Raw genomic sequence first — 137137 nt, 5'->3', positions numbered from 1 at the left:
ATTGGTGATATATAAACAACACAAAAGACTCACAAAGCATTATCTTCTAAATGTTTTATTTATAATAATGCTCTCTTCTATTTTAGCCTTAGTTTATACCATTTTTTATAACCATTTTTCGTAACTTTAACTCCTATAAATACGCACAAAGGAAAACTGGAAGGCTAACTACTGCAGTTCATTCCTCTTCCAATTCAGTAATTTATATTTTCGAATTGCTTGTGTGTCAGCTGTTCTCTGTGCTGTAAACGTTTTCCACCAGGGCCCTGGAGCCACATGGCAATAAAGTCATATTTTACTGCTATCATTGTGAGTATTTTCGGCTGCTCAATCCAGGTTTCCCTTTCTGACGAGACGGGGTTCCCTGTAACAAAGTCACAGACTTAGCCCAATAAACCACAGAGGAACCTGCCCTTAACAACATTTTGAAGAGGGAAAAAACTTTAAATGTTAGGGAAAAACATTTGTAAGATCAACAAACTAATGTGTCAGCATTTAATACAGTTTTGAGAAGATTTAAATGTATTATATTGATCTTTGCACACTATGTCAAATCTCTAAGATCTGCTTTTCTTTCTGAATTCTCAGCAGATGATCGAACTAGCACAATGGTGGCTTGTTTTCTCAGCCCATAAACAGAACATAACCTAACATTTGCAGTGTCAAACAGATGGTGGCAGTCCCAAGGAGCTAAGGGTAGCACACATTCTGATTGGTCAAAGCGTGGGCAGAGAGAGGCATGGTGTTTAGATATTTTGTGTGTTTGTTTGTGTCGGGTGGCTAGGGGGGATTCTATCAGTGGATGGTAGCCAAAGTAGACCCATTTAATGTGTTTCAAACATACGGCATAAAATGCAAACTGTAAGATTGGATCTTTTTTTTTTTTTTTTTTATTTTAAGAGTTGGAATCAGAAATCATACCCCAGAAGGCTCTAAATGCTTCCAGAAATTTAAAAGAGATCCATTCTGCCAGGTCTCCAACCATTAAAAGAACGAAAATTTCTGATTTCCTTTTTTTGTTTTTTCTTAACCACTTAGCTCCGGGCTTTTTATAGCTTGTGCACAAACTAAAATCTTTTATTTTCTCGATATATTTGTAAAAACTGTAATTTTATACACAAATTTAACTATGTAACTAAAACAAATATATAAAACTTATATTTTAATATTATATGTTCATCATATTTGACCTCTCCACTTCACTACACTTATTGTTTATGTTATGGACAAAAGCTGTGTAAAATTTCAGATCTAGTCCTAATCACTCTGAAACTGTAATTTTTTGGGATGCAAGAGGTCATTCTGGCATAGTAGTTCAGATCAGATCCAAAAGTACTAAAGTAGATTATTACTTATTTGATCATAAAAAAATAATAATAAAAAAAGATTCTATACCAAGCTTTGGACAGGTTTTCTTTTAAGCACTTTCTTTTATAATATAAAAAAATTTCAGCTTTCTGAATTTTGACCAGTTTTTTCTGTGCATATCCAATTATTTCTCCTCTCCTTTCAATCCTTACACACATAAACACTACCTAATCAGCCCATCTCTAAACTTCCAATACTTCATTGCACAGATTATCTTTTTTTTTAAAATAGTTCACTAAATCAGTAAATTTCTTATGGGCAGGACATTTCCAACATATTCTGGATACGGAGAAAATAACTTATGTTTCATTTTGGGAGCAAACTGATTGGTGAATAAGCCCACGTAACGTAGATAATCTAAAATGGAAGACATAGTTCAGAAGGCACATGAAAAATGTGGTTTTATCCTGATATTTTTATTCTTAAAGCTAGAGTGTGTAACTTTTAGCGACATCTAGCGGTCAGACTGCAGACTGCAGCAACATAAACATCTCCTCCCCACCGCTTCTCCCCCCCAACAGTACGGCGAGCGTTACGGGACAAAATGTCTTCCACGTTGTCCGCATCACCTACCTTCTCAAGTGATGAGGTTTGTTTACATAGATAATTTTACAGATAGTATTTCATTAGTCTGTGTAGGGTATAGATTTCATGTAGACTTAAGATAATAAATATACCCGTTATTTTTTCTACATCGTTGTGACGTTTTGGCGATCTCGCAATCGCTAGTTTGTTGGCTCTGCGCTGCCGTAGCGCAAAGATGTCTGCCTCCATGGCTGCGAGACCCTCTCCTATGTAATTATAAATAACGAATTCTAAGGCAACGCAAATATTAAGGTTAAGAGGCTGAGCTCGTAGATGATGATAAAGTAACATAGTTATGTATAATATATTACATTTCTGACTGTATATCCCTGTAATTATTACACACCGTAGCTTTAAATGAAAAAATTTTGCCTTTCTACTGAGTGTTACAGAAAAAATTTGCCCATGTATGCCAGGATAGAATATGTTTTGGAACGCCATAGGATGAAAACAAGGTAAGAAGAGAAAATTATAAGTTATAATTTGAGAGTTGGCTTACAGTTGAGTTGATGGTCATTTTCTTTAGGATCGTTTTATTCTAAGAGATACAACATGTTTGTTTTTTTTGTTTACAAATAAGCTTGCTGTTTGATGCCAAATTAAATGTGATGACAAAACAACCCGGGGACGTGAGCTAAGGGGTTAAAGCAAACTTAGTTAATGGGTAAAGGTGGAACTTTCTGTTGTTTAATCAGAGCCAATAGTCAATCTAATGTTAGAGAGACTTTTATGAGGTGAAAATATCTAAAGCAGAGACAAAACCCAGGCCTGGGAGGAGTTTGGATAGGCCATGGAGAGGGAGAAGAAAGAATGCTTACACTGTTTTCAGTGGGAGTAGAAAGCTGCTGACCCTAAAAGAGGATTCGTTCATCGGATTTGTTCATCACTTAGGCTAAAGTTACTGTGTTTAACAAACTCCAAGGTGGTAATCTTCGGGGTAGACGAGATCTGCCCTGAATACCTGGAGCTCTGGAATTTGTTGGGTCGTCTTGGCTGAGATGCCTCTTAAACATCGTATGAAGGTCCGGGACAGTGCCAATTATGTGGCTTACTGGGGGTGGTGGTTCCCATGCATAAGAAAGGGGACAACCAAAGGTGTGCTCCAGCTATAGAGGAATCACACTCCTCAGCCATATATGTGTATGTGTGTATATCTGCCAGTATCAGTCTATCTCTTGTAGGAGGAGTCTCAACCATCCACTCAGTGGAAGATGGTGGTGGAAGTACCATGTTGGGAAGCTTTGTGCAATAAATTTAAACCTTCAAGCAAGAAAACTTGGCTTAAACAGAAAGAATAGAAAATGGTTTAAATGTAAGCATATTTATCTTTTAGAATAGACCAACATCGAGAGATAAACCAAAGTTAGAATTTCCACCCATCTTGTGTGACTAAGCAATAGCAATGAAACTCTGTGAACCGGAATTTTCCACTTTCTGACTATTTCTAATATCCCACTGATTCCCAATTGGTGAACAATTTAAAAATAGTCTTTAGGACTTCAGTAGCTTTCTGTGTGCTAAGTTGGGTTATTTGTTATTGTATTTCATCGATACCAAGAGGCAAATGCATTCAATCAGGGAATTGTCTTTTCCCCAGTGCTTCAGCTAAGAGGTTTAAGACAAATTAAGTGATTATAATAAGTTACTATTTGCTAAGAAAACACTGGTTGTTTTTCCTTCTTACTGTAAAAATGACATATTCAGCTTTTTTAATATTCTTTTAGCATTTCAAAACATAGTACTTGAGTGAAAACCACACTAGGGACCCCCCATTCATCATGTTAAGGTGCAGCTCTTTTATTTGTTTTATTCTTTTGCTTTACATGTTGGAATAAATCTATTTTTACTGCAAAATTGTTTTTCTAAATTTGCATCTCATCCTAAGGGGCATTAGATGCTTCCCTCTGAAGATTATATAAAGTTCAGTCTATCTTTGAGCCTATCAGAACAATCAATGAGAAGTGTTTTTCTCAGAGCATGCATGAAGGTCACTGGTTCTGTCTCTGAAACAGCCACATGAGCCGTTAGACGCCGAGGTGAGTGACAAGCCTCCCCAAGCCCTAAATGAGATGAAAAAAGATGACTTGAAAATAGGGCTCGTCATTGAGCCAAATTAGATCTGCAGTCAGAGATGGACCGTTTGTGCAACAGCTGCCCAGCTCTCCCTTCAAAGGACAATTTGTAGAAGTGGAGGACTTATTTAGCATGCGGCATGCGTGCAGGAAATCAGAATGTCGAGAGGCACGCGTCTCCTGCAATCACATGGCAGGTTAGTGCTTGTGCATTTTTAATGTCCGTCATGAAAAAAATAAAATGAAATGAAAAACCGTTGGTGTGACTTGATTTAGCTACAGGCTGTTACAGGCTGGTGTGCACCCAAAGATGAGATATTTGGTCTTCAGCAAATGCTGCGAAATTGCAGCTCAGCACAATGTTGTTGTTATCATTAGTCGATGCAGCATCCAATCAGAGCGGGTGTTTACAATAAAAGGAGAGTTGTTTGTGTCTCTGTGTAAAATCACTGGAGCGTCTCAACAGCTCCGGTATTCTGTAGTCAATACTTTCCTACAGGGGTGGCTGGGGTTGTTTATATGCTGTTTATACATAGAATTTAATAACCTAGATTCCCAGGATGTTTATAAATCCTATTTGCTGTTATGTATTTTTATATCATGTTATAATTCTTTTCTTTTTAAGTTTCTAATAATGTTTTAACTTTAGGTTTTTTTTAGCTGTTGGCACCTAACAGGGGTACAAAAGAAATCATTTTTGGCTGCATTTTTGTCCATTGATCCTTTATGTGTATTATTAAAAAGGTTCAACAAAGCACAGTGTTCCTCTGCAGCAGATAAATAAGATGCTAAACTAATTTTGCTGACTTACATTGCCATCTATACCCATTTTTCGTTATCACTGTTTCTCAATTGCAATTTTACAACATGTTTATACAATGCTTTACCATTTAATTCAGTACACAGTTTTGAAAGTAAGTCTCATCTTTTCTCATTTCTGATCCTTCTACGAGTTCTTATCTCAATTGATGTCTTTTTGATCCTATAAAACCATCTTATTTTCTTCCCTCATCTCACCCTCTCTACTATTCTCTCTTCATTTTTAGATTATTGATTCTCCTTTTTTGTTTATTAATACAAACTGTAAAACTCTTCCTCTAGTTGAGTTGATTGATGCAACCCTTAAGTGCATAGCACCAGGGGTGAAGAGTACAACTATGACAATGTAAATAATATTTTAACAACAAATGTAAATAATATTCGACTTACCGTAATTCATTAATCAATTAGGCTTTTACTTTAGTTGTTTGTTATCTAAAACTATTTGATCTGTTGAAGAATTTTTTTTTCTACTTACATAAAAGTAACTAAGGGCTGGGCTATATAAAGAAAATCTAATATCGCAATGTATTTTGGCTATATCGCGATACACGATATAGCTTTTAACAAGATACCTGCAACCAAACTTAGAAACACTAAAATACTAAATAAAATGCAAAATAAAAAGGGCTGTTTTGTGCATATTTAAAAAAATACAGAAAGAAAAAAAAAATACCTCAAATTACAATCTTTATGTGCTGGGAATTTTAAAGAAGCACAAAAAGTTGTGAAATTGAGAACATTGCCGAGTTTAGAGAGTGCCTGCAAAATCCCTGAACAAGACCATCACAACACAGGTATTAGAGCATCCAAAAATATTTAAATATTGTAATAAATAACGTCTGTGATTTCCCTCCACCATCTCTTAGTTTTTGTCTCATATGGGATCGCTTTTTCAAACGACGACGCAAACATCATCTGCTTCACAGCTGATTTATATAACATTGTATTTGGTTTGCAGAGTTTACCACATTCTTCATTTTGCAGTGGATGACTTTTTAGCTGGTGGAATAAATATAAACCTTTTGCAGCAATGGTTTTGTGGCACGTCTTACAAATTACCGCCTTTTGTTCGACGTCCTCGAGCGTGAAATCCAAACCACTGCCATATATTGCTCAGCATAAACACCTACTGTCGCCATATTTCGTTCGCAGTGTGCGTGCCGCACAGAAAACAATCCTGTTTGGTGGAGGAGTTTATGATGCATTCAGAGTGTGTGGGAAAAATAAAGCTCTCAGTGAAATATGTGGTGACAGCTTAATGTCGTGATGCAAATTTGTACTCGATGGTGGCGATAGTCATTTTAACTATCGTGCATGGCAAAACTGGAGATACATCGAGCATATTCAATATATCGCCAACTCCATAAGTAACTCAAAGTTACATTTACATTTTGCTTGGGTATTTGTCCCGTGACATTTGAAACATCAGGATTAGTTTTTGTTGTTTTTATTAAGTTGAACAAATTCTAGAGATCCGTCTAAGTTACACAAATTATATGCATGATTTTTTTTATATTTTCGTGAACATTTTAATTTAGCTAATAACATGTGTGGTGAAAACTTGAAGTGCAATGCTCTATTTTCTCTAATGTAGTCTCAGGTACAGCAACTGATTATCGATTGTAGGGCAGTAAAGACATGTGTATAATTGTACAAATAAAGCAATATGAACGAATAGAGCACATGCACACAGTTCAAGATAAAGGTGACCCAAATAGTGGCAATGATATTTTAAGAGAGTGTGAGTCATATAATCAGAAAACCAAGCGTGAGAGTAAGACTGTGAAACAACTTCTTTGGCACTCAGTGGGCAGTGCACAACTATGGATGGCTGTGGGAGGAATGTGTAGAAGGAGCATACTAGGCTGTGTGTGGAAATCTGCTATTCTGGCTCTTGGAGAAAGCCTGTCAATGTTTACAGCAACAGACTGAAAGGTTAATGTAAAGAAAATGATCTGACTAATTGTAGCTGCTGCTTAGACTTTGGTTTTGTTCCAAAAATGTTGGAAGATTTTCTTTGCTTTTTTATAACTTCAAGTCATAATAGAAAAGAAAAACAACAAAATTATTACTACTTGTTATAAGTTTGTATGTCCTTAATGAAGCATTTACAATGGCTGAGGATACTTTTATTGATTTACTTTTATTGTTTACCCTTTAATTTCTACTAGTTCTGTCTTTGGTGTTTTTGCTTATCCTTTGGTTATGTACACTTCCAACTGATATACACAATTGCCATACTAGCAACAATAAATGCATTCTGGCATATAAATTGAACTTTACTGATCTCACATTGGAGAAATTTACCTCTGCATTTAACCCATCCCCTTGGGGAGCCGTGGGCTGCCATCATGGGGTGCCTGGGGAACAGTGTGGGGTTAAGGGTTTTGCTCAGGGACCCAGAGTGGCGGTCTGTGGTAGTGGGGCTTGAACTCAGAACCTCTGGATTTCAAGCTGTATCCCCTAACCACTAGGCCGCCACTACCCCCTTTATACACTCCTATTTTGGTTTTACACAAAGATGACAGGAGCATGTACAGCTTAAAAGCTATAGAACACTCTGCTCCACATTCTGAACCTTTGCATTAAATCCTGTAATAATCACCTTGTTTTTAACTTATTAGGGTGGGCACCAGTATATGATATTTCCAAACGTACTCAGCCACAGCTCAAAATGTGTAACAAAACCCCAGGGTTTAAAGGTTCACAGCTTATGACATGTATTCTTCAACCCCTTAGAGACATAGCACTGGTTGGACTTATTTATCCAGAAGCAGAGTAAGAGAAGGAGAAGAAATCCCATGTTTGCATATCTGCAATATGCAAGGTTGAGGTCAATTGATTCATAACTCTGCTTCACCTCAAACTGAGATGGCCAACTGAATTTTAAATTGTTTAATTTTCATCAGACCATATGATTCCAAATCGGTAGGAGGGTTTGAGAGGCTAACCCCTTGGTCATAGGATAAAACACAGATGCATGATAAAACTGAAACTCAGCCCTACCCAAAAAGGGCCAAAAAAATCATACAGTGTATACCCGCACTTATTACATCATTTTATACCAATTCAAGTGCCCTTAAACACAGAAGAATGACTGATATTAATCTGTTTCTTCTCTTCTGCTTCTCTTTTAGTTTATTGCCTTTGCATCTTTGTTCTTCATCCTGGTCTCCATCACCACATTCTGCTTGGAGACCCATGAGGCTTTCAACAAAATCATCAACAAGACTGACGTATGGAACGGCAGCGAGCCCGACCCAATTCCACAATACGAGATTGAAACTGATCCTGCGCTCACGTATGTGGAGGGCGTTTGTGTGTTCTGGTTCACCATCGAGTTTCTCGTTCGTGTGACCTTCTGCCCTGTAAAGTTGGAGTTTGTCAAGAGTGTTCTCAACATCATTGACTTTGTGGCTATTCTGCCCTTTTACCTGGAGGTAGGGCTGAGTGGCCTTTCTTCAAAGGCCGCCAAAGATGTGTTGGGTTTTCTCAGGGTCGTGCGCTTTGTTCGTATTCTGCGCATCTTCAAGCTAACACGCCATTTTGTAGGGCTAAGGGTGCTGGGCCATACATTGCGAGCCAGCACTAATGAATTCCTGCTGCTAATCATCTTCCTGGCCTTGGGAGTGTTGATTTTTGCCACCATGATATATTATGCTGAAAGAATTGGTGCCAAGCCCAATGACCCCACGGCCACCAACCACACCAAGTTCAAGAACATCCCCATTGGCTTCTGGTGGGCAGTGGTGACCATGACTACTTTAGGCTATGGAGATATGTATCCAGAGACCTGGTCAGGCATGGTGGTGGGAGCGTTGTGTGCTTTAGCTGGTGTACTGACGATAGCCATGCCTGTGCCGGTTATCGTCAATAATTTTGGGATGTACTACTCTTTGGCCATGGCAAAGCAGAAGCTGCCCAAGAAAAGGAAGAAACACATCCCTCAGGCAGTACAAGGAAGTTCTCCAACATACTGTAAAGGTGACCTCAACACGACTTGCAACACCACTCAAGGTGACATGTGCCATGTCAAAGGGGGTAGATTACTAGAATGCAATCGTTCAGGTAAGACAGCAACGGAAGGCCAAATAATCAAAATATGTATTTACATCATCATTCTGCTTTTATTATCCACTCAAAATGGTTTAGTTTTCTACAAAGCACAAAAACCTCTACAAACATAATCCTGCAAATCTGAGGCACTGCACTCTTTTATGTTTTCCCTTTTTGAAAAAAATAGGTTTATAATGAATTGATCAAAGTTGGGTAGTGGAGATTGGTTGTGGTTGTCACATATCTAATCATATCTAAACCAGCAAAGGGCACTGCAATTTTTGGATAGAAATTTTTAAAAAGCTAGATCAAAGGTCACTGGTTTTAAATGTTTCAGTCCAACATTTCTTTAACAGTTCTGTGGGCTGGCTCAGAATCTGACAACCAACAACAATCTCGCCTGCCAAATCAGTGTCTTAATAAGCCAAAGTTATGCCCGTGTCTATCTCAGTTAAGAAAATGTAACTCTTTGGTGTATTCTTCCATCCCTTTCTAAACATTTCCATGTCTTATCTCAATTCAATCAAAAGGTTCTATATATTTCATTGGGATTATACATGCAACTGATTCCAATACACACCAAGTCCACTTGGCTAGAACTTGTAAAATAAAGCTTAAATAAATGAAAAAAAACGAATGATAAAATCGGGAACCTGAGAAAAATAATGCTATTTAGTTTTGTTTAAAACCCAAAAAAATTGGAAAGTATGATTTGCATCTGTACTTAGGCTTCCTGGGTTGCGATTACAGATTTAAGTCTTTTGGGCTAATACATCACCACCTTTGCAGATCTAGAGACTGATTTATTGCTCACTATTCTTTGCATATTCAATCAAGCTCAGTCAGACAGTATAGAGAGCAAATGGGAGCAGCACATTTCACATCCTGCCACAGATTCTAAAATAGATTTTAATTGATCTGGGCTCTTTTAATGCATCAATATACCTAATCTTTGTAATTCTATTGCAGCTGTTACTGTATGTTTAAGAACTTTTGCCTGCTGTAAGATGAGCCTCCACACAAGTCTGATGTTTTTTGCAGGGTCTAACAGCTTTTCTATCCAGCTTTCCCACAGCATAAGCCTGCCATCATGAACTTGCTGTTAGGGTTTGTAAAGTGAAATGCTTTGCTTAAATATCGGATGCTAAATTGTTAAGACTCTTGGCTGCTTTACTTACTCTCTTTTCATTATTGGATGATGAACTAAGCAGAATTTTTCATAACCTGACTGCTATATAATGTAATCAAAAACTTGTAAATTTTTGTTTTGTTCCTCTGTCTTTATGCTGTGGTTCTCCAAAGCATAGTCATACTGAAAACAACAATTTATGTTTTCTTGTTGTTTCATGAATGCAACTGGACAGACTGGATTTCATTTTGGAATATGAGAGTAAAATAGGCTAATTTCAAACCCACAACACACTCTTTTTGTATTTTTATTCATAAACCATTTTAAAACATCTTACACTTATTATTCTACCTCTTTGTATGGGACAATCAAATTAAATCCATACAAAATACATACAGTTCTGCGACTTTAAAGGGAGAAAATGTGGAAGTGAATGGAGTTTTAGAGCTAACTGTATAAAGTCCTTATGACCCAAACAAGCAATGATATTATCTTCACAGCGTTTATTTCCCCCCATCCAGCCTCCAGCAGTGTTGCCACAGTGACAAAGGAGGCAATGAGAAGGATGATGAAAAAAGTGTGAACCAGCTCAAGCTCATCAGAATTCAGGAAAATCACTTTCAAGTCTTTCACCCAGTAGGGTTTGTTCAATTGTTGTTTAGACTGTAGATTGCTGTTTTTTCCCTCCAGGTCCATGTTGGTAATAGACTCTGACACATTTGATATTGATGGAAATTAGCCCTGACCTTTCTGTACTTAGTTGATTTAAATTCCTGGAAGGAGATCCCTAAGGGGAAGCATGCACTCTGGACTTTTTACAGTCTGTTTATAAGATTTCACAACCTGGTGTTTGATAAGAAAAGTTTAATTTATGCTTAGACTGAATGCACAAGTAGACTCAGTGGGCCTCAGCTGTTAATCGTTTGCTTGGAGGACATTTAGGGTACAAAAATTCTACTAGTTATTTTCTAAATTTCTGTTTTCATCAAAAGCTTTTTAACTGGATTCAAAAGGACAGTTTGGATCAATATCATACTGACGTTTTACCCCTAACTATTTTGAATATTCTGTTTACATATCTTTCTTACAAAGAGTTACAACTACATTGAAATCCAGAAGCATTTTTTAGGAGCTGAAGCAGGTAAAAATGTGTGAAACACAACTTCACATGAAGACAAAATAGTTGGTTCCCCGTTTTTAATGATAGAAAACCCCACAATGCTCACATATTAACTTGAATCTGACTAAATTAATAATAACCAAAATTCTGACGTCATACACACTCCACTTTGTTTTAAAAAAAATATAAATGTAAAAAACATAACCGCAGATGTCTGGGGGACAGTGATTCGCCTACATGTTATGAATGCTGGCGTACCATAGATTAAGCAGAATGACCCAAAAAAATAATCTTATTAAAGAGGCCTAAACAAAAATGACTGTAACCTTAAAAAACAATGAAAATAATGTGACCAAAAAGGACATGTTTAATTAAGGTATGCCCACTAATTAGTATAACAGGTGCAATCTTAAAATCAGTCAGTGGGCCTATATATAGGGCTACAGGCAAATGCTGTGCATTTTTTTAATCTAGTACATGAATTTTGGGGAAAGATTAAGTTTTACCCAGATTTCCTTATACTATTTAAATGTTTAATAGCAGTATGTACATAAACCTAAAAATACTACATAAACTTTACTCTAGAAATGTAGTGTTTTGAAATGCACGCACAACGCATGCGCACTCTAGCTCACAGCAGGACTAATTCTGCTCCGAGTCCAGATGTTACAGGATCACACAGAGCAAGAAGTAGTCCCAATGACTGTACTGCAAAAGCCTGCTCACTGCTCATGGGACTGATATATGCCATGAACTTGGCATAATCTCCAATTTTGCAATACTCTTTAGAAGTCTTCCAAAATCTTTTCCTGGAGTTGGATGGATTTAAACTGACCCCAAAAGTAAACACCCTGAAGCTGAAGTTGCTTTCCTAAATGCATTCATGACTTTGTCATCTTAGGGCAGGAAAATGTGGCATAGAATTCCAAGAATTAGCAGTGGGTTCCAGTTAATCTTAGTGGAAGGTTGCCTGTCATTAATGTTTTTATTTTGTGCCAAATAAGGTATATGTTATTTCGTAAAAAGAAGCAGATACCTTAAATCAAATATCTAGTAGAGATTTTATTCTGCATTGGGAATGGTTAGACAGTTTAAGCTTTTAATTTTTAATTGTGTTGATTTTGTTTCACTAATGTTGTAGTTGCATTCTTTAAAAAGTCCACTAGTCTGGACGACTAAATATGGAAATTGCACTGTTTCAGTGTGTAGGTTTGTAAGGTTTTTATCTCATATTTGAGTAGTGACTATATTACCAGATCTGGGTTGGATGTGATGTACTGTATATGAAATACTGTGTATTTGTTGTTTATAAGTTATACTAACCTTTTTTTTTTTTTTTTGGTACAAATTCTAATGCAGTACAACATAATTGACTTTTACTATTGATGCTATATTTGTACATGTTTTTTTCATTTAAATAGAGGCATACATAATCTTTACACCACTGCTTAAAGTTTAAGTGGCTTTTTCTGTTCTGACTCTCACCCAGAAGTTGTTTTGAGCAAGATTGTGTCAGTTAAATATTCTTGATCTTACATGTGAGTATATTTTTGTAACGCCTTTGAATTTCTCAGTTTCAGAGGGTTTTAAATTTTTTATTGCATATTTGAAAAGTATGAGGGCAGTTACAGGGCTGCTCAGTGGAGCAGTACTGTAAGTAGCACTGCCACCTTGCAGCACGAAGGTTCCAAATTCGATTCCCGGCCCGTGGTCTTTTTGCATGAAGTCTGCATGTTCTCCCTGTGCATGCGTGGGTTCTCTCCGGGTACTTCAGCTTCCTCCCACAGTCCAAAAACAGGACTGTTAAGTTAATTGGTTTCTCTAAATTCTCCTTAGGTGTGAGGGTGTGCGTGAATGGTGTTTTTGTCTCTGTGTTGCCTTAAAGTTTTCAGTAGAATGCTGCTTGTGCCTATGAAAAAAAAAATTACACTTTAATTAATTTCTCTGAATAAATCTAACTTACAACTTGGATGTAATTAAGTAAATGTTAAATAATATCTTCACAACTGTTGTCTTATTTGAAAGAAAATGTGCTTGATACTGGCAAGTGTTACTTGATATTGCTGCACTCAATGTTACTTAAATTGAATGCTTATATTTTTTACATAAATATTATGAGTTTTTTCAGTGTAATATGTGTTTGCCCCCTGCCTAATTTCCTTCATTTCTTTGCATGTTTGTCACACTAAAGCATTGAGGATTCGTCAAACAAATGCAGTTTTTGTATGAAGATTTTTATTATTAAGGTAAAGAAAATCCAAACCTGCATGGCCCTGTGTAGAAAAAGGGACTGGCTCCCTTTTAAGCAGAGGTGTCAAAAGTATTAATGTGTATTACTCAAGTAGAAATACATATCCTATTGTTATACTGATGTTCCCCAAGAGTTTGAGAAAAAAATATCTGTTGACAAAAGTTGATCTTATTGGAAGTTGTGTGTCCCATCACATCTGGTGTAAAAGTTCATCATACCAACTGTAAAATATAGAGGTGGTAGTGTGATGGTCTGGGGCTGTTTTTCTGCTTTAGAACAAAAAGACCTGCTTTAATAAATGGAACTATGAGTTCTCTTCTCTGCGATAAAATCATTAAGGGGCAGTTCCTGCTATCTGTTTGTGACCTAAAGTTAAAACCATCCTGGGTTCTCCACAGAGAGACAATGATCAAAAACACACAAACAAGTTATTCCATAGAGCTGTTTTGGAAAAACTTATTGCACCTTTTCAAACAGGACCATGTTGGTTTGGACTCTACCCAAGAATGAAAAGCTTAATTATGAAACTGCATTTTTTTTTTTGCTTACAATTGTTGCCTCTGACTAATAAATTCATTGGATTTTCCAAAAAACTTAAGTGTGATAAAACAAAAATAAGAACCTTTTCTCATCTATGTATATAAGCCAGCTAGTAAGTGGTTCAGAGGTAATGAAGTTAGTTTAGTCAGGTGCCAAGGTTTGTAAAATCATCCTTGCTCCTTAATTTGTCAAGTGCCCTGTGGTAAAATTATATCTCTGATTCCTGAGTAAATGACAAAACGCTCTACCTACAGTTGTGTAAAATGTTGTTTGATCCCCACAGATTTGATCTGTTTTTACTTTTTTTATGTCTTACACCTAAATAGGAAAGATAATTAAACAAATTGGAATTTCAGACAAAATCTACCCTAACCAATATGACTATGTAAAAAACATATCCCCTCCCCCTTGTTGTATCATGAAGGAAGTGTGATTAATCTGAGTTTTTTGGCAGCCCAGTTAGTAGGACAAAGATCCCAGTAATGTGATGTAATAGTGATAATATCTGGCAGACGATATAAAGCAGCTCGAAGATCTGTGAAGCAGCTCAATTTAAACTACATGTATCAAAAAGAGAAACTGTCACTGATATTTATTAGGATAGAAACAGTTATTAGACCTTTTCAAGGCCTTTGGCCTCTAGCAAACCTTACTTAGAGTCAGGGCAGAAAAGACACAAGAACATCTAAAGCCATGCAAGCTGAAGTAAACTTCCATAAGCCAAAAAAAAGAGGAAGACTGGCCAAAACTGCAAATAACTATAGACAGAAAAAAAGAGCAAATTAAGCCGTCTTCACTCTCCTGGAAAAATGAACAACAACAAAAATACATTAATGATCCTTAGACTTTAAATAAATTATTCTGTAGACTGAAGAGAACAAACTAGAACTATTTTTGAAAATGGAGCATCCTAATTCTTTGTGCATAAACCCAATGTAGTTTAGTAAAGAAAGATAACACCAGCAGACAGACACAGTGGTGGCAGTGTGATGATCTGGGATGGCCATACTGCTTCAGGACTGAATGAAAACATGAAAATAAGACTATTCCGAGGAAGAATGTCAAGATATTGGTTCATGACTTTATGATCAGCCACCTACTTTATGTAACAGGGTGATGATCTAATGTGCATTAAAATGTCAACCCCTGAATTATGCATAAAACAAATAGTTAAGGATTTAAATTACTTTAGTTAAAGCTCAGACTTAAATACAACTGAGATGTGGCATAACTTTAACAGACCGGATCAAGCTCCAATTTTGCAAAGAGGAATGGGTCTAAATTTCTCCACAGAGATGTAAAGGACTTATATTGCTGACAAAGGTGGCACAATCAGTTATTCGATTTAGGAGAAAATTTGGATGGCATTTTCCATTCTTCATTCCGAATAATATTTCTTGTATTTTCTCAAGTTATCTTTGCATCATATAGGTTTTTAAATGTCCTGACACAATTAAATGTGATAAAAATGTGGGGAAACATTACAGGTTTTATATTTACTGTGTCTAACAATACAAATGTTGGGAGAAGTGCATACTTTGGTCTGTTCTCCCACAGTTCTGTCAGTGGACTGCAGCGCTGGCAGCGACCTGAGCATGTCTCCGGAGGAGATAGTCCCCATGCGAAGGTCCAGTTCACGGGAACATGACCGCCGGAGTGGGGGGACATGCTTCCTCCTTGCTGCTAGTGACTATACGTGCCCTGCTGATGGAGGGATGAGAAAAGCAGGTAACTGCATGTGTAAGTGCCTTTTTATATAATTCGATAAACTAGAATAAGTGCCTTGACATTAAATTGTTTTTTTAAGTGTGATCTATTTGTTAACCTCTATATTTCTGGATTAAGTATCTTTTTCTTGTATAGTCCTTTTTTTCTTAGATTCAGGCAGTTAAGCACCAAGTTGAGCTTCTATGAACAATTGCCAAATTTGGATCAAAATTTGATAAACACACAAAATAGTGATTTAAGATCTGATAAACCCCCACATATAAAATTCTACATTAGGCTGAATTAGATAGAATTGGTTTCATAAGTGGAACTGTGTTCTTATCAAGTCAGCTGACATGATATAAGATATAATTTTTAGGGGTTGCATTACAACAGAAATATATATCGTAACACTTTTAATTAAAGGCTAATCTTTATCAACATTTCCTCTAATGTTTAAACAAAGCTTTAGATATGTAAAACATTAATGCCAAAGAACAGATTTCTTTACATTTATTTAAGTCCAATTTATAACTTTAAATATGCAATCAAACTTATGAAGTCAGATTCAAGAAGATCAATTCCAATTTTAGTGCAATCTCTTCACAATGCCAATAGGTAAAAAATAATATATCTAAGGAAGACAATTGCATTTAGTAACTGGCTTTACAGCCATCTCTCATAAGAAGGTTTGAAATCCCTTCTAGAAATTAGTTTTGCCTACAGGCTCTGAAGATTGTATGTAGATCCAATCTAAGGTGTTTTTTTGTTTGTTTGTTTTTTATAAAAAAGATACATAAATTCAAAACAATACCAAAATAAGTCCAAATCAGAGCTTTTCTTCTGGCTGCTTGACTTTGATTTCTGATATATTTTGTTTATTTTTGTCTGTAAATTAGCAGCAACGTTAAATATAGATGGGGTAAAGTATAGAGGGGGCCTTAAAATAAAGACCTTAGTAAGTATTCTCATCAGCTGATACATGTCCTTAGTGACAGGTACACCAACATCCCTGGAACGGGGAAGGATCTTTGTTCAGCACTAGTCAGCACAGGTAACGTAACTTCTGTGTCTGCTGGAAGCAGTAGAATACATTACTAAATACTTTTTTGCAATTCTGAGAATCAAATGTTCTCTGCAGCTGACTCAGAACTGTTGCTTGCTGCACATGCACAATTTATTCATGTTTTCTTGTTGCTTGGAAACATTTGAATAAATTTGGACCAATGTTTTTTTTTTGGGCTGTTGCCACATTCATCGCCCATTTACAGCAGGGAGATAAATTGCCAAGTATCATCTGTCTCCTAGGCGATGATACACCCAAAGTCAGTTTGATGATAGGCTTGTTTGTTTTAGTTTCATATATTTGATTGATATATCAACCAATAAAAATTATTAAATTCCAGTAATAGTTCTAAAAGACAAATTTCATCCACAGCCATGATAGACATTTTGAAAGGTGGTTAAATTTGAATAATAGCACCAATAGAAGTAGAAAAAGAAACACTCAAAATATTCAGATTAATGAAACTAAGACCCACATATCACTGCAGATTGTCTTTCTACCTACAGTGAATACAAACAGTCTGTAAACTGAATTACGATAGCAGGTTTTTATTTAAAAAACATTTACTTAATACGTATCTTCTGAATGTCTTGCTACCTTTACTATAATATATATCTACTTTTAAACTAGGATAAAACATTATTTAAAGTGTATACAAAATAAATAAACAAAGCTGCAATTTTGTAATTGCAAAAAGGTTTAATCTGTAAATTGATACTTTGCTAAACCAGTCGATTGTAAGTCATCCAGGATACGAGACTCCTAAGTCCTTGAACAGAAGGCAGCTCTACATATAACTTGAATGTCTTTATGCAAAAGGCTTCCTAATTCCAGAACAGGGTTAAATTGGCATAGTCAGGTTATATAAAAAATTTTTCTTTAATAGACCAGTAGCACATTTCCAAAACATTGCTTGTTTTTTGCTCAGTTTGTTAGTAAATAAAGACCTTTGTCTATATTTAGACTAAACATTGAATGACTTTACGTACCATATTATGCATGTGGCTAATGGGTAAACAAGGAAGTAATGTGGCTAAGGCAGTTCGCTCCTGCCAGTGGAGATGTGAAAATAATGAAGACAAGATGCAGTGTGGAGAAAAAAAAAACAATAGTAAAAGATTCTAAGAGGGATAAGACTCTTCAAGCGGGCGCGGCAGTGGTTCAAAGATTAAGTGTGCGACTCATGGACAGAGGCTTTGGTCCTTAATGCAGCCGTCCCAGGTTTTAGTCCCGGCATTCTGATGTTTGCTGCATGTCTTCGCCCTCTCTCTTATCCCATTTACTGCCTGTTTTCTGTCAGTAATAATAATTAGGCCATTACACTCTAAAAAAAAAAAAAGACTCAACTTTCACCATACCCAGCTGTCGTCTTACCTCAAGGCTTTGCAGGATGGTCGAGATTTATTAAATAGCTGCGTCATTTGCCTTTCTGATAGTCTACTGTCAGCAGATAGTGAACATGACTTTTTTTGCACATCGTGCCTGGTGCATATATTCTATTTAGGGTTAAAAAGAAATATCAAAACACCATCAGGACAGACGCTTGTTGTATATAACCCTATTTTATCAGCACCAAATAATTTCTGGTCCTTCTTGAACTGGCATAAAACATGATTATGCACCTTTAAACGTGTAAGGCTTATTAACTGGAGTTAAGGTCCCTAATCGGGCTGTTAAAGCTTTTTTTTTTTTATAATGTGGGAAAGATAGTAAGATTTGAAAGTGGCCCTCACCCTCCTGCCTCCATTGAAAGCCGTGTCCTCCCACACAAACTGTTTTTAAACCTTACTTGGTGTTCTCTTGTCCTGGATGACTGACTCTTCAAAGGTTCAAATCAAACAAAGAGCTGATTGCAAAGTGAAGCAATTCACAGTCAGCTAATGCTGGTTGAGTAAACAGGCTTTATAAGAATAAAAATTTACCTTCAATCAAATGTTTCACTGCTTCGGGTAAACCACAAATATTGCAGAATATCACAAATGAACACTTTGCTTTAAAAGCAACAGTTTTTTTCTTCACTGTCTGCCTTTATTTCTGAACAAACATTTCCTGTTTTATGTCACTTTGGCTTATAAAAATTCTTGCTAACTGCTTAAAGGAATAGTACACCCAAAACATGATTAGCCTTCATTTTCTACTCACCCCCATGCTGAACAACACCCTGGAGTACTTTTTTGATATCTCAAATGCATCTGGAGATCTGGGAGGCTTCTTGCTGTCTGCTGACATTCAAATAATGGAGGTCTATTGTGCACAAAACGTTTCAATATTCCTCCATATTGCTCGTCCAATGTATTCCAAGTGTCCTGAGTGGGTAGCATCCAGAAGTTACTCGAAACGAAGTCATTTAGAATGTTTTTAGAGCATAAACAGTAGCATATAGGATTTCCTGAAAGCGCGCACATGCGCGATCACGACGCTACGAAAGCCGGCAGACCAAACCAGATGAAAGTGCGCATTCAGCGACTGCTCTGCCAATAATGCAAGCGTAGAAGAAGAAAAGTGCTGTTTACCTGTGCAAAGAAAGAAACAACGAAAGAAAAATGTCTGAGGACTTCAGTGTTGAGGAAGAGCATGAGTTCTTTGCCGAGCTGAATGCGCTGGTTTGGTCTGCCGGCTTCCGTAGCGTCGTGATCGCGCACGTGCGCGCTTTCAGGAAATCCTATACACTACTGTTTATGCTCTAAAAACATTCTAAATGACTTCGTTTCGAGTAAATTCTGGATGCTACCCACTCAGGACACTTGGAATACATTGGACGAGTAGTATGGAGGAATATTGACACGTTTTTTGTGGACTTTTATGGACCTTTCTGTCTCGGGCACAATAGACCTCCATTATTTGAATGTCAGCAGACAGCAAGAAGCCTCCCAGATCTCCAGATGCATTTGAGATATCAAAAAAGTACTCCAGAGTGTTGTTCAGCATGGGGGTGAGTAGAAAATGAAGGCTAATCATGTTTTGGGTGTACTATTCCTTTAACCTTAAAGAGAATTTTAGGGTAACATTTTGATGATTTTTTGAGCTTTATAAATTACTCTAACTCATACCAATATGCCTTTCAACAATTTGGTGTAAACGGAGCGGATTATCTCATAGATTCAAAACATTGGAGGAGGCGGTGACAGAGGATTTTCGCTCAGGACATGACAGGCTAATCAAAGAGGAGATATACTTTAAACCTAAAACAGCAGCAAAGAGGCAAACGCTTCAGATTTTTGGAAACAGGTCGCATAGCCTCCTGAATCAGAAGTTAAAGGTTTTGACCATAATGGCCATCATTGAATTTGCAAACCTAGGATACCATCCTTGCTTTGTAGTACAAGGGTTTCAACATCATCTTCTGGGATTTATCTTTTGTAGATGAATGGTTCACAGGAAACACACCATGACCCCAATCTTTCTGATTAAATAGTTACAAAGTAGCTTTAGGACAAGAAAATACTCAGATTAATTTCCAACTGTTATGCCTTTATAAAGAAATTAATCAAAATTCCTGCAAAGTATTGTCAGAAGATTGAGGAAGGATGCACAAACTACATGACCCAAGCCATGCCGTGCTGTGTTTAAGGACAATGCCACTAAATATCAATAAAGTCTAAGAAAAATTCTAAATGTAATGAAATCAAACCAAATCTCACTCTGATTATTTCAGATTTCAAGATCATATTAATTTAAACTGAACTCAAATAGGAAAAGAGAGTGAGGGGGAAAAAAAGCTTTATGGTATTTTTTCTGTTTATACTGATAAAATTAAGATTTCATCACCTTGGCAACAGGTTGTTCTCCCTCTTGCCACCACACCGACACTCATACATTAAATATCCGCCCCAATCGGTGCTGCTTGGTGCTCCATGTTGTCCTTTATTCCACTCACTCAGCTGTTTTTAAATGGCTGCGCTTTAGTTTAAAGCCTTCTCATGCGTGAAAACCAATCTAAGTGTTTGCACTATGATAATAAAGCAACGTTAGCATTAGTTGCTCCTCCTGAGAACCAGTGCCAGCTGATTGGCCTACTGCATTAATGACCTAGCTGCTTCCGCCTGCTTGTTTACTTTGCATTGAATGCGGATTTGCCAGCTCGCATCACCTTCAAGTGTAAGCCGGTGTAAAGTATAAATCTCTGCATAAAAAGGGATTATATTGGGAATCATCATCACCATCAGTATGTTCCACCACCATTCATGCATATGCTGTAATATAGGATAACTACATTAATATTAAAAAGGTTTGTGTTCATTTAAAATATCTGTTTGTACAGGAGCTGCATCTCTAAGCACACCTTAATATTTTTCACATTTTGACCACAAACTTCAGTGTATTTAATCAGATATTCAACTGGGTTTTTTGCAAAGACGAAAAGTATGCATATTTTTTCAAATGTAAAGACAGGAAGCATTTTCTTAATTATTTTGTTTAGAAATTCTAATCTGAAAATTGCAGTGTTTTTTATTTCAGTTCCCTTTACCCTATTACTCCTAAATACATTTAAAACCCCTGATTTATAAATAGAGACCACCTGTGCATTATAATCTCAATTCTACCATCTGTTTACATACTGAAAATGTGCATCCCCTCAGACACATCACACATGCTGTGAAAATATGGCAGTGACAGCATCATAACGTGGGAAATATTTACTTTTTTACTTGCAATAGAAAGGGTAGATTGTTGGAGAAAAAAAAGGACACGTGTATAGTTAAATACAAAACAGGTTTAACAGACAAAAACTGTTAAACCTGGTTTATCTGTGCAAATTCTTCCCATTGAAAAGGTGCAGCAGCTGTATATTCAGCTGTTCCATCGGGTGTGGGAGTCGCTTTCAGTTCTTTTAGTGTGAAACATCCGATTCCTCTAGGCCAAGCATGTCCAAAATCGGTCCTCGAGGGCCATGGTCATACAGGTTTTTAATCTTTCCAGGCTTTAGAACAGGCGATTCAGATGATTTCTGTTCAGTTAAAGCCTGTAAATCCGCTATCAATGGAAATTAGCTGTGCTGAAGCAGAGAAACCTGTAAAACCTTCAAGCTGCAGGGCAACTTTGGCCATGGTGGACCAAATTTGAGGTTTATAGCTGGTCTAACAAATTACAAAGACTTCAATCAACACAGCAACGCTATACATACAGCCAGAGATACAATGGAACGGTTTACAACCACCCAATCTGACTAAGCCTGACCTATTTTGGCCAATTATTATTTTATAGATTAGGAAAACACACCCCAAACAGCAGCCTACCCACAATTGCTATAAGATATATTGTGCAAGAAACAGAATTTACAAGTATTCAGTTAGATTTTGTATCTAAGTACCTTGCCAGTTGTTTTTTGCTGGCAAGAAGTGACAGACAACACAATGAACGTCGCTGTCGACTGCTTACAGGTCTGCAGGTGCCTGGACAGTGGGATAACTAGTTAAATTCATTATTTCTTTTATGAGTTCTTCCATTGCTCTGCTCCTAAGGCTGCTATGGATTAATTTTCCTTATCTCCACAGTTATGTGGCACTTTCCCTTAAGTCAAAATAAAAGTCAAATAAAATTGTAATAAAATACACTGAAGTTTGTGCTGGAAGTATGGCATGATGTTACTGTTACAAAGTTTCGAAGATATGAACAGTAGAACTCACTGTAGAGATTAATCTGTTTTTTTTTATTAATTGCCAGACAAAATATTAATGATGACTATCATTAAGTAATAACACCTACGGCTTAACTTTTCATATAATGTTTCTGACTGATTTTGTCTCCTTTTTGACTGCATTTGCTCAAACACAGCTGCTCCGGAAGTTACTTTAACTTGACTGGTTGAGTTTGGTGACCTAAACAACAATTTCCAATAGGTTCATGTTCCACTTTGTCAAAATGAACAAGGACATTAATTCGATTGAACTCATCCTTTTTCTATAACAAGTCCTTAGCATTAATCATCTCCTTCTCCTCTTGTTTTAATGTCTTAAGTTGAGAAAATTGGAGTTTATGTCAAATACTTGATGCCAATAATGGCTCGGCTAATCAACTGATGAGGAACAGGTGTGGATGGAAGCATCTAGAAGGGAGCTAGCGGAAGGAGACTGACACAAGGGAGAAACAGAGGGTAGAGAAGAAATACATAGAATACAGGCGAGACAGACAGTGATTATTTAAAAGACTTTTATTGAAAGAGAGGCAGAGCTTTGGATCTGCTGTAAGATGATTATTCATGGAAGTCGCTTACCTGGTTTATTAGCCAAGCTATATTAGCCGGAGGATCCCCTTAGTGTCCCCAATTCTTCAGTCCCGGATGGCAAGCATGAGTCCAAGTCAGGTCAGGGAAACAAATCCAAACAGGAAGGCTCAGAGGTCCAGGAGTCCGTAGAGCGATCAGGGATTCCGATCAAAAGAGGAACAGGCTGGTTATGGGTTCCAGGAGTCCAACCGAGAGTTCAGGCAGAACATTCAGATGGGAACAGGTAAGCACTGTGGTTGAGAGGCAGAAGAGAGCAGGATATCAGGAACAATACGGCAAGCTAAAAACCTGCTCTCTCCACTGAGCCAAGGCAGAAACTGGGCACGCTCAGTGGATAAGAGGCAGATCAGGATCAGGAAACCAGGAACACGGCGAAAACTCTAAACCCTCTCTGGCCCCCGAGAACGAGAAAAGGAACTATAGCATCATCAACAACATCAATAATCTCAATGATCTGGCCCCGATAGCTTGGACTCAGCCATATATAAAGAAGCAGGAGCAGGTGAATAAGATAAGTGGTAATTGGAAACCGGGCAGTTAGACAGGTGAATGAAAGCAATTAGGCCAGCCCTTAGAGCCATGATGACTCATAGAGCCCAAATAAGACCAGAAAACAACACAAAATGGAAGTGAAACATATGAAAACTCAAAAAGAAAACTTAAACAGAACCAAAAAGTGCAAAACTCTGACATGAGTGTGGCCAGCAGGGAAAATACACATAAAGGTTGAGGAGATTCCTGAAAAGTATAATATTTTAGTATGCCTGTAAATTCTGATATTAGGCATAGATGACGATGCTGCGAGATCATGATGCCTCCTAGATGTGGGACTGAGGTATCCCTGCTCATCATTGATAGGGTTTTATGTAAAGCGTTACTGATGATTTAATTTAGATTTTACATTACATTGTTTAAATTACTAAGACAATTGTCATATAAGACTCTGAATAATGAAACCTGTCAAAACCCTCTCAGCCCTTATTGAAACAGGGATTGTCAAATCATGAATAAATTTGTTAAATCATTGAAAAGATCAACAAACCATGTTTAAGTCATTAGAGCCCAGAGGTGGGTAGTAACTACTCACATTTACCCCGATACATTTACTTGGGTAACGTTTTGGAAAAAAAGTACTTTTAGAAGTAGCTGTTCTACATTGTACTTTTTACTCTTACAATAGTAAAAATTCTAGCTACCCATCATGAATAACTTCACTTAATAAACACAAGCTAGTTTAAGCAATGATGCACCAGAAAGACACACACCTACTTATTTTTTTGTACTTATGGGTTTGATATTATTTTTCATTGGCTGACTCAGCCATCCCATGAAGAGGTTGAGTAGGAATACAGTAAACAGCTTACTGTAATTTACCCTATTCTAACATACTCTATTAGTTATAGTTTTATAGTTTTATAAAAAAAAATATATAATAATGCATTTTGAAGTATTCCTTTAATATAAATTGGTATTGTGTAATTATTGTGTTGTTATTTTTTCATCTCATTCTTTGAAACATCACAATTTGCATATACATTTATATTTTATGTAAAATGTTAAATCAGATATTATGATCATGAGTAGTAAGTAGATCAGTTACTCCTTAACTAAGTAGCCTTTTTACTAAATATTTGTTTTACTCTTAAGTTATTTCTTGGATTGAAACTTCTTACTTTTTTCAAGTAAAAATGTTAGGAAGTACTGCTTTTCCGACACAAGTACAAATTTTAGGTACTCTGCCCATCTCTGTTAGAGCCAGAATTGCCGAATCGTGAAATCTGTTTAAGAAATTGAATAAATGAGAAACAAAGTATTGGCCCACAAAACAAAATACAAAAACAAAACACATCTCAGGTTTGGGCAGAAAAAAAGACCTTTGAAAAAACATTCACTGACAAGGGTGGTATAACAAACGGAAGCTGTGCTCTCTATTACATTTTTTTCTAAGAAATTTAGAAAAAGAGCATATCATCAGTGAAACATCTTGGCAGGTGTTTGGGACACTTTTTTACTAGAGGATGAGCTTTAAATTGAGGAAAATATAAAAAAATAATAACCTGACGAATATCCAGGCCATCAGTTTGTGACCTTAAGCTCTACTGAACTTGTGTTATGCTACAGCATATCAGCAGATCCACTTCAGAATGGGTGGAAAAAAACTAAGGCGTTGGAGTAGCCTGGTCAAAGTTCTAACTCAAATCTGATTACAGTACTTCGTATAACCATAAAGATTAATTTTTATTAAAAAATTATTTGGCTCAAAGAAAACAATTATGCTAAAGGAGTGAAAAGAACAACTATCGTTTTAGGGAGCAATTAGTTTTTCATAAGGACAAGTTTATTTTCAAATGGCTTTTTCCATTGTTAACTGTTTTATCATCATTTGAATACTGCAATTTTGTATGCACTTAGCTACCTGAGGTGTGTACCTTAATTACATAAGGTAACTTAGACAGTACAATTGATAAACTGTGATAAAATCCCTAACAAAGTACAAATAAGCATTGATTTCAGCTAATTTTATGTGAAACATATGACTTTGTTTTTTTGGCATTTAAGATGTTTAATGTTATAGTGGAGGATTTTCCTGAATTTTTTAAAGAGACCCTCCTTTTCCACTTGCAAATAATAATGCACGTGCACAACCCTTTACTCGTGTTCCCTCTCGGGAGCGGGTACAAGGAACATCTTAAACGTGTGCGAGAGCTTGCACAAGCCCATTTCTCATCGTTCACACTGTTTAAAAGTTACTGGTTGCATAACTCATACATGCTTACTTTCCAAAGAAGATTTCCATTTTTTCTACTATTTTAGACTCACCACCGGTAAGTGAAAATAAGGACGAGCACCTAGGACGGCCTTACATAAACATATCACCAGAATGATTGGCAATTAGGAGGACCACTTATTTTGATGATCCACCTGGAAAAAGAATATCCTCCACTATACTTTTAAAGTACAAATCAGTTGGAAATAACTACAAGGAGGGTGAAATAGTTCTAAATTAATCAGGAGAAGAGGCGTACGTTCCTCACTACAGAAGGCCCAAAAATAGCAATTGGATTCGTCTTTTACAGTTCACTTTGATGCTTTTCCTCTGTCATATATTGTGATTTTATTATTCAAATAAATTGATGCCATGCTCTGTTAACATTCAGACATTACAAAAAGTCTTTGCAGAGTTTTAACAAAGATAATTAAATTGACTGCTTTTTTTTGTATAGAATGTCAACTCATTAATTGTAGGTATTATATTTATTTGTTTCTTATTCTTAGCTTAGAAATGTCATAGCTTGTCTGGGGATACGATTATTCTCACCTAAGCATTCTATTTTTAAATCGGATTACATTAACGGCATTGGTGAACAACTCATCCAGTTTGGTTATTTCTCGCTCCAGAGCAGCTGCTGTTGTAAACACCTGAGACCAGCCTTCCGGTCTCTGTCAGAAAATATTCAGTGCATGCTCTCACCATAAAGAATGTTGCTGTTGCTCTGTTTCACTCCTGTCTTCTGTCTTGTCTTGGTTCAATCGGCCGGCTCGGATTTGGATCGTTGCCTGCCTCCGTGCCTGCCTGCCTGCCTGTGTGTGTTCATGTCCTGCACAACCACCACCTTCTCCACCGACACGTTTTGTCGTCCCTCTCATCTGAAGGCTATGAGAAATCCCGGAGCTTAACGAACATTGCTGGCATAGCTGGTAACACCCTGAGGTTGTCTCCTGTGAACTCACCCTACGGATCACCCTGCCCACTACGCCGCTCTCGCTCCCCTATCCCATCCATCCTGTGAGGCCTCCAGCCCATGGTTGCTCAACATGCTCCCCCTAAAAGAACATGCTTCCTTCACATTGTGTCTGAAATCTACATAATAATGAGACTAGAACAAACATTGCTGACATTGCAGCAGAGACTAATGTTCATAGGCTGGCAATCTTAGCGGAAGGAACGTGTGTTAACATCCTTAAGTAACATGATTGTTCTGCTTTGTCACTTGGAGTTCTCTTTAGTTCAATGGCTTTGTAATTTTGGACATGCAATAAAGGAGCCCTGACTGAAGTAGCAGCCATAAACACATGGAACTATATTACTAATCAGGGATATTAGATGTCGCTATATTTAGAAAATCATCAACAAAGATGTGCTTCCAGGAACAAAAAAAAAGAGAGATGTCACAGCATTTAAAACCAGACATGACTGTAAGTTTGTTTTTATGATTTAAGTTTTATTTTGGGGTTTGAAATGTGATCGATGGGTGTAAAGACACCAAGGGTGTAGGAGTTTCAGACCGAACCAGCACAGAGAGCTGGGACTGCTCATTTTTGAGCATTGATCTAATTTTGCAAATCAAACAAAGCTGGGAAAATGGCTGGAAAAAGATTGGGCATCTATATGCACATATATACTGCTTTTTTGTTTTGTTTTTCGGTTGTTGTTTTTTTTTATGATGTTGGGTTTATGTAATAGTTTTCTTTCTTTCCACTGAGTGCCACCAAACTTGCTGTGTTTCTAATTGTTTACTGGCAGATAACTGCAAAGAGGTGGTGTTTACTGGTTTCACACAAGCAGAGAGCAGCGTTCTATCTTAATGGCTTTGGGAGACGGAAACCACCATGGCAGACAGGTAACCAACTGAGGGCACTGTGAGCATCAGCTTTCAATTCAGAAAATATTTTGGTTTATTGTTCTGTGTCTCTTTACTACAAAAAAAGTTCATGGATTATACTGGTATTTTGTTATAGACAAACTCTAGGCTTAAAAAAGTCACATGTAGCATTTCTTTCATTAGATTACACCAAAATTATTAAAATCACAAGAAAATATATAATTTCAAATTAAGAGAACCAAGATGCACAAGAACTGTACTACTTCCTACTTAAGTCCCAAGCATAGCAACACAAGGGTGTCAACACTAAAGGTACACATTAATGACTAAGAGAAATGTAAACTGTTGGCTTCATAAGTAAGCAGTTTATTGCTGGAGCTGAGTGTAAAATTTAAGACACTCTGCATTCATATTAGAGTTTGAGGTTGATATTGATAAAAATCCAACACACTTACGACACTTCCATCAGATTACTAGAACACTAGATTGCCCTAAATAAGTGTCTGATACTCAAAAAATAATTAACTAAGCAGACCACAGATGGTAGCATACATATAACATGCAAATAAAAGTTGTGAAGGGCTGTTATTGTAGTTTAGATTGGGGGGCTGTCATGTTGGTTTGTATTTTTTTTTACCCACATGCAGAATCACATGGAGAACCAGTGAGTTTTAATATTTAATTTAAAAAAGCAACAAGAATCTGATTTCTAAAAATTGCAGGACGTCAGTTGAACTTTCATGTTGATCTGAGGGGAGAAAGCAGACTGATCAGGAAAGAGTTGTTTGATGACAACTGATGACTGATTGAGTTCCTTACTTGAGAGTGTGAGAGGTAGCTTGGATCTGTAGGAGTTTGATTCAGACTGTACCCCAGAGGTCCAGGAGAATGGGATTGAGATCAGAGAGTGTTGGTATTTGCAAAAGACATCATGCTGGAGAGAGGGAATTCAGGTGATGAAGACTGGGAAATGCTGCACACAGGTAAGACCTTTTCCATAAAATACAGAGACAAACTGAGGTTCACTGGTTGTCTGGACTCATAACAGAATCCATAATAAAAAGAGATTCACAAGAAGAAGAATTTCAACAAGAAGAATATACCAGAAGATGAGAGGTGGGAAGCCCAAAAGTTCCAAAGAAGATTAGAGTCCAAAATAAAAGAATGAGGGATCCAAAACTAAGTCCATAACCCTCCCAAATGACCAGATACTATTATCCCGGCAACATGTATTCTTCACACAGCCAATGTCTCGGGTGGGTAGAAGAGGACTGGAATGAGAGCGAAGAGGACTAGGGAGGACAGGCTTTAATCAGAAAGACGTGTATAACAGGATTGAATCTTTAAATAATCCAACAGCTTGAGGCGAATCGTAGAGTGACAGAGCACCACCTGGATTCAAATGAACCAATGTGTTTGTAATAGCGTTTGCAATGATAAGCCTTTAAGTTAATGTCATGAGTTGAAAACCAAACCTTTTGTTCAGGTAAGTATTGGGAAGCAGGACTCCTTTTGCAATCACCCAGATGTGGACCGCAACAGACTGCTTCAAGGCAGAAACAATCAGGTTCCAGGGCCGTCTGCAGCGCCAAATGTGATGTTTCACAGAGGTAACTGCAACTTTTTGCTCATCAGATGAAAACAAGAGGGTGGATATCCCAGAGAGGACTCAAATGGACACAGACCAGTAGCAGAGGAAGTATGACACTTATGTGCACTTTCTACTCAAGCAACTGAGTGCTCATCAAGATGGGTGTGATGAACAGAGGCAGCGGGAGGATGCCTCAAGCTCCTTGTTAATGCGATCGGAGTTCCCAAATATTTTGGGATGAAAACCTGAAATGAGAGCTTTCTTGCCCCCTAAAGAAGTACAAAACCCTTTTCAGAACAGTGAGATAAATTGCACACCCCTGTCTGACAGGATTTCACAAGGGATTCCATGAGGCAAAAAACATGCTTAGTCAGAACCTGAGCTGTCTCAAGGGAGGATCGAAGTTGATGAAGAGGGATGATGTAGCAGGCTTTGGAGAAGTGGACGATTATATTGAGGATGGTGATACAACCCTTAGACAGTGGTAGTCGAGTAACAAAAACCAAGGTTATATGAGACCACAGACGTTTAGGAATAGGGAGTGGCTGAAGACCACTGGGAGGGTGGTGAGCTTTGTTGCAGGCATATACTGCATGGCTACAGTAGAACATAACTTTTAACATCCGTATTTATTGTAAGCCACCAGAAATTTTGTTTAAGGAGTGCAAGATTTTGGTTGATTTAAGGATGGCAGGAGGATTTAGCTGTGTGGGCCCAGTGAATAAAGCGGGACCTAATAGAAACATAAAAATGGTTCGGAGTTCCAGTGCCAGGGTCCGGTTCGAACCTCTGAGCCTCCAGAAATTGATCCTTTATTTCCCACGGTAGGAGATCTCTATCACCCACACCGTAGTTTTGTTCTGCTTGAGACAAGAAAGCACATGATTGAAGTTTATTATCGTCAGAGAAAATTTGAGAAAGGTCTGCACCCAACCCTATATCAGAAGCGTAACATTCAAGTGAAAGATGTTTCTCTGGATCTTGGCAAATCAGAATTGGGGCATTAATAAACCCTTTCTTGAGGTCCATAAAATACCTTTTAAATTCAGGTGACCAAATGGACGGCCTTTTGGAGAAGATAAGTCTGATGAAGGGTTGAGTATTTTGACTTTAGTTTTTAATCAATCTACTGTAGAAGTTGTTAAATACTAAAAAATTTAGCTGCTTGCGAGTTCAGTGAATAGGCAAATTGAGAATGGCTTTAACCTTCTCTGGTTAAAATAATCCAACATTATTATTATCTGGTTAACCTTCTCTGGTCTTTACCTGCCCGCTCTTGAGAATGTGTCCCAAAAAGAAGATTGACGTGGTATGGAACTCTCACTTCTTGGCTTTGACAAAGGATGGCTTCTCTAGAAGACTTTAGGAAGCTTGACACACATGGATCTTATTTTGGAGGTCCCAGAAAAAATTAGGATGTCTTCATTGTATACAAATACAAACGAATTTGGAAAAATCTCTAAGAACATAATTCACAAGGGACTGGAAGCTGCAGGTGTGTTCGTGAGGCTGAAAGGCATTACTAGATATTAAAATGACCTAGGAGGGGTCCAGAATGTCTTCTATTTGTCTCCTTCTCTGATTCGGACCTTGTGGTAATTGTATTGGAGATCCAACTTGGTGAAAAAATTTGAACCATGAACCGGTTCAAAATGTGCTGAGAGAAGATGAAGTGGATATTTATTTTTCACAATAATCTGGTGAATGCCACTGTAATCAATGCAAGGTCTTAGTGATCTCTCTTTTTTTCCCAAGAAGGTAAAAAAACAGGTCCAACAGTGGAGGCACAGGTGTGGAAAATTCCAGCAGCAAGCCACTCACTGTGTACTTGTCCATACTCTTTCACTTTCCTCTCAGAGATAAACAGGTCAAAGGAAATGTAAAATTTAAGCTCACCTTAAATTTGCTTCAGCCCTCAGCTGTAAGCAACCTCTCAATAATCTGTTTACAAAATAGATTTTTTTCCCTATCAAACGACAAAAACCTGGGGGATTGCCTGAAAACTAGTGAACATTGTAACATGAATCCAAGACACTTTCCAAATTCACATAAGGCTTTGGTGTGGGGAAATTGGCTAAATGAAAATGAGAAGTTGCGGGATGAAGTATTTCAGGAATGGCCGTTGCGCCAGCTGTAGAGGGGGTAGACCCCGCAATAGTGGTTCTGTTAACCAGCTCCTGGAACATTTCTGTAAACTGCTCCATCTGCTAATCTTAATCGTTTTGCTGTTCAGCAGAAGAGTGGATTGACGTTGCGGTGATGAAGTCACTCACGTCCAGTGCAAGGACCTGAGGGAGATTCTGCTAGGTCAGACTGGCCAGATGATTAGGTCGTGTTGGTTTGTAGTTTTTGACCCACATGCAGAATCAGACGAAGAACAGATGAGTTCTAAGGTTTTATTTACAAGAGCAAAAGAATCTGGAAGTCTGTTGAACATGGTTGGTCTGAGGGGAGAAAGCAGACTGATCAGGAAGGAGATGGCTGATGACAACTGAGGTCTGATAGAGTTCTTTACTTGAAAAAAGAAGGGGTTATAGCATGGATCTGTAGGGGAATGATTCAGCGGCCTTTGCAAACTGTACCACAGAGATCCAGGAGAATGTGAGTGAGATTCAAGAGTGTTGGTTCTTGCAAGAGATGTTGTGCAGGAGAGTGAGAAGGCAGGTGATGAAGCACACAGGTAAGACCTTTACCATGAAAATTGGAGACAAACTGAGGTTCACTGGTTGTCTGACTCAATAACGGAGGCCACATTGAAGGAGATTCACAAGAAGGCACATTTCAACAAGAAAGATGTGTCAGGTTTAGGTCTGGCTGGCAAATCTGAGATGATTCCTTCGCTTTCTTATATACGCTTGTCATCTTGATTGAGAAATATTCTCAGGTGTGTAGCCAAATGTGTCGGCCCAGCCACCAGCAAATATCCCCTCTGTGACAGAAAGCTCACTCACACCAGAATAACAGCAAAGTCCCAGAGACCCTAACGGGGGATTAACATTCAAAGACAGGAAATCTATTTCATGCCCTTAAATCAGGAAATATTTGACAGACTACACCACAACGAATGCATTTGGTTGCTCAACTTTTAAAAGAGCTTAACCCCTTTGAATGGGATTATCAACTGTATACAAAACAAATGCATTAGGAAAACCTGGATATAATTGTAATCAAGCAAATAATCAAGTCTTTAATATATAATGTAGTATCTATGCTACTATATGGTGAAACTAAATTATAGGAAATGTTCTGGTGCAAACATTCACTCAAATCCATGTTCAAAGTATTTGAAAAAATACTGAATAATAAAAAATCAGATTCAAATACTGTTCTCACACTGTGCTAGATATCTGTTTTCTTTATGGTTCCAGGCATTAATAGAATGTTCATCTACCAGCAACTTGGCTCGGAAAGATTTGTTCTAGTATAAATTTAAGTTTCCAACAATATTCAACTGAGAGCATTATGGAGGAACATTTTGGAATTTTTTGTTCCTCTGAAAGATTTGACAATTGGCCATTTGAACTAGAGGGCATTAAACATATTTGCTCAGAAGTTAGTTTGTTTTTTATAAAAACAAGAAGCATCTCTCAAACCTTATAGATATCCCTAAAATTGGAAAAATGTTTAGTGTTTTGTATTAACTAAAAAAACAGCACACTGAGGTCATATTGCTGCACCTTGATAGACATACATTGCCTCTGCAACAGGTGATGGGCAGTGGATTGAACCCTGTAGCTCCACAGTGCCTCACCCATCTCCACAGTGCATCTTTACCAGTAGCACACAGTTGCTTGGCAACTGGCTCACAGCATGATGTATCTAACACACAGCTTGGCAAAACTCGGTTAAAGAAAAAATGTTTTTCTTTTGTCTTCACTGTTTATTTATCTTCCCCACTTAAATCACTGAGGTGTATAAAAGTTTGTAGCATCTCATGTTGCTTTCTGAATCTTCACATACACATGCTCAGCCTGTGCATGACAAGGTCTTTCAGAATTCTGATGTGCAGAGATGTGTTTCTGTTTCACTGAGACCATTCATTCCTGTTTGAATGCTAGTGGGATAAGACTGTCATCAGTAATGATGACCTATTCCAGCGGGAGACCCCCTATTCGGAGCCGGGAGGCCACTGCTACAGGACAACATGGAGGAGCCTGCACAAAAGCTCATGACTGACAGCAAACCCAGCTTAATGTTCTGCCAACAAGAGAGGGACTTCTTTGTAAGACAAACAAAACAAAAAAAACTTGGGAGGACTTTAGTATGTTAAGCTCTCTCACATTTATTCTGACTTCTCATTTTTTTTTCTGTTCCTGCTTTGGAATTGGAGGGGGAAAAAACTGGTCCTTAAAGAGAAACTTTATGTAATAGACATTGCTCCTGTACATTAAACAACTGCAGCACATCTGGGCCAAGTGGTTCTATCCACACATTTGTCTTTTGATGGTGAGTCAGGTATCAAGATGGATGGTATGGTAGCTACGTAGTGTCGTAACACGCGACATTTATCACTTTTCTAGCTGTGGTATCTCCCTCCTATTGCAATAAGTGTATTAAGATGTATCAGTTGAGGCACTTTGTGTTTTGAAAATGGAGCGTAATCGTACTCTGCTTAAGGTATATACAGTGTAGAGAGACATAATGTGCTAAGTTGAATAAATACAACATCACAGTCATCTCTGCCTATTTATTATTTGATAGGCCCTGTCCACACTACCACAGATATTTAAAAAGAAACAGTTTTTTTTCTTTGGGTATGCTTTCTATTCTATGCTATAGTGAGGTTTTATTGTAATGAAAAAAGTACTGATTAAACCAGTTTGGGTATAAAGATGCAAACTTTAACTTAAAATATGTGAAGTATGGATTTCAATGCCAGAAACTTCTGCATGTCACTTTTAGCCTATCACTAGTTCATACCTCACTCCAGAACTACACATAGCCTAAACCTGTTTTTCTACAACATTGTTTATTTAGATCCTAAAAGACATACTACATTTTTTATGTTGTATTTAAGTCATTACATAAGTTATTACATTACATTTTAAAGGCTTTATTTTAGTCCCTCCAGTGAGTTTGGGCCTGCTTCAAGATCTCCAACCAGTGGGACATGGAGCAAGCTCCTTTAGTACTGTATGTACTGTATGTAGTACTGTCTTGTTCTTTCATTCGTGATCCATTTTATGGGTATAAGGTAATGGCCAGAGCTTTTAAAGGCTTGTAAATCAAAAAGTTAATTTTCTACCACAATGGAATGAAGATGCACTTGACACATTGCGCACTCCAGTAAAGCAAGGGGCTATGTCATGTGGTCCTTTGGCCATTGGAAAGGCCATGCCAAACTGCCCTCAAGTTAGACGACGTATAAAGGCTCCATCATCTTACCGCTTGTTCCCTAATGGGGTCAGCGAACTGGAGCCCGGTAGTCAATGGGCGAGAGGTCCGCCAGGCCATCCCAGGGCCACACGCAAAGACAAACAACCACGCACACTCACTTGCAATTTCGAATCAACCTAACCTGCAGGTTTTTTTGTATGAACCCAAAGAAAACCCATGCAGACACAGGGAGAACATGCAAACTCCACACAGAAAGGTCCTGGTTCCCCCTGTACTCAAACCCAGAACCCTCTTGCTGTAAGGCACTGGTGTTAACCACCACACTACCGTGCCACCCGTATAAAGGTCCATTTGAAGACTTTCATAAGGGTTCAGTATGGATGATGTCGTTAAATTACAAGAAGCCCCATTCAGTTATGTCAACTCACCGCAGGAAGGGGTGTAGATTGATTACCACGGGAACAAGGGTAGCAAGGACCTTAAATCAAAATTTCTTTATCCCAATTCATGTAAAACACAATTTATCTCCTGGTGAACTGACTTATCAAAGATGTTGTTCATGATCTTTGATAAAACACATATAGCTTTACAGAAACAGCTGTTGGGAGACACTGTAAATGGAATCATATGACCCAGTTTTTCTTCTAGATAATAAGCAAATTATAAAAAAAATATAAATATCAGTTTTTCAAAACAAATATTAAACCATCGCCTATGAAAAAGGGCAAAATGACAGTTAACAATGCGAATGGATGGTTAGATATAATTTCTGAAAAAGGAAGTTCCTAGATGATGAAAAGATGGCATAACTTTGGAATTCTGGGGGAAAATAAGGACTTAATTGATTTAATATTTTCTAATCTTTATCACTTTCCTCAAGCTATATAGCTATTAAAATTAAATTGTTTTAGCCTATCACTTCTTTAAACATGCTCATAATCTCCTTTCATTTTTTTTTTTTTTTTTTATGTAGCAATGTTGACAATTTTCCCAACCTATTGTTGCAATAGGTTGCTCAATCTGCTGATTGAAGAAGAAAAAAAACTGTTTAAAAATATCTTGTGTGGTGTAGCAGGGCCTCGGTAGATTCAGTGCTCTACTGTATGTAAATGTGAGTGTGTATGTTTATCCGTGTCCAAAAAACTCTTGGTTGAAAGCTGCAGTTTGAAACACTAGATCATGGAAGACCAAGTGGACCTGATGCTAAATCTTCCAGTTAGTTTTAGCACAAACCTGAATGAGACAGAGCTCCCCCTGTGATGCAGCTGCCATTATAGAAGCCCCAACTCCCTACCCCCCTTTTTATGCATTTAGTGCTGCTCATTTCTCTCTCTTTGCAAACCAAATTTATTATTCCTCATAATCTCTGGTTGCTACAGAAGAAAAAAAAAACTGCATGACTTGATTCTTCCAAGCTTTGTTTCACCCTTAACCCCTCTGTATGGGGACGGAGCAAAAGTGTAGCATAAATTGACCACGTCCCTAAGTGGGACTTATGCGGTACACATCTGCACCGTAGCAATCCTGTGTACCCACACAATCAGATCCGATTTGCAATAAGCAAAACGAAAAAAGCACCGACCCGCACTGTGACTTCAGCAGCCAGTTAAAGCAGGAATGCAAAAGGAAAAGCGAAAAAATTAAATAAGCCCCAATACAGGCTGTTGGTAGCGACCTGCAAAGTTATAGGCTAGTTGTTGAAGTATCAGCCCGTACACACAATCCTCCTTGTGTAGTAACCACGCTGCTTTACTCTTTTGAATTGTCAAAAGAGAACCATTCTTGTGTAATTCTAAGATGATATTGTGACTTGAAAAAAAAAAAAAAAAAGTGTTTATTTTTTTGAATCCAGAACATGTATTTTTGTGTCTTACTGTTGACTACATTGCTCTGAACGGTAAAAGTCATGGTAGTCTGATGGTGTGCTTCTCCATTGTGTGTTCAAACTGTTCAAGCTTTAGATCCAAGGTTACATTTTGTACGTTTTACCGTGTGGAGAAACTCTAGTTTTAAGTGTGTATTTGTGGAGGTTTTTGTTGTCATTCTAAAATGCATGCTAAAAAAAATGAATCACTATGTCAAACTGTACAAAAAAAGAGATGACCTACTGTATATCACGCTGTGTATAGAATTAAGGTAAATGCTATGTGACAGAATCACATAAACTATTTATCTTTTACCTGTTGGACTCTTTATTCATTTTGGGACATTGTTTTTCTTTGCAATTATAGTTTTAGTTATAAAGTACTAAAATAGGTGTATAGATATATCCATGGGAGGAGACAATAGAAAGCAAATCTTTACAAGAACAAGAAACAATAAGAAGACTCACTGTTTTTTTAACACACAGAGCTCAGGTTTCACAATGCAACCTTTGTTCAATGGACATTTCTCATACAAGAAATTAGAAAAAAAGACAAAACAGAAAAAAATGAGTGTAAGAGAACAGCCATGTTGCAGAATGTCAAAGCAAAATCTACACCAAGGACAAAGAATGAACAAGAAGTCTCTAGATTAAATACAAATTCAAAAAATGAATTACTTACATGGTGTATTATCCAGTAAGGACAAGGCTAGTCAGAAAACTGCTGTTGCAAAGTAAACCTCAGCAGAGGAAACATTGATGAGTTTAATCTGCGTGAAAATCATCACCACTTGTAATAAAATCTCTAATTATTAACTCGAAAAGTATGGTAGCCTAACTACCAGGTCCTAAAATGTACAGCTAAATGTCAAGCCCAAAACACCACATGCAAACATTGAATTCAGGAAAAAACTAATATTTCACAGAATATCTTACAAAACCTCTCAAGATCAAGGTAATTATAGAGTAAATCATCATCTTAAACAAGGAAAAAGCAATGGTGATGCATTGTGAACTCAATTTAACAGAGAAAAACAAAACAGAAAAAGAAAAGGTGTTGCTGAAGGAGTGCAGAAAGGAGCTCTACTTGCTTGCTACACTAGTGACTTTTTTTTTTTACCTCGGGAAACCATTTCTGGTTGGCTACACATCACATACTGCATCCTCGTCTGAACTCGGGAAACACCACACATACACAATAGCATATTGCGCCATGACCATAAAATATTTAGGATGAGAGCAGTCCCAGCATTCTTCTTAGCAATCCTGATCACTCTTAACACACAACACTATCCTATAACCCTCTATAATCAGGAAGTTCCGAGTAATCGGGGTCTTTCAGAAGGGAAACATTGCATTTAGGGACACACAAATATTTGGAAGGCTAAAAATCAGGCTTTCCATCTTGGAAAAGTGTAATGGCTCATAAAGTAGGATTCAGGCAACAGAGAAAGTGGAATACTTAAAAGGCATTTATTTAAACAATAACGGAAGTGGATCTGCAGTGTCGGTGTCTGGGGCAGGAACATCTATCGGAGACAAACACAGGTTAGTGACTACAATAATCTGACAGAGGATGATTATGATCGCTAAAGTCACTAACCTGGTTTTACAGTTCAGTGCATCCCCAGAGAACCAGGATGATTCCAGCCCATCAGCTGACAAGACGCAGCAGATGCTGCCAGAGAGTTCCAGACATGGAAGCCTAGAAGGTGTCAGAGTTGACAGGAGATCAGATTCAAGCAGACGAAGGAAGGCAAGATAATCCACAGGGCGAAGAAAAGAGGCAGATCCAGGTTCAGTCCACAAAAGAATCCACCCAGAGTCCAACGACTGTACAATCAAACAGATCAGACAGCAACAGGCAGGCTCAAAGGTCGAAATGCAGAAATGTATCAGGTTCCGGCAATCAGAACACAATAAAGAACTTTCAACACCAATCGCTCAAGAATAATCTGGCACTGATTGCTGGGACCAAGGAGTTTAAATAGAAGCAGGAGCAGGTGGATCAGATGAGCAGAGATGAGGAACACACAAGAGCTAGACAGGTAAATGAAATGATCAATCAGGCAAGCCATCAGCACCAAAATCATGACAAAAAGGGAACCAGCCACATGTATTCCATTTCAAGCAGTTGAGTTGCAGTTAACAGTTGCTTCTCTATTATAACAGCTGGTTCACCCAACCCTGGTTAGTTGATTTTCTCTTTTTAACCCGAGAAAAATACCTGCAAATAGAAGAAATTATTAAAAAGCAGTTTACAACAACAGTCAGACCAACCCAGCTGCCCTGTTTTCCACACCCTGATTCTAGTATCTGTCTAGAGACCTAGTTGCTACCCTGTGATTGGCTAATTTGTAACACGCCAAAGCAGTTGTGTCTCTAGAGAGTTTGTTTCTTTGCTTCAATATCTTGCTGGTATTTTACACTTTCTTTCTATATCCTATTTTCCTCATGATGGCAGTTCAACTTAGAAAAACAAATGTCCAGAACAGACAACATTGGTAATAACCAACATCAATCTTTTATTAGCTCCAGTCAATCGTCAGAACCCTTCTTATGATCTATGTGGAAGAAAAAGAACATGAAAAAGCATGACAGATGGCCTTGCTTAATGCTTTACCCCACCAGCAACTCCAGGCTGCTCATGTTAGACATGGATAGCCCTGTGTGTGTTCTTTCAAAATTCTTGTTTTGCATGCAGAGAAGAAGAAGAACACTCCCTGAGAGGGGAATTCGCCACACAAAGTGCAAATGTAAGTACAGTACTTACAGCACTTTTATCCCCACATCAGGGAATGCAAATAGTTTGCTGGAGAACTTCAGAGCAGTGCAGTGTTTGCCAGAAAGGTCAGGAGGAATGTAGGAAGAGAGAAACAGAAAATTTACAAAACTGGAAAGAATATGAAGTCTGGAAAGTATTACTTTTCTTTTACTTAACTTAAATTGAATTTAACTACATTCATTTCCAAATTGTGCAGGAATCCTGTATATGTAAGTATGAATACACTGATATTGCTGTCTAAGTGTGATTCTAAGTTTGAAGGTGCAAATTCCTCTTCCCAGACCTAAAGCTGAATTAGTCTACAACTGAGTTCTCCCACATGTTTTGTTTGGTTTAAGATAACATTTAGCCTGCACTGTCTTCCACTTCCTGCAATAGCTGCCCATCCTCTGGTTCACGTCCAGAGATCAGCTGCACTGTATCCATGAGACTGTCTTTACTCCAGTTGTCATGGAAACACTTACAGACGTGCCAAAAAGATGTAAACTGCTAAAGCTGGGGAGTATGATTTTTTTTTTAGACTTCTCTCCACCCCTCCTGACCTCTTTCAATTCCGGCTTGCTGCCTGGATAGAGTTGAGTGTGTTTAGAATCCAAAATACCAAATTTGTGATATGAATATTGCAACATAACTCAGAAGTAGTAAAATAGATGTTTTGTTTTGGGGGGTTTTGTGCCAAAGTGTTATTTTCGAAGAGACTCAATTCTCCACCTGGCTTCACCCCAGGTGCTTTATAAAAGTATTCACTCTGTTAAAGTTTTACAAACTAGAGAATATTTTACTGGGATGTTAAAACAACACCATACTATGAAGCAGTAGGAAAATTATGTTGTTTTGGTCTACTAATGAAAATCTGAAGAGTGTTGCATCCCCTCAGCCTCAGCACATATATTTTTGATCATTATAAAAATTTGAGATTTGAAAAATTTGAGGATGAAAATATTTCCTTGTATAAGATGTTATTTCTTCAGAATTTGATATATATATATATATATATATATATATATATATATATATATATATGCAATGTAGAGGGAGGTGGTGTAACAGTTTGTGAAAAAAATCCTCCACCAATATACCTTTAAGCAAAGACCCTAAGCGTGTTAAATCTATCATTGGGCATGTCACAGTTTGAATCTATCAGGTACACGTTTTAACTTTTCTTCACTATTAGTCTGATAACTGACTGGTAAGGGTGGGAATCGAAAACCGTTTCCTGTTCAGAAGCGGTTTCCTGTGTCCAGATTTCATGGCACGGTTTGGCAGCTCGCTTAAGGATTCTCTTAACGATTCCAGGCAGCACCACCTGGGCAGCATGACTTATGTCATGTTTTTTATGCAAGTTACGCACACTGCATTCAGTAAGCAAGTACGACATGACCAGGCGTAAGTCTAGAAAAGCAAAACAAAAAAATGGCGTCCCATCAGGTAAACCGATAGAAAGTTTGGCTTCATTTTAAGGAAGATAAAGTTGGCAACAAGGCATATTGCAATCATTGTAAAGTGGCAATTACATCAGGAAATACATCAAACGTGCAGAAACACCTGCCCACACAACATGGCATACATTTTAACGAATGTTGTGTATTTGATGACTTCCAGACAGAAGCTAAAGTTATGACCAGCATGGAAGGCAACTCTGGTGGTAAGTAGCTAGTTTTACATCCCTGGCTGTTCTTAATATGGTTCCTAGTAAATCTTATGCCATTTCTGGAAATAAACCAATTTCCTACCTCTTTTTGGGGTTATTAAGGAAGTGTGCCTTTCTCGTTAATCCAGCACTTCATTACTGGTAGCTGTAATTCTTACACGATTCTAGCTATTGCAATGGATGTAACGAAACATGCTATGAATTTGCTCTGCAGTTTAGGGAGAGAGAGAAAGTTGATGTTCGTTTATTTAAATCAGGGGGAGATGAGTTTATTTGCCGAAATTGTACAGTAACGCTTTTTCATTAAACAGATGCCTTCTCCATTAGATTTAGATTACTGTGATGAGAATCGATAAGAGAATCAAATCGTTTGACAGAATCGATAAGGGAATCAGAATTGTGAAAATCTTATCAATTCCCAACCCTACTGACTTTTTGCACATGGTGCAACACTGTTTTTATGACCAAACTTCAACATTTTTGGTAAATGACTTGCAGTAATGGGGATCATGTAAAGACAAGCTGGAGATGGTGGAGCCCAGAGTTGTTACACTACAGTGTGGCTTTTCATTCCTGATAAGTGCCTCATAATGAAAATGTGATTACTGATGATGACAGAGTGAGTCAGGGATTAGAGTGGGGGCTCACTTTACAGGCTTTGTTCCAGGTGCATGCTCAAAACTGTAGAAAATATGAAATTACTCACATGCTGACATGGAGCCTCTCATTGACAGGCAAAAGGGCAGCTGGCAGTGAAATGGTATTAAGTGTGGGCCGTAAATAAACACAACCAAGAAAATCTCAGAACTATTTTTTTTTCATGCTAAAGCACTCAATAGAAAATGGGGAAATAACTCCAGCTGCAGAAGGAAATGCATCAGAAATCAGCTGCACAGGAAACCAGCACTTAATTTCTATAAGTATGGGACATCATCATGCACATTCCTCGATAGTCTGATTCAACTCTTTATACAGCTGCAGGAAGAAGAACAGAAAGGACTTCATCTGGGAAGCTATATTAATATTTAATTATTTATATATATATATATATATATATATATATATATATATATATATATATATATATATATATATATATATATATATATATATATATATATATATATATATATATATATATGTGTGTGTGTCTGTGTGTGTAAATATTCATAATGATTTAAACTACGTCAATGATTAAAAAAAAGAAGAAATAGAAATAAAAACAGCCTTATAGAAATACCAATTTCACCAAATCTCATCACTTGACTGTGGTATGTAGAGGGAACCCGAGTGTACCAAGACTGAATTAGCATTCATGTGCGATCCATTACAGCCTCTTTGCAAGAAAGCAGCCTAAATGGCACTCGGCTCCACAAAGTGTCATAAAGGTCACGACTGAATTGCAGGGGCTGTGGAGAACAAATACAAAATGAATTGTTAGAATATTGTGCAAAATACTTCAATTTATTCAACACACCGGCTGTAAGGGAGATTGGCTCAGCTGTGTTTATTTCACTAGTTTCATATTCTGTGCACTTAGCAATTCATGTTGTTTGGTGGAGCATTCTGCTCTGTTGTTTCCCCACAGATGAGCAGCACTGATGGAGATTCACTGTCTGTGAATGAAGCTGAATAATATGATGAGTGGACACACACTGGCCAGAGTATCCAGGCTATGAAGCGAAAGAAAGAAAGAAAGAAAGAAAGAAAGAAAGAAAGAAAGAAAGAAAGAAAGAAAGAAAGAAAGAAAGAAAGAAAGAAAGAAAGAAAGAAAGAAAGAAAGAAAGAAAGAAAGAAAGAAAGAAAGAAAGAAAGAAAGAAAAGCTTCATTCTCTTTAAATGTTTCCTCAATCATATGAGACAATCATGCATCACCACACAGTTAATTCACAAGATCCTGTTACTCTTGAGTTTCCTGTTTTGCTTCATATCCATAGATTAGATTTCACGATCACTATCAACATTCTAATCACAATCCAACAAATCTGATTTAGATGTTTATTTCTTATTATATGAATACAACCAAAGCGATAATTAATTTCAGTAAATTCATTCCTTTTTGATCAATACAGCAATAATTTTCAAATTATAGAGGCACTTAATTTTGGTCACATTGCAAGTAGCTAGAGTAAGACATTGCATTTCTCCAACCCTATAGATGGCACTAATAACCTTAAAGTGGGTTTGTTGCCATAAAAATAAAAAAAGCAAGTTGAAACTAGCACCCAAATCCATGCATGCAAATGTGAGTAAGCACTGTTTCACATGGAGTTACAGTTAAGTCTTGCAACGATGGACTCTGGACAAGGAAGCATTCAAGCTTATGAAAAATCTAAAACCTTAAAAGAAACCCCCGAATGCTGGTGGTTAGTGCAAAAAAGAAAAAAATCAAAATACAATCACATTACTGGTTGAAAATAATTGCAATTTTAATTATAGCACAACGTTAAGTAGAAAGAAAAGGGTGCCAAGGAAACAGGGCTAACCACAGTATTAATAGAAGTGTAGATCAAAGGCCATTCAATATATGAAGACATAATTACATGGTCTGGACTGTAGCTCCAGTCAGGGGCACAGATCATTAATGATAGTCTATGGTCTAACAGTCATTTTCTCAGCCAAAAAAGAAGTCCTAGAATCTCTAAGAATGGTGCTGAGAAACATTCTACGTGTTTGAAGTCAAATATTCTTCTCTGATACAGCAGTAACAATTTTGAATGATGTCTACCAGAATTGCTCTTCCATTTGGTCTGCTGGTCCATGGAGTTTAAAAAATCCAAAGTTGATTCAGCCATCTACCATGAAGGTTTTAGAGCACTTAATGCTTTCCTCTGCATACATGTTTAATGTAATTGCACGTTTTCCTTTTTCAGCTAAACTTGGCACCTGCTCACACTTTCAAAGCAAAGAATCTATGAAGTATAGTCGAGAGGAAGAGATGGGCAAAATGCTGCAGAGAGGATGAAGGTGACTTTATAAGTAATCTGCAATTCCTTAACCCTTGGCAGAGTCATGGGATGATCACCTTCAAGTGGTTATCACAAACATTGAAATGGGACACCATCATTTTAGAACTTCAACTCCATAAAAAGGTTAAGCTATCTGAACACCAAACATGCTGTTCCTCAACTTAAAGAAATACAAACAAAAAATGAGAAACATTTGCTTCAGAAAAGTATGAATGCAAATTGTATTAAAAAGCTATTGAAGTAAACAAGTTTATGGGTGCGGAATAACAAGAAACATTGCTCACAGCCCCGTATGAGTACTGATGTGGTTAAACGTGGCTGATTGTAATAGCCTCAGAAACTTGGACACATTAATCAGGCCGACAAGGACGATTTTCATCAGGCTTCAGTTTGAACAAAAGAACACAGCAAGCGACTGGGCAGCAACAGAGTGGATAACCAGATTCTCTGCAGAGATGGAAAACACGGGTCAGTGACTGGAATGTCGGGCTGATCACAAGTAGGAGCTAAAGTCACTGACCTAGTTCAAAGTAAAGTCCAATCCCAGAGGAGAGGGAGTAATCTGGGAGGGAGATTGTCCAAAGTTTGCAGCCGTAGCCGCTTCCATAGGGGCTATGGAAGTGATGCTAAGCTGACGCCAGCCGACGCTGAGGGAGCAACAGTGTCTGTGGGGGGAATCCAAGCCGAGGTCAGTGAAACAGTCCAGGACCGGTACCAAGACCATGAAAAAGATAGGTGCTGCAAATGCAATTTTTCACTTTTTTTTTTTTCTTGCACCAATTTTAATGTTTAAATAAATGTGGGTGTTGGTCCAGTGGTTAGAGACATGCGCTTGTGCTCTGAAAAGGTTGCAAGTATCCGGTTTGATCCCCACAGCCTGCACTCTGGGTTCCAGAGCAAAACCCTTAACCCCACACTGCTCCCCAATGGCAGCCCACTGCTCCCCAACGGGATGGGTCAAAAGCAGAGATCGAATTTCCACATTGTGTGACAATAAAGGGATGTACATACAAAATGTTTGAACTTCACTCCCTCTTAGAAAATTTGTGAAAAGTGTTTAGAAGCTAAAACATTATAAAAAAAACAATAACTGTTGCTCATAGTAAAATTCTGCACAAAAATGACCTTACTCATTTGATGTTAATGATGAAAACTTTCAAAACTGCCATTGTTTTTGTCATAATTTGTGTCCATTTAGATTGTGATGTATTTGCCATGGCAGTTACTAAACTCAGAGTGACTCAACAGCAAAAGGAGATTTCAGTTGGTGTTGCACTATAAAACCACCAATCACCTTGATTGTAGATTAAAAAAGGATCTAGATTCTAGAGGGTGCTCTGCCACATTTGCACATCAACGTTTGTGCCTCAAAATGGTCTTTCTCTTCTTTTCTGCCTGCATCTTCTCCACTTAGCAATTGTGCCATCCATCTGTGGGCAGCGCTGTTGCTAATTGCATCTAACTTTGTGATGTTAGGTTTTATTATGCAAAGAAAATCCACTCTGCACTCTCAAACTTACCATAATGAGAGAACAAAAGCTTTTAAATATAAATAAGTAAATAGGTTTATGATTAAGCAAAGCATTTCATGAAACAATATTTTGCCAAATAATATTTTATTTACCTCTTACATTTACATTGGGAATTGGTTTGACCATATTCCAATCATTCTAAATGAGTTAAAATTTGTTATTAATTTAATTTATTAATTTGACCACGTTCCAAGTTCTTCACGTTAAACATAAATTTCTGGCTGAACTGTGATACATACACCTGATTTTATTTATTATGATTTTCAACCATGTTTTTCTTTGTTCTTTGTTTACAGAGTAGCTTTGTTTACTTGAGTTTCATTTATAAAGTCAAGAGTTTTTAACTGAAATATGTTTATCTTGGAGTTGAATATTTGTTAATAAACTCATATTTGGAATGAAAGTTTTGGTGAAGTTATTCTATGTGTTAGCAGAGTTATCTGTTTAACCATGATTTGAGTTTGATTCATACTTTCCTTTGATGTTCTAACACAGCCAGTTGTTCAGAGAAAAATATATTACAGTATTAATATTATTTGATTAAATATTAAATATGGATTAAAGCTATTTGCCATTCTTAAGTGGTGGGCATTAAAAATATCCTAATTGCACAATGTAATATAATTCTCTAGACTTTTGCTTTAAATCTAGTTAATACGAAGTTACTTTAAGGTTTAAAGTTTGGAATTCTTAACAATCACAAAGTTGAAAAAGTCTAAGTTAAAAGTCTCCAGGTTATCCTACAGACTTATAAAACCAAAAAATGCCACAACAACAGATCTGAGGAGCAACAAAACGAGATAAACTTTCTCCAAGTTTGGCTTCTCCTCATTGGCTCTCTGATGAATCCAAAACATTTATAATACTCTTTACATATATAGAGCCGGTCAAACATCAACATATAACAGAGATCTGAATGTTCTGTATTTTTCCTTTAAACCTGCTTTCTCTGTGATTCCTAGGGGTTACCCTAAATTACTGCTGCCAAGTTGTAGATCCTGTAGCCTCAGGCTTCTGGCTTTTTTTTTTTCCCAACAAACTTCTACCTCTGTTCTCAAATTATGCAAAATTTCAAATTATTCCTCCTATTGTCTTCATTATGTTAACATGGTTAAACAATTTCCTCTATGGGGAATGAGATAGAATTTTGAATCAAACAATGCTTTGCCGTGTTTCTCTTTCGATATTAAGCTTTTCTAATTTTCATTAACTCTTTCATTTTTATTAAAAAGAGAAACCTTAGCTGGATCAGGACTTCTTTGTTGTTGTTTTTTTTTTTTTTTTTTTTGCATGTTTGCTTTGTTTTCTAAAACCCTAGTTAAACAAAGCAGACACTCAAAAAACAGTAGCAAAAACACTATGTGAGTACAGTTTAGCAACTGATAAATACCTCCCTAGGTGCTAATATGTAGGAAGGAAAACTTCCTGAAGCTTTATGTTTTCACTTATTTTCCAATCTTATCTTTGCTGGCTTCCTGTGAAATGCTATATGGAATTTAAAATCCTTCTCACATCAGTTCCTTAACACCTCGTAAAACCATATTATCCCTACAGAGCACTTTGCTCTCAGACTGAAGGCTTAGGGGTGATTTACAGAGTTTCTAAAAGTAGAATTAGAAGCAGAGAAAGCTTTAAGCTTTAACTCTCCTGCGGAAACAACTCCCTGTTTGGCTTCAAAAGGTAGGCATTTTTTTTCACTGTTATAGGATTTATTTTTAAACCATCCTTGTTTCTCAAATAGATACAATAAAAACGTACATACAAAATGAAAATTTGCTTGAGGAGGTTTTCACAAATTTTCCATATATAGAAAAGCAGTTTGAAATTTTTATTTTTCAAAAGTAACTAATTGGAAAGTTATTTTGTATTTGTTCAACTAAATTATAAAGATACATTTACCTGAGCAGCAGAAGCACTAGGGCTACCATCTTTAGCATGCACTACTCTAGTATGGCCTGCAGCTTAGCAGCATGCAACCCCGACAGTCCAACCACTCCTCTCTTTCACTGCATTGTTAAATCTGTTATTAAAAAGACACTGAGCAATGAGCTGCAAGTAATAAACATCAGTTGAAGATTCACATTTGCAGGTTGAAACTCACATTTGAATGCAGAGTTTTACACATCCGAGAATTATTGCTTTGCATCTGTAAACCTGTCAAGGCCTGAGCAAAACACAAGTTACCTGCGTCGTTATTTTCTAACAAATACATTTACATTTCTTACAAGTTAGATACAAGTTTTGTATCTAGTGATACAAAAAAGATGACATTGTAAGAGATTTCAGTTTACAAGGGGGAAATATGTATCTAGTGCCAAGCATTTTGATTTACAAGCACAGAATATATGAGTGGTAATTTCTTCCTAATGTGTATGCTACTCTTATGATATTGTAAAACTTTTCATACGGACTTTCCACATCTAAATTATTCAGTCGTGGTGAAAGTGAAAAGGTAATGCTTTGGTCTGAATTTGTCACTCTTAAGTCATTAATTTTGTTTTTCTAATGTGCCTCTTTCAGTAACATTTGCTCTGGACTCTTTACATTCAAAGGATGAACTTTACAGAGTAAGGTGGGAATCAAAGAAAAATATGATCGAAAAACAATCACAGCCATGTTTAAACAATGTAAGTTACATATAAACATCTATATTCTTAAACAATTTACTCCTTTTATAAATGTCATTGCTACTGACATTAACACAAACTACAGATGTGGACTCCTGAGTAGCAAGAAGAGAAAGTTAGTAGCGCATGTATTTATAAATGTATTTATACATTTTTTAACTTTACCAGATTGTATGAAATAAAGTTTTTAAATAATTAATTAATTAATTATTTAAAATATCTTTTCAAAAATACAAAACATTAATGCATGCTCATTTGATCTGTACTGCGCGTTTTCACCTGTACACCACCATATATTTTATGGTGCTTATAAAAGGATATAAGAAAAAAAATCTATTTTCTTTTTCTTCTCTTCAAATTTCTTCTAGGCATCCTATCTTGTTATTGTCTTTATTGATGGCCAGGCCCCATTTGACTTGGTGGTCGACTTCTGTATAGTGATTGTAACATCCTGTTAAAAATCCTCTTTGCTAAAACATAAAAGTATCTCATCAACAACATTTGGGTGTTATTTCAGGAAATACTAATTGTTATAATGGATCTATTTTCTAATCCGACACTCTAAGCCCATTAAGATCTATTAGATCTGCTAGTCATTTCCTGTCTGAGAGATAAAAAGCAGCAACAGGGAGGAAATTATATCAAATGCAGAGTTTAAAGATGTAGACAACTGTGATTTACAGAATCTGTATTTCACTGGGTTTTGCTATCTGTTGGAGCATTGCAAAAGGCAGTCTGACAGATACAGTTAATGAACTTGATAGTGGCTAGGGTCTTATTTAAAGTTAAAGAGCAGCTCTAATGGCAACAGATAAGTCTCCCACATCGAAGGAAAGTGGGTCGGTCATAAATTAATAAAAATCCTTCCATGCATCGTAATTTTTTCAGAAGCAGTTGTCTAATAATGTTTTCCAGCAGCAACTAATGTTGCTTAAAATGCTCAAAATACTTTTCTGACCTGTACTCCTCTTGCAACTTAGCTTGTGCATGTATGGTGGGTTAGGTTTTCTTGCAGTGTTAGTACAGATTTCTGTACAAATGTGCTGGAGTGCAATATCTGTCACTTACATTTTGGTATAAAGATTTTGCAATGCTATAAATAAAGAAATGAAAACAACAATGGAGAAAAATTCACAGCTTAGTTCCTTGATTTTTATGAATTCCAACAATCGGGTTAGTCCATCTCTTAACTATAGATAGATTTGTAAGAAGATGCTGTACTATTAATTGCACATTTAGTTGCTATTCTAAGCCAGTTCAAGAGACATGATACTGCTTGTTTTCCGTCTTTCTGTGGTTTAGATGGGCCTAACAATGGTGCAAAATCTCTTTAAAGACTTTAAATGAATTCCCTCTATTGTACTTTTTTTTTCATTGTTAAAAACTGTATTCTTAAAACAAATAGAATTCAACTGAATATAAAATTAAAAAATCTGTATTCATTCCCTGTTTCTTTGTACAAATAGAATGAGGCAGAAACAAATCTGAGTCAGTTCGACCATTTCACCAACAACACCACTCTGTTTTCATCCACACACTAAAAAGAAATCATGCCTGCAGCACAGAAGGAGGACCCAGCTGAATGGTGAGTGATATGAATCAAACGACATGACGAATAAACAGAAGATATGTCAGCAAATTAGAAACTACAAGAATTATTCTTTTCCTTTGAGGAGAGTCGGCTTGAGCAGACTAGAAAGAACTGAGAGGAAAGCAGCTGTGTGTGAGTTGGGGTTGGAGGTGGATGGATGGAGGGGTAATGTCTGCAGAATACGATGCAAGGTTATTGATCCTGAGGCGCCAGGAAACTCTGTTCTCCCTTTTCCACTGTAATGAAACATAATCGTTTTAACAGTGGCAACTTTACTGAACAAAAAGCCTGCAGATGATTTGGACCTTTTCCAGTTGGCATCAACTAAGGCTGAACGTCTCTTTTGGTGCATGAAGACAGGAAACCTAGAAAACACTGGAGAGAAGGTCAAAGGTGAGGGGCGACTGGAAATAAGGCAGCACTATAACACTTTTTTTTTATCAGCACATCATGGATTACTTTTGCAGCTTCTTCCTGCGGTCTTCATCTGGAAGGCAGTGGGTTCACTATGGTGAAAACTTCTTTATTTTAAAACCTGAATGTGAGCTTACTGATGCCTGAGAAGCTGTTTGCCAGTGTGAGATGTTTTGGAAAGGGAGCCAGACTCCCTCAGGTTCAGGATTATGTCGCAACCTGTTGTTTGTTCCAAATTGCCTGTAACTTGTTTTGGTTAAATTGGATGTGAATCCCTCCCAGCTGTTTGATTTAATGTGGCTACACAGTGTTGCAGTGGGTAGTGCTGCTGCCTGAAAACATCATGCAGGTTCCAGGTCTTCCTGCATGATGTTTGCATGTTCTCCCTGTGCATGCGTGTCTTCTCTCCTGGTACCCCGGCTTACTCCCACAGTCCAAAAACATGATTGTTAGGTTGGCTTCTCTAAATTCTTTTAGAAAGTGTGCATGAATGGTTCTTTGTCCTGTTTGTCACTTGGACCTGTCCAAGGTGTACCCTGCCTCTCGCCCACTGGGAACTGGAGATAGGCACCATTAGCTCTCTTGACCCCAGCAGGGATAAACGTGAAGGAAAATAAACGGATGTTTGATTCAGTGTTAGTGCAATCCTTTGTCTCACCAGATGAGAAAGCACATTGAAAAATACTGTATCTGGTTTTCCTTGTAAGGATTATTAAATGCTTCTTCAAAGAAGACCAAGATCTCCTTCTTGCTAAATAAGATCAATGCTATTTTTTCTCTGATAACACTCAGACCTAAGCTTTCAGGGTTTTTAGATAATTTCTTTGCAGGTTCTCCATGAGATTTTTCAAGAGAAGTATTCAGCACTTATAAGGTTGTGGGGTGGGGACTGGGATAATTATAGATAGATTTTAACTAAAAACTGTAACAAAAATAGCACAAAAACCTTATTCCATAAACTTGTTGCTTTCTTTTCTTTGTATTGAACAAAACTCTGATAAATCATTGCTCCAGTCAGAAGCACAATCAGCTTTATTATAGAACTGTGGCATGACTTAGTGGCAAGGATCAGATAAAGCAGAAATTGGATAAAAAATTTAATTGGCCCCCAGTCATAAACATCCTGGTCTCATTCATCTCTCCAGGAGCAGACTCCCTAGCAGGTCATTATTAGCTCTCATTTAAATGTGTCAAATAAAATGTGGTCACGGTAATGATTCCTGACAGCTATATAATAACAACCCTTTTCATGTCCTACATATACTACTAAGTGGATATGAGTTAACGTCTCACTCTCATTTGCTCTGTTCCTTACTGTGCAGCACATTAGTCTGCATTTAATTCCCCCATCTCCGCTCCGCTGTGTCGACATGAGCCGTTCACCCAGGCGGGCTTTCACCAAACACTAATCAATCTCTTCATTTATCAGCTTCCATGCCTGCCAACAGATACATTTGGCCTGTCATCCATAACATTCATCTGCTACTAGAAGAACGCTCCATCAGGATTTGTTTCTTAAGAGAAAGTGAGGCACCATGCGTCGCTAATGATGCTCAGAAGCTCATTTTGTCCTCTGTTGATGAGCCAAGCTGTTAAACAACTTTAAAGATGGTGAATTATGGAGCGGGTTATTTAACCCACTGTATATTGGAAGTTGTCCAAATGAAGCAGCCTTATTCCTGTGAGCAAACCAAAGACTGAGACTGTGAGTTTTATTTTAAATGGAAAGGATTATTACTGTAAGGATATAGAAGAAATCTGGGTCAAATAAATACATGGGTCCTGGCAAGGAGGTAGTGGTTTTTCAGTTACAAAACACTACAAGATGTGAACATTTTACTCTTCATTAAATTTTGTATAATATTAACAGTAAATTGCATTAGTAATCATCAGGTCACTGAGGAACTATCTACAATAAAAATTTATAAATCAGTAATAACTTTAACAAGTCATTTCTAAGGTCTTTTAACAGTGGTATATAGATAACATTAGTTGAATTTAAAATTGAATGGCCATGAATGTGTACAGCAGATTATGAGTCAATTATCCAAATTTAGGACATATTTCCATAACAAAAAACTACTGGATTTCAACAGCTTGGTTTTGGATCCAGCAGAGGAAAAGAAGTACGGTATTAGAAGTGGTGGGGTTAATTTAGGTTTAAAAAAAATTTGCAAATCCTTTATTGTCCAATGGGGAAAGTCACTTTCTGTGTTTATCCCATCCCCTTGGGGTGCAGTGGGCTGTTGGCACCCGGGGAGCAGTGTGGGGTTAAGGGTCTTGCTCTAGGAAGATACCTGGTAAGTTTGATAAGTTTAATGGCAAGTTTTAGGAATTTCTTGGTAAGTTCCAGAAAAAGTTACCTCATAAAAGAGCCTGGTTACTAAAAGTACCCAGAAAGTTTTTGTGGAAATATCTGATTAACTACAAAATGTCTACAGTAAAATCAGAAAAGTAATTTGGAGAATTCTTCAAAAATGGGAAAAGTAAAAGGACATCCTGGGAAAGCTTGAGTATTTGGTTCTCAAGTCAAATCTCTTTAGGACATCTGTACACTGCAAAATCAGACAAATATTTTCACTAACATTCAAGATTCCAGGTAAAAAAATATGCTTGATATCCATATCATAAGATTAGTCATAAAGATATGCAACATAAAAATATAAATATATATAATAACGTATAAAAAGAGAAATTCAGCTTATTCGGTTAAGAGTCTCTTAGATTTTTTTTAATCATCTTTGTTCTACAGTATGACATCTTATAGTCTTTTCTGAGGGTAACAGGAAGATTATTCACATAAAAGATGGCTGTTGTCAGCCATGATGGCTTTAGTCATGTTTAGGGTTTTGGTATTGTAATATCACAATGTTCATCCTGGAGTATTCCAGCAATGTCACACCTAGGAAGATTCAGAGCAACCCTCCCCAATTGGTATGAGACTTAAGAGAACAGGGATAGAACATCCTCATAATGGGATGGGAAGTGTTTTTCTAGTGGTTTAGAGCAGTGTGCTTGTGCTCTGAGAAGTTTGTAAGTACCTGGTTCAATCCCCACAGCCTCCACTCTGGGTTCCTGAGCAAGACCCTTAACCCCACACTGCTCCTCGGGCACCACACAATGGCAGAGAGTGAATTTCCCCACTGTGGCACAATAAAGGGATTTACACATTACATATTTTTTTTAATAAGAGCTGGGATTAAAAGGGCAAAGCTTTTAAAACAGTGCATAAGCTGGTTTTATGATTGATCACTACAGAAAATATCATTGCAGACCCTACAGGTCTATGCACAATTCTTTTGTTTCTCCACACTGATGTTTAAAAAAGAGGCTTTCCTCCTATTTAAGGGCCTCTCCCAAGCAGGCTATGTTCAGAGTTTGTATTTGTTGAGCAGTGACACAATGACAGTCTTCTGCAGATTTGATAACGTGGTTCAGACAAAACCCTTTAACTTCGACCAACTTAGTCTGAGTAAAAAAAAACCTTTTTGCTAGGAATTAAAACATAACATAATGTTGAAGGAGGTTCTTAGTTGGGTGTAGTGGTCTCCGACTCAACCTGCGTAAGGGATGGAAACATTATATATATTTACAATTTTAATTTGAGAAACATTTAACCAAGTGAAAACTCAAGGGAGCAAATAACAGCATAAACATTCAACTTTAACAAAATAAAACTAAAAAATAATCAGAACAGAAGGAAAAACATATACCCTCCCTATCAGTCAGAGTGGAGTTTCCTTATGAGGCTGTTTTAAAAGACCAGTTGCTATTTAGCACTGCTCATGGGCACACTTCCATGGCAACGCATGACCAGGTGACCTCATAGAAAATGAGCGAGTGATAAGAGCAACAACAAAAAAATAACTCTTAAACTCATTACATTAATAAATGGATCTCAGTGTGTAAACCTTCTCCAAATACTCTTTTTTTGGAAGAGACAGAAAATTCATGTATACAGTGATTTAACCCCTGTTAGTGAGGGGGTAAATCCCTCACTGTGCTTCACACACGGCCAGGAATGGCTCAGAATGTGTGTTTACATTCAAACACGTTGGCTCCTAGATGACAAGTAGATTAACAATTAACATAATGTAAAAACAGCATTTGGTTGCAGAGATATGCATATATAAGAGCTGGTAAAAGTAATAAGAATAATAGAATAAGAATAATTGAACATTGTTGATCTCACACTGGAGAAATTTAACCCAGATGGAAGTACTTGCAAACTTCTCTGAGCACAAGGGCACTGCTTGTGAAACTACAACATTCTGCAAAGTAAAGGGGAGCTTGGGTGTATCACTATGAAAGACCAATGTGGCAGTCATGAAAATGGCTGATTGGCATAGAGTCATGGAGGAATATTTACAGTTTTGTATTGTCAAATAAACAGAAGTACCTGGATGAGAAACCCAAAATGCTACACCTATGATACTGTCATGATCTGGCCTGTTTGCTCTCCCTTAATTAGTCATTCCTTTCACCTGTCGTTTTCCCTCCCTGCCTCAATTATTATTTATTCCTCTCACCTGTTTCCTCTGGTTTATATTCAGTTCAGCCTGAGCATTCAGTGCCAGATCATTATTTGTCTTTCTGTTAGTCTGTCTGTTCAGTTTTTGCCTTGGTTCATGTCCTGGATCCTGGCAGCCAATGGTAAGAGGGTTTTTGTGTTTGTCTCGTCTCCTGATCGTCCACTGTTCCTCCCCCACGGAGTCCTCTGGGTTTTTGGCTCTATATGTGGGGAAGTTCAGTTTTTATCTCAGTAAGCCTGGCTCCAGGGAAGAGACCAGTTTAAAGTCCTGCATCAAGTTCTGGTTCCACGTCCTGTCTCGGCTACCCTCTTCCACTGAGCCTGCTCATCTGCACCTGATCCTGTCTGCTCCTGTGCGTGACCGTCTGGTCATGCTTTCCGACCCTGTCAGACTCTCAGTAGGATAAGGTTGTTTTTTCTTTCGGCTTTGTTTTTCGGCTCAGTTCTGACATGTGGGAGGTTCTTTTGTTAGTCTGTGTTTTGGGTCTGTGCCTCCCGATGTCAGAAGCCCGCGTTCTGTTTGGGTTTTTTTTCTGTATGATCTGTGTCCGGACCTGATCCCACCCTACCCGCCTTGCTTGGTTTATACTTTTTTTTTTTTTTCGTCGTGTTTGGTTCTGATTTGGGCGTCTGGTATCAGCCCTTGATGGGGGGGCGTCTGGTATCAGCCCTTGATGGGGGGGCTCTGTCATGATCTGGCCTTTTTGCTCTCCCTTAATTAGTCATTCCTTTCACCTGTCGTTTTCCCTCCCTGCCTCAATTATAATTTATTTCTCTCTGGGTCTATTTTTTTGGTTTTGGTCTGTTTTTAACTTTCACTTTATTTCAAAGTCAAATGTTTCCCTTTCTGCTTCACTCCATTTCTATGAAGCAATTTTTTTTCTGGTTCCTTTTGGTTCAGCTTAGCTTTGTAATCAGCAGTTTCTGTTTTTCTTTCTTTAACTGCAATTGGCCACATTATGTGTCTCACAAAGTCCATCCTTAAATACAGGGGGCCTGGATTTTTGGTTATATCTCTTTTTCAACACACCTGGATTAAATGGTAGCTCATTACCAGATATATGCAGAGCCTTGACGTGCTGAAGAGGTAGTAACTACCTCCAGGGAGAAGAACAAAAAAATACAAGATAGCAGCCCTTGAGAACTGAATTTCTGACACTGCTTCAAAGATTTTACAAATGTAAAAACATCAGGGCAGATATTATTTGTAGTTTACAAACAAAGCTTCAATATGGATGCCGAGTTTGCAAGCTGTCAGCTGCCAAGTTAATTCAGTATAACAGTGAAGTTTATTTTCACATTATGTTACAAAACCGGGCAGTCTAATCCAGCAACTACACTGTCCTACCTGCAGAGATTACCAGTTTGTTTTTCAACCCACAAAGGACAAGCTCTGTTGCAAAAATTGCCTGTTGCTCTTCTTTTTAACTGAAGTCATACCAGGAGCCAACTGTTAATAAATAAATGACGGAACACTTTAACTCATGCAGAATGTTGCCGTTGTCACATCTTTGACACTATGCGGCTTCCATACAAGTTGATGTGTGCTTATTGGTGAGGCACCAGAGTGAGCTTCTCGGTTGATTTTAATTCATCCTTCACACCACTAGATGGGAGTAGATCTTACACACTGGAGCTTTAATGAGATGATTGGGAAAGTTAAAACTGGTGATTTTCCTATACTGTGCAAAGCCCTGCATAATCAAATCAAATCAAACTTTATTTATCAAGCGCTTTTCATGTCATAATGTTGCCCCTCTGTTGTATAATATGTGGCACCACACTTTTGGTCTGCTGCATAAAGGAAAGTGACTATACCTTTCCTATATCAGCAAAGAAGACAGATTGGACTGCATGAATATATTTTCAGTTGCAAAGGAGCATAAACAGTTTTGGCTTGGAAACTAAGAAGAACATAACACGGTTATAAAGGTAACAGTTTTAAAACTACAGCTGGCTGCCCAGGAGTGTTCTGTTGAGAAGCAGGCTAGCTAAATGAGTAAATGACCAGAATAATTAAGCTGCTCACATCAGTATGCTTTATCCTTATTATTTGATACTGATCTTGTTTTAAATTGTTCTCACCTTGTGAGAGAAAACTGTATTAAGTTATTAAGAGTTAGCTTATACTCACCCCTCTCTGACTGCCACCTCATGTACACAGACGAGTGAGCAGGTTTATCTTTTCCAGCAGAATACTGAAACAGACACAGCTGAAGTATTTAGAACACCAGAAAGGCTGTGTTGCATCCATCAAGCTGTCAAAGAGAGTAAATAAAGCAGCTCCACATGCAGCACACAGACAGCCGTGTTTTAACTACTGAGGCTGTGCAGGACCAACAGGTGACTGGTGACTCCTGAGCAGTGAGATAACCTCTTACAATACACGTTAACACACGTCAAAATAACAGAACCATACAGAACCAAAATGAACTTTTCATATGCAAAAACCTGTTAGATGTGGACATTCAATAAGAGCAGACTAAGTATATCAGCTGTATTTTATTTAAACTGAGTATTTATTAGAAAAGTAGTGGTCAAAATAGTTAATCCCCTCTTTTTTATATATGCATATTTTAAAGTGACAGGGATAGTCTGTATAGATGGACTTATTTCAAAGTTATTGCAGATTTAAAAACTGTTGCAAAAAACTTTCAATAGTACTATGTGCACACTTATATGTGTTTGCACACACACTAAGAGATTAACATCTATTTTAGTTTTGTTAGTGTAAATTTACTGAGAAAATTTTCTGATCCAAAAATGGTTAAAATTAAACACAAATCCCCAAATTATTCATACCCTTATTTGACGTTAAAAACAATCAGATAAAAATCTAGTAACAGCATTGAATCCAGACCGTTAATGCATATTCAAAACGCTTAATTTTTTTATTCTGCTCTTGTATGAGTTGCAGCTTTGGAGAGCTCCTCCTTGAGCTAGAGCACCATACACCAAATACTGTCTCGATCTTGGCACTGATGACTGGATTATTGTTTCATTCCATCCACCTGCCTAGCTCTGCCCAGTTTTCATGACTTTCATCAGACCCACCTGTTCCAGCTTCTACCTAAATGGTTTGGTCCCAGTCATTAAGATGTCAGATTATTTCGAGCCATAGGTGAGAGCTCTCTAGCGTACCCTGTTTGTTACTCTGATTGCCTGATCCTGACTAGCTTCTGCTACTGGACCACTGAGCCTGTCCGCCTCAGTTCTGATGTGTTTGCCTGACCTGTCTTCAGGACTCCTGCTGTATTCTGCCTGCTTATGACCTTGGATCTGTTTCCAACCCCAGATTGGATTTCCCTACGGTACCTCTTCGGATCTCTGATCTTTCCGACCTTGACTTCTGCTATCTCATCAACACTAGCATGGCTTTTCCTTCCAGAAACTCCTGCTCTTCCTTGTCAGCTGGCTCTGCAGCCCTCTTGGCTTCCACACCTTTCTCTGGGCTTGGACTGAACTTTATATTCAGGTTAGTCACTCTCACACACTCGTAATCGTCTTCCATCAGAGTTACATGGTCACTAACATGTGTTTTCCCCTCTACAGAGGTTCCGGCCATTAAGACTTAGTTCTAGCTGCTGAGCCGCGGATCTTCCAAGCAGTTAATAAACACCTTTAAACATCACTTTGGTGTGTCTGCTTGAATTAGGGCTCCAATGTTCTGAATCCTGACAAATACATATTTTTTTCTGTGACTTTTCAGAAACATTAAGCAAGACATTTCTTTTTCATTATATTTGATCTAGATGAACTTGCAGATTGATTTTATCAATGTCTCTTTGGAAGACAAAGGATACCACAGGTTTTATGACTTAATTTTTTTTAAACACCTATAACTACTGTATATTAGCTATGTACAATAAGACAGTGCTATAATGCTGTGAATCCACCATTGTCTCAAATCTATTGAGCTCCTGAATTGTTAAAAAGCAAAGGAAGCCATTTTTGTGTTTATAGATACAACATTTATTCAATGTGAAAGACCTTTTCTTTCAAGGTTTGATCAGTCTAAAGAGGAAAGATTTTCACAAGAGATTGTATATGCAGTCCATAAAAATTATCAAAGTAGTCCTTCTATCTGGTACAAATCAACTGTACATATATTGTCTTACATAGCTTACAATGTGTGCATGCTTCCCATTCCAACTGAGGAAACATACAAACAAGCAATTAGAAACTCATTTACATCCATTTAGATGTTATGGCAAATGTCTTAAATCCTGAAAAGGGGAAGGCAGAGTCACTTTTCTTAGCGGAGAAGGTTGGTCATCAAAGTTGGGTTTTTACTCACAATTCCAAGGCATCGAGTTAGAATAAACTTAAATCTGGCTCATGGTCAAACCTCCGCTTCAGGAGGAGCACAGTGTTTTTAGTCCTAGTTGTGGAACAGTGGACCTGCTCTTCACCCTCTGCAGTGCGCCCATGGGAGTTTTGCCCAACCATCCCACATGCGCATTGTGGACCTGGAGAAGGCATTCGACTGGGTCCCTTCAGGTGTTTTGTGGGGGGCGCTTCAGGATTACGGAGTCGGGGGCCATTTACTAATGGCCATCCAGTCTCAAGAGGGTGAGGGGAGAATGGAGCGCAAGATAGGTAGATGAATCGGTGCAGCTGCTGCTATAATGCAGACACTGCACCATTCTTTTGTGGTGAAGAGGGAGCAGAGCAGATAGGCAAAGCTCTTGATTTACCGCTCTATATTCCTACCCTCATCAATTCTGGATCATGACCGTATGAACAAGATCCCAGGTACAAGTTCCTGAAATGAGCTCTCTCTGCAGGGTTGCTGGGCGATCACATAGAGATAGGGAGAGGAGCTTAATCATTCGTGAGGAGCTCGGAATAGAGCCACTTCTCCTCCACAGCAATAGAAATCCACTGAGTTAGCTCGGACATATTCGGATGCTCCCTGGAAACCTGCCTTGGGAGGTGTTTCAGGCACGTCCCCACTAAAAGGAGACCCAGGGGACAGTCAAGGACATGCTGGGGGGACTATGTTTCTCGGGTGGCCTGGGAGCGCCTCCGGTTTTCCCCAGTAGAGCTGGAGGAAGTGTTTGTGGAGAGGGAAGTCTGCCAGTCTCCACTGAGACTCCAATGCCCCCACAACCCGGTCCTGGATGAAGCAGCAGACAACCACTACGAGTGCAAGTAAAATATCTTTGTTTTTAATTTTTCTTTGCTCCAACAAAAGAAAAAAAGGTCTGTCTTCTGTAGCTTGTTTCTTTTCTCCTAAATTAGTATCTAACCAATGTGCCTCAATGTAAATTCCTAGTAGCAGAAGAGCAAACACAAACACACAGTCTGTAAAAGTGTCAGGAGTTGCTTGGCAACAGACACAGAGGTGAATCACAGTGTGAAAATGGTGGCATCTCCAAAGCCAAAAAAGCAACCTTCTTTAACGTCATGATGACTCCCCAGAGAATTAGAATAATCATGGACAAAGAAGCAGCTGATTCAGTTTCAATGCTGCTATAATTGCTTTACCTTTGAGCTCTATAAAAAATGAATGAAGCTTTTTCTTTCTGTTTCTGGAAACATGTACTTTGGCTCACATCGAAGGATTTGCTGGACCACTTCTGATGGAGCTTTTATGTATTTATAAGAAGAGCTGCAGTCTTTTAAATATAGATTCACCAACCCTGAGTTTTAGAAACCTTATACATTAATTTAAAAAGGGCAAAATTTACTTCTTACATTGACATATACATATATGCAGCAACTACCATGTGGTTGAATGTGAAATGTTTTTGAATATTGTTAAATAAAATAAGTGATATTTCAATGCTGTCTTATAATTTCCTTTTTTAGATTAGACTAAATGACTGATGAGTGAGACTGAAGATAAATCCAGATGTTACAGTCTAAGGGGAAAGGAAGGCGGTAGCTAGCGGCTGGCAAGCTCAAGTGGAAAGTCACCCTTCCTGCAAACAGGAAGCCTGGGTGTCGGCCTAGTTTGGTTAGAGTGGGGCCTATTGGTTTGGGCATTGCACTTGGAATCCTGAGGTTCTGAGTCCAAGCCCCACTCTCACAGCGTCCACTCTGTGTCCCTGAGCTAAGACCCCCCCACTGCTCCCCGGGCGCCGCACAATAGCAGCCCACTGCTCCACAAGGGGATGGGTTAAATGCAGAGTTAATTTCATTGCTCTGTACTTGTGACCGTGTAATGACAATGAAAAACGCTGGGGGAAAAAAACAAAGTCTGATTGGTTGGGAGAAGGACACGAGGACGCAGAGCTTGTTCCTAAGCTGGACTTAGTAAAGAATGAAATAATTTCTTTGACTCCTCTATCAACATGAACCTTTTACTTGTTAAACCTGGAATCTTCTTCATCCCTTATCACTCATCTCCTGGATTGCTCTATAGTTTCTCCCTGTGCACGTCCTCTGGCTTAACTTATCTCTCAATGCGCCTCAGTGATTCCCTGTCTCTCTTCCTAAATACTTTTTTTTTTCTTCAGCTGGAATTCCTTCAGCTTACTGGTGTTGTAGGATTTTTTCGTTGGGAAATCAAGATGTTTTTCTGCAGGAGTTGGCGTTTTGCACACAGTTGATATAGTTGATCTCACACAGTCATTATGTGATCTCCAAGTGACAATCAGAAAACATCTGAGGCTGTAGCTTTAAAATAAACCTGCAGGTCTTTTTTAGCTTCATGTGACCCTTTTCTAACAGTTATTTTCATTACAGATGGCCTCTGGATGAAGGGTTTATATTTTGACCAAGGTAAAAACATGATTACAACCTCTGCCAAAGCCTGCCTTTGGTAGAATTTGTAATAATCTTTTATTATTATACAAGCATTGACATTTAACAGGGTTTAATTTTCTCTAAACTTCTGAGGTATTGGAAACAGCTGAATTACCAAAATAACATGGGTAAAGTGGTAAATTACATCAATTTACATAGAAAAACACAATACTGGATTCTTGATAGTCTTTCTAGATCTTTGTTAAGTGCTGTTCTTAAAGGAATTATTTTGATCCCATTCTTTATTCATGTGAGTTTCACTTTATCTCCTCTATCTTTGAAGAGAAATACTCCTTTATAAAGATGACATCAGGAGTGATTGGAGCAACTCCAGACATTTTGTTTTCAAACATAAAAAAAACCAAATAGCATTACTTAAAAAAAGATAAAGTCTTATTTTAATAGCAAACTATATCAGCTGTAAATGTCAGCCTAAATTGCTGCATCTAAAAGTATCCACATTTGTTAAAGATGCACTGCAGTCTTAAAACAAAGGTAATCTATTATTATCATAACTTTTTAAAAAGGCACACTAATATGTTAAGTAGAAAATAGAAACTAAACATGGAAAAATGATTTACTGGAACATCAACACAGACTCAACCATTTTTATAATTAGAAATTAACTTAGTTGCTAAGCTGCGGTTGTGATCTGGTAAAGAAAAAGGCCTGTCGAAAAGCATCAACCAATCACAGGGTATTGCAATAACATATGGCAAAAGCTGATGAGTTTTTTACCTTTAAAAGAAACATCTTGGTAGCTGTGTGTAGATTTGCAAAGCTGCAGAGGGATATATTGGGGCAATGGATCAGGGAACAGGGTCATAAGAGGCTAATTAGCACAGTTGTGGGTGATTCACTAATTACTTTCTGCCTCTTCATCCAAAGGGTGAAAAAGGAGTTCCATGGTCCTGGAAAATGTGGAGATAAAATGCAGTGATTATAGCTAATACAAAATGAATTGATGTACTCCTTTTTTGTTTCAGACTTATGGATCAGCTTGAAGCTTTTATCTTCAAAATATTTGAAACAGCTTTTCCAGTATTCTTCTGGTTCTATTTATGTTTTGGCTCTTGGACATTGAGATACAGATGTCGGACTTAATCGCTACATAGGGAACTATATAGTGGTTATGCGATTTTAAATGAATGTCCGAACAAGAGGATGAAAAATAGTGGACTCGAAATTTACAACAATGCACCTTGAAAAGTAGTGATAATAGATGGTCATTTGATGAGCAGATATATCCCATGATGCTTTGAAAGAGCTCTCCTCGCAAAGCAATATGGAATTTTAAAACAGCAGTAAATAACAAAGATGGAGCATAGCAAATAGTAGTGCCCATCTGTTCAAACGGTAAATTAACTGAGTTCAATATTATAGTCCCTGCTCTATATTGCAATTGAGGGATTTAGGGGTTAGGGTGGACCTTCGGACACAGCCATTGTTTTATTTTTCAGTCAGTACTGTTGGTTTCACACTAGCTTTTTGTCACCCAGGACCAAACGCCATGGTACTTGGAAAGCATCATGTCTCCATGAGAATCAGTTGAACTCCGCAAATGCTCCTGCTGAAAAAGTAACAGAGAAAAATTGTAAAACTTTCATGATGGAGACTGAGGTACATCGGTTATTAGCAGCTCTCGCCTTTTTTCTGTGTGGTTTGCATGTGCAGCAGCAAGAGATGGAGACCTTGAGTTCCTCTGATAATCTGGTTCAATTCTTCCTATCACAGAAATGTATCTCTTTCTCTACCATTGCTATCTATTTTTAAGCACATCACACACTTTGATATAAACTGCTTTCAATCACTTTTATGCTTAACAGCTCAGGGAACAAAACATAGCACCTTTCCCTGAGCTTTTGGCTAAAAAATGTTGCTGTTTCTGTGTTTTTATAAGACATCGTATTTCTTTGGAGGTCCAAGACAGTCATTTTGGATTTTCTTCAGTTTTTTGTTGCTAAGGCAACTATGGCAACCTTTTTAGCTCAAACTTTTTGAGTTTGCCTGGCTGTTGGGTCTCACTAGTGTACAATTGTTTTCAGACATCAACTACGGAGCACCAGAGTTCACCAGAGCTGAACGAGATCATATCCCCAGGCTGCACTAGTTTGATGTGCAGTAGTTTGAATTTACTTTCAAACTCCCTACACATTTAGGGTGATCAAAATTTACATTGACCTACAGTAGAGCTGCAGACATGCAAGACCCTAAATTAAACATCATTCAACTTCTTTTATTATAATTTCTATTATTGCACTTCCCATGCACAGAAATAAAAAGTTTGCATGAAAATATGTATAAATATAATGACATTCAAGCCTAAACAGAGCTGAAAAGCTGTAAAAATACCGATATGGGCCCTTTAAAAAAAATAAAAAGCATAAAGTATTAACAGGGTAACGGTTCCTCCTCTGATAACTGAAGCAGAATTAATTGGGAAAACATGAAATAAAAGGTTTCAGAGTTCTTCTCTCCTCTGGCTGACAACCTCACTAAAAAAGACACCTGGAAATTCATGCGGTAGTTAAAGCGGAGCCGCTGTATGCCTTGTAATGAAAAAGAACTTTTCTCTTATACCCACGGAGACCATGAAATATTGAATTTGAATTGTTAACCTTAAGTTAAAAGCCTCACGACTTTCTTTCACAGCACAAAGATATGTCCTTGGAGCTTTCAGAGAAACTTTCGCCATAGAAATCGCTGTCCTTTTTATCTCATCCCTGCAGTATTGCTGAATGGAACCCTTTGAATTGTCCTCCCTTGCAAACATGCCGTCACTGTGTAAATCAGACATTCTGTTGTCCATAGCTGACATATGGCTTAGATGGATGATAGAGATCAAGATAAGACGGGGGATAAATGAACTTCCTCCATTGCTGCAAGAGATGAAAAATGACATATTCATCTGACCGGACTTGATCAGTCAGATAAAGGACATGTTATTCCTCATAATTTGAAAAAAAAAATAATAATAATTTATCACTTTACTTGACATGCAAAATATTTCAAAGAATTTCAAAATCTGGTGCAATAAATGTAAAATTTCTACTTTTTATTTGAATAACAATTGATAAAGGTCACATTTGCCACAAAAGTCAGACTCAAAGATTCTTGAATCTGTTTTGTTGCAGGGAGGTCTTTGGCAGTGCAAAAGAGTGGCAGAGCATATAACCTTTTCTCCCTCCTGCCAATCTGATGGGAGTCATTACTGAGGATTGACATATGGGGAAGCTATGCTTCATGAACAAACCATCTGCTGCCATATTCGTTGGCAAGCCTTCAGGTTTACCGTACGCAAAACAGCATTTTTATCTCCCAGGAAATTCTGGGTGGTTGGATTTTTTTTTCATCTCCCAGCTTCACATAATCTATACCTGTGGTTTTTCTTCTATTTGTAGCTCTTCATATACACCACAGTTTGTTATGCATTTTCTGAAATCTACCACATGTCCATTTTGTTTTTTTTACTTGCCATTTACATGTCAGAACTTGGTACACATTTTCAGAGGAAACATCAACTAAATTAATATTTAATGTTTGCTGGTTAAAGTTTGATGTTTTTTCTAAAGTAAATCTTGAATCCTAAAATAATGTACATGATGTTTTACACTTTACAATGCAAAGAAGGGAGCGAGAGTAGAGTTTTAGCTAGCAAATATCTGCCTGTTTTAATAAAACAAGTCCCACATGTAATTAGATCAAGGTAAACAACATTATGAAGACTACAGTTTGTTTTCATGGATGACTGCAGGTAGTCCAATCAGTCTGCAAACAGAGCAAGAGTCACTATACCTGTGTCATCCATTCAGACAAAGCTAATCTTTTACTGACCTTTTATTGTGAATAAAAGGTTAAAGGGTATAAATCTCCTAATATGTATAAAGTAATCAGTTTTCTCTGACTTTTTACACTTCTTATTAAGAAAAGTGCAAGTGATTAGAAGTGATTACTGAAAAAGTCATGAGTGGTTACAAAATTACATTATCACCAGTTTGGATGAGTGGCTTAAAAATCTGAAACAGACTCTGTAGTAGAGTTCTTAAGGATTTTTGTTCTTTGAAGTCATATTAATTTTATTTTCACATTGCATCAGTTTCTTTTTTGTTTTTGTTTTTAAGTCTATTCTCATTTTCACCATTTATTCTGTAAAAGCACAATAACAGTGTGGATGCACAATGAGTGTGGACTTGGGTCATCAAATGCTTCTTGCTTTAGATTAGCTGCAAGAGTCCGCTATCAGAGGACTGGACCTTCTGCTTTCAGGTAGGAAAGAAACTGCCACTCATTGAGAGTGTCTCCAACACACCAGAAAATGTCATGATCGTGACACTGATGCCTGGATTTGGCTCTTTTATTCCACCTGCTTAGCTCATCCCAGTGCTCATTGTTACTCATCAGTTCCACCTGTTTCGGTTTTCTATTTAAGCTGCCTGTTCCCAGCCATCGGTGCCAGATTACTCATGCTGAGTGTGAGAGTTTTCTAGCTTACCTGTGAGTTTCTTCTTACCTGATCCAAGGTTCTGCCCCTGGGTGGAGGGTTCATCCTTGATTTTCTCACTGAGTCCCGTGACAAACACGTCCATGAGAGCTTCCTCGTTCCAGAGGCTCTCAGCTGCCAGTAGGTGGAAGTTGATTACATAATCTGAGATAGAAGAATCTCCCTGTCTTAAGGACAGGAGACCTATAGAAGTTTCTCTGCTGGGGAGAACTGGGCAGAAAACTGGAATTAATTCCTGGGAGAAAGGTGGGTAGGAGTCACATAGACTAAAATTATTCTGCCAACCCGACGTTCCCCACAACTTTGTCTTGCCTACTAAGAGAGAGATTACATAGGCCACTTTCACTCAATCAGAAGGAAACACGGAGGGCTGAAACTCAAAGTGGATCTCACTCTGATTCAAAATGGCCAGACATTGTTTGGGATCGCCCCTAAATAACTCCAGTGAAGACAAGCGTGGCTCTTGGCAGATTGTTGTAGCCGGCAGAGGTGTCTGCATGGGCGCTGCAGTGAGTGGGGGAGCACAGGCAGGCAAAGCAAATAAGCAAGGATGTCCCGCACACCTGATTCTAATTCTAATGCTGCGCTCAATGCCCTCCTGCCGCTGTTGATAGGTCCACGTTTGGCCATTATTCTGTCAGAACCTCAGAACATAGGACCCAGAATTCAAGCAGATGGAAAATGCTAATGAGCATGTGAGTCACTAACCTGGTAGAGTTCAGCCTAAAAGACGGATTGAAGTGCAGAAGGTTTGGTTCTCAGTAGCTTGCGCAGAAGCCGCTTCTAGAGTTCCAGGAGAGAAGCAGAGCAAAGATGAGCAGAAATCAGAGCATGCAGAGGAGCAGAAGAATTCGGAGGGATAATCGAAGGCAGAGTTGAAGAAGGAACAGGTTTCCAGGCCAGAAGATCAGAAGTCCGAAGAGGCACCGAAGGGATATCCAAGCCAATCCAGGGACGGAAACTAGTCAGGTTCAGGTAATCAGACACTCACAGATTGCTAGAAAACTCTCACACTCTACTCAGATAATCTAGCACTGATGGCTGGAACCAGGTGGCTTAAATAGAAAGCAGGAACAGGCATTACGTAGCTTCCTAAGGATACTGCCACCTGTGACCAAAACACAGAACAACACCATTCTTCTGCTTGTTTTCTAAGCACATGCTCACACATTTTTTTTTTTCACTAAAAAACCTTTGTTATAAAAATTTAAGTTGTTATATTCCAAGCAGTAATTAACACCAAAACCAAGTTAACACCAGGAGGCAAACTTGGTTCTAGGAAATAACAATTTCTCATCTCAATTATTATGGCTCTGGAAAGTGGCAAGACTAGGGCTGCAGGACAGACATTGGCTTTTAGAAACATGGCCAGCTTTTTTCCCACCAGAGCAAGGCAATTTGTCTTTTGTAAAACTGTTCTCAGATGTCTTTTTTCACTTTGTCTATAAGAAGGTTGATGTCTATATTTTAAAACCATAGGGAAGTGAGAAACGAGATGACAGAAGTAGAGCGGCAGGGTCAATCTCTTCCCCCACGCATTGAGCTATGTTCTCAATTCAGGCTGTTTTGCTTGGACTTTTCCCCTATTTGCCCTTCAAACAGCATCCTTTGGCTAATAGATCACCATGGCAACAGGGCTCACTCTAAGGGCAAGGCAGGAGTGGATATGAATAAGGATTATGTAAGAGAAATTTAGATGAAAGTTAATGCAGAATTAAAATTCAGTCCTGACAAACATAATTGCAGGTCTCCAATCAGTACAATAGGGAATAATAATTGATTAAATAGTCGAGCTGATGGCATTGAGAATTAAGTCAACGAACAAATGAGTAGCACCTGAGAGACCGAGCAGCTTGTTCTGTATGTTTAGACTAGTGTTTTATTAACCTCATTGAAATCTCATGTTGAATAATCACTGCCCTGATAGGGAGCAGTGGTACTGAACAAAATCCAATCCAATAACGGAAGGTTGATAATCCTCTGCTCATAATTTGGGTTATTATTTCAACTTAATTCAAAGTGTCCATGGAGGTTTTGTTAAGTGCAAGGTTTGTGCTTGCTCACAGTTTTCTAGCACATCAGTCTCTTTGGTTGCAGAGTATTCCTACCTTGTCTGCCATTTTATTGCATTTGTCAAGCTTCTTAATTTGAGTGCTGGTCTTACAGTTTCCTCAAGAAATTGATGAGTGTTTACCAAGTCTCAGTCACCTGTATTCACAGCCTCTATTAGTGCCAACATATCTCATGCTAAATACTCTTACACGAGTATTCTTGCAGTTTCTGACTCTGATTAGAAGGAAACTATTGTTTTAGAGTTGCTCAACCTCAGTCCAAGTTTGAATGCCAGAAGTTTGTCCAATCTCGAAGAGTTGGAGATCATCGACAAAGGTTAGTTGGGGAAATATCCTTGGAAACATGCAAAAATGAGTTTGGTCACTATGAGTCATTTTAGCTGCTCATTGCAGCAAATCAGTACCTGGAAAAGGTTTTTACATCATATTTCCCTCCTGAAATAACTAGGACTTGAGCCCTGGTTCCTTATTTCAAAAAGTGTTACTCATTACTTTGTGTTTAGTATATTTATTTCTTGCCTTCATTTGCTTTTGATTTTTTTTCTTATGATGTTATGCTTTTTCCCCTTTTGATTTGTAGATCTTTTTGTGTCCTGGTTCAGTTCCCTCTGTTGTTTTCTATGTGTTCATTGATTTATTTTCCTCAGTGTCTCACCTTCACACCCTCCCACAGCTGTCCTGAGTCCTTCTGATCAAGGGCATCCGATTTCACAGCCAGACATACTTTCATCCATATTTAAGCTTTTTTGTTTTTCCTCCTTAGTGCTGGGAGGAAAACCAAAATTCTCCGACATTGCTCCTTGTCCTGTTCTCATAATTACTTCTTTTTTTTGTCATTCTTTGCTCCTGAAAGTGATTTAATCATGCCCTTATGTTTTTTATTATGACATTTTGATCTTTAATTCTACTTTAAGCTGAAATTATTGTTTTGTTTCTTGATTTTCTGCAATTGATCAGAAATATATTTGGTTATCAAACAACCATATACAGTCATACAACATTTCAATAAAAAATATTGATTTGGCTTGCCTAATTATTGACTAATTATTTTGAGAGTTCAGAAATCAAAGTGTTGGCAGTGATTAATCTGCAACAACCATCTATAAGTGTGGCTGGCTTTATTTAAGTTAATGGTTAGAACACCTGAATCTATCTCTGGTTAGATCATTATTGTATTGAGAGCAGGTTTTCTCAAGCAGCAAGGTTTTATTGCACTAGCTAGAGAAACAACTTGTTTATATTTTTGGTTAAAGAATATCTGGATCTATAATAAGAGATGCAGCAGAGAAGGCATAGAGCAAAAAGGAATGTTCTTTGTAATAAAATCAGGAAGGGAACACAGAGATGCCAACTTGATATATTTGAGTATTTCTTCCAGAAGAAACTGTGTAGTGTGAGACTTTTTGCTGACAATAAACTGACAGCAAAAACTGCTTTTAGAGAACAACTGAGAGAAATATGTTATACTTTCAAAGAATGGTTTGCACAGCTGTCAAAAGAATGGTGCCATCTTTTTGTTACAATTCTGTCTGAAAGTTGAGAGGATGACTTCAGTAAACTCTTTCTGGAGTATGCAGTTAAACACAGGTGATCCTGAATGTATTCCTTTAACCAACATTCATTCCTTATCACATTTTGGCACTTTTTACTCAACAAACTGTCATTTTTTCATATTTTTATTTTTTTTATTTGATTGGGAATATATTTGATGCAGAAGGTTACAAATCTAAAAGTGTTACATACATTTAGATACTTTGTCGGAATAAAATTATAGGATTATGTAAGCTCTCCTGCCATTGAAAAACATTTGTGTTTTTTGAAAAATTTTTCTCACTGTGGTGATTCTGTGCCTGTATAATTGTTTTCTCAGTTATTTTGGGTTTCTATGAGAGACTGGTGATCTGCCCAACCTGTACGCTGCCAGAAGAGCACTGGAGATAATTACCAGGGGCTTTGGACCAATAAGCAGGTAACTGGGATAGATGGATGAATGAAAGAGTTATAGTTTCTCCTTTAAAAATATCAATTGAGATGGTTAGTTGGATTTGGTTCTGTCCATGAAAGAAAAAACCTTCTATTAAATCGACAACCATTTGCTACAAACATAAAAATAATGATTAAAATCCAACATATTCTTACTCAAAAATAAAAGGTCTTTGCATAGATCATCTTTGTGTGGCTGTCATGTTAATATTCTGCTCCCCGTTTCTCTTCGATTTTCTCCCAGGTTTTTTACCCCAAACATCTTTATACATGTTATCCCAACTAATTTCTTCTCTTAGTCATTACAGCCTTCTCCTCCTGTTGATGCAGTGACCTTGACAGATATCATTTTGTATCACAGCCAGTGATGTATTAAAATGTAAATGATGACAACTGTCAAGTGGAGAAAGCTTGTCCTCTGGGTGCCCAATGAGCCATGTCGCAGATCGAAATGCGGGTAGGGCAGGAGGAACTTCCCACCAGATGACTCTGATGATGATTTTGTCACTGCTGCTTCCTCTTGGTGGCTTGCATGGTAACCAGCTCATACACAACAGGTCATGCTGGAATAATTTAATGGAGAAATGGATCTGATTTGTTATATTTCAGCTCGAGACTTCTCATTAGAAATATGCACAAAAAGCATTAAAGCCGTTCAGCGCACTTCAAGATTGACCTTTGTACATCAAAGTCAACAGAGCAAGTTGTTTGTGGGCAATGCAGTGAAGCAAAGGAAGAAGCCACTTATTTGAAATTAATCCCAAAAGGGTACATCTTGCCTCAACAGAAAAAAGTAATGCTTTATACACAATATCACATATTTTACCTATTCGAATTTGTCTTTGTGACATGTAGGGGGAGAGAGGAATTAAATGGTGACAGTAGATAGCTGGACACAGATATCAAAGGAACTTTTACAAAATATGCAGATCAAAAAAGCATTAAGCATTAAAAAAACTAGGGGCTGTGTGGGGAAGGTAGCCATTCACTTCAACTCATTTAAATTAAAACACCACCAAAAATGTAATTAATTTCAGAGCTGCAATTCAGTTACACATGATATATAATTGTAATTTTAGCTTTTATTTGAAAACAATTTAGTAAGCATGGCAAGAATTTAGTTTCTCAGAATTAGTAATTGTTTTATTAACATAAATTACTTTTTGTAAGGATAAGTGTTTCCATGAATAATTAAACAAAAACTGTGAATAACCCCCAGAAATATCATTATTAAGTATTAATCAGATCCATTTCTTAAATTATTCTGGGATGAATTTGTCCAACACCACAGTGAGTCTGGAATTTAAGAAGAAGGGTGCTTAGCCTGTCTTTCATAATATCCATGCAGCTTAGGCATCACTAGAAGATTTTAACATTTGAGATATAGTCTTATATGATGAAGAGTAACACTAAAAAAAAGCACAGTCTTCAAATAGTGAAATCAAAGCATACAGAAAAATATATGCTGAAGTCCCAACGGTTACTTTCAAATTCATAAAGAGAAATGCCTAAAATTCCCCAAGCCCCCAGTCTTTCTGCAGCCCTTAATTAAGTTAGCAAGAAATAAAGATTTGAAAGTTATGTATATGGTAACTTCAATTAATTAGACTTTATTTATCTCATAAAGGAGAAATTCACTTGTCGTATCGGCTCAATAGTCAAAGGAGGTGCCAAAAGAAGGAAAGAAGGAAAAGGTGCATATATATATATATATATATATATATATATATATATATATATATATATATATATATATATATATATATATATATATATATATATATATATATATATATATATATAAGTCTCTTATTTAACAGGATTATTGCACAGGTTATTGCACAGGGTATTACTGCGCAGGTTATTGCACAGGGTATTAATTAGTGATTGCACGTTAGTAATTGCACATGTTTTTGCAGTTGTAGTGCCTTATTGTAAAGTCTGGTGGCAGCAGGGATGAATGACCTGCAGTGGCACACCTTTTTCCAAACATGGTGTATATCTTTCACTAAAGGAGCTGCTCAGCTCCTCTAAAGTCTGGTGCAGCGGGTGAGAGCTGTCCATGATGGATGTAAGCTTGGACAACACCCTCCATCTAAAGTTCCCTTGAAGCTTGATGCATTAATGGCTTGTAAAACTGTTTATAGTATCTTTAAAAAAAAAAAAAAGATTGATATAAGTCTTGTATTGTTTTTTTTTTTTCTAAGCTTGAACAGGTGTTTCTAAAAGACCAACCAAGATATATATGAGATTAGATTTTATGTTACATTGAAGACTTTCCAATCTGACTTTTACTGATGTTCTTTGGTTTTAAATGCAGGTTAAGCATTGCATCTCATACAGATAACAGCTCCGCAACTTCAGAGTCATATTGTCACGACTGATGATGGCCAGTTTTATTATAAATATGGAGCTGACTGACACAAGCCGAAACCCCAAGGAAGATCTGCATCATACTAAACCGCTCCTGTTTTCTTGAATATGGTTTTAAACTAAGGAAAGCATGTTAGACTAACGCATGTATTTCCTCAGAAGATCTCTGAGATCTCTAGAAAATGGCATAAAGCAATTAAGTGTTAATTTTGTGATGGAAAATGTTGTAATGGAAACGTAACTACTGACAATATTAAATTTAAATCTTGGGTATTAAATCATCAACTTTGCCCCTAACTCAAAAACAAACGTCCATCACTAGAGCTTAGTTTTCTGACTTTATCCATATTAGAGACTTTTATTAAACAGCAATCAGGACGAACATGCAACATGGGGTCAGTTTGTCACGGATCTGTTATCTTGTTATCTGCCCTTTGTGGCTGAATATCAGATTAAATATTTATATTCTTTTAAACATGACTCAAATCACTCTAATATGGCTATATTATAATTAATTGCTACCTGTTAATATGTTCTCAGTGCTTGGAGTTGATGCCTATTAGTTGCCTGTAATTCTCCACCAGACCATAGGATTTATGTGAGGTTATGACCTGTGGCCTTTCCTGAATCCAGTTAAAATATTTGAATACTTGGTTGTAAGAAACGTCTTCCGACATCAAGTCAATGTATTTCCAGAAACCTCTGTCGCACATTGCAAGCCAACACCCTTCCACAGATGTGCCGCTACTTTCAAGCAAGCTCTGCTCTGGTGGAAACACAGTTCTGTATCATAAAGGTTCTAAACCTCATTCTTGAACGTCCCATTCTAAATATTCTTCATGTGGAGTATTTCACCCCATGGCACCAATCCAGAGCCACAGGAGACACTGAAAGATGTTAAATTGTTTATTTACCTCTCGCTAGTGTTATGCAGCCCAGTAATAATATAATTCTCCCACAATTATGAGCTTTTAGTAATTTTCTGTGGGAGGAAACAAAGGCACTTGGAGGCAGTAGTGTGACTGTGTTGGAGACTCAGTGACTAATATAGCAACTAATCTGGCTTTCCTGCAGACTGATGTGCCTGCTCGTTAGGCTATTTTTAGAAGCTGTGATTCATTTGAGGAAAAGAACAATATTTCTCTGACCTCAGAGAGTCTCCGAGATTAATTGAAGATGAGTGTGTTCAAAAGCCTGTTTAATTAAGAGGCGGGCTTACTTGAATTCCTCATCTATTTCACAAGCCTTTGCTATATGCACTCGGTGGTGGATACACCACAGAGAAAGTTTTACTTTTGTACAGAGATGGGCAAAAAAATCTTATTAATCTCATTTTGGTGTAAGCCTGCTGACAGTGATTTAATGAGCCAATTTTTATGGTACGCTGAGGTGAAATACAGATTAGCAGCAATTCATTTAGAAAAATGAATCCCTAATTGTGTTGAACCAACCTCGAAAAATTGAACCTCTCCACCTTTTGTTATTTACAAAGTTTAGCGTATTTTATGTGGCAGACACACAAACTGCCGGCCCCCCAATATCTGATATCTGTAAATAAAAACAAATGCATCCAAATGTCCTTAGAAGGCTCCTAATTACTTGATTAGCCCCTGTTGGAGTTTAATTTAGGTTAGCTAAGTTAGAAAAGGACCTTAAGCTTTAACGACTCTAGAGCCTGGTTAAATGTGCACTAAAAAGGTTTATATGCATTTGTTGGATCTGTTTAAGCATCTTTAGTTACTTTAACAATATTGTTTCATGTCTGCAAGGTCAGATATGAAACAATGGTGTTAAAATAATTAAAGATGCTTTAATATATCCGACAGATCAAACATGGCTATCAATTTATATCAGAGATCTGTCATGATCCCCACCTGTTTGTGTTTAGGTTTCACCCACATTTTATTGATACTCCACATTGTTTTTTTAGTCAGATTTTTATTTATTTTGTTCATTTCCTGTCTGTTCTTCTATTATCATCTCTAAACCTCCCGAGTCTCCTTTGTGTCATGAGCATCATTCAAATATATCCATCAAACTGTTGCCTATTTCCTGCTGCTTTGGTCCTTTGACTCCACAAACCATAACATGATCAGTAGGATTTTTAATCAAAAGAGACACTTCCATACAATTAATCTGCCTGAAGACTAAGAACTCTCTCGACTGTGAAGTATACATCCCACTATAAATAGTTTACATGGTTTTTGTTTAAAAAGGAAACAGCTAAAATTAGATTTGTTTCTATTTTCAGGATTTTGAAAATCTATCATCTGGTTCTTGAACAGCAGAAAAAAAAGACATAAATGAACATTAAAAGAGCAGGGTGAGGTTATAAAAAGAATTCTAAGGGTTTGAACATGGAACAGAGAAATAATCAATCCATTATTTCAAATATAAGTGTGGAAGGATTGCAAATGTGCAAACACAAAGCCATTCACAGACACAGGCAAGAGGGGCATTAGAGCAAAATTCATACAAGCAGCCAAGAAGCTGATGGTTACCTTTGAGGAGCTGCATAGATCTACGACTCTGTAGAAAGAATAATTCAACAGGACAAATATTTGATTCACTTTGTGTGATAAGAAAGGAAATAAAGGGAGAAACAGAGAGATAAAGGTAAAGTAATAAGAACCCATAACCATATGTCAATGGATGGATCAAAAAGTCTATCAAAATAAGCATGTAATTTAAGAAATGTATTTCTTGACAGCCATGATAGTTTTATTCTAATAAATATTCTAATAATTCTTATCTAATGATTTGACCATCTTACCCGTTTACCTGTTTGTTTTGTTAAATAATAAAATGACCAAATCACCAACACTGGTAATTTGATTTAAATGCTCAAAATAAAAATAAAAGATCAAACTATTATTACAGTTTTAACAGATTCTTTAATAGTATTAAATAAAGCAAATTAGTTTATAGGGAAATTATTCTTTAACAGCATATTTTGGCTTTTTCTCATGAATAACTCATGTTTCAGCACCATGGACAGCACCCTCAGGCTTAATAGACTGTTAAAATGTTTTTTTCTCAATGTAAAGCCAGTGTTTTTTGTAAAAATGTTAACATCTAAGATTCCTTTTAATGAGGTCATATGTAATGCTCTTCAAAAAAAAAACTACCATAAATTCTCAGTATGTCTGAATCAGTGGAGAGTACTGACTTCTGGACAACTTGAAAGTTCGACTTGGAAAAATCACAACTCTTTCATGCTCTACTCTTGAATAATGATAACCTACTATGACAAGAAAAATTATTTTAAAAAATGTCAAAGATTTTTTGGGGAGAGCATCACCAGTATAACCTTGGGTGATGTTTAATAATAAACCTTTTCCAAAACATCATTCAAAGTTATGGCAAAATAGTTATTTTAGTGAATGACTTTACTTGAACCCATCTTGGGCTCATAACAGTTGTATCTAGAGGGACACCTGAACAATTTTATATATGTTCCAACTTCCCAACATAGGGGATAATAGCACATATATGAAAACAGGTCCTCTGGACAGGGAATACAAACACTTCTGGCATCTACTCACAATATCATCATGCAGCAGAAAGTTAATAATGTATGAGAGCTCTTCTTTAAAAAAAAAAAAAAAAGTAAAGTTATTCAATTAAAACTGTTTTTAGGGTCTGCTACATTTACGATCCTAAGAATAATTTTGCACAAAATCCAGCCTCAACTTATGATTATAGTTGAGTATTTGCTATAGGAAATGTTTTGCCATTTATTTTTATTTTTAGGTTTTGAAATGAAGCTGCTCAGTTAACCAGTGGGTAGCACTGCTGCCATGCAGCAAGAAGGTTCTGGGTTCACTTCCCAGCCTGGGATCTTTCTGCATGGAGTTTCCATATTCTCCCTGTGCATGCAGGGGTTCTCTCCATGTACTCTGGCTTCCTCCCACAGTCAAAAACATGACTGTTAGGTTAATTGGCTTCTCTAAATTCTCCTTAGGTGGGAGTGTGTGCATGAATTGTTGTTTGTCCTGTTTGTCTCAGTGTTGCCCTGCGATGGACTGGGGACCTGTCAGGGGTGTACCCCGCCTCTCGCCCATTGCCAGCTGGATATCGGCAGCAGCACCCCTCGTGACCCCAGCTGGGATGAAGAGCGACTGAAAGATGATGGATTGGTTTTGAAATTAGGGATAATATAAAATGCATGTATTTACTTAAAAAGGATGTTGACATTTGTTTATAAAAAGATGGTTTCCAAGGTAATGACAAGAAAAAGAGATTGAATAATAAATGACTGTCTTTTCATTTAATTGTGTTGTGAACATTTTTTTTAAAACCTCCTAAATCTTCCATCTCAAGTGTGTTATACTATTTTTAAAATCCCATTACATGGTTCTTTAACATTCTAGCCCCATTGTGAGCAGTTATCGAAGGTCCAAAGAGCAAACGGTTGCAGACCCAGACCACCTGATTTAATTGGGTGTGCAGGTGGTGCAGTGGTTAGCACGCACGACTCGTGTGCAGAGGCCTCAGTCTTTGATGCAGCCGACCCGGGTTTAAATCCGACCTGTTGTCTTTTGCCGCTCTCCCCCTCTCTCATACCCGCTTTCTTGTCAGCCTACTGTCGAAAAAATGAGCCACTAGTGCTGTAAAAACTTTTTAAAAAAGCACATAATTAGATTGACAAAAATAGGAAAGATGTTCGATTCACTTATTACAGAAACCTTGAATATTATTGGTTGACATTTTTTTTTTATTATTTATTGTCAAATGATCATTTCACTTTTCAGATTTTTATTCATTGAAGCTTTGTTTAATATCTCTAGCAGTTTACAGTTATGTATTGCTTTATGTTTATTGATCACAAAAAATCCAAATGTAAGGTCTGTTGTTGTAGCGTGACAAAATGTGAGCTTCAATGGTTAAATATACTCACAGTGCATGTTAAATGGAGGCAATGAAATCAGGATCAAGGGAGAATTATGACCCCTTATTTCAGCCAATCGTTTTAATGGAATCTGTTTTAAGGTAAGTAGAATACCCATGTTGCCTCCCACCGTTTCATCCAAGATACCAAAGTAGACTGTTTGCCTCTTGTTTAGTTTTGCCTCTTGTTTAGTTTTAACAACTAGGACACAACACCTGATCCCATGTAGTGTTGCTGGAAGGACTCTTCTGGGATTATTATTTGTGTAATTCCTCACTTTACAGGAACATCAGCTTTTACAGTGAGGTTCCCAACTGGACTTTAGTCAATTAACAGGCTTTCAATTTACTTGCTTTTCCTTTATTTCAGCATCAATGATTATAACATTTGCAGCATGCTTATGCAAATCAAGCATTTCACAGAGCCAGAGTAGCAGCAGATGTACCATTAAGAAAAGAACCTCGAAGAAAACAAGAAAATACAATCACTCCATTTGATTCAAACAAAATATGCCCAATGTGATATAAGTGACCCCATCCTTTCAAAAACATATATTTACCAACTGTTTAACTTTTGGTTAAATCACTCAATCAAACTTTATCCTTCATATGAGCCAGCAGCCAAACCAGAAATTATTTTAACAAATCATAAATCTGCATATTTTTAGACAGTGTAAAATTTTGATCAAAAATATCAGCAATTTCATTGGCAACCCAGTTTTTTATATATATATTTTTTACTATTTTTCAAGGCTGCACTTGTCCAGAGAGCTGTTCTAAACAAAATTTATTTTTGTTTTACACTTGTGTAAACAACAGGACAAATAAATCTGTCTAGGTCTAAGTCTTAATCTACCGATCCACCCTTAAACATCAAAATATTTTTAGTCACAGACATTTTAGTTTTAAAGCTCAGCCAAACCAATTGGATGAAAAAACCCACCAATTATTTCAACAACCCAGGTTTTTGTGATTTATGAAAACCAGAGTCAACACGTTTCTTAAAAAAAAAAAAAAAAAAGATAGGGAAGCCTACTCAACCACAGCAAAATAAAAGAAAACAAACGCCACTTGATGCTTACCAGCTGTCCTTCATGGGGTTTGTAGTGGCTTGGTTTTTGTACAGTTCTTTCAGTTTGGAAGTTTTTCTTTTCCTTTTTGAAAGCTTTTAATATGGAAACACTAAAGTTTGGAGGTAGGATCATCATGGTGTGGGTCTGTTTTTCAGCATACTGATGGCAGGAAGAATGGAAAAATGTACCAAGACAATTCAAATAACAAAATCTGCTGCGTAAACACAGAGCCAAAGAACTCAGAGAATCACCTGACACCGCATATAGAGGATCTGTGAAGATACACTATATTGCCAAAAGTATTTGCTCACCCATCCAAATTATTGGAATCAGGTGTTCCAATCACTTCCATGGCCACAGGTGTATAAATTCAAGCACCTAGGCATGCAGACTGTTTTTACAAACATTTGTGAAAGAATGGGCCGCTCTCAGGAGCTCAGTGAATTCCAGCGTGGAACTGTGATAGGATGCCACCTGTGCAACAAATCCAGTCGTGAAATTTCCTCGCTCCTAAATATTCCACAGTCAACTGTCAGCTGTATTATAAGAAAATGGAAGTGTTTGGGAACGACAGCAACTCAGCCACGAAGTGGTAGGCCACGTAAACTGACGGAGCGGGGTCAGCGGATGCTGACGCGCATAGTGCGAAGAGGTCGCCAACTTTCTGCAGAGTCAATCACTACAGACCTCCAAACTTCATGTGGCCTTCAGATTAGCTCAAGAACAGTGCGCAGAGAGCTTCATGGAATGGGTTTCCATGGTCGAGCAGCTGCATCCAAGCCATACATCACCAAGTGCAATGCAAAGCGTCGGATGCGGTGGTGTAAAGCACGCCGCCACTGGACTCTAGAGCAGTGGAGACGCGTTCTCTGGAGTGACGAATCGCGCTTCTCCATCTGGCAATCTGATGGACGGGTCTGGGTTTGGCGGTTGCCAGGAGAACGGTACTTGTCTGACTGCATTGTGCCAAGTGTAAAGTTTGGTGGAGGGGGGATTATGGTGTGGGGTTGTTTTTCAGGAGCTGGGCTTGGCCCCTTAGTTCCAGTGAAAGGAACTCTGAATGCTTCAGCATACCAAGACATTTTGGACAATTCCATGCTCCCAACTTTGTGGGAACAGTTTGGAGCTGGCCCCTTCCTCTTCCAACATGACTGTGCACCAGTGCACAAAGCAAGGTCCATAAAGACATGGATGACAGAGTCTGGTGTGGATGAACTTGACTGGCCTGCACAGAGTCCTGACCTCAACCCGATAGAACACCTTTGGGATGAATTAGAGCGGAGACTGAGAGCCAGGCCTTCTCGTCCAACATCAGTGTGCGACCTCATAAATGCGCTTCTGGAAGAATGGTCAAAAATTCCCATAAACACACTCCTAAACCTTGTGGACAGCCTTCCCAGAAGAGTTGAAGCTGTTCTAGCTGCAAAGGGTGGACCGACGTCATATTGAACCCTATGGATTAGGAACGGGATGTCACTTAAGCTCATATGTGAGTCAAGGCAGGTGAGCAAATACTTTTGGCAATATAGTGTATCTAAAGCTCAGAGTTCATAGCAGCGGCCTACAGACGCCTAAAGGATTTGAAAAGCCATTTTCAGCGACGTCCCAAGAAATGTTCCACATGGGGCAACTAAAAACCTTGAGTCAGAATTTTAAAACTGAAGCTGATAACCTTTACTGAAAGATGCTGTAACATCCATTTTTTGCATCAATTTGCTGATGCCTGGATAATTCCTGTAGTTGTCAAACCAAGTCAGCACATCTGGGGTGTTATTTAAGAAACATGACAACTAGATGCTCTTTTTTTGGTGAATTATTTGGTCAAAAATATTTGTTCCATTCAAATCTCAAGAATATTCTTCAGCAGAAGCAATAATAATTAAAACCGCGAGCGGTATTGACGGCCCTCGCAGCTCAGCGCCGCTCGGCCTATTGCGACCGCGGGAGCCGAGCGACCGCCGCCCCCTTGCACCTTCCCAGCCAGCGGAAAAAGCTCCACGCTTCACTTCTGGACCAGCAGAAGACAACCACAGCGTTGGTCAGTAAGGGTTAAAATAGGGATAAAAGATAATATCTGGGACGAATCTCATCTGTCAGATAGACGCTGCGGCCATCTCAGTTGGTGGGTCAAAAGTATATGTTCAAAAGAAGGAGAAACAGCATCTTCAAACTCCATGGTTAGCAGTATTACACCCTACCCAAAACTATAAAAAATCATTAAAAATCCATAGTTTGCAGTAAAATCCCGAAAAAAATCACACATGTCGAGGAATGCATCCTGCATATTCTAGAATTTTTTTAGATTATTTACTAATTAATTGAAAGAAAAAAAAATCTTTAAACTTAAGTTGCATATACTGAGGCAGTTGAATACCCCATAAGATGCTCAAACATGCATAGATTCACGCCAAACTTGGCAGACTTTACTATAATCAAAGTCTAAATAAATGTTCCAAATTTGGCTAGGATTGCTATAAAACTTTTTGAAAAACAACAATTTCCTGTTAACACAAACTTTTGAAAAATCAGAGTGACGGACTTTTAAGAAGAGCTATGCTGTGTTTACCATCAAACAAGAAGCAATTAAAGGAATATATTCCAAAAGTCCTAGCTTTTTTGAGAAATCGACTGATTTTTTAGAAATATTTTAACAAAGTGATTCTATTTTCATAAGGGTACCGTTTGATTCAAAATGGCCGACTTCATGAGAGGTTTAGACCATGGCTCCAATGAAACTTTTTGTAGGTGGGGGGCTCATACAGATGTGTGCCAAATTTCATTATCCTAGGAATGAGCATGGCTAGGGGCTGAATTATTTCCTGGCATTATCTGTCCACTTGGCCAACTACTAGGCGAGAACGCAAACTTTTGAAAAATCAGAGTGACGGACTTTAAAGAAGCGCTTTGCTATTGTAACCAACTTACAGCAGGCTTTATAAAGAACATATTTTGAAAGTTTTAGCTCATTTGGATAAAATACTGATTTTATACAATTTTTTGAAAAGAGGTCAGTGCTTTCACAGCAGAGTAAAATGTAATTCAAAATGGCCGACTTCCGGTGGGGTTTAGACCATGGGTCCAAGAGGCTTTTAGTTAGGGCCTGATGAGGTGCAAATGTGTTCAAAGTTTTAATATTCTAGGACAAAAAACGGCTTGGGGCTGGTGGTTTGAAGTTTGTTAATTCTAGGGGGCGCTGTAAGAAAATTAAGCCCCGCCCACAAAATATTGCTCTGGATTCCTGTTTGGAGTTGGACTAGGATTATCTCTTGTGATTTTGGTGCAGATCTGATTATTAATAAGGAAATGAGAGCCAATCGTATTTTCATGGTGAAACGCCTCACTTCGCCATGGCGCCACGGCAACACCATTTGACTAAAGCTCTCTGTGCCTTAAACGAAGTTAGGACAACATGTTGTCTGTCTGCTGACACAGTTTTAGGTTGATGAGGTCATGTGGGACAGAGAGGGACCATTCCAAGTAAAAAACGTGACTTCCGGTTCTCAGGGGGCGTGGCTTCAAATATGTAACAGTTTTAACATACAGTTTTGTTGGGAACCAAGAGACGATTAATACTACCAGGTTTCGTGTCATTTCAGTTTCATATGTAAAAGTTATTGCATTTTGAAAATGTTGGCGAGTACGCCAACTTCGAGGCCTGGCCACACCCCTTTAAAATGCTGGAAAACTCAAAAAGTTTGATAAGTTTAGATCTCACATGCCTTATCTGCATAAAGGCCAAGTTTGAAGCCGATGGCTCACTGTCCCTAGGAGGAGTTCGCGAAAGTTCGACGTCAACAAAATTGAAAAAGTGCCAAAAATCGGCCTTTGAGCCAAAATGGCCGACTTCCTGTAGGTTTTAGAGCATACCCATAATGTAACTTTTTTCATGATTTGGTGAGATCTATGCACCTACCAAATCCCAAATTTCTGTGACTTACGGTTTTCCCCAACTCACGTTAGGGGGCGCTGTAGAGGCATTTGGCCACGCCCATTTTGGATTCCATTAAAATACGTAAATTTCCGCAGGGGGACAATTTACTGCCAGGTTTTGGTGACTTTTTGAACATGTTAAAGCCTCCAAAATGCTGCTTTTTTTGTCAGGAGAAAAATATGAAAAATAATAAACGGTACAGGAACAATAGGCTCTCGCAGCGGTGAGCTGCTCGGGCCTAATTACATCCCATTACGTGCATCTTAACTAAAGGTGCAAGTTTATAGGTCACTGACAGCTCCTGCATCACTGGAAACCAAGAACTTAACTTTTTGATGTCATCTCACAGCAAGCATTTCCAGTGACCTACATCCTCCCTGATGCGGCGGACAAATGTGAGGTATGTGCATTGCCAAGAGTGCTTAAGGGAACATACAAGATCTATCTTAATGGTGTGCCAGTCTGGGCAATTACACACTGGCCGACATAATAGAAGCCTGGCATGACAGGGGTGGAGAAGTCATCCGTCAGATTAATGAGAATGTCATCCGGGTTCGAGGACACCACCGGGTGGCCCTGGCCAAAACATTTAGTGGAGAGTGAGCTGTGAAGAGAGATATCAAACTGGACAAGTCTCTCTAGGGAAAGGAATGGCCTTGCGATCTCATGATACTTGAGGGCAGACTATTTTTATTTCATTTATTCCCTAAGTTAGGCTAATTCCACTTTAATATGCACACCCTGCTTTTGTTGTGTTGCTTAAAAATTGCCTTTATTCTTTGAAATTTTGGAAAAACTGTATTTTTCAAAAACATTTTTTTTTAGTTTTCACACAGAGATAAACAGAATAAATCCAAAATAAAAGGATTTAAATTATGACTTTAAAGGGAAAATAGCTACTTAAAGAGCTCGAACCGCAGTGAAAACATAATCTATTTTTAAATCGAGAATAAAAGCAATTAAACAGAAAAAAGTAAAATTTCAATAAATACCCTTATGATCAAGAAATCAGTTTTATACAATAAATAACATGAAATGGGTGATAAAACGATACATAGTTGAAAAAGAAATTTAAAAACAGATTTTAAAAAAGTTACTGACCCCCCTAACCTTAGAAATGGTTACAAAACCATACCTAAAGTCTTTTTAGTCAAGATAACAGCTAAAAAAAACAATTAAACATAAATAGAAAGGAAGTTAAAAGATATCCCTTGGTAATATCTAAAGCACTGTGGAAATGTAATGATTTAACAGTAACAACTGTGCCAAACCCCACCCATGGGCTTCATTAGTAGATTAAAACATGTTTGTGAGGTGCTTTGCTGCTTCACAATCTGAAATTCAATCTGAAAATAAAGAATTTTGCATTGGCCTAATCAAAGTCCGGATATAAATCTGGTTGAAATCCCTTGGCATGTCCCAGAACAGGAATTTAAAGAATTCTTTTTAAAAAAGGAGTAAACCAAAACCTTCATAGTGAAGCAAAAAAAAAAAAAGGAAGATATCTTTAACCCCTTGAACCCTACGGACCCACCGGCGGGTCCAGCTGCTACATGACCTCGTAGTTTTACCAAACCCCCAGTATTGATGTAAAAAACATATTTGGCACAGTTTGGTGACCTTTATGGATAAATGTGCCAAAATGGCCTCTCCGCCTAAGAAATTTCTCACTAATACCATTCTAAAATAAATATGATTCATCTGATTGAGTCCACATTTTGTATATTTTTACACAACATTTAGATTTGAAAGTCTGTACTACTTTTTTGTGCTATAAATAATATTTTATTAGTGTTTTGCAATGTTTATTTCAAAGAAAATTTTGGCGAGGTTCAAAAAATGCAAAATATTTTGTATTTTGTCCCTAATATTTCAGGCAGGGTCAAAGCTACAATGGTGCTGACACCAGAAAACCATTCTATGACATCTTACCTTTACAGACGTACCAAAAGTTTCTTCTTAAATCTAATAGCTTTGAGGCTATAAGTTATTTACTTTTGTGTGTTTTTGTCAGGCAGAAATTTATTTATACCCCCTTAGGGTGTAAGAGGTTAAAAGGAGAAATGCTTTTTTACTCCCCTCTGAAATAGTCAAAGCCTCATCAGTATTCCTATAGTCTTTGTCAATAGGGTCCATTGGAGTACAGTACAATTATTGTCATGCTCACATTTGAAATCATAGTGGATTGGTCTGCTAGGAGCCGTTTGGTCAAAAAGGGATGAACACCTCCAGGGATTATATATTTAGGAATGTGTGTGACTTGAGTTAAAGGACGCCTGACATGTTCCAAGAGAAAATCCAAACTCACCATTATACTGCACCACCACTAGCCTGAAATGTTGACAAGAGACAGGATTGATCCATGTTTTCTTTGCATTTCAACCAAATAGTGAATTTTCCAGCTAAAATCTAGACTTATTGAATCAGCAGAGAATTTTTCTGATCAGTTACTGGATGCCACTCACCAACCTAGACGTTGAAATCAAGAGTTTCTTAAATATAAACAGTTTATTTGAATTTCTGGTGGTTTCTCTAAAAATTAACTAATGACCACCCATAATACTATCCAATACCAGTCTCTGAACCTGTTCCTATAGTGTAACAGAGCATCATCCGGGTTCTCTACCTCTAATACTGCCCCTCCGTCTATGGCATTCCACACGTAAATGGTGCCTTGGGCACCCCCTCCTTCTGCTGTCCCACAAACAGATTAAAAGGTGAAAATTTTATTCTTTTCTAAGCTCTGTTCTCAGCTGTAAGCAGAGGGGAGATTTATTATACACAAAGAGATGCCTCTTCGCTGAACCTTCATACATAAAAGCAATAGGAAACTTGTTTTAATGCTGCCTTGGGCCCCTTTCAACATGCCCCTTATAAATAACTGTTTTTCATACATAAAATTTACATTAAAATTTAAAATATTTTCTCCTACTCTCTGCCTTTGCAGTCATAAGTCAGAGATTTATGAATAATTTACTAACCCTAACCGTATTTATAAATAATCCTAAACATTTGAAAATAGGAGTAAAGAAAGTATATTAAATTATGCTGGAGAGTATGTATTTTCACTTTCTCTGGGGTTTTTTTTGTAAAGATAAAAGGCCAATTATTTTTCCCAAAAGGCTCCTCTGTCTTTTATTGTCTGCAGTGCTGTTTTCCAAGTAGAAATCAAAAATAGTGATAGAGAGTACAGTATATCGCTCATCCATCACGGTTTCAGGCAGACCTATCATTTCCATGCAAATGATTCCTCGTTTGACTTCAAACTGGGCAGTTAATAGCATTCCTGGGGCAATGTGTCAGTCTGTGTAAATGCTTGACGAGGGAATCTTTTTAACTGGCATGTCCCGCACCTTTAAGTTCAAGAGCCTCATCTCTCACGAGAAAGTATTTGCATGCGTGTCAGTTGCTGCAAGAATGTGGGCTCTCGATAATTGTGAGATGATTATGAAATGGTACTCCATTTTGTAGAGACATTTCAATGTCAAGTAAATGTTTGGTATAGAATATTTTTCATTTTTCATTTTTTTAATTAGAACTGAACACTAAAACTGTGAGGAAATGTATTGAAAGGGTGGTGCTTATACACTGTTAGTCTTTTACTGAATGGAAAGTTTTTGTCTGAACCCAAAATCATGAATAATTAAGAAATCAAACGAAATGACAGTGACGGTTCTTGACCAAATTTACCAGGGGGGCCAGGGTTGGGCCATCGTCTTGTCATAAGGTCACAGATCAAAGGAATGACAAACGCACACAAAAACAGGGAAAGTGTCATTGTTTAGTATGTTAGGAGAGTCACAAATCCAGGTTTTCAGACCTATGATCTAAAAGATTAAAACCGATCTTATTTCAATAAAGCTGAAGATAAAAACTGACTGTAATCTCTAAATAATAGTTCACAAAATTGTAAAGGTGAATTATTAAATTGGTTCCAAGCAACAAATCAGATATAGTCTCTTTACAGTGGTCAGAGGATAAAATCATAAGAAATTGATTTAGTATTACACTACAAAAACAGAACTAAAAAAAAAAAAAAGTGAAAATTAAGAAAAATAAATGTATTTACACTTAATTTGAGCGGTTAATAGGATGATATGTCAGAGTAATTCATATTTTTGCCATTGAAATAAGAAAATTTGATATTTCACAGTTCAAATAAAGAAATCGAGTTTTTGTTTTTGGTATTTTAAAGGTAAATCATCTATTCCATATGCAAATTGTTTCGTCCACCTGCTTAAATCAAGGAAAATGCATTTATTTTAAGAATGATTGAACAATGTTTCATTTGAATCACAGTGTATGACTTCAATACAGGGGTCATGATCTGCCCTGATAGCTGGCCTTAATTGCTGCTCGGTCTCTAATTATCACTCATCTAACCCTGCATCCGTTTCTTTATATTCGGCTCAGCCCAGCTATCGAGGCCAGATCATTGTTTGTTCCCTGTTTGATGTCTTTAGGTTCTGTTTTCGTTAGTTTTAGTGAGTCCAGGGTTCATGTCCCCGTTCCAGTGAGGTGATTATTCTCAACCCAGTGTTCTCAGCCAAAACCCATGATTGATGATCTATAAAGTTATTAATGATCAGCTGCATCAGATGTTTTTTATAGATAAAATATTCCAACTGTAGATTTTCTTCTTGCGTTTGCATTAGTAGTTGTTTTTAATCCATCAGCGCCTTTAAAATAGAAAATTTTTCTCTTAATCCAAAGAGAAAAAAATGAGGAACTGAGAAATGTCTTCATTTGTCACCCGATGAATGATTTGTATTTGAAACACAGTCATTATGGGTTAAGGTTTCATAATCAAATGACAGAAGATGAGGCTTCTTACCAGTGATATTCTAATTAAGGTTTCCTAACGTCACAGCAGAAATGACCTACTTTGCCTGTATAATCAACGATAATGGTATCATATACGGATGGTAGCTTGCAGGAATAGAAGCATGAATACTGCTGGCATAGTTGGCTAGTCAACCAAAACTAAAAAGGTCACCCACGTTGAGGCATGACGATCGTTACTGAAAGGAAACGCTGGGGAAAAAGGCGGTGCATCAAAAGAAAAGGAAATTGTGTGGAAATGATTGGTTTTTTGGAGCTTTATTTAGAAACAGGAGCTTCAGACCCACTCACATACTCTTAGGTAACAAAAAGAAGACATGATTAAGAGTTAAAATTATCCTGGTTGTTCTCTCTTCTGATTTTTAGTGGTCATTTAAAGAGTTTCTGTAGCACAATAATCCAAAATGGTTTGGAAATAGAAAGATCAGACTTCTAAAATTTCCTTCCTTAGCCTTAGGTGTTGAGCAGGAAATGTAGGCAGATTTCATGTTGTAAGACAGTTCTAGACCTAAGTTACCAAGGGAATTCCTTAAAAGTTTTGAAAAAATCCACTGGACTTGGTTTCCAATGTTGTAAGCATCAGCATATTACCAAGGGACCCGTTTTTTTGTAGCTATTTTTTATCTGGGCACCAAAAAAAAAAGAATAAAACAGAAAACGGTGCAAAAGGTCATTGCTTGATATATTAAATGAACCAAAGAACCATTTGCAGCTCTTTAATCTTCCTATCTAGCAAAAAAATAAAAAAAAACATATTCTACACTAGAAAAAATGTAAATCTAAATAAGTATTTTTTTCTCAAAATTAGTGCAGTTCTTGAATTAAGAAGGTAAGTGGGATCCTTTGCCAATGGAACAAGACAATTTACAAATAAAACAAGAAAAAATCAATTGCATTGTCTTATTTCAAGTGCATATATTATCTAATTATCTCATTATAAGAGTACAAATACTCAATCAATTGGCAATTTATATTATTTAAAAAACAAATTATGGGTAAATACATTTTGCTTAGTAAATAGACTCAGTAAATACACTTAACTGAATAAATCTTTGCTTATTTATAGATTTTCCAAAGAAGTTTAAAGAAACAGTCCACTGGACTTTTTCCCCAAGTTTGAAGACGTTTCCCTTCCGATCCAGGAAGCTTTTTCAATTCAAAATGTCAGAAATAGTATTAGTAGTAGCCCAACAAAGCCTTGTTAGAGCTCAGAAAACATGAAGAACCGGCAGAACGGGTCGGCCCCTTAGTAATGGGGAGTCATTGAAGGCTTTGCTAGCCTGCAATACCCAATACCGGCCTATGCCTCTGAAAAGGGGGGTTGTTAGGGTCATTGTTGGCCTGGCTGACCAGGCGAGATGTCTTGGTCCCCTGCATGGCGATGAGGATAATGATAGCGGGAAGAAATCAACTCTATCGCTGTATTGTAGCTTTTTGAGAACTGAAACCTGAGTCCACCCCCTCGTTTTAGGGTTGGTTTTTCTCTCTTAACATAAATTGCTTCCTTCACACCGCTGTTCATCCGGTTCAATTTGTACGTTTTCTCAGCCATAACAAGGCTTTACTGAGTTACTCTATAAAGCTGGGAACTGGGACATTTTGAATTGAAAAAGCTTCCTGGATGGGAAGCGAAACGTCTTCAAACTTAGAAAGCTAATTCCAGTGGTCTGTTTCTTTACTTTATTGGAATGACTATAACACGGATGACTGAGAATCTTCACCAGCCTATTTCTAGATTGTTTTGGCAGTTTATCTCAGTATGACCAAAGCTAAAAATGCAGCAACCTAATTTTTGAATTGTACATAAAATAAAATGTAAAAAAAAATAATCAACTTATCACTTGTCATTTTTGTTCTTGTGCATATCATAATTTATGTATTGTAATTCTATCTTTATCATGTCTTCGGTACAGGGGCCGGAACCAGTTCTACAGGGGCGCTGGCCCCTGCTGGCCCCTCTCTAGAACCACCCATGTTTTCAGAGGGACAGTAGTGATTCAACAGTTTAGCCTGCAGCCAGGAATTTGTTAAAGCTGCTTAATTAAATTCAATTATTTGTGATTTAGTGAGGATTTTGGGAAGTTTTTATTCACCAAATAAATGAATGGAAATAAACGTTTTTCTGCACATTAAAAGAACCAATATCAAGGTCCTTGGTAATAAAATGTAGAGGGTTACTTTAAAGCAACCATAGGAGGAATTAATATAATACTCTCACCAGAGCTGGCATACTTTATGAATGTTGTCTCTTTACCACTCCCAACTGGGTCACCTTTGTTTCACAGAAAGAGATGAGTCACTGCCTCTTCTCAATAGTGCTGTCCTGATGTTATCTAACTCACCTATAGTGCTGTTCTTTCAGCCAAATGATGTAGCTAAGGGGGCAGATGTTAAAGGCAGAGAATAACAGTTTAAGAAGATGAGAATATATAAATGATTTGTGTTGGAAATGCCTCTTTTTGTCTCTGAGATTTGTAGACCAACTAACTTCTGCTGTTATTGAGACAGAAAGGAGCTGATGATGTGCGAAACGTTTAGTAGTGAGTAATTTCAGTGTTATGAACTGGTTACAAATATGCCAGGGGTTTTTGCTTTATCCAAGGGATATGTCTTTTTTTTTTTTTTTAAATGGCGTGTCGTATCCAGGCAACAAGCTCGTTGCCAGGTGACAGACAGAGAGGCCCTGAGACCATAGACGGTGTGAATAGGATGAGGCGGAATATCACTCACCTCCAGCAGTGCAAAGTTCTTTGATAATCCATGCTTTGATCACTTCTATTAAACAGCTCATTTCTGCTCAAAGGGCGACAAATGTGATAAACCACTGTGAAGGATCAGAGGACTAGACAGTGAAACACAACCTCTTTACCTTTTTTGTTGTATAAATTAGCTTGTTTTTTTTTCTTTTTAGCCACATGCAGATCAAAACTAATCAAACCACTTGAACTTGGTAAGAACTTTGTTTGTTGTGGAACAAACATGAAATTTAACTATGCATGAAAAAAAACACAACCAAGTTTTTTTCACTAGAATCTGAAAAGTGTGGCATAGATTAACTAATTGATATCTAATAGTGTTGGACTTTAAAAAGATGATAAAGATGCACAATGCTCATCATAGGATTGTATTCATGGAAAGATTATATATTAAAAACACAATGTTTCAATGTCTCCTTTGCTTTATGCAATGTATTGGTTTAAATAAGCACATAAAGACATACATCACAATGAAGTTTGTTGATGTGAAAAAATGACTTCAAATGCCATAGCTTAGTAAGTAGCATGCCTGCCACCTAGTGGACGCCTCCTCAGTACTACATTACACATCTGTCCATATAGAAGTTATTTCATGGAATCAAATCTTGTTCTGACAACTTCAAAATTAGGACCTATAGTAAATGTTCAGGTAGAATGTATATAAATTAATCTAATAATCGTCATCAATGCACAACAGAGAAAAGGGAGTTTAGAAAAAAAGATTTTTATTGCCAACAAACAAACACCAAAGTCAGTTTGAATCTCCAAAAATGCAGTGTTTTCTATTAGTCTTAGTTCTATGTGCTCATGATAAAGTCCACCCTCAGAACACCTCTAGGTCTGCAGAGCTGTACACCACTGCTGTCTCCTCAGTCCCTACAGCAGCTTCCTCCCTCCCCTCCTCTTCCTCCTCTCCCTCTGCAGGCTCCTCCAGTGACTCCAAGGCCTCGTTGGTGTCGCTGGCAAACGTTTCCCTGGAAACATCATCGTGCTCATGCAGGTTCAGCGTGCCGATGGCCTGCTTCATCTTCTTGGCCAGCACGTGCCGCCTTCTTTTCTGCGCTGCCCTCTTGCTCTTGTAATCTTTCTGCTGTTCCTCCAGGAAGATCTTCTTAATCTGGGACTTGCTGATGCTGGGGGTGTTCTTCAGCAGGTTGAGGAAGACTCCACCAGGCGTCCTCCGCCTGCTTCCATCCATAGTGTACATGCCACCGTTTTCCTCCAGTGTGGCAGTCTCCCCCAGTAGTTCGATAGCTTTCTTCTTCCCAAGAACCCGAACCACACGCTCAATCAGCTCCTTTTTGGGCTCCTGTAGTCTGTATGCGATTTCATCTATCACCTTATCATCTGGATCATCCTCTGTGATCTCATACCGGCCTTTTATGTCCATCTCAGCTTTAGTGCCTAATCTCTCCTTGGCAGGTCGTTTTCTCTTAGCATCCCCTCCTGCTCTGTCCTCTGATCCTCGCCCTTTCATGTAATCCTCCAGCTCAGCATCCAGCATGCTCACCTCTCCTTCCTCCTTGGACTGCCTCTCCATCTCTCTCTCCTTCTCAATCATCTTCCGAGCCAGAACAAAATTGTAGGTTTCAACACTTCTGCTGGCCATGCTGACGCCCTCCATGCCAAACACACCCAGCTCTGCTGTTATGGCATCTTGACACTGTTCTTGCACCACGGAGCCCCAAATATTGTTCACCTTGCGGCTTTCCGGTACTCCGCAGGCGGATACTGGCGGGGGACCGGCGGGCGGTTGTGGGGCATTTGAAACTTTTAGCCGCTTTCGACGCCAGACAGCGGCCTCCTCGTCGGACGAGTCCGCATCACTGTCACTGGACTCCACCGCCTTGGCGGAGCTCCGATAGGCAGCGGCGGAAGGAGGCTGGACCGAAGCGGGGCTGCGCTGGAAGGACTCCCCGCTGAACGCCACAGAGTCGTGAGCTCGGGTTTGTTCGGCCACAGCTCCACCCATCTCATCGTCCGAGCCGGAGCCTGAAATTTCTCCATCTTCCAGGTCACCGTCCATCAGCTCCGCCATGTTTTCCTGGAAGCTAGGTGCAAAGACATACGAAAGTTCAGACCGCCTGGCAGCGGTTCAACCTAGCAACAAAACCGTTAGCTGCTTTAAAAAACTGCTAAAATTGAGGCTAATCTCACTATTAACATACCTAATGTGATGCACAGATGCCTTGAAATATGTGGCTGTAGCTAGCTGTTTCCAGCATGAAAGAGGACTTTTTGGTTTTCCAAACAACTATGAATGCACACGGTCGGTTCCGCCTTGGTTTACAACGAGATTGGCGCTATGCTAACACTGCACTTCCGCTTCCGGGCTCTTACCATTTCAAAATAAAATTCATATATATATATATATATATATATATATATATATATATATATATATATATATATATATATATATATATATATATATTATTGAAAATAAAGAATATCAATGACAATCTCAAACAATACGTCAATAATGAACATTACAGGGAAAAAAAATAAGATCACAACTCCTTTTAACTTCAATAGAAATTTGAGGTTAGAACAAGGGAAAAAACAACAACTAATAATTAAATTATTAAGAAGAGGCGACTAACTAAAATTCTTCCATTAAATCAGACAATTTATTTGCTTTAAGGTTCAGATATTTCTTCTTCTTCTTTTGTTTTAATGGCGATTAGCAAGCAACAATTGATGTGCATCACCGCCATCTATTGGAATGGAGTGTATAGCTATATATAAATTCTATATATAAATTCTCCCACAAAACAAAAAATTAATAAATAAATAGATAAAATGAAATTATAATTTGGTTCAGATACTCATCAGCAGAGTAAAATTTATCCAAAAATAAATTTTTTTTTAAATGAAGTTATTTTTATACTATCCGATTTTCCAGTCACTAAAACACAAACAAGCAAACTAAGAACAATCTGTCCAACACTACAAAATTCTAGACAGAAAAAAAAACATTTAAAATATTTTTTATTTCAAAATTAAACTCCAAAATATAACCAGGGTAATATGTAGTATGGTGTTCCAATGTTTATTGTTTATTTTTTTTCTCCTTCTGACAGGCACTGTTTCTTGATATTTTAAATCTAGTTTCTTGGATAGTTATAAAAAGGGGCCGAGGAGGGCCATTGCCTGTGTAGAACTGGTCCCGGTCCTTGTAAGGGGCCTTCCACTGAAAAACATACACTGCAAAGATGGAATATAAGTAATTTTTTTTTGTTTGTTTTTTTTTGTTTTTTTATAAATGTAGTGAGACAATTTGTAGACAGAATATTTACAATTCTATGATGAAAAAAACTCCTTCCTTTTGATTCATTTGGCTTTTTTGTTTTGGCATCATTATTTATCGCTGAAATTAAGTGCTGATACTTTTAAGATAAATTTTGTAAAATTGCATGCACTGTGTCAAATGATGGAGTAACAAACATTGACTGACATTTATTTTGCATAAAGAGTTGTTTATATTGTTTGATTTGTAAATTTGTAAATAAAGTTTTGTTAAATGGGGTTTGGTGGCCTATTGGTTAGGGCATAGAGCTTGGAATCCAGAGGTTCTTAGTTTAAGCCCCACTCCCACAGACTGTCACTCTGGGTCTCTGAGCAAAATCCTTAACCCCACACTTCACCCCGGGCGTCCCACAATGGCAGACCACTTCTCCCCAAGGGGATGGGTTAAATAAAAGAGGTAAATTTCTCCAATGTGAGATCAATAAATTATTATTATTATTTTTATTATTCTTATTAAAAGTAAAAAAAAAAATAATTTCTGTTGTTTTGTAGTACTAAATCACTTCCTATATGAAGATATGCTCTGAGAGATACCCTAACTGATTTGTCACGTGAACCAATTTATTTTGCCTTAACAATTTAGTTGAACAATTATTTAGAAATTACAGTCAGCTTTATGGTTCAGGCATATTAACAGAATTCCCACTTTTCATCTAATTTTCTCTTGGCTTTTATTATGTAAACCCAGACGGATGTTGTGTAAAACAGTAAATTGTTCAAATTCAAGTTCTGGATTATTAAGTTTAAAATATAATCAGTCAGATAGTAGGGTGGTCGTTCTATTAGAAATATTTCATACATTATTCAGAATAAAAAATATGGGTTTGATTGTTGTATTTGGTTGGGATCCATATTGCAGTAGAAGGAAACGAGAGGGCAGATAAAATGACAAAGAGGGCAATTCATAATCCTAAAGTTTTAAAGTTAAAACAAATAAATCAGAGGGAAAGAGTATTAATTTAAAAAAATATGGATAAATGGCAAAAAAGGTGGGATAAAGAAAAAACAGGAAGGTGGTTTTATAAAATTCAGAAGATAGTAGGAAAAAGAAGAAATGGAAGACGAAATAGAAACAAGGAGAGAGTGATAACACTGTTAAGATTTGGGCATACAGGACCTAATTATACATTTTTCAAAATGCGAAAGCATACTACTGGCAAATGTGATTAATGTGAAAAATATGAAACAATAGAACTTGTTATACTGGAAGGTCATAAGTATGAAAGCGAGAGAAGATATATGAGCAGAGAGTTTGAATGTATTAAGGAAAAGTTTCATTTATTAGATATTTTGAGGAAGAATTTGGGAAGTAAACATATACAAATAATTATTAGATTTTTAATGTGTGTATGATATAGACGGGTAGAATACAAATTTATGTAAAAGTATATCATTTTTGTTCTTTTTTTCCATTAGAAATGATATATATGTTTATCAGTAGATAGTCAATCACGAACCACACTCCATACCAGTAAGTGGCGGTAATGCTACTAAATGTTTGTTGCCAACCGCCAATAAATCCAAGAAGAAGAAGGAAGTTGCGTAGACTCCGCGCATGCGCAGTGTTGCAAATAAACAATATGGCGGCGTCCATACAGCGCCTCACGTCAGCTGGGAGATGTCTTCTCCAAAGACATTTAGTGAAGCCAGGCTATCTAAACGGGGTAAGGGGAATCTTTTAATATCCTTTTTCCCCCAAAGTCGCAGCTTTGATCCTTTTTTTCTTAATCAGTGATGCGAATAATGACCGAGGAAAACCTCCCTGCGAGGCTTGACAGGATCCATGTTTATTAATTAGGAAACGACGCGCTCCTCTCTGTTATATATCTATCTGTATATCATAACTCCTCTCTTTGGTAAAAGTAGTGGGTAGTGGACCATTACAATTTAGCGATTATTAATAGTAGAAGTTAGTTGTTTATATTCAGCATCAGTCATCATAACTTGACTTTTAGAGGGGCGGGGCTTAGCTATTTGGAGGCCATAGTCAGAAATCACGGGGCACCAAGCACTAATCACTGATCTCTATTTATTCACTGGTTTACTGATGGCCACCGGCCGCCATATTGGTACTCCCTATTTAAACCCGTCACAATGGCAATGGTAGATTAATGTAATTTATGATAATGAAAAAAAGGTACATCATATTGCATGGTCATTATGAAGTCTATAAATCATGTAATATAACATTATGTTATACAAATCCATCACAACTAAACGAATGTGTTCATGGAGCACAATAATACAGATGTGCCAAACTGATGTAGCCTACTTGTAATATACATATATTGATGACATTGTTGTAATTGCATATTACATATAATATAATATATATAATAGTACCTCTTTAAATAGTTTGAACCTGTTTATTGTTGAATCAGGCCAACATTTTTGGCTTACATGCTGAATCTGCTCTCTGTGACAAAAAAACAAACACTTTGCATCATCCCTACGGTAAAGCACAGAGGTGGCAACATTATGCTGTGGGGATACTTTTCATAAACAGGGAAATGAAATCTCGTTAGATCTAAAGATGAAGGGAAGTTGTTTAACATCAAAAGTAGTGAATAAAATAAATGACCTCCAAAAAATAAGAAGATAAGTGTTTAAGTTATATTCCCCTTATAAATAATCATTTAGACATTTATAAAAAAAAATGCAGGAATGAGTATCAAATTATTTCCTACAGCTAGCAAAAAAATAAATAAATGTAATTATCTATATAAAGTTCATGGTTGTGTGTAAAAGCAATCTCTGTAGACAAATTGTATATTTAATGCTTAAGTCGACCTCTCACTTTTGTCCTCTGCAGCTTCCCGTTGGACCGCGGCGACTGTTGGCTACCCCCGCTGCTCAGCAGGTGGCACTAAATGTCCCTGAAACTAAAGTGACCACATTAGAGAATGGTCTCCGGGTGGCTTCAGAGGATTCTGGTCTCACAACCTGCACTGTAAGTTAAAGGTTCCCCACTTAAATTCAAACTTTCTAACTTAACAAGTTTTGCTAGAATCTGTTTAACTCGATGTTACAATGTGTGAAGGACATTTATGGATGTCTTCATCTAGGTGGGCTTATGGATAGATGCTGGTAGTCGCTATGAGAATGAGAGGAATAACGGCACGGCACACTTTCTGGAACACATGGCATTTAAGGTGGGAGGGTAAATTTAGTCATCCTTTGCTTCCTGGAAAAGAGGTGAGCTGATTAATAAGCAGAACCGTCTCACAGGGTACAAGAAAACGTTCTCAACTGGACCTGGAGCTGGAGATCGAGAACATGGGTGCCCATCTGAATGCCTACACATCCCGGGAGCAGACGGTGTACTACGCCAAAGCTTTCTCCAAGGATCTTCCACGAGGTGCAGAGCAGTAGAAGCTGGTTTGATTGATGTGTGTAGAATTTGTTTTCCTTATAAAATTTCTTTTTTTTTTTTTTTTGTAATCTAGCTGTTGAGATCCTGGCTGACATCATCCAGAACAGCACGCTCGGTGAAGCAGAGATCGAGAGGGAGCGTGGTGTGATCCTGAGGGAGATGCAGGAAGTGGAGACCAACCTGCAGGAAGTGGTGTTTGATTACCTGCATGCCACGGCGTACCAGTCCACAGCGCTGGGCAGGACCATCCTGGGTCCAACTGAGAACATCAAGTAAGACCAGACCAGATCAGGACAGGAAGCCGCCTCGGTCTGTGTTTAACCTTCGATTGGTTTGTTTTCCAGGACGATCAACAGAGGAGACCTGGTGGAGTACATCACCACCCACTACAAAGGACCTAGGATAGTGCTGGCTGCTGCTGGAGGTCTGATTTCTCATGTTACTTATTCATACAGGATCAAAATCACGCTGACATGTACAGATATCATTATTCTCCACCGATATTGGATCAATAATAAACCCTGATGTCTGTCTCCCTCCTGATCAGGAGTTTGCCACCAGGAGCTCATTAGTTTGGCCAAATATCACTTTGGAAAACTTCCCAGCCGGGATCAAGGTGGAGCCCCAGCTCTTCCTCCATGCCACTTTACAGGAAGTGAGGTAGGACACTGGCTACTTTTCTTTTTTTTTTTTTTTCCCCTACTTGTTGAAAATTTTTTGTTGTGACAGATGATATATCTGGAGTTTCAAAGATTTCTTAAACTAAAAATAAAGCTAAAAAAATAACTTTAATTGGTGAGCTGAGCTGCAAAAGAGTTGAAAATACATTTATGACATTTGAAATGAAAATTTTTGCTCTGTGCTTTAATATCCTATCACAGACCTTAGAAAAAAAAAGTAGTCAAAACAACTAACTTGTAAAAAGTTTGCAGATAAAGTCTCTAAAATCATAAAATATAACCACTGGACCAACAGCAGGTTCAGAACGCTTGTTGTAGAATCCACAGGAAGCGTAAGTTTGCTTCAGGAAAAAAAAAAGAAAAATCTAATCTGAACCAAAACTGGATCCTGTAACATGATCAATAATCTAAAGTTTTATAACATTTTGCTTCTCTTTTACCAAGGGAGATGTTTTCTTTCAGTCTTTGAATTACAATGTGCAGCAACAAGTGGGGGAGGGTTTGTGATGTGTTGCACAATAAGCCAAACAGCATAAAACGGTGTTTCTGATATGTTTTCAATTAAAATTTCTATTGACATAGAGTGTAAAACTGTTTCCCTTCATTTTTTAATGAATTATCTCATTTAGATTAGATTAGACACTTTCAGTTAAGCATTGGGTTAAATTGCCTGTTTTTTATTAAGTAAATTCCAGGGCGTGATCATTAATTAAATAAAAAAGATTAAAATGTTTTTTTGTGGCATTTTATCCAACCTCAGTTTAATAATCTATCCTCCAGTTTAAACCCTTGGATTAAAAAGATTTAATTTGGGGACATAAAATTAAAGAAGTTTAAATAAAAATCCGCATTAAAAGCGTTTTTTTTCTCCTGCAGTTCAAAGTTTAGTTTTTAGGTTAATAGAAAATATAAACTCTGGAAACTTAAAAAACTCTGCTTCTGTTCCAGATCCGAGTGCGCGATGATAAAATGCCTCTCGCTCACATCGCCATCGCCGTGGAAGCAGTCGGATGGTCTCACCCAGACACCCTCCCTCTGATGGTGGCCAACACCCTGATTGGAAACTGGGACCGCTCGTTTAGTGGAGGCGTGGTCAGTGTTTGTGTCTTTGCGGCTTTTATGTCCATGAATCTTGTCGGCTGATTAAAGTTGGGTCGTGTCTTCAGAATCTGTCCAGTAAACTGGCCCAGATGGCTTGTCAGGGAAACCTGTGCCACAGCTTCCAGTCCTTCAACACCTGCTACACAGACACAGGCCTATGGGGGCTTTACATGGTGTGTGAGCCTGGCACCATCGGCGACATGATGCACTTCACTCAGATGGAATGGTGAGCATGAATGCAAAGATGGACTGGAAGAGTATCTCAGAAACCCTAATGTCGATCGTTGCTCCTCCACAGGATGTCTCTTTGTACCAGTGTGACGGAAAGCGAGGTGGCTCGGGCCAAGAACCTGCTCAAGACAAACATGCTACTACACCTGGACGGTAGGTCGCCATGACAGAGGATATTAGATCAGGTGGTCGCTTTAGTTAACAAGATTGGTTCTCCACAGGATCCACCCCAATCTGTGAGGACATCGGCAGACAGATGCTGTGCTATAGCCGCAGGATTCCTCTGCACGAGCTGGAGGCCCGGATCGACGTGAGTCAGACTCTAGAGCTTAGTGGGCGTGGCTTCAGGCTGCTAGTTAATCCTATGTGGTAGAGCCAAAAACAAACTCCTTCATGGAAACTTAAGCTTTTTTAACCGTGTTATAGGTTTCCTTGGCAACTATGGTAGATATTTCTATTGCTTCAATCCCACATCCTCCTTCACCGTCCCTCTCCAGACTGCACAAAGAAAAGCCTCCGCAGCTCCTCCCGTCTCGCTCCGCCCCGACTTCCTTGAAGCTCAAGGAGAGCATGTGCTATATTATTTAATTCATTGGAGAAAAACATGCTGTAATCAGCGTTTAATTTCATATGACGATTAAAACTCGCCATCAGGATGAATCACACGTTCCTGCGTGAAGTTGGCCCCCCACCTTCTTCAAATCAGAAAAAAAAAGGGTGTCAAAAGTTTGTGCAGCAATATGCTGATGAAGGTTCTCAGTCATCCAGGTCATATTCATTCCGTAAAAATTCAAAAAGTATCCACTGGACTTGGTTTCCAAGATTTGAAGAGTAGTCTTCAAATCTTGGAAACCAAGTCCAGTGGATACTTTTTGAATTTTTATGGAATGTTTGTGCAGCAAAAATTTTTGTTTGTGCCGCTATCCTTTTAAAGATAGTGGTTGGCCTCTAAAGCCCCCGCGTGAACATTTTTCTTTATATCTTTAGAATGATTGGAGCACAAATGAACTTTTTTGCTGCACAAACATAGATGAGGTGATTGACACCAATTTTGTCTGATTTCATAAAATGTTCAAGGCCAAAGCAGCACAAACCAGAGTCGAGTTAATTGACACCCATTTCATTTGATTTGAAGGTGGGTGGGCAGGTTGACCTTTGATGACCTCTAGAAACATTTCTTTATATCTTTAAAATATCTGCACAAACATTTGACACCATTTTTATCTGATTTGAAGAAGGTGGGGGGGGCAAACTTCACTCGGGTATCAAACGTTTCTGCCCAACCATTCTTTTCTCTGCACGGCTTACGTGGGTGGAGTGGAGCGGAGGATGTGGAATCAGGGGGTTACTTTGCTGCGAGAGCTTGTTAAAGCGCAAATCTCTAACTTTCTGGTTCTTCATCGCAGGCCATTGATGCCAACACCATCAAGGAGGTCTGCACCAAATACATCTACAACAGGGCTCCTGCTATAGCAGCTGTTGGTATGTTGACCTTTTTCATCCATATCTGCATCTACAAAACATGCTTCATGTGCAAGATTATATTAACTCCATTTTAGAACTGCTGTCCTTAAATGTGCTGAATTGTTAAGAATTAGATGTATCTAATTGAGCTAAAATAATAGACATTTTTCTGTTTTTGCTGTAGGTCCTATAGAACAGCTGCCAGACTACAACCAGATCCGCAGTGGGATGTTCTGGATGAGAAGCTGAGGAAACATGGACTGCACAGAAACATATTTACGTTTTGGCTCTAGTTTTTTTTTTATTATAAAATAGTGAATAACACAATAACATAAAATAACACCGATTCTATCATTATTTATGGTTGGTGTCATTTTTTATTCTTGGCTGCCACTTGTTCCTGAGCAGCTTTCTTGGCTTTGACCATCTCCACCAGTTCCTGTCGATAAGAAATATAACATTAAACATTATCACACTTTAATTCTTGATATCAGGTCCAAATGAACGACATAGATACCTTGTATCTTTTCATACAGTCCTTCTTGCTCCGCCCAGGAACGGCAGCAGCAATTTTCTCCCACCGCTCAGGTGTGCTGACAGGGTAGGTCTTTAGGGATTGTTCTAGAAGTTTCTGTTCCTCCGTGGTCCAGGGAGCAGCATTCCCATCGCTTCCAGAGGCTGAAGGTTCACAAAGCAACTAGTTAGTAAGGTTGAATAGCACATAATTTCTACCATTATGTTCTGCAAATCAAAACTGAAATCCAGGCTGAAGTCTGGTTTCTTGTTCTTCAGCAATAAAGGAAGATTTTATGTTTTTAGATCGACTTCAGGACCAGTTATCAGTCCTGCAGGGATGCTGTCATTGGATCCCTATTAAAGAAACATTTATTTCACGGCTTGGAACAAAGTTTTTATTTCACAATAAAGCATTTATCTCAAAATAAAAGCTTTAACTTTTACGTTTGATTTACAATTTGATTTTAATACAAGCTTAAGATTATCCCAATTATAAAGGGGCCAAAAGGTGTTTAAAAAAAAAAAAGTGTTAGAATCTTTTTATAATTTAGCCAAATGTTAGTTCCTGATGACAAAACAAATATGTTTCAGCCTAATTTCTCTTAAAAACCAAGATGAAGAACTAAACTTGTGAGCCAATAAAATTTAGGTGGACATCTATATCTTTTTCCTTTTAAATACATTTTTTTTTCACCTTTAGAACCTCACCAGTAAATTCAATCTAAGGCATTTTTTCAGTTTCCAATGAAAACATTTTTCACAGGTGCAGATAGCCCACCAGGGGGCGCTTTCTCTTCTGGTCTATTTGCTCGTTCATATCCCAGTTACCAATCAACTTAAACACTTCATGTGGATTTATTTTCTTCATTTAAAAAATACGTTTTAAATTAAAGAGAATCAGAATAATAAATTGTAAACAAGATAAAGCGAGGGTCAAGTTAAAGAAAAGCCGCATTTTAAAAGATTTTCAGATTGCAATGCACGCCCTGACCGCTTGTTAGCAATGCTGCATACTAACTAGCAGTTTTAAACTAGATTTCTCTTTTACAAAACCTGAATGAATCAGGAAATATCCCTTTCACAGAATCTTGCTGACTTTAATTAAGTGGTTCCTTAAATTCCAGTCTTTAGAGTACAGACCAACCACAGATAAAACAGTGATGAGGTCTCCCCCCGATAGTCCAAAACCCTCTTCAGAAATCCACCTTAAAAGTACATGGATGTGCAATATTTTTACAATGTTACGGCGACTGAAGGGTGTTTTTTTTCTGTCATTGCAGAGAAAATTATATATATATTCATCCAGATCATGTTGATTCCATGTTCAGCTTGATTATATAAAATGAGTGAAAATGTATCCTTGAACCCCTTAACACCTACCTTTTTATAGCATGTGGACAAATGTATTACATACCAAAAATGCCATTGGACTGTAAAATAATATCAATCCCACATGCTTGTGATTTATATCTAATTTCAAAGCTAACACATTATTTCTGGAGACATGTATAAAGACTCTGTAGGTCTTAACCACAGCTGTGAGACTTTTTTGTAGGTGCTTAGCTTACATTTGAGTTGATGGTCATTTTCCTTAGGATTGCCTGAATCTAAAGAGGTATAATATGCTGGATTTCACTTTGATATGGGCGTATGTAAAAACGTACAGATATAGGCCAGTTAATAGATTTAAAAATTGTTGTATAAAAAATAAAGTGATGGATAAAAGCAGATTCTTTTTTAAATCCTGTCAGTCAAAATGAAAAAAGAAAAGTAAAAAGGTGTATTTTTTTCTAAAGACGTTTAGAAATCTACTTACCTTCAAATCTCTCTGAGGGCAGGGCGTTGTCTATGGAGGGCGGCACAGACGTGTGCTCCTTCTTGAACTTCTCATAGGCCTTCCTGTTGATCTCATCTTTCTGCAGTGGATCTAAAAACATGGAGGTAAACTCAATTATACATCAACTTTACAGCAGATATTCTACCATTTGATCTGCTGTCAGACAATTCCAAACCTTAGAGATACTTTTTCTACATATTTCATCATTACAGTAGATGCAGAATATTCATCTTTTATCCTTGTTTTTTAACGTAGCAATGTTTAAGTTATTTTTTTGATTTCACAATATAATGGCACCAGAACAGAGTAAAACAATAATGAAAAAAGACATTCTACAATACTAGAATATGGAGAAGACCAGTGTTTCCAAATACTTTGACTTTTGTACCCCTTTAGTCATTATATCTAACAATGAGTATCCTCCTTTTTAAATAGATTTTAACAAGATGAATAAGGAATAAAAGTTTGATCCGTTCCGACAGCTCAGTGTGAAAAACAGCAGATATCAGGCTGTTCTCTACCTCCAGTCTGTTCCTCTGCTTGGTTTGAGTGTATCGGAACTGAAGGTGAACTCAAACATATTAGAAAAACCTACATCTTGGTTAATAAAAGCTTGCTTTATTTTTCATGTGGGTCCTCCAAAAAGCAAAACATATTTTATTTGACTACAATGTTATTTTATTTTACTGCAATGAACTCGCAGACCACTAGGGATACCAGGCCCTCCGGTTGTTAACTGGACCAGACCAAGAAATTGTCTTCAAAAGTATCCTTTACGGTTTGGGATCAATGATTGTTTAGCATCTACATCTAACTTCAGTTCTTGTCTTTGAAAACCAGTTTAAAAAACAGAAAGAGGATCCAAAAGCCTATAAAGCTGTGAAATTAGTTTTAGGATAATTGTACATTTATAAGCAGCACATCATTGAGATTAAGATCAACTTTTAGGTATAAAAAGTATTTTCTTTATCTTTTAGGATAAAAAAACTGAAGTCTGGAAATGTTTTTGTTCTCATTTGTCCAAACTTAGAGAATTTGACATGGACGACACAGAACCGTATTAACCCATTATAGGGCAATGATTGATATCCTTTGAAAGTCAAAATTTCAAGCCAAGAGTGTTATTAGAGGACAGGCCAGACCTCATTACTTTTGTAACATTCAAGAAATTTGTATATATTTCATGGTAAAAATGAGGGTCAATGCAATAACAAGAAACTGCCACTCAGCCTAATATATTAAGAAAAAATAAGAAATTCATGAAAAACAGTCGGAGTGAAAAAAAACATTTTTTGTTTGTTACAACAAAACCTTGGGTATTAATGCTGAAACAGGCACTTAAATTTTCCTACCTTTTTAACATAGTTTATTAACTTTTTCACTTTACATTTTGACTTTTCCCTTAGCTTTTTTTTTTTTAAGCCGTTAACTTAATTTACAGTAGCGAGGTTTATATGGGGATGAGTAACTAATTTAACGCTTTTTAATGCTCTTAGAAATAATTTTAATGCTATCAACAAACACTGATGGCTCTTTTATTAATCTACATCTCGTTTCATTTCATTAGTTACTTTCACAATTTATTTTTTCAAATTTCTGAAATTATTTCCGTCTTTATTTTCCTTAGTTTCATGCAGATTCTCACCAAGTTTTTGAAGATTCTTTGCTTTGTTGATTACGTCTTTGGCTGTCCTCTTCATCCCACTACTGGAGTGTAAGTTCATGTAATTAGCAATGACTTCCCACCTGGAAGAAAAAAATATTGCATAACAAAACAACAAAATAGATGTTAATAAGCTGGCACACAGACCTTATAAAACTATTCAGATTATGTAACATTAAAACCACAGGTTCTATTGTAAATTAATTTCATGCAGGAAAAAAAAGACATGAATAAAACAAAAATCCTAAGGATATAAAGGAATGATGAGACAATGTTTACTATTTTTATTATAAAAAAGTAAAAAATGTCACTCTTTTCTATCGTGTCACTATGGTAACAGTTAATGAAATCGTTTTAAGGGCTGCACTGTTCTACCTGGAGTTGGTTCCAGCAGGGAACAGGTTGACCGCTTTGATGAGCAGCTGGAGGTCCTCCTCATTCCAGCCTTTTCCTCCGCCGCCCCCTCCGCTGGCCTGCTCGGCGCTCCGGGCCGCCTGCTGGGCCTGAACCTCAGCCTCCCTCTCCTTCTGCAGCTGGGCGTTCACTTCTTCTACCTAAAAAAAAGTGTCACTTTAAAAAATTATGTGGAATCAATAAAACCCTGCACATACATCACTGGAAGCTCAAAATGTTTTTACCTGCTTCTCCACTGCTGCCTTGCTGTCCTCTTTTGACGCCGAGGCCAGGATCTCATTTAGAGACTGCAGACTAAAAAAAAAAACACTTCATCCACATTCTGTCTCTGGATATCAAGTCAATTTTACACTGAATAAATGGAGCAGCTCACTGACCATTTATGTCACAAACCAAAGCGTTCTAATAAGCCCGGTTATACAACCGGGACATACAAACAGAAATAATCTGCTAATCCAGCCAACCTTGTCAGTTCCAGACGATCACACAGTTTCTCCACTTCCTCCATCCTCTTCACACTGTCAGCTTCATTGTCAGCAAAGTAATTCCAGTTCTGCAGGAGGAGAAAACATCGTCTGAATACCCAAAAATTAAAAAAATTCTGAAAATGGATGATGTGCTGAACACTAAGCCAAAGACGCATCACGCTCGTTAGCGGGCTCCTAACCTTGCAGGTGGTCCTGAGTCTCTGCCTCTCCTTCTTCATGGCTTTCTTCTGGATCTCCTTCTCCTTCTTCACCTGTAAGGCAGCCTGTCTGGCCTCCTCTTCCTCCTTCTCCTTTGCTATACGTGCTGCCTCAAGCTCTGCCTGCTTGGCCTGGAGAAATACAACCAAAACTAAAGAGGTAAGGCATTATAACTTATTATTTAGAGCTTTCATCACAGCGTTAATTATATCTGGGCATCCATTTGGAATCGTTTTCTCATTGTCTTAAGATGGAGTCAGTGGTGCTTTTTACAAAATAACCTCAATACTAATTTAAATATTTCAATGCCCCTTTTCTCTTTAGCCCCAGGATAGCTGGCAATGAACTCTTTTTAAGGGGTGTCACATCTGCCTCCTATAGGTATTGACATATTTTATAAAACCTCTTCACATTTCCAGCCTCAAATTTCCTAATTTGTTAATTTAAATTTCCTTTATTGGAGCTTGAACACCTTATGAATTCTGCCAATGATAAGCTTCTATTTGAGCTTGTTTCTGTCATAAACCTTAAGAATGCTTGTGCATTGTTTTTTCTCTCCAATATGGGGCGGTTCTGATACAAAGTATACCATTAAACAAAAAAAAGTTTTCAATGAATACCTTCCAAATCAAAGTTTTCGGTCCACAATACATTTTTTTGACTTACTCTCTCCTTCTCTTCCTGCTCTTTCCTCTTGGCTTCAGCTTTCGCTTTCTTCTCAGCTTCTTTCCTGGCTTTTTCCTCCTCTTTGAATTTCTTTATTCTAGGGTCACAACTGTAGGCCGTATCTGCAGCAAAACAAGCATCATCATCATCCCTGTGCATATATTAAAAATCAAGCTTGACTGTGCCATCTGTGAGGCGCTGTAGAGGCTGTACCAACTAGAGTGCGTATCCTGTTCATCTCCTCCTTTTTCCTCTGAGCTCTGGAAGCTCGGTTCTGCTTCTCAATCCATCTCCTCTCATCTCGGCTGAGGGAAAAAGTCTCATGTTAAATTCAATAGTTTAACTATTTTTCTATTTGAAGATCGATGGTTTTTGCTTACCATTCAGCCTTCTCCTTTTCCTCCTCATCCAAGTAGGAAAATTCCCTCCATGAGTCAAAGTTGTACCTTAATAGAAATTTGATTTTTTTTTTTATTTACACCATCTACGGATCAGTGACCACTTTCCAGCCTCAAAAATGACCAAATCCTCTCCACCTACCAAAAAGAGTAAAAATTGTCCACTTCTTCAAAAGTTGAGTCCATGGTTCCTAGGGAGGGTCCGTGCTTCTTTGAAGACCATCTAGCATTTCTCTCAAAAACAGGAGCAAACACCTCGAAAAAGTTTTCTTTGCCTTCGCTTTTGGAAGGCACGCTATTGTCAAAGGTCGGATCGACGCTGTCGAAGGCTCTTCTCTTCACTGGGTCTGATAGGATTTCAATGGCTAAGGTGCAAACAACAAACAGTGAGTTATCGGTTATTACATCAGCAGTCTGTTTGTTTTATTCTGAAATCTGATAGAGATGGGTACCTTTAGTTATACAAGTAAAGTAGTCATTATCTCCTTCGACAATCTGCTCTCCTGCAGCTTTCCTTTTATCTGGATGGTGCTTCAACACACTTGCTTTGTCTGTAGAAAAACAGCAAAGGTAATATCAAAGTCACATCTATCCAGAGAAATTAAATCAGATTAAAGGAGGAGTACTTACGAGCTGCTTTGATTTGTTTCTGTGTGGCTTTATACCTCAAATGTGGGAGACCAAGGACAGCGTAGTGATCTTGATTCTGGTAAATAAGATAAATGGGGTTTATATAAGACATAGACCCTGTTACTGTAGCATTTTAAATATATACAAGCCTCTTGGGTAGATAAAAAGGGCAATTTAAACATTAAACTTCTATATATGCTGATGATGGGATTATCTTTCCGCAAATTTTCCTAATTTTATTAGATTAATAGTTTGGACCGTTTTTAGGCAACATTTAGAGATGCACCAATGATATCATCATGGATAAGAACAGGAATACCTGATATTGGTTAGCTCCTTAAAAGAAAAAAATCATTTAACCCTAAATAATGATTAGTTTTTAGATAGGTAAAAATTAAGTAAAACTCTGAATTGACTGAAATTGATTTACCAGCCTTACATTAAAGAAGCTGTTAACTCTATGGTGGATGAGTATAATCTAGGTGTTTCTGCAAACCTAATACTAAATGAAATGTAAAAAACTCCTTTCAGGACTTTAAACCTCTAGTTTTTGTTTTTTTTAATGTTCCTGCTTTGAATTTTGTTACAAAAGACAATTTATAATCAAATAGGGTGTTGAAAGTTAAACAGAATAACGTACTTCTTCAAATCTTAGGATTTTTACCTTGCAAGCAAGATGAATTCACAAACTCCCCAAAATACAGCCAGCATTAGCCTCAATAGAGATACGGATCTGTACAACGTCTATGTGTCAACCAGGGGCAAAAAGCCGAAGCAAAACAAACATGGCTGTGCTGGTTTTAGCTGGAATACCCACCATTTCTTTTTAGGAAAGTGAGCAAAAGGATACGATTTTTGCCTTTTGTAGATGGGAAGATGGTTGTGCGGATTTGGTAAGAGTTTGATCTATCAGTTATCTCCACTAGTTATGAAACAAACCAAGCTGCTGCTGTACCCAATCAGCTCAAAGAATTATACTGATGTCTCTCCGTATGTGAGCACTTTCTATAGGAGCCTTTAGTTCAATTTGAATTCTACATGCTATGAATCTGGGTTATGCCAGGTTATTGCAATGCTGCTTTGGCCTTCTACTTTCTTTCATGTACCTTCCAGTCTTTAGGATCTAGTGTTCGGAGCATTGGGTGTTCCTCCAGCTGTAACTCCTCATCCTCTGACTCCTCCGAGGACTCCTCTTCATCCTCCAGCTCTTGAAAGGAGGCCGACACATTTCTGTTTCTCCTCCTGATGTAGGCTTCAAACCATCGACCCACTGGCTCCACCAGAACCTGGACAGAAGCTGGGGATTTTTTTACAGAAGTGGTGAGCAGAAGTTTATAGGTTTTTCCAATTTTAAATCCAAAGAGAAGCAGTAAAATTGACTGACATAACTGGCTTGAATGAACGTCATTGTATGCAATTTGTTCAGTGGCATGAAATACAGTTAGTGGGTCATTTTTATGCATGTTCTCAAAGGCTATAATCCAAAACTAAGAAAATACACTTCAATCATAACTGAAATCTGCCAACTTGTTTTCCAAGTTTTAATCATAGAAACAAATGGATGTATTAATAGTCCTGGATTGTGTGATCTTGTGCCCTCCAATGCAATCTAATTGTTAAGATACAAGATTGCAGAAAAAGGATTACCTGGCACAAAGATTTTTTTTTTTTTAACTCTACAAGTTTGATCATTACCTGAAATAGCTTGATATTTGTTGCTTTGGTTGCATTTGTGTTAAACCTTATTATTGAAATAAATTTTTTGGTATTTAACGACAGATCTTAACTACCAGGCCATATCATTTAGAATAGTCTGGGGCTGCAACTAGCAATATTTATATCTGTTGATTTTTTTTTTTTTATATAATTTATAATCAAACAGCTGCAAGTACTTTATTGTTTTATGTTTGTTTTTTATATATAACGTTAAAAAGCTATGCCCTGCAGTAGTTCTGGTTGGATCATATTTACTGAAAAATAATATTTGTATTATCTTAAATGCAAAACGTATACATATTTTGTAAACTTCAGCCTAAATTTCTGCCCCGAGTTGGTTGTTCCTTCAGCACATAGCATATTTTAGAGTCTCTCTACTCTACCTTATATTTAACTGATTACTAAGTGAGATAATTGTTAATTGTTTCAGCTGCTGCACTGACCAATGAAAAAGTCTAAAATGTATCTTAAGCTCAAATAGACTTGTTTAATTTAATATAAAATTCTCCGGTGTAATTTTTTGTTAGAAAACTGAACTAAAAGCAAAAAGTATAAATATATATGATAATATTTAAAGTTAATGTTGAAGTTAAAATTATATTATCATAACATTAGAAATTATCAAAATGTGTTGTAATGTTTCATATAGTTCTAAATGTTCCCAAAGGAAACCTTGCCTAAAGTTAAGAAACTCTGGTTTCTTGTTCACATAGGGTAGGAAGTGGGAACATGTCTGCAGATAGGAGGGGATCCTTTCATCTAGTTAAGAATCAGATATATCTTAAATTTACCTTCTTATTGGTCAATCTAAAACCCTATGATCATGCCACACAGCAATATACCACTTCCAGGGAAAAGCTCAACTTAATGTATTTGGGAAAAAACAAAAAAAGGCATCCACATTGAACTTTGTTCAAGAAAATTGATCTTTTCTGTTTATACAAAATGTGACGTACATATACAGCTTCTGCAAAAGTCTGAGTTCCTTGAGCCCTTTTTGAACTTGTTGAAGCAGGCTGAAATTTTTCAAGAAAGCAGTAGATATAAGAGGATGCCTACCGGTTTGATTTGACCATCCCCTTTGTTAACTTTAATAAACGTAATTTTGGGTTCTGATTACGAGACCTTGGAGCAAACCAGACAACAGGAAGTAAAAATAGGCTGGGAATATAACTGAAACCCATTTAAAATGCAGTGCTATTTACTAACCAGTATGACTTTAGGAACAGTCATAGCCAGAAAACTTATATATAATAGCAGTGGCCAGTCAATAACCAATGCACAAAGAGGGGTGGCTGAAAGCGGATAGGCGCAAGAACATCATCAATATTTTCTAAATAAAGACAAACCATACTTTCCTACAGCCTTTGCTAACAAATAGACGCACATATTTAAACATCCAAGCATTCTAAATTAAAGATATAGTGAACAAAATTTCTGTGGCAAACATCTTTTCCTTTGTCATTACTTACCTACTTTCATCAAAACTTTTTCTGCATAAAATGAATATTTACATGTACTAATATCTACATTGAATTGCTTTTTAAGTTATTATTAAAGAAGTTATTTATCTATGATTTCACTGAAGATGACAGAGAAATTTTTTTCCTTTACCTAAAATAAAGTTCTGAAAAAAGCATTATTTCTGTATATATCAACTTTTCTTTTAATGTGAATAATTAGTCGTTTTAGTTAATGTATGAAAAATGTAAACGTTTAATAAGTTTGAACATTTCCCTTGAGAGTATGACTGCTGTCACTGTCTCTATTAGAGGATGAAAAAAATGGTAAGGGTGGCCAATGATTGGCTAAGGGGGGGCATAGCCACCTCTGGCCCCCCATCTAGCTCCGCCCCTGTTTAGGAAAAAGCTCTAACTAACGAAATAAGTGGGAAACATTATGCAACACGCAACACAATCAAAGCCGGTCACAAAACTGCATGTCAAAATTAACTAATATTATTAATTTCGCTCAAGTCAAGCGGCACTTTGAGTGTAAAGGCTTCAGCTTTGCTAGCTGTTCTCATGTGGCCTGTGTCCGTGTAGCTGCTTACCGGCGGCCGCTTTAAACACAACCGTCTCCTCTCCCTCCGTCGCCTCTAACAGCATGGTTGAACAATGGCTGCAGTCTACATTCACAAGAAGAAACGCTGAAATGTTAAGGTGCTAAGGTCCGCAAGCCCGGCCAATGCCGCTCCACATGGGCCTCCAAGTGCAGGTGCTGCCAGGCAGTCCGCGGACAAACTGCGAGGTCTCCCGATCAAACCCCTCCGTGGTTGCTAAATAAATTGGCGTTTTCAGTTCCGCTGTTTAAGCATATTTATTATTTATTATTTCCCAACTCAATATATTAATAAACGACAAGAAAACTAATTCACGTATAAGGTGTATAATTAAATATGTATTTGTGTAGACAATTTAATGCCTTGATATAGCTTTCATAATCCGGGTTGAGAGTATCCTCAATATAATTCCGACCTGTACTTCCGGTAGGCAGCGGAACTCGAAAGCTGCTGCGTAATTGTAAGGTTTAGCTGCTGGAGCGAGCCAATTTTCCTCTGACACAAACATTTTCTTACTTTATTAAATATGCCGGATTACCTGGGAGAGGACCAGAGGAAGACCAAGGAAGAGGAAAAGGATGACGGACCCATTCGAGGTTTATAATACTTACGCTTATTTGCATGTTTTTAAAACAAGTCAGGTAACGTCGAACTTAGCTAGGTTAGCCAACATTAGCTTAGCTTATAGAAAAAAAGACAGGATACCCAAACCTCAGCTAAGACACTTATTCTTCTTGTTATTAAGTCATTAAATATGTTTGTCCGATCAAAAAGTGAAGCTTTTAAAAATTTTGTTGTTTACTGTTATAAGCAACACCAGCTTCCTCGTTCTGAATGCAAACTCATCCTTTTTTTTCCCCCTTTTTAACTTCAGCTCTGGATGAAGGCGACATCGCTTTGCTCAAAACATATGTGAGTACCAATCAACAAACGATCTTAAACATCGATCGTTTTGGTGTTATTAAGGTTTGGAGAACATTTGGGGTACTCAATTTGATTTTAACTGTGTGTGTGGGTCGACAGGGTCAAAGTACTTACTCCAGACAGATCAAACAGGTGGAGGATGACATTCAGCAGCTTCTCAAAAAAATCAACGAGTTGACAGGTAAACAATGGCTCTGGATTCCTATGGGGTATATAATGAATAAAGCTAAACTTGTCAGAATGGCTTTGATTGAAATGACCCTCGATTTTATTCTGTTGTTATTTCTAAAAAAAATAAAAAATAATAATAATAATAACACAATAATATACCACAGTGTTTAAAGATACCCATAAGCATAGAAATTTCATAAGCAAACATTATTCACACACAACCAGATCTAACTTTCTAGGTGCAGGAAAACAAATCAAACTGCTATAACCATACCATATATTAATACTTGTATCATATTTTCAATGTATTAAAAAAAACCCGATTATTATTATTGATGATGTTGATGATACTATAAAGATGTATTAGGTGTTTGATCAGTTTTATGGATACAAAAAAGACTAAATAATCTAAAGAAAGTTGTGCAGACACACAAAATAATTACACTTGTGAATCATTGTGATTATAAGGTATTGCCAAAAGTATTTGCTCACCCATCCAAATTATTGCAATCGGATGTTCCAATCACTCACATGGCCACAGGTGTATAAAATCAAACACCTAGGCATGCAGACTGTTGTTAGAAACATTTGTGAATGATTGGAGCTCTGTGAATTCCAGTGTGGAACTGTGATGGGATGCTACCTGTGCGACAAATCCAAGGGAATGTGAGCTGTATCATGAGAAAATGTGTCGTGTTTGGACAGGACAGCATCTTGGCAACAAAGCTATAGGCCAATTTAACTGGGATTTAGCCAGCGGATGCTGAAGGACACAGTGCGGCATGTTCGCCAACTTGCAGAGAGAATCACTGCAGAATCACAGTGGTAAAGTGTAAAGCATGCCACCAGAGCAGTCCAGAGTAGTAGAGTGTTTCCTGGAGGGATGAATCACAATTTTCCCATCTGAAAATCTGATAGACGAGACTGGGTTTGCCAGGAGAGTGGTGCTTGTCTGAGTTCATTGGGCCAAGTGTAAAGTATGGTGGAGGGGGGATTATGGTGTGGGGTTGTTTTTCAGGAGCTTGGCTTAGCCCCTTACTTCTAAATGCTTCAGCATACCAAGACATTTTGGACAATTGCTCCCAACTTTGTGGGAACAGTTTGCTGTCCGCTTCCTCTTCCAACTTCACTGACCAGCAGAGCACAAAGCAAGGTCCATAAAGACATGGATGACCGAGTCAGGTGTGGATGAAATTGACTAAACTGCACAGAGTCTTGAACTCAACCCAATAGAAAAAAAAGTGAATTAGAGCAGAGACTGGAGAGCTAGGCATACATCCAACATCAGTGTGTGACCTCAGAAATGTGTTTCTGGAAGAATGGTCAAAAATTCCTATAAACATTCTCCTCTATGGGTTAGGAATGAGAAGTCAATTAAGCTCACGTGAGTCAAGGCAGGTGAGGGGATACTTTTGGCAGTTTTGTCCTGCTTTCTTCACTGGCAAAAAAAATCTATATACTGTATACAAGAAATGGCAGCTGCTAGTCCATTATCGTCAAACATCTACACAGACAGTGCTTACGTAAAGAGCATCTGCTGGTTTCTTAGAGACTTAGGAAAAGTTTATTGTAATTTTTTTTATACACAGACTGTATACTAAATTAAATGTTGATGCATACAGCTTTTCAGCAGTGAAGGAGCAGCTTACAACAGTGACATGAACATGTTCATTTATAAAGTGCATTTATTAATAGCAAGAGGTTTAGGTTCGAAGCTGAATCATTATTTATTTGATAGGCATTAAGGAGTCGGACACAGGCCTGGCTCCACCAGCGCTCTGGGATCTGGCTGCTGACAAACAGACTCTTCAGAGCGAACAGCCACTCCAGGTTGCAAGGCAAGTAATCATACTTTAATATTTAACATTGAACCGTTTAAATTTCCAAACAGAATGACATTTAAGAACCAGAAATGTCATTAGATCCATATATTTTTTTTTAGCTTTAAAATGTTTTATTTCCTACATTCTAGAAGAAATCTGTGCTTCTTTTTATTGAAACTTCGTGTTTTCCCAAATATAACCCTGTAAATCTTGTAAACTGATTGTCTTAACCACTAAACACTGAAAAATAAACAAAAACAGGTTTGAATATTTAAATTGGTTATTGGTATCATTTGTGATGCATTTCCATGCGATCTATTATAGAGTTTCTGTTCCCTATACTTGTTTGATTGTCTGAATCAGGATCTCTCAAAACAAAAATGTTCCACTAATGATGTAGAGGTCTCAAAAACTCAAATGTGATAATAAATAAGTTGTGTTTTATTTAAAGGTCATGTACAGGTCTGGATCTAAATGACTTCTCTTTAGCTGGGCTCAGTATAAAATGTCTCTTTGGATTTAAAGCTTGCTAACCACTGCCATAGAGGTTGAGCAGCAGTCTGTGCGACCGGTTTAGATATTACAAATGTCAGAATTGAACTCCTTATTTATTTTATTTGAAGTGTATTAGCCATGTTGGATTTTACTGTCATAATTGGTGAGAAGCTTTTTGTTTTCCAGGTTAACATTTTTACTTTAGTGTGTTTTTTTTAAATAAATATTACATTCAGGAAGTGTAGAAACTGGATTTCCAAGCACAAATGTAACTCAATAAGTTGACTATCTCATAGTTTTGATTAAGAAAGTCATTAAATACTCATCCATTGGCAGATGTGTCAGAAGTATTCATGTTTATTACTCAAGTAGAATCAACTTTAGCTTTTTACCCAAGTAAAAATGTAAAAGTACCATTTATCCATCTATAAAACTACTTAAAGTATAAAAGTAATTCAGAATAAAATGTGAAGAACAGGTGCTTTAAACCTTATACTGGCTACTGCACTATCCTATTAGGATTAACATTCTTCTACAATTCTGGATGATAATTCCCTTATACTTAGTTTTATAACTAATGGCAATAGAGTCAAATTTTACTTTGCATCATGAAAAACTATTTATTTTGGTATGTGGTGAACAACAAGTTGGGGCAGCACCGAGTCCAACAGCAAAGAACATGTCTGGATGAAGCAAATCGTTTTGATAGTTTTAATTTTTTATTTTGTTTTAATAGCAACCGGCCATAATGAAAATGAGCTTAAATGACACAAAACTAATGAATCTATTTTTAAAATGTAAGGATGAAAAAGTAGAGATAATTGCTAAAAATGTAAGGAGTGGTAAGGTAACGAAGTATTTGTACTTTGTTAATTGACACCTCTGTCCAGTTTTGTAGTAATCTCTTAAAAAGGGGACTTGATGTAAATAAAGTGGCTAAAATTTTCTGTGTTTTTTTTTTTGGTTTAAATAGATGCACAAAGATCATTAATGCCGACTCGGAGGATCCCAAATATATCATCAATGTGAAACAGTTTGCTAAGTTTGTGGTGGACCTGAGTGACCAGGTGGCTCCAACTGACATTGAGGAGGGCATGAGAGTTGGGTGAGGCTGCCAAGATACTTTAAATAATTCATTGACGATGACAAACTGACTTCTTTCTCCCCCAAAATAACAAACCTGCTGAATATTCCGTCTGCGTCTTCAGGGTTGACAGGAACAAGTACCAGATCCACATTCCTCTGCCTCCAAAAATCGACCCCACTGTCACTATGATGCAGGTATAAGTTTAGGACACGGTCAAATAATATTGTTTAAAAGTAATAATTTTGAAAATAAAGGTCAGTAAAAGTAGATCTTGTTGTTTAATGATTCTGTGGGTGGCTGCAGGTGGAGGAGAAGCCTGATGTGACTTACAGTGATGTGGGTGGATGTAAAGAGCAGATTGAGAAGCTGAGAGAAGTGGTTGAAACTCCGTTGCTCCACGTAAGTATTGATAACTGCAGAAATAAACCCCCTCCTTCCTGTCTTAGACATATTTTACCTTTGTGGCACTTAATGTTGAGGAATAGACCTTTTAGGCAAACATGGAAAGAATAAAATGTATTTGTTTGTAGGTTATTTTTAAGCTCTAGTGGCCTTTATTGTGTTATTTTCAAAAGTATGGAGACAGGGAAGTGGGTTAGAAGAGAGGGGAGAGACATTCGGGAAAGGTCAGCACCCAAACCTGCGGCAGCTGGTGTATGGGTCATGTGATCTACCTCCATACCGTAGCAGGACCCCATAAAAACTGATTTATATCAGAAAAAAGGTTTATATTAGTGAAATAAAAGCTCAGACTGACTAAAGTATATCTCTTTTTCTTGAATGAACCAAATAGTCTCACATTTTTTATTTCTTGGTGTCAGATTTGGGTGGGAAATGATAAAATTTTACTTTTTGATGTATTTTATGGTTAGAAAGCAGTTTTGGAGAAGCTTATGAGTTTCCCAAATAAATATAACATCGTAAATAAGTATACCAGAGGATGAAACGATAACGATAATTTTAAATGCGTTTTTATTATGAAGTTGCTGAAAAGCAAACTGTAACCCAAGTTTAACCACATTTTTAAACACTTTTATATTTTTTGATGCTCTAATGCAATGTTCTGCAACTTTTACAACCCTGGCTCCCATTTTAGAGCCAGAAGAACTGAAGAAACAGTTTAATTTTACAATATCCACCCTAAGATGTTTGTTTTTTCTTATCTCACATTTTTAAGAGGCATTGGATTTCCATGAAAAATACGTTCTTTTTAACATTAAAAACTTTCATATTCTTGGAGCTAATTGGATCAGGCTTCTTTTTTTTTTGTTTACCATTTGTCTTTCCCCTCATCTCACCAGCCTGAAAGGTTTGTGAACCTGGGAATTGAGCCCCCTAAAGGTGTGCTGCTCTTTGGGCCCCCTGGTACTGGAAAGACCCTCTGTGCTCGTGCTGTCGCCAACCGCACTGATGCCTGCTTCATCAGAGTCATTGGATCAGAGTTGGTACAGAAGTATGTCGGAGAGGTAAGCTCATTGGTCAAAGGAAAGGCTGGAGATAAAACTGTACATGCAGATGTTTTTAATCGCAAACTTCTCTTTTTTTTTGTTTCTTTGCTTTACAGGGAGCCAGGATGGTCCGAGAGCTGTTTGAAATGGCCAGGACCAAAAAGGCTTGTCTGATCTTCTTTGATGAAATTGATGCCATTGGAGGTAAACCGTTCTTAACCGATCTGTGCAGAAAACTGCTTTTGAAACTTAAATTAATTTGGTGCTGAATTCTTTTAATTTCCCCTTTAAATAGGCGCTCGTTTTGATGACGGTGCTGGGGGAGACAATGAGGTCCAGAGGACTATGCTGGAGCTCATCAACCAATTAGATGGCTTCGACCCTCGAGGCAACATCAAAGTTCTGATGGCCACTAACAGACCAGACACTTTGGACCCGGCTCTGATGAGACCTGGACGTCTGGACAGGAAGATAGAGTTCAGTCTGCCTGACCTGGAGGTGACTGACAAACGTTTACTATATGAATTAAAGCAACCATGAAGCGTTTCATTGCTTTTATTAATCTTTTATTTGTTGTGTTGCAGGGACGCACCCATATATTTAAGATCCATGCCCGTTCTATGAGTGTGGAGAGAGACATTCGCTTTGAGCTTTTGGCTCGCCTCTGTCCCAACAGCACCGGTAAGGCTGGCACCGCAGTCAGTGTCTAAAAGCCAGTCTACATGTTTTTTTTTCTTACTTTGCTTAGATTAATCTAATTAGCTCTTGATTGGGTAAGATTTCCTGGATGACCATGATGTCTGAGGTATGCAGTGGCACTCAGTGGCCAGCAGAGGGCGGTGTAATCTTTATATAGAAACTCAGTTTAGACCAAATGCAGACGTTTCTTGTAAAACTAACAGCTACAAAATTCTATAAAATTGATGTGAAATACTTTGATTATTCATCAGGTGCCGAGATCCGCAGTGTGTGCACAGAGGCAGGCATGTTCGCCATCAGGGCTCGCAGGAAGATCGCCACAGAGAAAGACTTCCTGGAGGCTGTGAACAAGGTCATCAAATCCTACGCCAAGTTCAGCGCCACCCCCAGATACATGACCTACAACTGAGCAAAATGTTTGCGTTTTCTGATTTGGTGTTTCGCCGTCTGAATACAAAAGTCAAACATGTAGTGTTTTTGTTTTCAAGTAAAAATAACGTTTATTCCAGATTTAAGTCTCATTTCTTTTACAGTCATTACATTAAAATATTCCCACAAATGTTGAAATGCAGTAACAGACAAACACAAGGGATCAGTTTTGATAATCTCCACCTTAAATACACATTAAACCTGGTAATAACGATACAATGGCAGTCAGTAACCTTGGATGATATATATCAGCATGACGATGAGATGCTCACTTTGACAAACCCCATCAGACGTCTTTTTTTTTTGGTTCTTCTTTGGAAAAACACAGCAGCAAGTCTGAAGTAACCCTGAACTACAAAAGTTGATAAAAGTGCAACTTTTTGTACTCCTTTTCTGTGGATCACTAAGATGATACAGAGGGATAATGCTTAGTGAACTACACAGATCTGAGATGGTCAAAGCTATAGAGAATACAAAAAGCTTCTACCTGTGCTATAAAAAAACTAAACGTTCAATATGAACCACTGTTAACTGATGAGTTCACAGCCTGTTGGACTCTTCCAGGTTCAGGCTTCGGTCGAAGCAGCGGGTGCTCTGGATCTAGTGTTCTGACAGTGCAGGACTGCATCGTGGACAGTGGGGAACACCATGTCTGTGGAAAACTCCCCTGTGAAAAACTGGAGCGCGTCCAGCTCTTCCAGTACGCTTCCTTAAAGAAACAAAAGGGAAGCGTAAAATACCAAAACTAGAATATTAGTTATACATGTTAGCAGTTACAACCATAAGCAAAACTACTAATACATTCATGTTTAGTTAGAAACACTCAGGTAAGATATAAAACTTCATCAGATAAAATCAATGTAATTAATATGGGACCACTTATGTAATCAATTAAATTATGGCTAGTATACACTAGCCCCATTTACACTACCCCCTGAAAACCGATCTTTGCAGCGTTCAGATCAAGCTTGGATCATATATTCCAGCCGAGCTTGATTCCTTACCACATTTTATGTTTACACGTCAAACAAGCACGGTTCCTCGCCTCTTAGTCAGGATCAACAGTACTAGTGCTCTCTAGTATGAAAACTTTGTGATTATGTTTTGTTCCGTCCAACATCGCCTGGACGAGCGTTTTTTACCACGCTCTTTTGAAACCATTTAAAAAAAATGTAGCGATGACAAAATTTCGATTATTTAAAGTTCTTCCTCTGCTTTGTGGCGGTTGTCAAGCAACTTACTGATGTGAATTACCGCCACCTAGTGGGAGCTGACTGTATATTGTAGATGACGCGGTCTGCTCATGCGCCCTACTGTTGAACTAGCTTAGCGCAGTTCAGTTGTGTCTGGCACTGTCCGGTTCAGTTTGCCTGCCATTTACACTCAACAGTTATCTAGGTTACCGTGCTCTCGCCACAGTTTCATAAGGGTAGTGTAAATGGGGCTTATGGCTTCTCCATGGACTACATTAGGAAATCAAATATCCTAATTAAAATCATTACCTTTAGATCAGTCCAAAGTCTTAGAAAAATATTCCTGAATCTGAACCAGAAATTCAATCTATTGCTGCTGAAGAGTTGATTTATCCTCCGTATATTTACAGTGTGGAATCCCTAACCATTGCAGGGTTTAAATGATGCAAGGACCTCATCGCAATTTAAATATCCTAAAACATAACTGCAATGAAACTGGTCCTAATAAAAGGCCATGCAGAATCCCACATATTAAAACATCATCTATTTGTCTTGTAAAACAGCTAAACTACATTGTGCAGTATGGAGAAGCTTGGGTTAAGAACATTGTTCAAGTGGATAAATGTAAGCATACTGACATAGTAGCAAAGAACGAGCTCAAGTTCATGCTCAGCTGTGCAAAGCTGGTAGATAAAGCAGGTCACGCTCTTCAGATTTTATTTATAAAATAAAAAGTTTGACAAGAGACTTTTACTTTCTTACTCAAGTTCACAAAGAGTTAAAAGAAAATACAGATAATTAGATTAATCCTTATTACTTACTGTTGCAGCCAGCGATGACCACCCTAACATCCACTGCTGCATATTCCCTAATGACCTGCAGATGGACACAGTTCAGTGTTAAAAGAATGATGTGTCACAGTAAGGCATGGAGCTGAAATAATGAAAATTTTATTTTAAAAGGGAAGCAGAAGGAAAAAGGACCTGTTTGATGGCTTTGGCTCCTACAGAATCAATAAAGCTGGCACTGGTCCAGTCCAGGATGATGGAATGGACGGAGCTGAGAAGCTCGAGGAAGATCGTCTCCTCAGAAATCGATTCGCGATGTTTGTCCTCCAGCTCGCCGTTTCTCACTCCCTGCACCTCGTTGCTCTGAGGCGAGACCTCATGTGTCACATTCTCCGTCTGATCCTTGTACTAAAGACAATCATGGCTTTCAGTCAAGGCATAAAAAGTTCACATAATCAGCTTTATGTTAATCCAAATGCTTTCATACTATAGTTTTTAACGTCAAGGCCACACAAACAGATAGAGGTCAACTTCAGATAGTTTTTACTTCACTGAGAAACTTACACAAAGCCCAGCTTGAAGCCGGAACATGCTTTATAGTCTGTTTACACTGCAAACAAAGCAGACCAGGAAAAGAAGATCCAACACACCTTTGCACAAATCTTCAGAGGGGAGTTTTGCTCCTTGTTTTCCTTCTCCTTCTGTTTTCTTCTAGCTTTCTGTGCAGCCTGCAGCCCCTCCGGGTTCACTCCCGTCTGTAGAGACAGAAGAAATGTATAAACCTGCCTGGAAACCCCTTGTTTGCATATAGCAGATTGGATTACCTTTTCTTTGACTTTATTCACATAAAGGTCGCTGTTAGCAAAGTAGATGGGGGAGTTGGAGTGGAAAATCTTAATCCCCTCGTATTCAGATGCCTGGAAAAAAAAAAAAAAATCTGAAATAAGACAAACATATGTGTGAGGGAAAGGAGTGCCTCCTCTACTTAACCCACCTCTTCGTAGTCGTCCACATCGTAATACAGTCCTGTGTTTGTGACGTGACCCAGGATGGACGTTTTGGGGCTAGAAGACAGAAAAAACACTTTTAAAGAGTAATTTTTCAAGCCTAATACTCTTTAGGCTTAAAAAAACAAACCACAAAGAGATTTTCCATTATATTTCCATACTGCAACCACCATTAATAAAAACAGTGTTGAGAACTTTCTAATGCCAGATGCTAGAAAGCCACCAAAAAGTGAGAATTTTACTCCTCTACAGTTAAAATCAAATAAACAACAATACATGTCATAATTTAAAATACTACGACTAAAAAGTATTAATCTAACTGAGAAATTCCATTTATCTTCATAAAAAAAAACAACATCTGCTTTCTAAAAACCCTAAATACCAGCACCTCACAATGTATGAAACATGATCAAAAGTCCTTCTCAAATGCATCTGAAAGATCTAAAAAACTAAGAGATATTGAACACTGAATTAAGCTGAAATTAATCGAACTTTCCCCATTTAATAACTTTTGTTTAAATTGTGCCTACAATATATTAAAATTGTTTTTTAATCATGTAAACAGTGGTTCATATTGCTGAAGTGTGTAATTTTAAACATCTAAATCATTATGACTGATGTTCTTGTAGCAGGACTGAACTGTGGCGAATAAAAATATGTAATAAAAAATCATCAGTGATAAAAAAAATATATATATTTACTGATTGAGGATAAAGATTTCCAGTGGATGCAGGCTCTTCAAATTATAAAGATTTCCCCCCCCCCGAAATTCTAAAGAACTACATTTGTGTTGTTGTTTTTTTTTACTTTCCATAACATTGTTGCTATTTATAGCAACACTTTTATGCATTTAGATTGGAGGTCAAAATAATATGGTCAGAACTTTGTTTAATAAAGTATTTAATAATTTATTATAGTTTTTTAATCTTTAGTAGTTGAGGTTCTACAGCAGGATCTATGTTTTATTTGCTCTCATTCACCTCCACCTTTCCACAGCTGTACTGGTGGTGATGTCAGAGGAATATAGAAACAGCACAGCCTCTAAAAGTAATTATAACTTCATCTAATAGGTAAGCAAGAGATCCCTGGAAGAACGTCTTAGTTTGTAAGCAGATCAGAGCAGAGGAACAGATAGCTGCTTTCTGTGGTGGAAAGTGGCGGAAGGTAAGTGGAAATGAATTTCGAGACCGTGACAAGACCAAGAAAATATAAGATGTTTCTCAGGATGTGTACTTGTGCATTCTCGTGTACTCATGAAACGTCATCAGCTGAGGACATGAGAGTATGCATCAGAGCAGACTTGTCCATTCTCAAGATTAACAGCTGTCCCACCATGCACCACGACAGCAGCAGCTTCCAGTGGAATGCTCTGTGCAAATAATCATTCCCCGACTAAATGAAAAATGTACGAATTTATTATTATCTAGAGGCTATTAATAACAGGAGGTGAAATGCAGCTCCAGACGAGTCAAACGTGTGGTGACGTCACAAGAACGCTTCTGTTCCAATTGACCCATATTTACGTTGTGTGCTCCCGTTCTCCCCGAGTTTATACTTTCCTATGTTCTTGTCAAGAACATACTTGATGAGGACACAAGTTTTAAACTCAAATCAAATCTATTATCTATATTTTCAGCTAATCAAAGGAAGACTTTTTCCGACTCAATCCTGCTCACATCAAAAAGTAATCTTTCCATATTCTTTTCCCATCGTGATAATGTCACGATGAAATAATGTGCATGCATGTTTAAAATCCCATAATTGGATTGAAATAAATAATTGGATTGAAATAAAGCAGAAGCAGAGAGCTGTACCTCTGGGTCCTGTAGATGACAGTTATTATGGCGAAGGCGATGGCTGCCAGGAGGCCGTAATCCAGACCCAACAGCACAGACGCAATGAAGGACACTAGCCAAATGGCCTAGGATGGACAAAAAGAACATTGCATTATGAAATGATCTAGGGGATCTTAAAGAACACTATTTCTATCTTTTTATTAAATCAAAACATTTCAGTAATTTAATAAAAAAGTGGAAATCATAGATTTATTGTCCTAAATTTTATAGTTTGAGGTCGGGGTGCCCCATTTTAAAATTGTAAATCAGTTTCATATTAGCCAATAAGTTCAACTAATTTATAGATTTTTATGTGATTAAATTGTTGAATATTCTTATGTCAGTTTTTCTTAGCGCTGGGCAATAAAACAATGATAAAGGGTACAATAGACAACTGATCGATCTATAATTTCACAGATCCAGAACACCAAAGGGGAGATGAAGGCTTTAGCTTCAAAATCTCTTACAGCAAAGCAACATTAAGTTTAAGGTTAAGTTTAAATAGGGTAAGAGTTATAATTTAGATTTCACTTTTTTCATGCAAATAGGTGCAAATAATAATAATTATTATTATTATGGATAGTGACTGATGCTTAAACACAGTCCCAGTTGTTCTCATACCTATTGTTTTTCCCCTTTAAGTAATACCACAAGCTTTCGCACAATTAAACATTTAGCTAATATTATATCAGGTCAATAACAGTATTGGGTAGGAAACGAAAAAGACTTGCATTCCTTTAAAATTATATCTGCTGGGTCTCTATCAAGTCAATTCCATAAAAAACTACTGTCTTAAATCAGCATTGATTCATATAATTGTGTATTCATAAAATGGCCACACCAAAATATTTAAAATTCAAATTAATTTAAAAATAAAAAGCCAGACGTAATTTATATTTGAAAACATTAAGAAAATTCTAAATGACTGAATATAAATACCTAGAATAACTAACTGCACCTCATCAGTACATCAATAAATGACATGGTTACTTTTTGTATTAGACGCATATAAATGTACTTTTTACATAAAATTCATTCAATTTTTTTTTACTTCTTAAATGAAGAGAAGCTTTTACCCCAAACCACATAAAAACTAACAATTCAGGTTTTAAAATGCTTTCCACCCAATATTTACACTTAATTTTTATATTTTAAATCCAGAGCTATTTACAGCTGAGAGCATCACAGAAGTCACATAACTTTGACCAATAATAGATTCGGAACAAGGCGATTATATCGCGTTTATTGCCGTCTACAAGATCTACAAGCAACCTGAAGGCACAGGGGTCGGAAAACCATAATTGACATTATTATGATCCGTGTTCCTCAATCTGTGCTCACAAGAGGGAATTAAATATTGATTTTGATAGAAACAGCTTTACAAAGGGAAGGGTAGAGCATTGTTGTCATAGTAACAAACACTCTGACCAATTTGTGGGTAATTTGAGAGGAGAAAGACTGACGTCCGCTGTGTTTGACATGAAAGTTTTAGTTTCTGCTCTCAAAATGAATCGATTGTTAAAGAAAAAAGAAAACACGGTCAGTCCTCAGCTCTGCAGCCAGACGCCATTTTTTCAATGCAAATGAAAAACTGACCAGTTCGATCTTGCTGGTCCTCCACAAAGAGGGAATATCTCGGAACTGTTTGAACATCCCAATCAAGTTGACTATGATAATAGCTGCAAGTGCCGTCTGAAAAACAGAAGAAGAAAAAAAAGAATCTGATCAATGTTATTTCCTACAGAGAAAAATAAAATAATGTTATAATGACTATACGTACTTGAGGGAGCGGCTGGAAGACAAAACCAACGGCCAACACAACCAGCAGCACTACGAGAGACGACAGCAAGCCTGCGATCTGAGTGAAAACACACCAAGAGGGAAGCTTGTAAACGTTATCCGTCGCACTGCTAATGGCTTTATTGCACCAATATAGTTTATCCAGACTGCTGATGCTCCGGAGTGTGAGAGCTTTTTTCTCACCTGTGTCTTTCCTCCTGTGCTTTCCTGCACTAAACTCCTCGACATGGACGAGGTGATGGCAAAGGTGTGGAAGAAGGAGCCTGTGAAGTTGCAGACGCCGAGGGCGATCAGCTCCTGAGTGTCCAGCAATCAGATGTTAAACATCAAGAGGTAGTCGTTAGGACCAGAGGTTATAAATACAGATCATAAAAACCAATCGATCTAGAAACACATATCAGTCTTATCAGGTCAAAGCAGCTTCTGGTGACTGACATAGTATTCCTAAACTAAAGATATTTATCTACTCAAGCAAGATAAGGAATAAAAGGTTGCTGCTGAAAATAAGGGAGCTTAAATAGATTAGAAAGTTGGGTGGAAGGAAGAAAAAAGGGTGTTCTAAAAAGCTACCTTTGTTTGCTGTAAATAATAGTCAACCATTTACCTAAATAAACACATGAAATGTATAAATCTGGGTGTAATGGGGGAAAAACTAAACGAAAAGTATTGGATGCAATGCAATTAGAAGAAACCCCACTCCTCACCTGGTTGCCGTCCACACTATAGCCATGCTTTAAGGCAAAGGTCTTTGCTAGTGAGATGCCCATTGAGAAGCCGACGATGGCTACAGCGAACGCATCTGGGATCAAGTTTGGAAGCAGAGAGAAATCCGGGACGGCAGGAGCGCGGAGCCTAGGAACACATGCAAACTCTCAGAGTGCAACGACTTTAGAGTCCAGATGTTATGAAAGTTTCATCTACAATCTGCTATTTGGGCCTCAAATAGATCAATAAAAAGCAGCTTACCCTGATGGTATCTCCCCAACGATCCCCACGCCGTGTTTTTGTGCAAGGGATAAACCATAAGAGACCCCGGTTGACACAATAACCACCATAATCTCTCCAGGGATGGGAACAGGCAGCTTCTTCTTGAAACGCTCATTGAGGACTTTGATCCCGTACAGAAACACCATGCAAGCGAGGCCCAGGAGAACCGTGGGGACATTCGTGTTGGCGATTTCACTGAAGACTGCCGTAACGCTCTACAGCAGCAACAACAACACAGCTTGTAAAAAAAAAAAGGGTATTTAAACTAAGTTTTTTCCTCCGACCTTTTAGACTCACATATAAAGCAGAGAGGGGCCCAGAAAAACGCTTGGTTTTCACTCCCAGCAGGTACTTCAGCTGGGAGATGACGACGTGCACGGCAGCTGCTGTGGTAAAGCCTCGCACCAGAGGCTCTGTGAGGTAGATCGCCACAAAGCCAAACCTGAGAAGACCGAATACAAACTGAAAGAGAAAAGGGAAAAAAAAAAAAAAAAGGAAGTAGTTAGTGTAATAAAGTAAAGGCTTTGTTTGAAATGAAAACATGTAAATCCAGATGATTCAGCCCCCTGCTTTGGGTAAACACACATTTTTTGAGCGTGAGAAACCTTCGCCCCTTACTCCCTCCCTCTGTTACTAACCTGGATGATTCCCACCATGGTGGTGAGCACCACGGCCACCTGGACTCTCCTAGCTTGGAGAGCCTCCTCATCATAGACCACAGACGAGTTGGAGCCATTGATGTGGGGGAGAAGAAACAAATTCTCTGGGGCTTCCCTCACAGCAACGCCCCCGATCATCAGACTCACCACAGCAAAGGTGCCTGCAGGTCAGAAACAGAACATTTCAACAAAGGCCTCCTCTGTCCTCCAGCCCTCCAGGTGAGACCAAAAAAAACACCCTGAACTGAAACTCCGGTGGAGAATTTACTGTCCTGCTGGCAGCATCTAAATGTCCTCTGACTTAGACCAGATTGCGCTGGTTTGAGCTGAACATCCCGTAGGGTGAAAGAAAGCTGTGTGAAAGGCCACAAGCTGCTTTAGGACCAGTTTCCATTTAAACAGGGAGAAACATTTACCAAGAGAACAAAGAAAAGAATAAATTATCCTAAAATGAAACAAAGAGGTACAAAAAATGCCATTTAAATGCTGAAAATAATCACAGAACAGCTGCAGAGCTGCTAAAAGCATCTTGTCAAAAAAAATTTAAACGATCAAATCTCAATAAGAGAAAAGCTCTCTCTCTATTCATAACATATATATTCTCTTTATCAGATCTACAGATTAGATAAGATAAATACAGCTTTATGCAAGATCTTATTAAAACCTGGCATAAGTTCTCAGGTAAACACTGGGGGCACCACAATGAGGGGAGGTATATTTGAAACAAATTTAAAACAAATACTCCATGATCCAGTCTTTATTATGATAACAATGGGTCAAAGTGGACGTGGTGCATTAAAGGTATGGAGAACGATCATTTATTTCCGGGTGGATCATCATCCTCCTAATTATAGATCATTCTGGTGATATGTTTACGTAAGGCCGTCCTACATGCTAATCCCGTTAGCTATCTTTTTTTGCGCATGCGCACTTTCAGGCGTATATCTGTGGTGAGCTCCAGTTTCAGACATTCATTGAAGCTCACCTTTCTCACCGCGGTTCTTTGAAAATGGCTGATGGTCGTAAGAGAAAAAGCGTCTATGAAGTGTATGAGAAGAAAAGAAAGCTCTCAGAAGAGGCAGAGAGAGAGCATGACCAACGGAGAGCAAAAAGCAGTGATCATCTGTCCGAACAGTCAGTTAACTAAGTTCACTATAAAGTTCATTATATAGTCCCCACTCTATATAGTGATTGAGAGATTCACAGGTTAGGGCAGACGTTCGGGTACAGGGTTGGGCATGTGCTTTTCTTTAAAAAGTGTAGAGGGGCGGTCTTTGCAAAAATTAGCGAAAATCCTCCACTATACCTTTAACAAAAAATCTCATCTAAATTATAAACTTTTTAAGAATCACTAAAAATATCTTTTCCTTCCGCTACACATTAAGGATACTTTTAAAGTCTGTCAGAGCAGAGGAAAAGCATTTTGAGAGCAAGATCTTGATGCAGTTTTAGCGATACCAAAGAATTTCCTCTTTGTCACTATGGGCTTAAAGTGAAGTTTAAAGTGTACTACCGTAGAATTAGCTGCACCTCTACAGCCTATGACTGTAGGTGAAAATACCAGAACCTCCAAAAGGATTCCCACTGCTAAATCAATGATCCAGCTGAAAGGACGCCAACCTTCACCATACTAAAACAAGTCCACATAATATGGAAGTACGTAGTTGGAAAGGAAATGTGGTTGAATTTTAAAATAAAGTTTTTTTGTACAAGTTGTTTTACTTTTTAGTGAAACAATTTTTCCTTTATACTGTTAAAATCCTTTTAAACCCAGCTTAGAGATGCACCTATCCGATACCTGGATCAGATATCAGGGATTGGATGTCAGAGATCCAATCCAGTGCACTTCACATAGAACTATTATTTCCTTTCTTTTGGCTGCTTATCTGTTAATAAACAATATTAAATACATTTATACCTGTGTTTATTTGATACCTCTTAACAATATTTATGTAGCGGATAAAGCCTTTAATCACATGGTAATATATATGTTTGATTCATTTAACAGTTGAATCGGATCTGTATCGGCTAATGTGCTCAGCTCATGTATTGGGTCGGACTGGAAAAAAACTGGATTGGTGCATCTCTAATATTGCTTAAAGTGTCCTAATATGACTCAAAAATAATCCTTTAAAGCTTTAAAGAAGCTTTACAAAAATGTAATTGTCATATCTACTGGTGTTTTGTGAAAACGGATGATGATGTTTAACCTGCATAACCAAATAAATATGTTTTTATTCCTATTTGCTTGTGATAAAAAATTAAATATATTTCTAATGACAGTTATTTTGCTTAACCAATGTGGCTCCAGCCACAGTCTCCATGTGACTTTTCATGTTTGACCACATCTTAATCTTCAGGTTCATTTAGTGATAAACATTGTAGATAAAGTGAGCCTGTTTCACAGCATTCAAATCTAAACCCAAAAAAAAAAAAAAAAAAAAATGAACACTAAAAGCTTTTTAAACTAAAACAATAAAGAAAAACACTTTTTTTTAACCGATACTGACTTTTCTACCCGTACATAATCCTACAAAGAACCACGGTGGTGGTAGTATCATGCTATGTGGATAGCTGGGAGATGGAAGGAGGTTCTTGTAAATACATGAGATAAAATTGTGGTAAGCAACTGACGCAGAGTTTTAGCCTAAAGCAGTAAAACGGCTCTAAGAATTAAATCTAAATCGTTTAGATCAAAGGCTCTTCATACGTTGGAATGATTCATTCAAAGTTAAGACAAGATTTCAAGTAAGAATCCTTAAAATGACGTTCAGAGTTGTTATTATGAAACAGTTTTAAGGATCCAAAGTGTTCTGATGAGCAAAGCTGATAGACTTACCCCCTAAAGTTTTAAAAAGTATTGATTGATGTTGGTTGAAAAGTGTGGAAAAAGTTCCAGAGATCTGAATAATAAAGCGCTGAATAAGCTAAACACAAATGTATCAGGTTTGCACGTAGACGTTATGTAAAACATCTACCTTATCACCAGCTCGGCCTGTTATCAGAGCCGCCGTTGTACAAACCCAAACATTCAGGAACGTCCTGCACCTGAGCTCCCTTTATTTTAAGGCCTTGGGCCTCTGCAGCCGCTTCCCGTACAGGACTACAGGGGTTATGAACTTCAAGTAAACACGTGGATCCAACAGAGTGGCTTGCGGTGAAGGCCACCCACTTTTGAACGGCTGCCCAGTTTACCCCCCACCCCCTCCATGCCATCCAGATTTAGAAGTATCATTATCACACCACGCTGCTCGTCAGGGGAAACGTTGAGCAGACGGAGTGCAGCCTCTTCCTGTTTTGAATTATAGCCCTTTCCTCTTCAAAAGGTTATGACGCTCATTTCTCAGCAGATATGCGACATGGCTCCGCCTCTCAAAGGAAGAAGTACAGATGAGTACCACATTGTGGTCGACGACACATAACAGTGGCTACAACTGCTACGGTTGAACTAAAGCGGTTCTTCCTCATCTTTGATCACGTGATCCATGAACAGAACCCAGCCTGGAAAACATCAAGCTCCCTTGCAGAGTGCAGCTTTCATGTACCAGCACCCAGCACTGGATTAGCTTAGGAAGCCTGCCAACATGCATGAGGTGGATAAAACACAAGATTCTCTTCTCCAAAAAAGATTTCACAACTGTCCTGTTAAATATTTTTCTTTAGCACTAAAAGGCAGCTTTCCAAGAAATATCTTTTTCCTTGTTTAGTCGGATTTTATTTGTGTGCTTTTAGTCATTATTTAGCTTTAAAAGTTCAAATGTGGACAAAGCTCTCTTCTCTGAAAAGTATCAATACTAACTCTGTATTCAGATGCAGTTCTAATTTGTTATAGTATCAATACTAAATACAAGTGCTTTTTGCATATTTTTGCGATTGTTCGTTTTATATTTCTAGATATATTGTCCAGTTGTGTTATATTTTGGTCTTATTTCTTTATTTATTCAAATAAGAGAATCACAGATTCTGTTGTGATTGAAAAAAAAGGCTAGCTTTTTATGTTAATATGTTTTTAAGCATTTAATTATTTTGCATTTTTAAATAGTAATGTGAAAACCCTAACTTGGACATGATGATGTAGGCAATTGTCTTTTAAAGGTGAAAATGGAAACTTTAACATTGATTGTTTTAATCTAAGAGTGAAAAAGGTAACAGAATGAAATAAGAAAGAATGGGAAAAGATTTGCTACATAGGTATAATCATTTATGTTTTATTTTTGTGTATTTTGAAAATAAAACTGTGAGAGTTAGATGTTCTGATTTGGTTTTAGGAACGGTTTGTCTCCTCTGAGCTTAAAATGAAACGCACTAGAGCTTTATTAATCCCAGTCACCCTATCTCATTCTGGATGAGCTCAGAAGATTTTCTACCCAGGAGGGTAAAAGAGTCGCTGCAGAATTTTTAAAAACTGCTTTAGAGCCTCTTCAGGACCTGAAAATAAAATTCAAAAAGGATCAAAATCAGATGTTAAAAACCACCTGGGTTGAACTTTCCCAACATTAAAGAGCTAAAGGTTAACTGTAGCATGTTTACGCTTTTACTCAATAAGGTTTTCTGAATGAGATTCAAGCTGTTAAAAAAAAAAAACACGTTTATGAAGCAGATACCTACTTTTTAAGAGAAAAAATTTGTACTTTTTTTGTGTGAAGGGAAACTTTTTCCAATAAATAACACATCTTGTGCGGGGGAAAAAATTGCTAACTTAAAAAGTGGAGCCTAACCTTGAGCTACTATAGCTGTAATAAAAAAAAAATACATTAACTGGAACCTCAGAATTCCTTCCAACAGGAAACTTTTGTGCCAGAATTGTGTGGTTTTTTTTTTTTTGCAATCTGTTAAAGGAGATAAAGAAATGTGAATGAAATAACTGATAACTTTCCTTTTTATTAAAGCTTAGTTAAAGTGGCTTAGGTTATCCTGAGGTATCTCTATAGTTATGCTGCTATAGGCTTAGACTGCTGGAGGACATAGGGACCCCTTTTCATCAATCTGTTTCATTCTATCTCTATTCTCCAACTCTGCAGAATTTCTTAGTTCAATCTATAACAATATGCCCTCTCTGCTTTTTCCTCATAGTAGCTTCATCTGGTCTGTTCCTGTTTGGCTGTGACTCCATCGTGGAGAGAAATAGCAGCTGTGCTGCTGCCATCAACACCTTTGTTTATAGATGTTGGAGCTTGGCCTATTGGCCTACTACAGTGTAGTCCTGTTTCTCTGACTGTGACTAACTGTATGTGCTGTCTTTCATTCTCTGACGTGAGAGCTGGCTCGGAGCTCGTCTGTCTGGCTATTTTTCCTGGATGGGGCCGCCTGTGGAGCAGATTCCCAGTTGCCTTTTGTATCTCTGCTTCTTACTGTATGTCTGTTACTGTCAACAAGAACCCCAGTCAGCCTCAGCAGTTGGCCGCTCACACAGACTCTGGTTCTGCTGGAGATTTCTTCTTCTTAAAAGGAAGTTTTTCCTCTCCACTGTTGCTACGAGCATTCTTGGTGTGAGGAATTGCCTTCGAGTCAATGAGTCGATGCAATCAACTGGCTTTCCATAGATATAAAACTTTGAATCAGTCGGACTGTGTGATCTGGTTGAATTGTCGCTGTAAAATGCCTTGAGATGATGTGTTGTCAATTGGTGCTATATAAATAAAATGACCTGAAAATTTTGCTGCCTTAAAACAGTAAGTGAACAATTAAACAAATGGAAACAAGTAAAGATTTATTATAGCAATATTCTAAAAGAAAAAAAAGTGATCAAACTAATTAATTAGGAGCTGGGGTTAGGTGGGGAATGTTGTTGAACTATTTATTTTATCAGTTTGATCAGGCTATAATAATAAAAAAAAAAAATCGACACAACTACGAGAAAGCTGCAGAGCGTCAATCAGTTGTCGTGTAAACTTTCCCCATCTGTGTTTATGATCCCACAGAGCTGAGTTTAGCAACATAGAACGTTTTTGTGACACTGAGATTCATGACTCAGCAGAAAAAGGTTCCTTGATATGACGTCTTACCCATGGAAATATGTCTGGACGTGCCAAAGAAAGTGTAGAGAAGAACGGGGTAGAACGAGGAGTATAGACCATAAACTGGAGGCACTGCAGCAAGAAGGGCATAGGCCAGACCTGTGGAGCAGACCAAGATAAATAAGAAAAAAAAATGAGAGATTTCACCACACAGTTCAACGATCTGATTGCTTCACTGTGTCAAACCCACAGAGAGTGAAAAAATAAAGACAGCATGAAGCTAAAGGCAGGCCGCGTATCCCGCAGTCGTGTCCTGACATGTTTTTAACTCCTAACTAGTTCCAGATGAGTAGAGTAGCTCTACGAGCTGCAGGGGGACTAACCTTGTGGGAGCTGCACGACTCCTGTACTGAGACCTGAGATCACATCTGAAAAAAGGTACTGCTTCACGGGGTAGGATGGCAGCCATGTCAGAATGGGAAGGAAACTCAAAGCTACCGCTTTGGCCCTGGCAGAAGAACACCTATAAAACAAGACAGACATTTGTGGTGTTATCCAACAGTTCTTTAGCCAAAATAAACTAAGTGCATCCAAAAAAAATATATTTCATTCATCATGTGAAGAAAAGCAGATACCAACCTGCTTTTAAACCCTTTATTAAATATTAATTTAACCTCCATCATTAAACAAAACGTGGTTCATTTAGTCACACGCAAGCGGATTGTTGCCAGATATTATCAAACAAACAGAAACTACCTTAAATAAAACCTGCCTGGCAGCAATGTTTTTGAATCTAAAAGATAAGATTGCTATTATTAAATTGGAGCTAAACCCATTCATCATGAATAATCAATTATTGAAATAATCATCAACTAATTTAGTAAGCTCATTCAAAATGTAACAAGAAGAAGGTAAATCGATATGGAGGCTTTTTTTTTTTCCTTTTTAAATCAAAAACTTTAGCTATATGTTCTTGATGTTTAAACTAAATGATCTGAAACATTTATGTTTTTAAAACAAAAAAGTTGAAATCCGTAACTGGACAAGTACCTTTTATCTGATACATTAGCCTTTCAGAAATACGAAAGAGGATTAGGGCCACTGAAAAAAAAAAGTTAACTGATTTTTAAATTTTATTTAGAGAAAAGAATTCTTCTGATTTTTTTCCCCCTCAGAATTATGATTTTTTTTTTTTCCCTCAGAATTCTGATTTTTTTCCCCCACAGCATTCTGACTTTTTTTCCTCAGATTTCTGTCTTTTTTCTAAGAATTCTGACTGTAATCTCAGAATTCAGAGATTAAAGTCAGAATTCTGACTTTTTTCTCTCAGATTTCTGTCTTTTTTTTTTCAAATTTCTGTCTTTTTTTTTCAAATTTCTGTCTTTTTTTTTTTCAAATTTCTGTCTTTTTTTTTTTCAAATTTCTGTCTTTTTTTCAAATTTCTGTCTTTTTTTGTCTCAGAATTCTGACTTTAATCTCAGAATACTGACTTTTGTTTCTCAGATTTCTGTCTTTTTTCCCCAGATTTCTGACTTTAATCTCAGAATTCTGACTTTAATCTCAGAATTCTGACTTTAATTTAATCTCAGAATTCTGACTTTAATCTCAGAATTCTGACTTTTTCCCATATTAAACTGAAATAATATTTAAAAATCAGTTAACTTTCTTTAATCAGTGGCCCTAAGCCTCTTCTGAACAGAAACACTTAGCCATCAGGATAAGTCCTAAAGACTAAACTGACTCACTTGAACTTGTCTTTGAGCTTCTGGCAGCATGTGCTGGATTCCTCTTTGCGATGGAGGAGCTGAGTCCGGAGGAAAGCCTCATCATAGACCGGACGATCCACCCTGAGCATCAGCTGGGAGCCTGGATCCACCGCATCCTCCTGAACAGACACATCCTGGGGCTCCATAGAGAGGGAGAAATGGCTCACAGTAGAGAGGAAGTCACTTCTGTGTCTCCTGGCTTTTATACTATCCCACTGTTGTCTCCTCTGTCATCACCGAAACTCGAATATCTTCATTCCTCTGTGTAGAAACAATGCAGATCTTTTCTGAAAGTCAACATGACAGGACAAAACGTGAAAGGTGGAGCCAATTTAAAAAGCGCCAAGGCAATGAGCTGGACAGATAAGACACGTTGAAGTTTGGGACCACAACCAGGAAGGCTGTTTTGCTAGTTAACTCGCTTTCTCTCGTTTAATAAAGCCATTAATGTGATGTCAAAATGGGGCATTTGCATTTTGATCTAAACAAGCTAGCCACTTTGACACAAACGCCTACAGGTGCGGGTAGTAGTACTAGCTCCTACCTCTGTGATAAAAAGAAGAGTTAACTGTCAACCTTCAAAGCTAACATGAAGGAGGTCTGCCTCTTACCTCCTGCTTCTTCCTGTCGGGATGCTGCCGACTGAAGGAGAAGAAGAGTTTATGAAGCGACCTCTGTCGTTACTCGTTAACCAGAGGGACGCTCCCTGGAGCGGCAGCAAACAACTGCTGCTACTGACTGTAAGCAGGCAGAGATAGGAAGCGCTGAACAGATGAGTGACTCTGTCGCGAAATTGTTGAGTAGCATGAGAACGCATGCGCTGTTTTTCCCACACTTGAAGGTTAAACAATGCCACGTTATGTCAGAATTTCAACTTGTAAAATCATGATTATTACTTTAAATCCTGTAATTATGACTCTGAATTTCATAATTATGACTTTCTATTTGGCTTTTTTTAAATAATTTCATGTGGCAGAAATGGGCTTCCATAGTTTCTCACACTTGAAGGTTAAAAAAATGCCACGTTATGTCAGAATTTCAACTTGTAAAATAATAATTATTACTTTAAATCCCATAATAATGACTCTGAATTTCATAATTATGATTTTCTATTTGGCTTTTTTTTATTATTTTATGTGGCAGAAACGGGCTTCCATAGTTTTCTCACACTTGAAGGTTAAAAAATGCCACGTTATGTCAGAATTTCAACTTGTAAAATAATTATTATTACTTTAAATCCTATAATTATGACTTTGAATTTCATAATTATGACTTTCTATTTTTAATTTTTTTTAGCTTCATGTGGTGCAAGAGGGCTTCCGTAGTTTTTCCACACTTGAAGGTTGAAAAATGCTACGTTATGTCAGAATTTCAACTTGTAAAAATCATGATTATTACTTTAAATCCTATAATTATCAGTTATAATTTCATAGTTATGACTTTCTATTTGGCATTTTTAAATTTCATGTGGCAGAAACGGGCTTCCATAGTTTTTCCCACACTTGAAGGTTAAAAAATGCCACGTTATATCAGAATTTTAACTTGTAAAATAATGATTATTACTTTAAATCCTATAATTATGACTTTGAATTTCATAATTATGACTTTCTATTTTTAATTTTTTTTAGCTTCATGTGGTGCAAGAGGGCTTCCGTAGTTTTTCCACACTTGAAGGTTGAAAAATGCTACGTTATGTCAGAATTTCAACTTGTAAAAATCATGATTATTACTTTAAATCCTATAATTATCAGTTATAATTTCATAGTTATGACTTTCTATTTGGCATTTTTTAAATTTCATGTGGCGGAAACGGTCTTCCATAGTTTTTCCCACACTTGACGGTTAAAAAATGCCACGTTATGTCAAAATTTCAACTTCTAAAATCATAATTATTTCTTTAAATCCTATAATTATGAATTTGAATTTCATAGTTATGACTTTCTATTTGTCATTTTTTAAATTTTATGTGGCAGAAACAGGCTTCTGTAGTTTTTCCACACTTGAAGGTTGAAAAATGCCACGCTATGTCAGAATTTCAACTTGTAAAAATCATGATTATTACTTTAAATCCTATAATTATGGCTTCTAATTGTATGACTGTCAGAGTCATAATTTTCTAAATCATAAGTATGACTTTAAAACCTCATAAATATAATTTTATATCTATTTTTTTTATCTTTTAAAGTAAAAATATGACTTTTGGTCTCATAATTATAACTTACCATGTTTCTTTGTTTTTCTTTCAAGTGGCTTACATGCTTCAATACTTATCAGCTATGACCTTTAAAAGAAGAAAACATATAAATCAATAAATCAAGCAACACATTGTGTGTAATAATCACCTGCTTCTTTATTGAACCTGTGGTTACTGAATCAGTAAACTGTTTTGTTTTTGTAAATGTTTAGTTATTTGAATGTATAATTTAGGGTTTTCGTAAATTTTTGAAAAGACCTGCCCTCTCCACTTAAAAAGAAAAAAATGCACGTGCACAACCCTGTGCCCACTCCCGAGAGGGAATGCCTATTAAACGCGTGCAAGACCATGCAAGAGCCCATTTCTCCTCATGCACGTTCTGTTTAAAAGTTTCTCTTTGCATCGCTTATACAAGCTTACTTTCCAAAAAAAGACTGCAATTTTTCCACTGTGTCGGATTTACCACCAGTAAGTGAAAATGGGGACGAGCACGTAGGATAGCCTTTCCTAAACATAACATGACGATGACTGACAATTAGGAGGACCAATCATTTTAATGATCCATCTGGAATAAATACATCCTCAACAATACCCTTAAGGTTATAAATGATAAAAGTTGGTATAACTTAACATAGTACTGGTGATAAGTGAAAACACCATGCTGCTTCCATATTTTCAACATTAGTTATTACAGTTTTTTTCATTGATTTCATTGTTATGAATGATAATCTCAATCATGATATAATAATCACCTATTTAGAAAACTAACTGATTTTTATTGATCACTTTCAACAAATAAATAGCACTCTTTTGATTTATTTGATAGGAACAAATAAATTAATTTTACATGTCATATACTGTAGCACTTGTAGCCGTTGCTAATTAGTAATGTTCTTCTGTAAAGGGCATTTACAATAACAGTAATTAAAACATAGTAAAGCTAATTTAAGAAGCAAGTAAACATTTCACAGAGGATTGACGGTTTAGGGCTCAAAAATTTTCTCATCTTGGAACCCTGGAAGGAATTGGCTCATTGTGCTTCTATTTTCATTTTGCACTTCTCTATCTATCTCATTGAACATCAGTTGACCTCGGCAAAAGGCCACTCCCACTGAGCCTGGTCCTCCTAGAAGTTTCCTCCCATTAAAAGGGCGTTTTTTCTCCCCACTGTTACTACATGTATGCTCAGTGTCACTTACTGCTGTAGAGTCAATGATGCAAGCAATATCATTATTATAACCATTTTTTTGTTTTAACTGTTAATAGGCTACCTCAGAATCAGCCATTTTTTTGTCATTTATGTATTGATTAATATTACCATTATCATCATTAGTATTATTAAAGTCAGTATTTGTGTTGTTATTATTATTATTAGTGACCTGTGCACTATATTAGTGACCTGTGCACTATAGAAATATTTAGATAGTCTATACAATCCTGTCAAAAGTTTCTAATTCTTCCGTTTAACACGTCTATGGTCAAAAACCCCTACTCTGATATTTTTCTCGTAGGTTAAC

The 137137-nt window shown here is 37.5% G+C and overlaps 6 protein-coding genes across 7 annotated transcripts; 3 read left to right on the top strand and 3 right to left on the bottom strand.

Annotated features, from left to right (window-relative positions):
• The first annotated feature begins 4165 nt into the window (after nt 1–4165).
• Nucleotides 4166–27127, top strand: LOC119784912 (potassium voltage-gated channel subfamily C member 2-like). The gene is made up of 4 exons (XM_038287199.1): nt 4166–4222; nt 7985–8915; nt 15501–15671; nt 26597–27127. The coding sequence occupies exons 1-4, from the start codon at nt 4166–4168 to the stop codon at nt 26731–26733; spliced, it is 1296 nt and encodes a 431-aa protein (XP_038143127.1). The 3' UTR covers nt 26734–27127.
• Nucleotides 27128–90320: 63193 nt separating this feature from the next.
• On the bottom strand, nt 90321–91936 carry phax (phosphorylated adaptor for RNA export). The gene is made up of 2 exons (XM_038287229.1): nt 91781–91936; nt 90321–91663 (listed from the first exon to the last, which is right to left on the bottom strand). Exon 2 carries the CDS (start codon nt 91648–91650, stop codon nt 90436–90438), a length of 1215 nt encoding a protein of 404 aa, XP_038143157.1. The 5' UTR covers nt 91651–91663; nt 91781–91936; the 3' UTR covers nt 90321–90435.
• A 2517-nt stretch (nt 91937–94453) lies between these two features.
• Nucleotides 94454–100251, top strand: pmpcb (peptidase, mitochondrial processing subunit beta). Its single transcript, XM_038287211.1, has 13 exons — nt 94454–94585; nt 95734–95871; nt 95987–96073; nt 96150–96279; nt 96368–96566; nt 96639–96718; nt 96842–96954; nt 97923–98066; nt 98141–98301; nt 98374–98459; nt 98528–98616; nt 99713–99788; nt 99955–100251. The coding sequence occupies exons 1-13, from the start codon at nt 94502–94504 to the stop codon at nt 100017–100019; spliced, it is 1452 nt and encodes a 483-aa protein (XP_038143139.1). The 5' UTR covers nt 94454–94501; the 3' UTR covers nt 100020–100251.
• Nucleotides 100046–110562, bottom strand: dnajc2 (DnaJ (Hsp40) homolog, subfamily C, member 2). The gene is made up of 16 exons (XM_038287210.1): nt 110350–110562; nt 107687–107877; nt 106581–106656; nt 106403–106501; nt 106093–106315; nt 105933–105998; nt 105766–105857; nt 105553–105674; nt 104868–105017; nt 104665–104753; nt 104425–104494; nt 104162–104340; nt 103769–103869; nt 102103–102213; nt 100288–100448; nt 100046–100209 (listed from the first exon to the last, which is right to left on the bottom strand). The coding sequence occupies exons 1-16, from the start codon at nt 110402–110404 to the stop codon at nt 100141–100143; spliced, it is 1854 nt and encodes a 617-aa protein (XP_038143138.1). The 5' UTR covers nt 110405–110562; the 3' UTR covers nt 100046–100140.
• Nucleotides 110563–110783: 221 nt separating this feature from the next.
• Nucleotides 110784–117515, top strand: psmc2 (proteasome 26S subunit, ATPase 2). Its single transcript, XM_038287212.1, has 12 exons — nt 110784–110954; nt 111233–111270; nt 111382–111463; nt 113192–113291; nt 114745–114876; nt 114980–115052; nt 115162–115257; nt 116160–116324; nt 116423–116510; nt 116602–116804; nt 116891–116987; nt 117257–117515. Exons 1-12 carry the CDS (start codon nt 110885–110887, stop codon nt 117412–117414), a joined length of 1302 nt encoding a protein of 433 aa, XP_038143140.1. The 5' UTR covers nt 110784–110884; the 3' UTR covers nt 117415–117515.
• Nucleotides 117480–134197, bottom strand: slc26a5 (solute carrier family 26 member 5). Of its 2 annotated transcripts, none has more exons than XM_038287208.1 (18): nt 134038–134197; nt 133406–133713; nt 132044–132183; nt 131709–131819; nt 125683–125864; nt 125342–125506; nt 125024–125259; nt 124762–124909; nt 124241–124354; nt 124038–124115; nt 123854–123949; nt 122237–122343; nt 120410–120479; nt 120240–120332; nt 120066–120170; nt 119611–119823; nt 119449–119503; nt 117480–118143 (listed from the first exon to the last, which is right to left on the bottom strand). In XM_038287208.1, the coding sequence occupies exons 2-18, from the start codon at nt 133570–133572 to the stop codon at nt 118001–118003; spliced, it is 2223 nt and encodes a 740-aa protein (XP_038143136.1). In that variant the 5' UTR covers nt 133573–133713; nt 134038–134197; the 3' UTR covers nt 117480–118000. The 2 variants fall into 2 exon arrangements, with proteins under 2 accessions (XP_038143136.1, XP_038143137.1); XM_038287209.1 differs by having other exon boundaries at nt 133406–133687.
• Between the last annotated feature and the right edge of the window lie 2940 nt (nt 134198–137137).

Source organism: Cyprinodon tularosa, unplaced genomic scaffold (assembly GCF_016077235.1).
Source record: "Cyprinodon tularosa strain WSP-4 unplaced genomic scaffold, ASM1607723v1 ctg237, whole genome shotgun sequence".
In the NCBI taxonomy this organism is placed as follows: Eukaryota; Metazoa; Chordata; class Actinopteri; order Cyprinodontiformes; family Cyprinodontidae; genus Cyprinodon; species Cyprinodon tularosa.
Note: the sequence above shows the minus strand (reverse complement) of the source record. Positions and strands in the feature narration are given on the sequence as shown.

Excerpts from the sequence above, each read along its gene's own strand:
- LOC119784912 (XM_038287199.1), top strand. The coding sequence starts at position 4,166 with ATGCGTGCAGGAAATCAGAATGTCGAGAGGCACGCGTCTCCTGCAATC. Across the intron at positions 4,223-7,984 it reads CTCCTGCAATCACATGGCAG|TTTATTGCCTTTGCATCTTT; the intron begins GTTAGTGCTTGT and ends CTTCTCTTTTAG. Across the intron at positions 8,916-15,500 it reads ACTAGAATGCAATCGTTCAG|TTCTGTCAGTGGACTGCAGC; the intron begins GTAAGACAGCAA and ends GTTCTCCCACAG.
- phax (XM_038287229.1), bottom strand. The coding sequence starts at position 91,650 with ATGGCGGAGCTGATGGACGGTGACCTGGAAGATGGAGAAATTTCAGGC.
- pmpcb (XM_038287211.1), top strand. The coding sequence starts at position 94,502 with ATGGCGGCGTCCATACAGCGCCTCACGTCAGCTGGGAGATGTCTTCTC. Across the intron at positions 95,872-95,986 it reads CTGGTCTCACAACCTGCACT|GTGGGCTTATGGATAGATGC; the intron begins GTAAGTTAAAGG and ends GTCTTCATCTAG. Across the intron at positions 98,302-98,373 it reads CACTTCACTCAGATGGAATG|GATGTCTCTTTGTACCAGTG; the intron begins GTGAGCATGAAT and ends GCTCCTCCACAG.
- dnajc2 (XM_038287210.1), bottom strand. The coding sequence starts at position 110,404 with ATGCTGTTAGAGGCGACGGAGGGAGAGGAGACGGTTGTGTTTAAAGCG. Across the intron at positions 104,754-104,867 it reads GACTCAGGACCACCTGCAAG|AACTGGAATTACTTTGCTGA; the intron begins GTTAGGAGCCCG and ends CTCCTCCTGCAG. Across the intron at positions 103,870-104,161 it reads CCTGCTGGAACCAACTCCAG|GTGGGAAGTCATTGCTAATT; the intron begins GTAGAACAGTGC and ends TTTTTCTTCCAG.
- psmc2 (XM_038287212.1), top strand. The coding sequence starts at position 110,885 with ATGCCGGATTACCTGGGAGAGGACCAGAGGAAGACCAAGGAAGAGGAA. Across the intron at positions 110,955-111,232 it reads GGATGACGGACCCATTCGAG|CTCTGGATGAAGGCGACATC; the intron begins GTTTATAATACT and ends TTTTAACTTCAG. Across the intron at positions 115,258-116,159 it reads TTGAAACTCCGTTGCTCCAC|CCTGAAAGGTTTGTGAACCT; the intron begins GTAAGTATTGAT and ends TCATCTCACCAG.
- slc26a5 (XM_038287208.1), bottom strand. The coding sequence starts at position 133,572 with ATGGAGCCCCAGGATGTGTCTGTTCAGGAGGATGCGGTGGATCCAGGC. Across the intron at positions 125,507-125,682 it reads CCATGGTGGGAATCATCCAG|TTTGTATTCGGTCTTCTCAG; the intron begins GTTAGTAACAGA and ends TTTCTCTTTCAG. Across the intron at positions 125,260-125,341 it reads GGCCCCTCTCTGCTTTATAT|AGCGTTACGGCAGTCTTCAG; the intron begins GTGAGTCTAAAA and ends TTGCTGCTGTAG.